This window comes from Bos javanicus, chromosome 2 (assembly GCF_032452875.1).
Source record: "Bos javanicus breed banteng chromosome 2, ARS-OSU_banteng_1.0, whole genome shotgun sequence".
Lineage (NCBI taxonomy): Eukaryota > Metazoa > Chordata > Mammalia > Artiodactyla > Bovidae > Bos > Bos javanicus.
Genome location: NC_083869.1, coordinates 126,650,083 through 126,788,672, shown reverse-complemented (window position 1 = coordinate 126,788,672; position 138,590 = coordinate 126,650,083). Strand labels below are relative to the sequence as shown.

The following is a 138,590-nucleotide window of genomic DNA, read 5'->3' as shown; positions in this document are numbered from 1 at the left end:
TTCTTTGGATAGTTTAGATCCATTGTTCACCTTTGCTGTGGAGCTTTTGGAGATCAAAGAAGATTCCAGCAGCCCTTGGAAAAGACATTTTTATTAGATTGGATTATAGCTTAGAGTCGCCCAGCTCTTGGAAGAGTAGGACCTAATCCAGTTCCCTTAAGTAAGTGATTTTTTTTTTTTTTAAGTTCAGTTTTCAGCTTTATTGACTGGCAGGATTTTAGCTGTGTCCGACTCTTTGCAACCCCGTGGAGTGTGGCCCACCAGGCTCCTCCGTCCATGGGATTCTTTGGGCAAGAATACTGGAGTGGGTTGCCATTTCTTTCTCCAGGGGATCTTTCCAACCCAGGGATCGAACCCAGGTCTCCCGCATTGGAGGCAGACACTTTAACCTCTGAGCCACCAGGGAAGCCCTTTCAAATACAAAGGACAGTATAAATTAAAAGTGAAGCCAATGTTACCTTTCTTTGGTTTGCCTTGGGAATGGCATTTGAGATCCTAGAACACACATCTCCCATTTAGGCTGCTATATTTTTCTGCCTGATACTTGTGAAAGTGCCCTCTCTGCCTGCTCTCGGGCAGAGAATGTCTGGCATAGCAGCCAAACTCAAAAAAAGCTTGCTGCTTTGATTTTGACTTACGGAAGACTATTCTCTCCACAGATTTTTGCAGTTCAAGTAGCAGTCCTTCTTTCCAGCCCATCAAAAGTCACGTAACCATTCCAACAGCCCATGTGATACCTTCTACTTTGGGGACCTCTCCTTCCAAGCCAAATTCTGCTGCCGGATCCTCTACCAAACTTCCTTTGTCAGGGTTGGCTGAAAGTGTGGGGATGACAAGAAATGGAGACCTCAGTTCAATGAAACGTTCTCCAGGCCTTTCTAGAGATTTCATGTATCTTTGTGGTGCTGCTGGAGAAAATGGAGTTGAGCAATCCTGGTTTCCAGCAGTGGGCCATGAAAGAGAAGAAGAAGCGAGAAAGTTTGATGTTCCCAATATGGAGTCTACCCTCAATCAGTCGGCAATGCTGGAGACACTTTATTCAGATCCCCACTACCGAGTCTACTTCCACAACCCAAGAACCGACACAAACAAGGAGCTATACAAAGGGTTGCCTGAGACCAAGAAGGCACCGGGCAGCGGGGCAGTATGTGAGCGGAATGGACCACACCCTGGCAGCAGTGGGGTTCTTCCTTTGGGACTCCAGCCTGCTCCTGGGCTCTCCAAGCCTCTCCCTTCTCAGGTGTGGCAGCCGAATCCTGACCCTTGGCATTCCCGCGAGCGATCTTGTGAGCTCAGCACTTGTCGGCAGCAGCTGGAGTTGATCCGTTTACAGATGGAGCAAATGCAGGTAGAGGCCTTTCTTTCCTTGGACTTCGCAGTTTCTGTGCTTATCTTAGAACTATATAGGTTTTCTTATAAGTTTTGACTCCAAAGAAAGTGTTTGTAAAAAGGAGGGAAGATGTTTGTAGATAGGCAATCTTGTGAATGTCATCAAATCTGTTGGTTCTAAACACCAGATTGGTTCTCCAAAGCAGAGGGTTACAAAGAGAAACCCAGAAGTAGGACACTAACACTGATTATGTGTTATGTACTTACATAACAGTCACTAGGCTAGGTACTTTAACATACAGAATATTATTTGATCCTTACTCTGATGAGGTAAATGTAGAAATTTACCAGGTTCTTGGAATAACTAATCTGTCCAGAGACACAGACCTGGTTTAAGTGGCAGAGCTCTAGGGTTCAAAACTATCTTTTATTCCCGTATTCTTTCCACTGTACTACTTTTGTGTTTGTTGTTTTGTTTTGTTTTGTTTTTTGAAAGTTCTTGTACTTACTAAGAATGGGGAGAAAGGAAGCAAGACACATTCTCCTTTCCTGGTTGGTGAGGGCATCTTAGCTTCTGATTTGCTTTTGTTCCAGATAAAGAAAGATAAACTGACCTTTTCTTAGAAACTAGAGCCTTTCTGAGCAGGGAGTGTCCAGTTGGCAGAAGTCTGTCAGGCAGGTTCTTTCCAGTCATGCATCAGAGCTAAAATTATTTCATAAACAGTGGGCCTTCTCCAACTGAGCCAAAGTGAATCTTGACTACAGACACAGCTGGGCACTTTATAGGTGCTTTCAGGTGCCTGTAGGTTAACATTAAGTCCCACTGGGCCTGTTTGTCTTCCAGCTTCAGAATGGAGCCGTCTGCCACCATCCTGCTGGTTTTTCTCCTTCATTGCCCACGTTAGACCCAGCACAATGGATGAGCATCTTGAACAGTAATGAACACCTTCTGAAGGAAAAGGAGCTCCTTATTGACAAGTAAGGGGGCAAGGGGCCATAGGCCCCCAACTGATGACATCTCCCCAAGGGCAGTGCATCCTCCTCTGTTTAGACCCCTACTTTGCCTCATGATAAGTAGCCTAGTTCTGTGTGTGAATAATATGATAGGTTTGTTACATATCTCTGTAGGGGCTGTGGGGAATGCCTAGAGGAGGCAGCTGGGTCTTTGCAGCTGATCTTTCTTCATTTTGCCTCAGTCAGTTTTCTTCTTTGCATTTCCTCCTTCAGCACTACCCGAGAATCCAAGGTCTTTGTTTACAAAGTGTATTTTGTAAATAGGTTTTTACCTATTTAAGAAAAGTTGGGGCTCATATTACAAGTGGGTTTGTGTCAAGGACCCTGGGCCTCATTCTGTTCTGACTTTTGCAGGCAGAGGAAACATATCTCTCAGCTGGAGCAGAAGGTGCGAGAGAGTGAACTGCAAGTCCACAGTGCTCTTTTAGGCCGCCCTGCCCCCTTTGGGGACGTCTGCTTGCTGAGGCTGCAGGTAAGCCTTGGCAGCCAGGATGGCATTCTGCTTGTCATAACTCAGTATCTTCCCTGTGCTTGGCACTGGTAGGTATCCAGGAGATAGAAAATGGACCAAGTGAAGTAAGGTATTCTTGCCCTCAGAAAGTAAACATTCTTAATTATAGAACATCTCCTGTTCTGCTCTTGAGGGGGCAGAAAAGGCCTGAGGATGGAATCAAGTGGAAGTCCAGGTGCCTTGATATCAGGACATACTTGGGAGAAAAGGAAGGCAGAGCAAGGTTCATAGTAAGGTCCTAGAATTGAGTGATGTTCTGAGAAGTCTTGATCTACCAGCCCTGGCCAAATGAAGAGAGAAGCAGAGGTAGCACTGGATTTAGAGCCATTCCCATTTTTATTCTTCCATGTCTAGGAGCAACTGAGGGAAAACTATGCTTTCACTCAGGTCAGTAGCTCTGAACGATGTTGGCCAAGCTTCTTCTGCAATTTGGGCTTTTGAGTGATGAGTATTAGACAGACTATAGTACTGTACTGGCTTTGCCACCTAGTGGGCTTCTTAAGACAATGTTCCATTTTGGAGAATCAGAATGTTAGTGTGAGAATGGCCATTACATAAAATATATCTCAGTCTTCTCATTTACTGATGAGAAAATTGAGGCCCAGGAAGGAGGAAGAATTTGCCTTAAGTCATATAAAGAATGAGTGGAGGAGAACCAGGCCTTGAGCCCAGGTCTGCTGATGTATTGTCCTGTATTCCTTTGTTACATGACTCGTCCTTGAATATTGCTTTAAGCCAGTGGTTCGAAATTTGAGTGTGCATCTGAATCACCTGGAGGGCTTGTTAAAACACACATTATTAACATCCATCCCCAGAGTTTCTGATTCACTGGGCCTGGGAGTTGGACTTAAGAATTTGCATTTCTAACAAGTTCCCAGGTAATGCTGAAGCTGTTAGTCCTAAAAGTGAAAGTCGCTCAGTTGTATCCAACTCTTTGTGACTCCATGGACTATGCAGTCCACGAAGTTCTCCAGGCCAGAATACTGGAGTCAGTAGCCTTTCCCTTCTCCAGGGGATCTTCCCAGCCCAGGGATCGAACCCAGATTTCCCACATTGCAGGTGGATTCTTTACCAACTGAACTATCAAGGAAGCCCCTGTTAGTCCTAGGACCACACTTTGAGAAGCACTGCTTGCAGAAATTCTTAGAGAAAATTGATATTCGACCACAAAGTATGCTAGGTATAAGTAAAGTACATGGGACTCTCAAGGTAAGGAACAGTTACATATTGCAAATCTTTCTGCAGGAATTGCAGCGAGAGAACACTTTCTTACGTGCACAGTTTGCACAGAAGACAGAAGCCTTGAGCAAAGAAAAGATCGAGCTTGAAAAGAAACTCTCTGCTTCAGAAGTTGAAGTCCAGCTCATCAGAGAGTCACTCAGAGTGGCACTGCAGAAGCATTCGGAGGAAGGGAAGAAACAAGAAGAAAGGGTGAGCTAAGGAGCTGATAGCTTTCTAATTCACAAAAGAATTGGCAGTCAGCCCTTTCCTGCCAAACTGTTCTTGGAACCTGGAGGAGACAATTGGGTGAGACACCCTACATTGACTTCTCATGCAGGACTGGTTTGTTTGAAATGGAACCCTTCATACCTGCTTCATCCCCGCAAAACTATCACAGTGTATAATCTCTCCCTGTCCCAGGTTGTGATGGGGAACCAGCTGGCCTAGGTGAAAAACCAGTCTGACCAGTCATACCAAATGGTACTGTTGCAAGATGTACCTGTGGTACATCATTCAGCATGATTTCTTCTCACTTCTACCTAAAAAGTAGGTGAAGAATCCCACATATGCAGTTGTTTTGGGAGTTTTTACATATTTGCCAGTGCTCTTAGAATTGCCTCAGGTTGAGATTGGTTTTCATAGAAGGAGCTAAATCTTCTGGTTCTGTTCACGGGTTGCTCTAATACAGATATTCTTGGGGGACCAGTTTAATAACGTTTAGCTCTGGACCACTTGCATCAAAGTCAGCTAAAGCAGTGCTTCTTAAACTTTAATGTGTTTAAGAATCATTTGGAGATCTTGATGAAAATACAGATCCAGATTCAGTAGTTTTGGAAGGGGAGACAGCCCTGGGATTCTGCATTTCTGACAATCTTACCAGGCGATATTGGTGCATTGGTACAGCGTGGACTTAGAGGCTTGTTTGAAAAAAAAGAGAAAAAAAACTTGTAATCGAAATAATACATGTGTCTAAGTTAAATAACCAACATGTTATCAAACATCAACATCAATATCAATATCAGCCCCACTCTACAGAATTAGCTGTCCTCAACTCTTTTCTTTCTCCTGACATATACGTCTGTATTTTTGAATAGTGTTCTCTTACTTATTGCATTTTTTTGCTATTTTTGTTTCATGAATGCAGTATCTTTTCTCTGATGATATTGATTATGCCTTTTGGGATATCTGCATCTGCTTATAGTGTTTCTTTCAGGTCTTATTTTGTTTTTGTGTCTTACACGTTAGAGGATTGATGATCCTTGAATGAAAGAGTGCTCATATTTAAGAATACAGTATTTTTAAATTGCATGGAAGCTCTGGGTTCATGGAAGTTGCCTGGTGGGCTTCCCTGTGGGATGATCAGACTTAGTCTTCCCTTTTCACTTGGGAACCCTTAAATGTCAATATCTGATGTCTCATCTTACTCTCTCTAAAAAAGAATCTTCAGCCTGCTGCCTGGTGGGGAGGCTGGGGACAGGAATGCTTTTGGCCTTTGGGTTCTCAACACTGAGAAGGAAATTAGATTTAAAGTCCCATAGTTCTACACATAGATTCTTATTTATGCTTATTTTCAACCCAGTGCTTCACTCTCTGTCTCTCTCTGCCATGACTGATACCCCTGAGCTGGGCTCTCTCTGATTTGATTTCTCCTCAAAGAATAAATCTCCAGTCTCCTTTTGGGAAAACCTAGGGTGAGAATGATATCCAGCTAACCTGAATATAGACTTCCAGTGAATTCCCCTATTTTTCAGGTTTATGGCTGATACCTACCTGCCTCAGGTATCTTGTGTTTCAAGTAAAGGGATTCTTGTGGGTTGTGAAGGGCACATTGTCTTCCAAGTTGTCTGTGACTCCTACTGCAAATTATAACTCCTCTGCTCCAAATCATTTGTCCCTCCCATTCCCTTTCATATTCTGAAAACATCTTGAACTATCTTACATACTTTTCTTATTTGTTTTTGGGGGGCTGTGCTGCATCTTTTTTGCTGCATGGGCTTTTCTCTAGTTGTGGTGAGCAGGAGCTACACTCCAGTTGTAGTGTGACTTCTCATTGTCTTCTCTTATGAAGCACAGCCTCCAGAGCATGCAGGCTTCCATAGTTGTGGCTCTGGGACTCTAGAGCGTGGGTTCAGTAGTTGTGGCTCTGGGTCTTAGTTGCTCCACAGCACGTGGAATCTTCCAGACCAGGAATCAAACCCAAGTCTCTTCAGTGGCAAATTCTTTGCCACTGAACCGTCACGAAAGCCCCTATCTTGTATACTTTTGTCTCCTCTGTTGCCTTTTAAAAATTGGTATTTTATTTTATGCCTGTCATTCTAGAAATATTTTGGAAGGGAGAAAAAATAAACATCTCTGACTGGCCTACCATTTTTTAAATTAAGAGTTGGCCATCAGCATTTTCAATAAGCTTCCCACGTGATTCTGATGCATATTAAGATGTGAGAGTCTGGAGAATCACATGGAGCTTGAACGATACAGATTGTACCTGGGGTAAAGCTTTTAACTGATTTTCAGGGATCCTTCTTAGTACTGTATTGTCTTTGGATCAAATTAGGCCTGAGCCTCTTTGGCATCAATAAATCTGCCTTATTCTCTGCTTTATCTCCAGCTTCCTTTTTCATAAGCCAAAGAAAAAGCCATAATAGTAAAGAAAAGGTTCCATTCAACTAATCTTAATTGATTGCTTGCTTAGTGCCAAGCATTGTGCTGTGTGTTGGGGATTTGATAAAAGCAAAATGGACACAGCCCCTTCTCTCAAAGAGTTTACAGTCTCCTTAGCCCTTCCAGATGATTGCTTAGCTTTATATAATATGAAGTGTTTAGAGAGGAATCCATTACCTGTCTCATCAGAATAGACCAGGTGGGCTGTATGTATACTACCTATACGGTTATATATACTTTTGCAATTCAGTTCTGATGCAAACCACTCAGAGTTAGCATCAGGCCCCACAAGTTTAAAGGACACGGTCCCCCAAAAGACTATGCTTATTTATTATTTCAGATGCCAACTGCAAGTTTTGGGTTCCCTAGATTGCCTATATTTCTGACCAACTGGCTATAAATCCAGGGGTTCCCATGACACCTTCAGGTTCAGTAATTTCACAGATGACAGTTTTGTTACACAAATCACGATAAGCCAAGAGACAAATAGGACGAGGTCTGGGAAAGTCCTAAAAGCAGGGCTTCCATACCTTTTCCCTCTTGGAATTATAACCTGTCATCCTCCCAGCACATGCATGTGTTCATCAACCTGGAAGCTCCATTGAGCTTTGGTGTCCAGAGTTTTTAATTGGGATTTTATCATATAGGCATGATTGAACTCAAATCTCCTGTTTTTGTCCCCTTTTCACAGGAAGTTGGGTTCAACTCCATTGGTTTTTGTAGTGATCAGTTCCTGTTCTGAGTCATCTAATTAGCATAAATGCATTTATGGTACGCTGTGGTCCATTGAGCAATATTGCATAGGAACCTGGAATGTTAGGTCCATGAATCAAGGCAAACTGAAAGTGGTCAAACAGGAGATGGCAAGAGTGAACATCGACATTTTAGGAATCAGCAAACTAAAATGGACTGGAATGGGTGAATTTAACTCAGATGACCATTATATCTACTACTGTGGGCAGGAATCCCTTAGAAGAAATGGAGTAGCCATCATGGTCAACAGAAGAGTCTGAAATGCAGTACTTGGATGCAATCTCAAAAACGACAGAATGATCTCTGTTCGTTTCCAAGGCAAACCATTCAATATCATGGTAATCCAAGTGTATGCCCTGACCAGTAACGCTGAAGAAGCTGAAGTTGAATGGTTCTGTGAAGACCTACAAGACCTTTTAGAACTAACACCCCAAAAAGACGTCCTTTTCATTATAGGGGACTGGAATACAAAAGTAGGAAGTCAAGAAACACCTGGAGTAATGGGCAAATTTGGCCTTAGAGTACGGAATGAAGCAGGGCAAAGGCTAATAGAGTTTTGTCAAAAGAACGCACTGGTCATAGCCAACACCCCTCTTCCAACAACACAAGAGAAGACTCTACACATGGACATCACTAGATGGCCAACACTGAAATCAGATTGATTATATTCTTTGCAGCCAAAGATGGAGAAGCTCTATACAGTCAGCAAAAACAAGACTGGGAGCAGATTGTGGCTCAGATCATGAACTCCTTATTGCCAAATTCAGACTTAAATTGAAGAAAGTGGGGAAAACCACTAAACCATTCAGGTATGACCTAAATCAAATCCCTTATGATTATACAATGGAAGTAGAAATAGATTTAAGGGACTAGATCTGATAGAGTGCCTGATGAACTATGGATGGAGGTTCGTGACATTGTATAGGAGACAGGGATCAAGACCATCCCCATGGAAAAGAAATGCAAAAAAGCAAAATGGTTGTCTGAGGAGGCTTTACAAATAGCTGTGAAGAGAAGAGAAGCAAAAAGCAAAGGAGAAAAGGAAAGATATACCCATTTGAAAGCAGAGTTCCAAAGAATAGCAAGGAGAGATAAAGCCTTCCTCAGCAATCAGTGCAAAGAAATAGAGGAAAACAATAAAATGGGAAAGACTAGAGATCTCTTCAAGAAAGTTAGAGATACCAAGGGAACATTTCATGCAAGGATGGGCTCAATAAAGGACAGAAACAGTATGGGCCTAACAGAAGCAGAAGATACTAAGAAGAGGTGGCAAGAATACACGGAAGAACTGTACAAAAAAGATCTTCACGACCCAGTTAATCACGATGGTGTGATCACTCACATAGAGCCAGACATCTTGGAATGTGAAGTCAAGTAGGCCTTAGGAAGCATCACTACGAACAAAGCTAGTGGAGGTGATGAAATCCCAGTTGAGCTATTTCAAATCCTGAAAGATGATGCTGTGAAAATGCTGCACTCAATATGCCAGCAAATTTGGAAAACTCAGCAGTGGCCACAGGACTGGAAAAGGTCAGTTTTCATTCCAATCCCAAAGAAAGGCAACGCCAAAGAATGCTCAAACTACCGCCACAATTGCACTCATCTCACACGCTAGTAAAGTAATGCTCAGAATTCTCCAAGCAAGTCTTCAGCAATACGTGAACCATGAACTTCCAGATGTTCAAGCTGGTTTTAGAAAAGGCAGAGGAACCAGAGTTCCAGGAAAACATCTATTTCTGCTTTATTGACTATGCCAAAGCCTTTGACTGTGTGGATCACAATCAACTGTGGAAAATTCTGAAAGAGATGGGAATACCAGACCACCTGACCTGCCTCTTGAGAAACCTGTATGCAGGTCAGGAAGCAACAGTTAGAACTGGACATGGAACAACAGACTGGTTCCAAATAAGAAAAGGAGTATGTCAAGCCTGTATATTGTCACCCAGCTTATTTAACTTATATGCAGAGTACATTATGAGAAATGCTGGGCTGGAGGAAGCACAAGCTGGAATCAAGATTGCCAGGAGAAATAACAATAACCTCAGATATGCAGATGACACCACCCTTAGGGCAGAAAGCAAAGAACTAAAGAGCCTCTTGATGAAAGTGAAAGAGGAGAGTGAAAAAGTTGGCTTAAAGCTCCACATTCAGAAAACTAAGATCATGGCATCTGGTCCCTTCACTTCATGGGAAATAGATGGGGAAACAGTGGCTGACTTTATTTTTTGGGCTCCAAAATCACTGCAGATGGTGATTGCAGCCATGAAATTAAAAGATGCTTACTCCTTGGAAGGAAAGTTATGACCAACCTAGATAGCATATTAAGAAGCAGACATTAATTTGCCAACAAAGGTTCATCTACTCAAGGCTATGGTTTTTCCAGTGGTCATGTATGGATGTGAGAGTTGGACTATAAAGAAGGCTGAGCACAGATGAATTAATGCTTTTGAACTATGGTGTTGGAGACTCTTGAGAGTCCCTTGGACTGCAAGGAGATCTAACCAGTCCATCCTAAAGGAGATCAGTCCTGGGTGTTCATTGGAAGGACTGATGTTGAAGCTGAAGCTCCAATACTTTGGCCACCTGATGCGAAGAGCTGACTCATTTGAAAAGACCCTGTTGCTGGGAAGGATTGAGGGCAGGAGGAGACGGGGACAACAGAGGATGAGATGGTTGGATGACATCACCGACTCGATGGACATGAGTTTGGGTGAACTCCGGGAGTTGCTGATGGACAGGGAGGCCTGGCATGCTGCATTGCATGGGGTCGCAAAGAGTCGGATGCTTAGTCGTGTCCGACTCTTTACGACTGAACTGAACTGGTCCACTGTGAATAACAAAGACATATTTATTATTTGGGATATTCTAAGAGTTTAGAAGTTACCTCCAGGAACTTGAACAAATACCAGAGAAATTCTTTTATTATACAGTAGAGCTACCAGGTTTTGAAAACTGCCCAAGAATCCCCTCTTCCTTGCCCTTGAACGGAAAGTTCTGGTTGTGATAACTCTGCATTTTATGTCCTAATCTCCAATGGCAAAGTTTATTCAACTTCCTGCCTTCATGGTAGTAGAAAACAGTTATAGTCCTAAGGTCAAAGACAGTGTTCACTTATAAGAAAATAGTTAACGTTCAAGATGGTAGAGGGGTCAGTGGAGAAGGATTCTTAACATTTCTTTCCAATAGGTCAAGGGTCGTGATAAACATATTAATAATTTGAAAAAGAAATGTCAGAAGGAATCCGAGCAGAACCGGGAGAAGCAGCAGCGTATTGAGACCTTGGAGCGCTACCTGGCTGACCTGCCCACTCTGGAAGATCATCAGAAACAGAGCCAGCAGGTAGCAGCAATGACCAAGCATACCTGGGGCAAGTTGGGGGTGGTGGTAGGGGCTTTCTCAACCTTTGCTGCATGCAGTGACCTTGTGGTGTCCTGAAAGGAAAATCCCAAAGGAGTCAGGTCCAGACTCACATCACAACTGAACTGCAAAGTTTTCGAAATATACCTAAAGTCTTCCCTGCTTGTTGACCTAAGCATGGAATCCTGTCTCTCAGCTTAAGGATTCTGAGTTGAAGAGCACAGAGCTGCAGGAGAGAGTGACTGAGCTGGAGAGCTTGCTGGAGGAGACCCAGGCAGCCTGCAGAGAAAAGGAGGTTCAACTGGAAAGCCTGAGACAGAGGGAAGCTGACTTCTCCTCCACCCAACATAGGTAAATATCCCTGCTGCTGCTGCTGCTAAGTCGCCTCAGTTGTGTCCGACTCTGTGCCACCCCAAAGACGGCAGCCCACCAAGCTCCCCCGTCCCTGGGATTCTCCAGGCAAGAACACTGGAGTGGGTTGCCATTTCCTTCTCCAATGCATGAAAGTGAAAAGTGAAAGTGAAGTCGCTCAGTCATGTCCGACTCTTAGCTACCCCCTGGACTGCAGCCTACCAGGCTCCTCTGCCCATGGGATTTTCCAGGCAAGAGTATTGGAGTGGGCTGCCATTGTCTTCTCCAAATATCCCTGAGGGGTTTAAAAAGAAGCAGAGAGCTAGGTTCTGGTCCTGGCTACCCTACTCACTGCTTGTTTGACTTTGGGCAACTCACTTTACTTCTCTGAGCTTTGTTTTCTTTGGATTGTAAGTAATAGGAAAACTGTTTATGAGCAGGGACTGTGTCTTTGAGATGGAATGTGAGTGGTATAGTGGTGCAGTGGGGTTTTCCACTGTCCTTTGGAAAGATCCAACCCAGTGCCTGGCATCATAATAGTATTGGGTAATAGTTCTTGAATATGTATGTGTTGAATGAATGGGAGCACTTTGGAAAGTGATTATCTGTATTTGCAGAAGTAGATCCTGGTGCTGATGACTGAGGGTTATCCACATGGTGAATCTTGTGAAGGCTACCAGGAGCATCTGTTACTTCTCCTTAGCCCTAGGGATTACTCTCAATTGACACAGCAGATTCTGAGAACAAAACAAGATGCTATAATGTACTCTCAGGGTGTCTTGGGAACTTCTTCCATATTAATAGCAGTTTCTGAAAATGTCGTGGCTGTGTTTCAACAGCCTCTTGGACCAAATCCAGTTTTTAATGGGATGGATTGGATTTCTCATCCCACATTCAACCACAGTAACCCTGTTGTTTATCTCAGCATATGGCCCATGATGAAAGTGATTGTGGTTAGGGGACAAAGTTGGGTCTGTCCCAGACTGGGTGTGCAAAGAAAAAAGGACTTTTTGTGTTTTTCTGTATTTTCTAAAATTTCTCTATCCTATATGTGTGACTTTTGTCATTTAAATACATGTGATGAATGTTTACTTTTAAATATCTAAGCATAAAGATGCCTTGGGTAGGTAAAGAATTGCTGGCACATTGTATAGGTGCTGACCTCTAGGGAAGGGAACTAACATAGACTGAGCAAGCAGCTTCTGTGTGGCATTCCCTACTTTAAACAGACCTAAGCAATTATCCCCAGCTATGGCTTGGAAGGGCCTACTTGTCTTGCCCAGTAAATAGCAGTATCAGGAATCAAAGCCACATCTCTCTGATTTAGAGTTCTTGAAGAGGCTACTGTCTTTCAGCCTGCAAGATAAGCAGTGTGTGGAAGGTGCCGGTGCAGACGGTCCAGCTCAACAAGGACAAGGTCCCCACGTGGAAATGGAGTCTTGGCAGAAGGAATGTGATTCCCTTCGAAAGGTGACTGAGGGCGTCCAGGCCGTAAGGGGGTAGGCTTAGAGGAAGCAGAAGATTGGGTTTTGGTAGGGAACCATGAATTTCTGGCCCTAAGCCCCCTAGCATCTGTTACCCAGAGTTTTTCCTTTCTTTTCCTAGAAGCCATCCCTGCATAATAAATTCACATTTTAGATAGCCATCCTTAGTACTGACAAGCAAAGTTAGGGAAGGGCATGCCTTTGAATATCCAAACTTAGATGTACCAAAATGGTGCACTGAAGCTTGGTACACTTCCTTCATGACTCAGGCCCTCTACAGAACCTCTTGCATTGAGCAGAGTGTTAGCCAGTGAGGTGGCCCTAATTCAGCATAGAAGAAGGAGCCCAGGACCTACCAGAGAGACTTGTTTGAAGGTCAGCAAAAAAGACCCAGAAACGGTTCAGAGAGTACCTGGGGTCTCATAGGACAGGACACTGGACCTGTTTAGGTTCCCTCCTTGAACAGTGGGACCAAAGCTATTAGTGAAAAACTGTCATAGCCCTGAACAGGACTGGCTTCGTTAAACTGAATTTTCAGTTATGTCCTCTACCAAAGAACCAGAAGGTACACTGGCTGTATATGAAGTTGATTCTACTGGCCGACAGTCATCAGGGTGAAGGGGTCTCTCTCCACCTGACTTCCCCATGGTAGTCATAGGTCCTCCGCGTTGTGTTCCTCTTTGTTTAAACCTCTGCCGGAGCACAGGACTGTGAAGCTAAGTAGCCAGGATAGGGAGTCTGGTTTATATTTCTTGTTTTCACTCTGTTCTCACTATTAATTGGCTGTAGCCAGTTGTGATAATAGTCAAACTGCAGATCTTAGTGCAGCCTCTTGCCATCTGGCCCCACTATTAGCATGTGCTTGCAATCGTCCTTGATAACTTTGCCTTTCAGATTGTGGAGAGGCAACAGCAGAAGATTGATCAGTTGCACTCACAAGTACAGGTGAGCTGGAATCCTTGGGACATGATGGGCAGGACTTGATGGAATTTCTAGAATTCAGCCAACCCTATTCTTTGCCCTGCGATTTACTCAGTGTTAAGAGTACCAGCTTCGGGCTTCTCAGGTGGTGCTAGTGGTAAAGAACCTGCCTGCCAGTGCAGGAGATGTAAGAGACACAGGTTCGATCCCTGGGTGAGGAAGATCCCCTGGAGGAGGGCGTGGCAGCACACTCTAGTCTTCTTGTCTGGAGAATCACATGGACAGAGGAGCCTGGCAGGTGGTCCACAGAATTGCAAAGAGTCAGACACAATTGAAGTGACTTAGCACACATCCAGGGGTACAAGCATGAGACCAAATCAGTGCTTGTGGCCTACAATCTTGTTGGGAAGAGGTTTCATTCAGCACAGTGCAGTGAGAGCATCCATATTACCCTGCGGGAGCATAAAAGAGTCATTGAAAGTAGGGGAGATCAAGGAAGGGTTTCTGGAGACCATGAGGCTTGAAGAAGGAGGAGGAGTTAGCCAGGCAATGAGGAGGCTAGCATAGGATGGTATTGAAATTCTGATAGAAGGAACATCATGGGTAGGAACATGAAGGCATGTGACAGCAGGGTTTATGTAAGTCGTTTGCGTGTTGAGTAAGGTGGCAGCTGGAGAACTGGGCTATGGGAGGGCTTGGACTGTCCAGTGAAGTTAGCTTTTATTCTTTAGGTGGGTGATGGGAATCTACCGTAGCATTTCGTCGGGGTGTGATGTAGTCAGGTTTGCAGCTCACACTTGAGTGTGGAAGAAGATTGGCAGTTGGAGAGAGGCAAGGCTGGAGGGCAAGTCTGTTGCAGAAATTAAAGACAACTCCTGGTTTCTATTTTGGACCAGAGTAGGAGTGTCCTTAATTGGGTTCTCCAAGAAAGTCTAGGTACAGGTTCTCTCTGGATTTTAAAAGAGGCTTTCATACCAAAACAGGTGAAATGCACTTCCACCGAGGAACAGCTGAAAGCTCAGTCCTACCATTGCCTTCATGGGTCTATTTAGTTCACAGATTTCAAGTCCTCTAAAGAGATAGTCAAGCCTAGTGAATGTTTACATCCATTTATTTTATTACTGTTATTATTTTGGATCTCACTGTGCAGCTTGCAGAATCTTAATTCTGTGTTGGAGATTGAACATGGGCCCTTGGCAGTGAAAGCAGGAAGTCCTAACCACTGGACAGTCAGGGAATTCCCTACATCCATTTAAAATCCCAAGATTTTAGTAGTTTTTAATGGATCTCAAAGTATGTTTCCTGGAACTCTTGACAACATTTTATTTATTTATTTTTAAAATATTTATTTTTGGCTGTGCTAGGTCTTTGTTGCTTTGAGAGGGCCTTCCCTAGTTGGAGCAACTGGTTGCTGCTCTCTAGCTGCAGTATGCAGGCTTCTGATTGCAGTGGCTCCTCTTGTTGCAGAGCACAGGCTCTAGGGTGTGCAGGCTTCAGTAGTTGGGGCACAGGGGCTTGCTCACCAGCCCCAAGGCATGTGGGATCTTCCTGGACCAGGGATTGCACCAGTGTCCCCTGCATTGCAAAGTGTATTCTTAACCACTGGACTACCAGGGAAGCCCTCCACAACATTTTAAATGTATATTTACCCATGATGAGACTTCTAAGACAAATTAAAATGTCAGGTGAATTTGGTGGAATTAGGTGGATTCAAAATGGTCACCTTGGGTCTTTTGTGGTGGTGAGACGTTCTCCTTGGCTGTTTAATGTTTTATTAAAACAAAATGGAAAAGCTCAGAAATATTATTTATACTTAATTTGTCCAAATCAGTTTCAAAACCAGAGGGAAATTGGAATGAACAGAATGAGAGGCAAAAGATAACAAGTCTATATATACCTCCCTCTCCTGACCCTGACCACCCCTATATACATAAACACACATACACAGAACTAGATTAGGTGACTGAGAGCATGCCCTCGACTCCTTCTCATCTCTGTCAAAAGCATTTAATATACTATGCTATAATGTACTCTCAGGGTGTCTTGGGAACTTCTTCCATATTAATAGCAGTTTCTATTCTACCATTGCCATCATGTGGGTCTATTTAGTTCACAGATTTCAAGTCCTCTAAAGAGATAGTCAAGCCTAGTGAATGTTTACATCCATTTATTTTATTAATATACAATGCTTCCCTGGTGGCTCAGTGGTAAAGAATCCGCCTGCCAGTGCGGGAGACGCAGGTTTGATCCCTGGTTTGGGAATATCCCTAGAGAAGGAAATGGCAACCCACTCCAATATTCTTGCCTGGGAAATCTCATGGACAGAGGCACCTGGTAGACTATAGTCCATGGGCTGGCAAAAGAGTGGAACACATCTTGGTGACTAAACAACAGTTGTCAAGGGCATTTGGCTGTGAGCTCCTCAGAGACGGGAATGCCTGGTGGTGTCTTCTGTGTCCCTAGTGCCTGTCAGTAGTGAGTGCTCAATCAGTAATTGAACTCAACTGAAACGACATTCCTTGCCGTCGAGAAAGTTATAGTCTAATAGAGGAATCAAGTGCACAGCCAACAAATGTACTCATGAGCCATGAGTATTAGTAGCAGGGCAAGGTTGGGATTAATTGAATCTGATCTGCAGATGAAGAAAGGTTGAGGTGGGAAGTTTCCCAGGTGACTGACAGAGCAGAGGGGCATTCTGGGCAAAAGCAAAGAAAAGTGAGCAACAGTATTGGCGCTGGAATCTTTGGGGATGAAGGCCAGTCAGTCAGTCTGTGTGACTAGAGTGGAGGTGATGTGGAGGGTAAAAAGAGGTAAAGATACAGAAGTAGGTAAAGGCCAGGCTGACCTGTTAAAAGAATGCTTTTCTGAGGAGCCTGACCTCGGATGGTACATGGTCAGGGGCTCAAGAAGGGTTTTGATGGAAAGTCACAGATCAGGGTTGTTCCAAAATAATCTTAGCAGCAGTGTGTGGGCAGGGTGGGGCTTTACTATTATGTAGTCCAGACCAGAGGTGATGTGGTCTGACCCAGACTTGTTGCCTCTGATGTGTTCTCCCACCCTCCTTGTCATGGGATTCAGAGCCTAGAACAGGAAGTGGCTCAAGAAGAAGGAACAAGCCAGGCCCTGAAAGAGGAGGCCCAAAGGAGGGAGACAGCCCTGCAGCAGCTTCGCACAGCTGTGAAAGAGGTGAGCAGCACCAGCTAGGCCTCTTGGCATTGTCTTTACAAACCTAATTTCTCTGTGTACTCGACCCATCCCTACTCCCACAAGACCCCCCACATTTTGAGAAGTCTTTTTTGGAGGAGTAAGAAGGAACATTGCATCATCCTTTATATTAAAGGTCCTAAGCCTGTCTTTGGCTGTAATTACCCAGTAATGCATTTTGGATATGGAAAATCATTCTCTCTTATTTTGTCTTCTTGCAGCCACAGGTTTGTGGGGTTGGGGATGAAGGGTTCAAGAAGACTGAAGGTTTGGTGATCCTCCTGGAGTAAACAGAGCTGTCAGCAGGGGGCGGTCAAGGTCACTGGCCAAGTGCCTAGGAAGGAGGCTCCCAGAGCAAAGATGGTCATATGGCCCAGTGTGGGTGAAGGGCTGGGACTAGTGGAGGAACTCTATGCCTTGTCTTTAAAACAGAATAGTGGTAGGAAGGGAAGGAGAGTATGTTAAAGCTGTTGTGGGAAAGGGAGAGAAAGAGACACAGATACACGTGAATGAGCTGGTCTCTGTAGTGAAGCCTGACTCTACCGAGGTGAAGGGCTGAAAAGGCAGGGCACTCTTCAGCACTGTGTCCTCCAGGTCAGCAGCTTCTTTAGCCCCTAGCCTTCACCTTCCCAGTAGCCACTAGCTGTCATGTTGTCTTTCTTGCCCACTTTATTCCTCTGACACACACTGATCAAGCTGGCTGGTGGCCACTTTTGTCAGGGTGGCAGGGAGAGATTGAAACCAGTGTCTCCTCAGATTTCACAGTTCACGTTAAGCCTTCTCTAATAGCCTGGCTAACAGAGTTGGCTGAGGGACTGGCTTCAGATAGAGTTCCGAGGAGCGGGAGTATCTTCTCTGGTTCCTGAACAGAAACCTGGAGGCTGCTGACTCAGTCTGCTGGGGTGCAGTTTCCTCTCCAGTGCTGAGGTCCTGTGGGCCCAACCTACCTGCAGGAGCAACAGCCTGATATTGATGGGGGAAGGGGCAATGCAAAGTCTGTTAGTAGGAGTGGGGAGGGGGGAACGTTGCCTTTGTCTCGTAGCTTCCCCTCAACACACCATATATGTATATCCACATTCGTGTGCAGTTACTCTGCTTCTCCCTGGACCTGAGTTAACGTGCTCACCTGTCTATCTGCTCAGCTTTCAGTACAGAATCAGGACCTCATTGAGAAGAATCTGACGCTCCAAGAACACCTGCGACAGGCCCAATCAGGGTCCCCGTCTTCATCAGACACAGCTCAGCTGGCATTTGAGCTGCACCAGGAATTGTCCAGTTGTCTTCAAGATCTGCAGGCTGTCTGTAGCATTGTGACCCAGAGGGCCCAGGGCCACGACCCCAATCTCTCCCTGCTCCTGGGCATTCACTGTGAGTCCTTAGACTAGTCTGGGACCTAGGAGATAATGGCTTTCATTCTCCTCTCACCTCTATCTACCTTTCCCAGTTAGATGTTCAGTAAATCTGTTTTGGAAGCAGGCATCCTTATGGGTACCTGGGTGTAGGACAAACAGAAGTGGCCCTTAGGCAGCAGGACTTTTAGCCCATTATCCCCAGCTGTTTTGTCAAAAGTGCCGTGTTCCAAGACCACAGGCCTTAGGGTACTGCCTGTCCACACTGCCCCCTCCACATGGAAGTGTCTTCTGACTTACTTATTAATATTCTGTCAAAATGTTCTTCTCCTCCCCAGCTGTGCACCCAGGGACTCAACTAGATTTTCAGAAGCCAGATGTAATCAGGAGAAAACTGGAAGAGGTTCAGCAGCTACGCCGTGACATCGAGGACTTAAGGACCACCATGTCAGATAGATATGCCCAGGACATGGGAGAAAACTGTGTCACACAATGAGGAATGCTGGGGGTGGACAAGCTGTGCTCCCCCAGGGAGAATCTGGTCTGCTGAGAGCACCGTCCAGCAGGTCCTGCCCTGACAATCTCTTGCCTCCTATCTGCTGCTATTCCCGGAGAGAAGGGGTGGGAGGGGGGAGGTGTGAGCCTGCATACAGGGCCAAGGGCCGGTGAGAGAATCTTGTTTGTCCTGCCCAACTCTGGCTTTGCCTTGTTGGGTTGCATTTATCCTGTCATCCTGATTCACTCTTTTAGGGTGAGTTACTAATTAACTGCAGGTAAATCCTCACGGACTGTTACCGGTAACAAGCTGATGTCAAAGGCAAACAAACAGGCTGCTTAACTCCCTTCCGCATCCTTTGGGATGGATCCACATTCATTCCCACTCTGTACCTTGGTCGTGCTGATGCCCAAAGTTCCTTAGAAGGGCCGGGAAAGGCTGAGTACCAGTAACAGTAGCCGTTTGAGAATCCTCCGGCCCTCTGTGCCAGCCTTCCTGGGACCTGCCTGAGCTGGCTCTGGACTTTCCTAGGCCCAGGCCCACTCCTCCTTCCTCAGGGCTCTTATTCTCACTGATGCCTCAGGGTGATCTGTTCATTAGCAAAGTATTTGCTAGGATTGGGGGCCTGGGGATTATACCCAGGGCTCCTTCATCTGTGCTATCATGCCTATTTACAGGAGACCCACTTGAGCTGCCCCGTGCCCTTGGGCCCTGGTCATGTAGTTAGCACAGCCCCTTTGTCCTTTGTTCTCAGGCTGGCCAGGTAGCCCCTTCTTGGGCTTTGAGTGCAAACTCTTCTCTATGGTTCTGGATTGATACCACAAGGCACTGTCAAGCTGCTCACCCCCTTCCCCCAAGGCTGGGGCCAGGGCCTGGCCTTTGATTTGTGCCTCTCTTGTGTTTGGGGACGGGGGTCCTTTCCCTTTCCTGTTCTGGGCTCCTTGAGAGTTCAGAGTAGCCAGTACAGGTCAGCTTCAAGGTATAGCGTTTGTGTTTTTAGTTGTTTCTCTGGGGCCTTTGGAGCTCTGCTTTCTGGTTTCTCTTGCCTCTTTGTTGAGAGAGCATCTTGTAGTTGTTTGTGTCTGGTCCTTGGGCCAGCTCAAGGTTTCCTCTAGATCTGGAGCCAGGGCCATGTGAGGGGGAGTCCTGAGCAGTTCAGGAGTCCAGAGCCAGCCACTGGGAGGTGGTTGCTAAGCTTTGGGCTAGCAGGGCAGCATCCCGGACCTCACTCCCAGGCCTGAATGAAACTCCTTCTTAAGTGTTTTTACAAGTTGGTGTTTTATTTATGGAGTGACTTAACCCTCCATTCAGAGCATCCCCACCCAGCTGTCCCCTCAGCCTCTGGGCTCCTGCCTGCTAAAATCAAAGCTGCCTTGTTGGTCTCCACCCTGAATTGGGAGCCCAGCCACCATGCTCACGGGTATTTTTCCTCATAAAGTTTATAAGCAGTTATTTATATGAATCCTTGTTATGTCAACTGGTTTGTATTGCCTATTTTGTTTACAAAATAAAAATTTAACAGACTCCTTGGTTTTCCCTTGCCTTCCATCGCCATTCATACTCCACCCCTCATTTTGGCTTATCAGGGCCAAAGCCTGTGTGCTTAGCCAAGTTCTCCGAACAGCAGCAAAGAGGGAACTTTGGCAGGTCCAGCCTCATGTTTGTATCTCTACCACTTCTGCTCCTCTGTCTGTGGAGATGGATAAGATCTCTTCCTACAGCACTTTCTATTGCATGACGCTGCCCTGAGTCATACAGCAAGTTTGTCATGGAGTTTCAGTAATCCTGACAAGGAAGTCTGCTGCCTGTGGGTTGCTGCAGGGAAGTGGCTTCCCCAGAGCAAGGCAGGGCACTGTGTTTGCCTCCAGGAGCTAGGCTTGTCTTCCTGGGTTATTCTTGGGGCCCTGGACCTGGGGAGACTTATGAGGGGTGTCATGTCCCACCCCAGACAGATAGCTGAGTCTCCAAAGTTGGGCTGGTTGCTGCCTCGTACTGTACTCCCTGCATTTTGCTGGTAGTAAGTTTTTGGAGGGTCGTATGCAGCATGAAGTCCCTGTGGGGCTGGGGCCACCCCCAGACCAGCTGTGGATTTTTAACAAGGGCCCAGCCAGACTCGGGAACCCCACTGCCAGCTTCTGCCTGCACCGGGTCCAGAGCTAGAAGCCTTTCTCACCTTGGCCCCCATTTGGCTCTTTGAGGGCGTGGCCCTGTCTCCGGCCACCACCCTTGTCTGAACCTGCCTATCTGAGCGGAGGGAGAGGAGCTCTGGGGAAAACTCGCAGCGAGGGGTTGTCACTGTCGTGGCGTGCCCCGCGGGGTTAGCTATGTGTGGGTGGCCCACAGGACAATGCTCGACTGGAGCCAGGTTCCCTGGGCGGGGAACTGAGAACAGCCCCGAACCTTCAAAGCTGAGCAGCGGCGTCGTGGCACCCGGGGGAGGGCAACCAGTTGGGTGCAGCAAACCTGGGCGAGGCTGAGGCGGCCTCTGCCAAGCCCCTCCCCCCGCCCTTTCCGTCAGATCGCTCCCTGGCCTCACACTGTGAGCCCCAGGCCGGGGAGGGCTGAAACGGGCAGCCCTGCGTGGGACGCGGGTCCCCGGCGCGCCCAGTCCCCCAGGGGGAGGGGAGGGGGCCCGGCAGTGCGCGGGGCGGGGTCGCGCAAGCCCCGCCCCGGCCGCGCGCCTGTCCGCGCCGCCCATTGGTCCCGAGAGCGGTGACTCGCGGGCTGAGCAGGAAGGAAACCGCTCCCGAGCGCGGCGGCCTCGTCTCTAGGCCGTGCAGCTGCTGCCACCGCCGTCTGTCTGCCTGCCCTCCCGTCGGTCCACCCGCAGCATGAGCGGCCTGCGCGTCTACAGCACGTCGGTCACCGGCTCCCGCGAAGTGAGTGTGCGCCCTGGGCTAGAGCGCGGGCGGCGGTTCCGGGGCTCTGGACCCAGCGCCTGGGACCCGCCCCCAGGGCGGGGGCGCCGAGGTGCTGGGCATGGCCTCCGGGAGTTGGGCTGGGGGCAGGTTCTACAGCCCCATCCTGAACCTTGAACATTTACTGAGGGCATCCTGGGTCCTCCGCACCCCTACTACGAGGCCGATCCTTGACCCTGTCCTTATCTAGCCCTTCCTCTCTCCACTGTGTCTATACTTGGGGCGGGGGTGGCCCCTTACCAGCCTCCACCCAGGCCTGCCCTGCTTTCCCCTTGCTGAGCTCCTGGCTCTCCCCACCCTGAATTTCTCTCTTACCTTCACCCTGACTCCCCTCCTCATGGTTGGTGGTCCCTCTCTCCTCCCACACCACCACAAGCCTGACTCATCCTCCCAACTCCCTGTGGCCAGAACCCTCCCCTAGGGTGTGTAGAGAGACAGGGGGGACCATAGCTCCTGACCACAGCCCCTTTGTCCCTGCCCAGGGTTCTCCCCCTCAACCTTCCAGGCTGCCCGCTAACCTCTACCCGCCCTCTGCCCCCAGATCAAGTCCCAGCAGAGTGAGGTGACCCGCATCCTGGATGGGAAGCGCATCCAGTACCAGCTAGTGGACATCTCCCAAGACAACGCCCTGCGGGACGAGATGCGAGCCTTGGCCGGCAACCCCAAGGCCACCCCACCCCAGATTGTCAACGGGGACCAGTATTGTGGGGTATGGGCCTCGGGTGGGGGTGGAGGGAGCGTTACAGGAGGATACCAGCCAGAGTCAGACCTGAGACAGAACACCAGCACTCTGGTGACCGCTTCTCTTCCCCTCCCCTAGGACTATGAGCTCTTCGTGGAGGCTGTGGAACAAAACACACTGCAGGAGTTCCTGAAACTGGCCTGAGCCAAGTCAGCCCCCTGGACTTCGTCATCACATTCCCCTCCCCAGCCATCACCCCGGCCATGAAGGACCTTGTGACCAACTTCCCTGTTATTCCTAACCTGAACGGGGGGCCTCTCCCCTCAACCCAAGACCCCTTCTCCTCCCCTAACTGTAAGCCCCCTCTTCTCCATTCAGCAGCAACATTCCTCACCCACCGGTCTCAGAAATTGTCTTAAGCAACAGCCCAAGTGCTGGTTGTCCTCAGCTCAGTCCTGAGGCTGCCACCCTGCCTGGCACTGGCTGATGGACACCTTTGTTGATTCCATTAGCCAAGGCTCTGCCAAAGGCCCCGCAATCCCCGTCCGGGAGCACCGCAGAAACAATTAAATGTTCCATTCCATTGGCACCGTGTCTGTCTGGTGTGGCCTGTGCCTCCCAGGTCCTGGCTCTGAGCAAAGCTAGTGGTAGACGTGATTGTGCTGAGGCTGTGCTCGGTGGGCAGGTCGACTGGCAGTCCCGTGTGGCACCTTTGTGTGTGTGACAGTGCATGCGTTTGGATATATGCCCAGAACACACACGCACACAATTGTGTTGGACCGTTGGTCTCTAGAGATACTGGGGGGTGGGTCACCCTGCAGTGCTCGTGCGTGTGGTGGTGTCCATGATGCGCTTGTGCCCTGGTGTGCACTGCATGTTTGCATGCCAGTCAGTAACAGGGCGGTACCCTGTGCCCTCCTGCCTGTGTCCCGACAGCTCAGCTCGGTGTGGGGGTGTCATGGAAGTGGGTGCCCAGGTGCAGTTCTGCCAGGGTGGGGGCAGTGGCTCTGATGCAGTGTTGAAGTGTCTACGTGCTTGTCCTGTGCGTGTCTGGGCGCAGGGATCCGCTGGCTGCACGCTGGCCCAGGAGCCGCTGGGCTGGGGCGGGGCCCGGGCCCTCCTTCCCCTGGAGCAGCTAAGCCCTCAGGGCCGAAAGAGGAACCTACAGGACAAAGACCCAGGGCCAGGGCCGCCCGCTGGGGCTCGGGTTACAGCGGATCGGGTGGGCGCCGCCCCCTCCGCAGAGCTAGCGCAGCGGGGCTGCCCCGCCAAGACAGCCTCGCGGAGCAGCCGGTATCAGGCGGGCGGGCGGTTTATTTGGGGCCGGGGGCGGGCGGCGAGGCCCGACGAACCCGAAGCAGCAGCGTGGCGTTGGGCACCAGGCCCGCGGCCTGCAGTGTGAGCGCGTCGTCGTTGTAGACTGTGGGCGGGAACGTACTGAAGATCTCGAAGGTGCTGGGCTCCACGGCCCTGGGGACAGGGAAGCACAGATCAGGCTGGGTCGTGGCGCTTGAGCCCCACTGCGGTCGCCAGCCGTGCCCCGCGCCCACCTGGCCTGTGCGAGCAGGGCGCGAACATCGCCGACCCTGTCTTCCGGCCGCATCATCAGCAGGAAAGCCTGCTCGCCGTTCTCAGACTTGATGCGCAGCATGGAGAGCAGGGGCGCCGGCGACTCCGGAGACTCCCGGCTCCTGCGGACCCAGAGGCCGTCAGTGCTCCCCCGAGGAACTCAAGCCCAGCGTCCTCACCTCTCCACTCGGCCCTCACCTCGCACGCTCAGCAGCCAAGGCAGGCGTCTCCACCACGATCTCCTGGATCCGGACAGGCAATGGGCAGCAGTTCTGGAAAGCATTGATGGAGTGGACAGAGCCCTGGACCCTGCCAGAGTCAGGGCCTCCCCCAACCCCTACAGGGGACATCTCCCTGCCCAGGGATGGATGAGACCAGTGAGCCAAAAGGGGCCCAGTGTGTAAACTGGGGCCCAAGGAGAGGAAACAGAAGGGAAGCTTTGAGAGGTGGCTCCATCATTCCCTTATTCTAGTGGGGAAGACGTAATCCGACAGCGACCAGGCTGGATGCCTAACCCAGCATTTCCCTAGGGAAATGACACCTGAGCTGACTGAAGGATGAAGAGTTCTTAGAAATGGAAGGAGGGCGGGGGAAGGATATCCCAGATAGCATAGATGAGAGAAGGCTTCTGAGAAGAGGTGATATATTCGAGAGTCTGGAAAATCCCATGGACGGAGCCTGGTAGGCTACAGTCCATGGGGTCCCAAAGAGTCGGACACGACTGAGCGACTTCACTCTCTTTCTTAGTTCATGGGGATCAGGCTGGACTGGGAAGAAAGAAAAGGTAAAAGATGGGAAGAGGACCAGGAAGGAATGACAGGCTTTACCTAGGAACCACTGGAGGGTTTCAACAGGGATCCAATTTGCATTTTTAAAAGGGCACAGAGGCTGCTGGGGAAGGATGGCTGGCAGGGTAGGAGTGGAGGTGAGGTCAGTGAGGGGCCACTGCAGTTGTCTGGGAGACACGGGAGCCTGGGCTAGGTTGGCAAGGACAGAAATGGAGAGAAGAGATGGATTTGGGAGCAGTTCTGGGGATCGACAGATCTGGCAGGACTTGGCCACGTGTGGTGAAGGCAGAGTCAGGGGTGGAAACGGGTTTGGTACCTTTCACGGGGAGAAGAGGACAGGGAGTGAGAAGAGGGAATGGCAAGTTCTGTGAAGCCCAGGAAGGTGTATTTCAGACTGAACCTCGAGGGGGTGACCTGGACTTGGGCTCACCGCCAACCTAGAGTCCCCTGACCTGCCCGTTCTTACAGCTCCTGCTCCCATATTGTGCCAGATGCTTTCTGGTCCCTACTCAGAGCCCTCAGCAGCTCCATCATTTCCAGGAGACGGTGGAACAGCTAGCTGTGAGGGGCCTGTCTCTCCATGCAGGCCATCCTGAGGGGCCCCCAAGCCTGAGCCTCCAGATTAACCACTGCTCTGGCCAGCTGGGTGAGGGTTGATGGCAACCACACACAGTAAGGCCCGGAGAGCCAGGGCTGGGCTCACCTGCAGGGTATCCCGGATCGGGCCCCGGATGTCAATCACCTCGCCTTGTCGGATCACAAATTTGGGGAGCCTGTTCAGAAACTTCTCGGCGGTCATCCTGGAGCCTGCAGGGAAGGCATCGGGGAACCTTGGTCAGGCGGGGACTGGAGTGATGGTGGAGGAGGCCCACCTGGAGCTTGTTGGGCACAGCATTCCCACCACCTGGCTCAGCCACAGGGCTGAGCTCACCTGAATGCTCTATGCTGTCCAAGGGTTTTCGAATCCTCTGCAGGCCTACCACGCGGCCCTCACCTGGGAATGGGTCCAGCCCATGCTCTGGGTAGACCTGACTGCGCAGGTCACTCACCTGGCAAGAAGGAAGGGAAACAGTGGCAGGCACAGCTCTTCAGCCCTGGGCTTCATCCCCACCCCTCCGTGCCCAGAGACCCCAGGAATAGGCCCGCGGGGTGGCCTGACACAATCCCCATTTTACAGATGAGGAAGCGGAGGCCCTGGGAGAGAGCAGGAGACCTGCCATTTGTGCAGCTCTCACCCACCTGATCCCTGCTCTCCCTGCAAGCTCCCCTCATCATGCCAGCTGGAGTCACAGTACTGACATCCCCCTCCCAGAGCAGGGGAGGGATGAGGGTGTTTAGGAGAGGCCAAAGCCTGGCTTGGCACGCACTGCCTCGAACACCCCCGGTCGTGACTCACGGTAGTTTCCAAGCCTGGCTGGCACGCGCTCCCTCACATGCTCACATTGTGGAACTAACACACCACCCTCGGGGGCACCGCCTCAGGTTGGTCCAGTCACCCTCATCTCACCGCCCACCACCCCCACAGCAGGGGGCTGGCTGCACCTCAAGTTCTTTAGTTCCAACATCTGCCTCCTCCCAAGGCACTGCCTTCCACCCCAACCAGGAGACGCCAGGAGCCCCTAGGGGGAGCCAGGTCGCTTTTGCATGGACTCTTCACTGTCCCCAGTTGGTCCGGGTGTCCTGGACGTGGTGGAGGAGGGTCCCAGGCAGCTGAAGGCTGTGCTTCGAGGCAGCCAGCAGGGGGCACTGCCTGCTGCTCAGCCACCAGCCTTCCCTGCTTCAGGCTGCTGCTGCTGCTGCTGCTAGAGCCCCAGGGGCCACCACAGCCTCCCAGCTCCCTTCCCAGGCTGGTTTCAGGCTCCCTCTCCTTCTGGAGAGGTCATCAGATGGTGGGGGGGGGGTCCCCTGAAGTGGAGCAGCGCCTCTACGTGAGGCCTGAGAAAGCAATCCCATCCCCCCTGCAAAATCCCCACACTGGGAGTGAGTGAGTGGTTCTGGGATCAGCCCATCACCTTAAAGGGGACGCCATCAGGGTACAGCCGCTGGAGCTCTGAGGGGAAGAAGCCATCCAGTATGTCTCGGAGGCAGCGCTGTGGGGAGAGAGGTCGGATGAGGCCTGGGCTGGACCCTGTTTCCTGTCTAGATGGCAGGCTACGGGGCCGGGCTCCCTCTGTGGATCCTACTCTGGAAGTAGAGCCCCAGGGCTCGGGCAGGTAGGAGTGCTGCTGAAGGCTGCACATGAGCCTGGGGTGCTGGGGGAGAGCTGGGCCCATTTAATGGTGAGCAAGGGGTTGGCCACCGGAGCAGCTTGAGGGTGCTTGGGCCTGTCTCCCCATCCCTGTCACTCCTACCTGTGTGGAGGGATCGTGGAAGGGCCGGAAGGGCCCATTGAACATCACCATGCCATTCCGGTAGAGCCTCAGCGGGATGGGTTCAAGGGTCCGGTGCGGCACTCTGTCGGGCACTGGCATCACCTGGGTGTCGCTGTCCTCCACCAGCTCGCTGAGATCTTTCAGGCTGGCCAGGAGCCTGTCAAAGTCCACCTCGGGAGGAACCAACGAGTCCCCTGGCAAAGCGGATAGACACCCATAAGCCTCTCTTAGGGGCTGCTGTGTGTTCTGGGGCCCTGGCTTCCATGGCCCCTTCCCACGCTGGGCAGGGGACTTAGCATCTCTTTAAGTGACCCCCCTGGAGAGGGAGAAGGACAGCTGACCTAGATAATAATACTGGCTGTCTTTTAGTGAGCATCTGCTTTGTGCGAGGGGTTTACCATCTATTATCCTATTCTCTCTTCATGCCAACCCTATGCTGTAGGGACCATGAACATCCCCATTTTCCATATTAGGAAACGAAAGGCTAGAGGTTAAAGGCTGGCCTAGGGACACACGAGTAAGTGGTGGGAGCAGGACTCATCCCGGGTCAGACGTGCCAGGCACGGGGTTAGCAGCTGAAAGGCTCAGTGCTGAGTTCCCAACGGTCTGAGCTCAAATTCCAGCTCTTCCCCTCCTTCCTGCATCACCCTGGTCAAGTCATTTTACCGCTCTGCACCAGAGCATTCTCTTCTGGAAGGGGATGATGACAGTACCAGGAGGGTGTGAGGATCCAAGAGGACCATGTAAGGCTTCCAACGAGCATGTGTCTGTCAGCTACTGTTAACAAGTCCACCGCGCAGGAATGGGCTACGAGCCAGGGCTTATTTATCTCCATTTTACACATGAGGAAACAGGCCCACAGAGACGGAAAGTGACTTGCCCCAGGCCACTTGGTGAGTTAGAAGAAGTGGTTGACCTAAAATCTGTTTTTCCCACCCATCTGCACCATCAGGAGAGGGAGGCGAGGGTCAGGACAGCCACTGGACAGAATGGACATGGGACAGACCTTGGATTGGACATATGTTTCTTGAGTCACAGAGCCCTTTGACAAGCTGGCAGCTTTGGCCTCTGCTTCTCCATATAGCTGTTTCTAAGCTTCGTGGGGTGGTGGGGACAGTCAGGACAGGTGCCAGCGCAGAAAGGGGGACAGGGCAGCTGGGATGCTGGTGGGGGGCAGGCCAGGAGCCTGTTCTCAGTCTTTGAAGGGATCTAGCCCCCAAGTCAGAGAAGGCAATGGCACTCCACTCCAGTACTCTTGCCTGGAAAATCCCATGGACAGAGGAGCCTGGTAGGCTGCAGTCCATGGGGTCTCTAAGAGTCGGACACGACTGAGCAACTTCACTTTCACTTTTCACTTTCATGCATTGGAGAAGGAAATGGCAACCCACTCCAGTATTCTTGCCTGGAGAATCCTAGGGACGGGGGAGCCTGGTGGGCTGCTGTCTTTGGGGTCACACAGAGTCGGACACGACTGAAGCGACTTAGCAGCAGCAGCAGCAGCCCCCAAGTAAGTCATCTACTAGGGTGGCAAGGCTACAAAATACTGATGACTGGGGACTTCCCTGGCAGTCCAGTGATTAAGACTCTGTGCTTCCAATACAGGGGGCGCAAGTTCGATTCCTGCTAGGGAAACTGAGATCCCACATGCCTGCCACACGGTGCAGCCAAAAGCAAAAAAATGAAAACAAACACCGGTGGGGCTTTCTGGTCCTCCTTGGAAGTTGTTTTTCACCACGACAGCCAAGGTGCGGCAGGATGTGGGTCAGGATTCTGGGGACCCAGTTCCTTCCCCCACAGAGGTGCAGTTACTGTACCGGGGGAAGTACAGATGTGGGCGGCCCTATTTCCTGTTGCCTTTGTGGCTGCTGAAACGGTAGGCCCCAGCTGGCCTTCCCCTCTGCCTGTCTGCACCTTCTACTGCTGTAGGGGCTGCACCTGCCCCACCCTCTCCTAGGGTCCCCTGGGGTCCCTGAGACTCCCACGAAAAACTCACAGAACATCCTGGGTATCCCTGGTATGAGTCAGAACAACATCAAGACACTATTTTCCTTTAATAACTAACTACTTTCAGAACATCTCCGTAAACCTAAAAATAACAACAGAGCAGCTCATCACTTTCCACGCCTGCCCCTGTCCCTAGCTTCCTACAGATGGGAAAGCGAGGCCCAGGAAGTCACGTGACTTGGCCAGAGGAGGCCATGCAGAGCAGAGCCAAGAGGAGCCGCCTCCTGGGGCCTGGGCTCTTTCAGGGAGCTGTTGGGCCGGCAGGAAAGGCGCAGGCAGAAGGCCAGGGGAGGATGCCCAGAAGCAACAAAAGGGAAAGGGACAGTTTGCCAAGGAAATCTCTCCCAGCCAGGGTGGAGAAGTGAAAGCAGGGTGGGCTGGCAGGTATCAGATGCCACAGATCCGAAGTGAGACAAGGCACCCCCAGAGAAGGAAACGCAGCTCTGGACAAACCAGGGCCGAAAGAATAAGGCGGGAAGAGCCAGGCATCACCCTCTCGCAGCAGGGAGTGCTCAACAGAAGCCGGGGGCCCCCAGACCCCCAACAACCTGGCAGCCACGTCACATGGGATGAGGCAGGTCAGACAGAGGTCAAGTGGGGCACTTGCTCTCTGAGCTGCAGTTTCTCCAGGGAGTTGGGGGGAGATACTAGAACTCTCCATCCTTCCCACAAGATCCGGGGGTGAGCTGACTACATGCCGAGCACCGAGAGGCAGGCCTTCCTGCTTCCACTCTACAGATGAGGAGACTGGGCCCGAGGAGGCAACACGCCCCGGGTCACGCCGTGTGCAGGACCCAGGTGACCCTCGGCCTTTGTCCTCTGTGGCCACGCAGGCTGCCTCTCAGTGCTGGTTCTTCAGATTCTGCTTACGGGGCGGGGGGCGGGTTCCTTCCCAAGGAGGGGCACAGTGCAGGGAGACCCTCATCCAACTTGTGAGGGCCCATGATTTTACTTCCAGAGGGGAGTGCTGAGGCTCGGAGATCGAGTCCACGCTCCCTGACCCTCGGGGCCCAGAGCCTCTGGGCCCCAGCTCTGCAGCCGCCGTCGGAAGGCTCTCCGGGCTCACGCTCTGGGGCCGTACGAGCAGGGCTACCACTTCCTAGCTGTGGGACCCTGGGCACGTGGGCCAGCGTCTCTGGGCCTCAGCTTCCTCTTCCACACAACGAGGACGATAACAGGCCGCACTTCACAGGGCTGCAGGGAGGCTCACGGGAAGTGCCTGGCAGACAGCCGCTGCTGTCACTCGCGCCCCTCCCTCTTGCTCACCTCAGGGTTCGGGGCGCCCTCTCACCACCTCTGAGGAGGCCCTTGTCAGGAGCCCCTCCCCTCACCCCGAGCCTGGGTCCCTGTTCCTCCTGGGCTTCTGGAACCCTCGGGCCCACTCTCGGTCCTTGTCACAGGTTGTTGTCATTTTGTCTGTCTTCCTGGCTACACCAGCAAGAGCATCCAGCCCTGAGCCTGGCCCAGAGAGCGTTGCTGAAGCAGCCCTGGACCCACTCCTCCACCCACCACCCCGCCATCCAGCAAGCGTGCCTGGAGCGGCCATGCCCTGCCCGCCCTGAGCGGCATGGTGGTGCCCACGCCCAGGGTTCTGCCCTCCTCAGGCTCAGACTTGAGCAAAGGAGACGGAGACAAACGGTGCCCGTGGCATGTGGTTAAGTGCCACCAATGGGGCCGCAGGGCCCATAGGAGGGTTAGACCCTGTGACTACGTGCAGGTTGAGTGGGGGACCCACCCTGGGCTGGCCCCTCGTGGGGGGCCCACCCTCGTGGGAGGCCCAGCTGGCTGCCGTGAAATGCCAGCAGTGGCTGAGGCACCCTGGCAGGCCCGTCCCCAAGCACCCAGGCGAAGGCGGTTGAACAGGAAGCAAACCCACTGCTTCCACACACCTGCAAGCCAGGCCCTGCTCTGGGGACTTTGCCTACAGTTGCTCCGCTCTTCAGAGGAACCAGCAGGGAGAAAACAGGCCCCCAGAGCCTGGTTACCTCTGGCACCACAACCAGCCTGACTCAGCAGGGTCCGACTGCTCAGGCCACTCCTCTGAGCATCACGCTGCCCATCCCCCCTCATCCTGTGCAGTGGGCTCCGACCACCCAGGCCAGGGCATCCAGGCCCTGCATGGGCATCTGCCCCTGGCCTTTGGGTCGAGCGAGCCCGTGCTGGCGCTCCGGAGCAGAGCAGGCCAGAGCAGTAAATGGACACAGTCCCTGGTCACTGACTGCGCATCGACCCGCAAGAATGCGCCACACACACTAGGGGCACGCGGGGCTCTCCATGGCCTGGGGAGGGGTGGTCAATCGTGCCATCTCCTCACTTCACAGGGCAGGATGTGGACTCAGAGGGGAAAGCGGTCTCCCCGCACAGGGTCTGATCTGACCCACGACCTCCTCTTCAGCCAGGGCTTTTAAGGCTTTCACTCTAACGCAGGGCCCTTAACCATGTGCCCAGGCAGCTGCAGGGCGGCACCATGCCTGGCGCCAAGCAGGTGCTCCATGCACATTTGCTCGAGCAGGTGGGCTTTGAGCTGAGCTTCAAAGGAGTGGAGAAAAGGGGGCAGGGCACTTGCAGGGGAAGTGGTCACAGCACAGGCCTGAGCTGGTGGGAGGCGGCCAGCCTGCCTGAGGTCTAGGCCAACCCAGTTCCAGGGGCTCGAGGGCCACCTGGGGATGAGTGAAGCCGGTTGCAGCCCCACAGAGGAGGCAGGGTGGCTTCTGGAGCGGAGATGCAGGAGCCTAGGCTTGGGGAAAAGGGTTGGGGAGGTGGGGATGGTAGGAGGAAAGCAGGAACTGGACAAGGGGTTGGAGGACTGAAGTGCTCAGAGGGGTGGGGAGAAGGGAGTGAGGACTCAGAGTTGGCCGGAGCTCTCAGCCCTGAGGCGCAGCACCTGACTCGAAGGTGGTTAGGACCAGAGCTGAACGGTGCCTTTCATGTCTCTGCACACCCCGCAGCGCCTGGCACGGCCTCCACGCAGCTTACTGGTGGGAAGGGGAGAATGACCTGGCCCGGGGCCAAGCCCTTGCAAGGCTTCCTCTCAAGCCCCTGGGCCCTTCGTTGGCCTAATCAACTGTCCTTCCTAAGGCAAGAGTCCCAGGCTCTAGAAAGTTTGGATCAGCCTGTTTGCCTAATACAGATGCCCCAGCTCACCTGTCAGCTGGCCTGCTGCCCCAGGGTCTGCGGGGGGTGGAAGCCAACAGCTGTTGTTGAGTCACTAAGTCGTATCTGACTCTTTTGTGACCCCCATGGACGGAAGCCCTCCAGGCTCCTCGGTCCATGGCATTTCCCCAAGCAAGAAGATGGGAGTAGGTTGCCATTTCCTTCTCCAGGGGATCAGACAGCCTAAGAAACAGGCCAGAGCAACAGGGCCAGCCAGAGACCAGCTTCAGGGACCCGAGGACCCTTGGGGCAGGGGCAAGCTAGCCCCTGGGGACAAGCCTGTGGGGAGAAGGCAAAAAGCTGGGGCAGTCCCTAGAGAAAAAGCTGCTAGAAATGAGAAACATGTTGTTCCTCTGGCAGGAGAGCTAAACTGAGGCCCCTCCCTGCTGAAGAATCGAAAGGCAGAAGAAAGACGGAGAGCTCGCGGTCGGGTGGCTTTCACAAGTGACTTCAGAGCAGCTGTACTCTGAGCAAAAACAAACAACGCAGGGGAGGTGGGGCTGCTCTCTCTTTGAGGTAAGAGGCTGGAATCCACAGAGCCAGGTCCAGAAACTGGCTATCTGGTCTGACCTCTTCCCTAAAGGAGCAGGGAGGCCCCACTGCCCAGGAGGATGTCTGGCCTCCCACAAGTCAGCAGGGCCACACGAGGCCTGAGCCGGCACACCACACGGGGTGGGGTGGGGTGGGGGGTGTGTGTATGCGCGCAAAGTGCTGGCAGGCCTTTGGTCCTAGACCCCAGGGAGGGACATTCTTACAGCTTCTGGCAGTTGCCTGCCAGGTCTCGCCTTTCATCGGGGCAGAGGTCCTTGGAGACACTGAGCACTCTGCACAGGGTTCAGCTCCTGGCACGGCCTGAGCGCCATACAGTCCCCCAGCTTTGCCATGTCCCAAAAGGACTGGGCATCTTCCCCACAGCCCTGCTCCCCAGGGTCCCCCCAGGTTCCTCCCACCCTCTCCCTGATGTACAGTCATCGTCAAGACCAGGGATTCTCTTCCTAAATCTCTCTGCTCTGCCCCTCCTCACCAGCCCCACCCATATGCTGGGCATCATATTATCTCCTACCCTGGATGACTGTAACCACCTCCCAATGGGCTCTCGGCCTTAAGTCTTGCCCTTTCCCTCAACAGTCTTCAGACTTAAGTGCCTCTGTTTTCTTATCTGTAAAATGGAATCATTCCTGGCCCATGTCAAGGCTACTTATAAAAATGCCTTAAGTTAGTAATGTGGTACAAATGGGAAATGATACTTTTGCAAAAAGGGTGAGGGGGTTGTGCCCCGAGACTTAGGGGGATCTGCTCAAAGTGCAGAAGGTGGGACTCTCAGGTTTTCAGCCTGGGTTTTTACCCAGCAGGAAACTTATGAAATTAGGACAGGGTAGGTGCCTTCCAGATGGTCCCGAGGGCCAACCCCACGCTCCCACGAGACTGCCACTGCCTTCTGATGGCGGAAAACAATGAGAGCTCCCATTTGTGGACTGACAACCTGCAAGGTCAGTGCCAGATGCTGTGTCCAACTCACGGCTCCTAATTAACTCCACAGGGAAGAATGAAAGTGAAAGTCGCTCAGTCATGTCTGACTCTTTGCGACCCCATGGACTGTAGCCCGCCAGGCTCCTCTGTCCATGGGATTTCCCAGGCAAGAATGCTGGAGTGGGTAGCAGTTCCCTACCCCAGCCCCATCTACTGATGAGGAACTGGAGGCTCAGAGAATGGAACTTGAGTATCCAAATCACACCGGGGCTAGGTGGGAGGGCGGAGATGAGAACCCACCTCACATTCTGGTCACACCCAGGATAAGTGTGACCAACTCCACAACCTGGAGAACTACCTTCCAGGCAATGATGGAAGAATGGACCCAGCTTTCAGAACCCAGCCAGTTCAATGGCCCCAAATCTCTGGAGTGCATCCCTCTGGATATTAGCGGTAGAGTTAAAAAGTGGTGGCATTCCACAGAAGTGGGTGGATTCCAATGGTTTGCTACAGATGAACCTGGAGAGGCAGTCTAAAGAGGTGGCTGAGCCCTTGGACTGAGAGGCGGCTTCCAAAGGATGGGGAATCGCTTCTAAGGGCCACAGCTTTTGAATGGGTGACATTTTGTAAACTATAGTGCCTGAGACAAGGGAGGTCTTGTTAACATTTTGCATCTCTGGGTCCCTGGAGCCTTTAGCAACTTGAGCAAGCAGAGTCCGGGGTTAGGTGGTCAGTGTTGGAGGCTGGGGCCTCTCTCTCCTGCCCCCGTGACAGCAGCAAGGCAGAGGAGCGGGGGCGCGAATGAGCTGGTGTCCCAACAGCTGCGGGCCATCCAGAGCTGTTGGAGTTTCCTTTGCAGGAGGGGCCAGGGTGGACCCCAACTCTACCTGGCTTCCAGAACTTCTTGGCCGTCATCCAGTCCTTCTCGCCATCCTCCGAGTCCTCCTGGTCCATGGGCTCACCCACCCACTGCAGCCCGTAGTCACCGAGGAACCGCTGGGAGGAGAGAAGCCGGAGGCATCAGGGGGCGCTGTCAGCTCAGCCCCTTCCCAGGGAACTGGTGGCATCATGCAGCCCCCCACTTCAGGTCTTGGCCAATGGGGCCGTGGGGTTATGGGGCCAGGCCTCTGGGCCACTTCCTCGCTGTGGCCTTGGGAGGCCCCTTCTCCTAGAGCCTGAGGCTTCTCCTTGTAAAATGGGAGTTGTCAGACGAAGCTTGTGAAGATGACTGACGTGTATGTCCTTAGCACAGACCCCGGCACAAGTAGGAACTCGCTGAAGGCAGCCATGATGGCTGCGGGAGGCCGTGTGGGTCTGGCCCGAGTGGGAGGAGGGGCAGGAACGCCTCGCTCTGCGGGCTCAGAGGTATGCCCACCCACGTGTGGCCTCTCCAGGGCTGGCCTCACAATCCTTTGCCACAGGAGGGCTTCTGAGTCGTCCATACTTCCTGGTGCTGCTTCCTCATCCCCACGCCCTTCCTCCACCCACTCCTGCTGGGCCTCCAGCTCCACAGCTCACTGCAACTCCTTGCAGGCGGCCACCTGCCCAGTGCCTAACCCAGCAGGCACACTTCTGTGCTCATCTCTTGCAACATGTTCCTTTTCAGTTTCAGATTTCTAGCCACTTAAAAGACCTCCCACAGGCATCTCGGACTCAAAATGAACTGGCCTAAACAGTCAAGATTCCCAAACGTCGTTCCCTCAGCCTCCTGGTCTCGGTCAGTGGCGCTGGCTTCCTCCATCACCTGATCCTCTCCCTGCCCACCCCCAGGACCCCCCAGGCCTGTGGCACCCGTGCCACAGCAGACTTGAGTCCTGCACCCGCTCTGCTTCCTCTCCCCTGGGCCAAGCCACAGCCCTCTTCCTCCCGGACTGCCAAACTGCTCGTCTGCCTGCCTTCCCCGGCCCACTCCTCCACCTCAAACCTGCCTACGGTTTCCACACTCCGGGATCCTGTTCCCCACTGCGCCTGGCTCCGGGATGTGGTCCCTGTGGCCTCTCCCCCTTCTCCCTTTCGCTCCCCACAGCTCCCAGCCACAAGCCCAAGACATGGCAGGAGGAAGTGGAAGCTTTCCTCTCTTTGGCTTGGATCCTCTTTTCCCTGACACCTCACCTCATCCTCTGTATCTCTTGCCCAACGTCACCCCTCAGAGTGGCCCAAATCCTGGCTAGTCTCTGTTGCGTCACCCCTTGAACTATTTCAGCGTATTCTGTACTTGTGGCTCTTCCTACATACTTGTATATGTGTCTGTCCCCTCTAGACTATCAGCCCCACGAGGGCGGGGCACATAGGAAAGACTTTGGATGAGTTTCCTAAATTAAGGGAGCAACAGATGCATGAACAGTGTGAAGGTGGGAGCCCCAGTGTCCTCTGCCCTGGGTGGGCAGCCCTCGGCCCTGTGGTGGCGGCTCAGCGAAGCTGCATGGCTGTGGGCAGTATCCCAGCGGACTTCTCAGGGAGCAGCTGTGCGCCCACAGCCTCAGGTAGGAAGAGGCCTGGGCGCCAAGGGCCCTCAGCTGCAGCAGCGGCTTGGGAGTTTGCATCTGTGCTCTTAGGTTGGGGCTTTGGAGAGCAACTCTGTGGAGCAGAGACCTCAGGAAGAGCTTCTGACAGGGCTGGTGAGGGAGTTGGGGCGTGGGGGGCAGCACTGAGGAAGCATGTGTGCCCAGGACCCTCCTTGGAACCTAGGGTCCCTCCGGTTCAAGCCTTGCTATATGAAAGGGGGCAAGATAGGTGACCCTGGGTGAGTGCAATGCTACCTCCAGAGGCAGGGAGCCGCTCTGAGCGACACGGCACGCACACACGGCCAGGCCCCACCCAACAGGGGAAAAGCGTCCTTCCCTCCCTCCCTCGTGGAGTCTGTGGTCCCCCAGAGAAGAAGAGGTGTGGTTCTAAGAAAGCCCAGGAGGGAGAACCTGCCCAGGTCAGAGTTCAAGGGGGGCCCCTAGGGAAGGGCCCCCGGCCTCAACCTGACACTTTGAGAGGATGAGTGAAAACTCACCAGGGGTAGGTGGGAAAACCCATTTCAGGTGGAAGGGACGGCACTGGACCAAGGTCCTGAGGTGGGAAAGGACTTGACAGAGCCACAGAACCCGAGGCAGGTCCCCGCCGTGGCCGGAGGAGAGTGGGTAAGACGAAACTGAGGAAGCGGGGAGGGGCCCTGTGTGGGGCGTGCGCTGAGGAGACCCCAGAGAAGCGGGCTCTGACCCTGGCTCTGGGGGCAGACAGCTGTGGGCACGCCACCTCCCTCACCTCCATCTCCCCAACCTGCCGCTGCAGCTTCGCACACACCGTCTCCAGCTCCTCCTGCCGCTGCAGGCTCACCTTGCCTGGGGAGGTAGGGGGGAGACGGGAGGGGTTCCACGGCCCCTGCACCTAGGCTGCCAGGCTGCTCGCTTCTGGCTTTGACCAGAGCTTTGGCCCGAGGCTTACCTGGAGAAGCTGCCCCTCTGAAAACTCAAGGGATTCCCCTGAGAGTCACCTCTTGGCCCCTTCCCCTGACCTTGAAGAGGGGACACCCGGGCTCTCAGGAGGTCACCAACCTCCATCCCCCCACCCCCCTCCCTCAGAGCAAGGCTCCTGCGGGCGGCATTTCCTCCAGGCTTTTCTGTACTCAGGGCTGGGCTAGGGCTGTGCCCCAGGGGACTCGGTCCCACACAGAAGGGCACCGTCCTGGGTGTCACTGCTCCTCTCTGGGCTCCGTTGTCCAGACCACTCCCCCCCATACACACACACGGGACTCAGCCAGATGCTCTGGAGCCCTGATGCCCAGGGGTCACTAGCCCCAGGGGAGGTGCAGGGGTGAGCTGGCCAGCCCGCAGAGAGGGCCTCTTACCCTGGTGCTTCTCGAGAGTCTCCACCATCTCCTCCAGGGCCTGTATCTTCCGAGTCTGCAGCAGGGAGGTGGGAGGGGAGCGGGCCTGGTGGCTTCCAGAGCCCACAGCCCTTCTGGATGGGAAGAGCCTGCTTGAAGCCCCTGTCCCACCCTGGGTGCAGCCACCACTCCTGTACCTCAGATGAGCCCTTTTGTGGCTCCACCAAGGTGGGGGAAGGGTGTGGGGCACCCCCAAGTGCCCAGCACTAAGCAGCCACTGCTGCCACCCAACCTGAGGGTGAAGGCCTAGCTCGGAGGTGAAGACCTTGAGGCTCTGTGCTCAGGTCACAGGGACCCACATCAGTCCCAGGCCAGACGTGGCCCCCGAGGTGGGAGGTCTGGTCAGGGAGATGGTTCGAGAACCCATCATCTCTGGCCTACTGCAAGAGTAGCCTCACTGGCCTCCCCAGCCCGGGCCCTTCCACCCCTCCGACCAGACCCTGGCCCTCTGCCCACTGGGGGCCCACCTTGGACAGTATCTCATCAGTCTGGGCCTTCACCTGCCGTTCCAGATCCCGCAGTTTCCGTGTCAGGGTGGCCACCAGCTCCGAGTCATTGTACACGGGGACTGCCAACCAGACAAGGTCCTCGAACCCAGCCTAGAGCTGAGGCTGATGGGGTGGGGGTCCAGGGGAGGGGGGAGAGATCCCCAAACGTGGAAAGAGGCGTGCTAACAGCAGCTGCAACCTATACTATAGCCTGCCAGGCTCCTCTGTCCATGGGATTCTCCAGGCAAGAATACAGGAGTGGGTTACCATGCCCTTCTCCAGGGGATCTTCCCAACCCAGGGATGAAACCAGGGTCTCCTGCATTGCAGACAGATTCTTTACCTTTGGAGCCACCAGGGAAGCCCCTAGACAATGGGGACTGTTCTAAACACTTCATGTGTCAGCTTTTCTGAGGAAATGAACTGCTTTGGGAATCTGAGGCACAGAGATTCAGTAATGCACTCAAGACATACAAAGAAGTGGTACAACATCCAGGTCACATTACAAACAGTGTCGAAAAGTTCACCCTCAGCTGAATCACATGTCTAATCTCACCCCTAATTCACAGGCAGTACAGTGGACAGAGGAGCAAGTTGACAGCACGGGGACAAGTCACAATGGGGCCCATCCTGCAGGGCAGGTGGCCTGGACTCTTCAAAAAGCATCATTGTTTAAAAGAGGCAGGGACTCTGCTCTGCAGAAGTACAACAGTAAGACGCATGACACGACTCTCACGTAGAACCCAAATCAGTGAAAAAAGCTGTGGGAGGAATTTTGGAACACGGGGATGTCAGTTACTGAGTTGTTCACATTCCGAGGTGTGATCACAGCATTGTGGTTACGTATTTCCTTCTTCCTAGAAGACGCACAGGTAAGTGCTTAGAGCTGAACTGCCACGGTATCTGTGACTGATTTCCAAATGGTTCATCAAAAAAAATACACTTGTGTTCCTCCAGACGTGTATATGGAGAGAAAGCAAGCACAGCAAAATGTCACTTATTACCGAATACAGAGGGAGGATGTGTGAGCATCTGCTGAACTATTTCAACTTTTTTGTTGGCTGACAATGTTTTAAATTAGGGACTTCCCTGGTGGCCCCGTGGTTAAGAATCTGCCTTGCAATGCAGGGGACATGGGTTTGATCCCTGGTCAGGGAACTAAGATCCCACGTGCCATAGTACAACTAAGCCCACAGGCCGCAACTACGGAGCCCTAGGTGCCAGCCACAGCCTGCCCTGGGGCTTGAACAGACCTGAGCTAAGGGCAGGGCCCATGTGCGGCTTCATGCCAAGCCAAGCTCTGAACAGGTCTGGGGTGCAGGCACGTGCCCACAGTCAGCCAGGAGCAGAAGCAGCTGCCTCTGACCCAGCAGGCAGGAGGCGAGGCCATACCTCTCACGGCCTCTCTCACTGGGGTCTTTCCTGATGCCAGGGACTCAGACCCCTTTGGGCGTCTGCACTCACCTTGCCTACTCACAGGGGCACCTATGCCACCATAGCAGGAAGGGACAGAGATCCTTTCTTCTGAGCCATGAGCGCCATTCAGCATGTCCACCTCATCTTCTGCAGACAGGGATGCCCGGGTCACCGCTCTGCGGCTGAGGCCCTGGGCCCTGGCCGAGATGAAACAGCCTGTACTCTGTCCCTCTCCCTCTTCCCACTCCCCGCGTATGAGGAGAGAAAACTTGGGGTGCTGGAGAGCAAGGATCCAACCAGAACAGGCCTCTTGTTCTCCCAGCCCAGCTCCTGGGGGGCCCTGAGGGGCCAAAGCCTGCATCAGAGTTGGGGCTAGAGTGCTGTTGGGATGCAAAGGTCTGAGCCTGCAGGAGGCAAGGCAGCCATATGCGGACTGGGCTTCAAGGAGAAAAGGCTGTAATGGGCTGGAGGCGGCTGTCATGGGCGGGGGAGGCGGGTGGGGGTCTGGCGCCCTCAGAGCCCACCCCACAGTGAGCAGAGGGATTCCAACGTTAGTCAGGACATCCCTGTTCAGGGTGTGGAGTCTCCTAACCCGAGGGCCGCGGGCAGCACTGTCGCAGGCCAGCCACCCCGACTGACAAGGCAGTTCACCGTGCTCTTTCTCTCCATCCGCCCAAACGCAAGGAGGCGAGGAGGGCCCGTGGGCCAGAGCCCACACTTACCATTTCCGTAGATTTTTATCCCCCGCCTCCTGGGAACGGGCAGGAAGGAGAAGGAAGACAGACAAGTTAAGACCCCCTGGACTGCCATGGCGAGGTGGGGGGGGGCTTTGGCACCAGGTCCCCCCTCGCCAAGCCTAAAAAAGATGCCTCGTGAGGACACCCACCCCCAATCCCATCCTGGCCAGGGGGTGAGCCAAGGCACAGGCGTCAGGGTATCTGACTCCTCCCAACGGAGACAGATGGGCAACAGCTGAAGGGCAGAGCCTTAGGGAGAGGACCACAAGAGCGCCCCAGCCCAGGAGCCCAGCCCCAGCTCTGCTCTGAAATGGCTGCAGGACCCCAGGCCTGTCACTTAACCTCTCTGGACCCCCTTGGCCATGACACGGATGACTCAAAGTGGGGTTCAGAAGAACAAGGAGAGGGGTAAAAAAAAAAATGCTTTGCAAAGATGAAAGCGACAGAATGATGACTAGGCTTCCCTTCACTGAGAGCCCAGCATGTAACGTGGCCAGGCCCAGAACGGCTGGGCCATCAGTGTCTGCAGAACTAATTCATGAACAACGAATAAATGGAAGAGCTACCCCACAGCCCACACCTCACTGGAGGGTGTGCTTAGACACATGGACAGCCTCCCAGAAGACGGGACGAGAAAGAAGAGGTGGCCAGGGAAAGATACATCACTTCTTACTGCTTCCCCAAGACGCTAGGAGTCAATCTCTGAGTTCATGGGAGGGGCCAGGAGGAGGCAGGGGCATGGACACAAAGATTCCAGGAGGCTGGCTCCTTACCCAGGATTCACAGGCTCCGACTGTAGAGGCACTCTCCGGGTCTTGCCAAGGGAGGCCAAAGGTGAGCTCATATTTCTACTTCTAGACTCTAGCCATCGGGAACCCCCTGAGAAGAAAGAAGTCAGCCCTTGGGGACAGTCACTGAGGACCAGGGAGCAGCCTGAAACCTGCCCTTCCCTGCCTACTTTTCCGAGGAAAGGGCACTGTCCAGGGGACGGTGCCCCTCATGTCTTCCCACAGCCCCTGCAGAAGTTTCTGGAGGCAACCTGGCCTCAGGATCCCATGCTTGATGCCCACCTGCTCCGCTGGATATCTAGCTCTCTGCTCTGCTCCTGGAGGCCTCTGGCCTAGCAGTACCCGAGAAATGGGCAATGGGGTGTGATGGGGGCAGAGGCTGGCCACTCAACCAGGACTTCCGCAGACCTCCATCCCGGGCACAAGACCACCCAGGTGGCCAGGGGCTTTTGTCCATCTATCAAGGACCTGGTCCTCACAAAGTTGCTCATCACAAAGCCCGGGTGTCCCTCCCCTCCTACTGGAACCAGGTGCCACCTCCAACATCTCAGAGCCAGAGAGGGGCAACCCCAAGGCAGGGTTCTACCAAGACACTGCACGTGGCAGGAAGTCAAGAGCCAGGCTCTGGACAGGTTCCAGCACCAGTATAGCCTGCGCCTCACTTTCCTGTAGCATAAAGTGGGGATGGTAACAGTATCAGCCAGGCAGGGGTAACACACTTAAATCACCTAGCCCAGGGCCACACGCAAAGGAATTACTTAAAAATGTAACTTGTGACTGCTGATGTTATTAGCACACAGAAGGCCCTCATAAATGTTTGTTTCCCTTCCTTTCCTCTTCCCTCAGGAAAGATGAATGAACATCAGGGATGCAATTAAAGGTCACTATTCAGTGAATTAAGTGTATCATGTGGCCAATATCTAGACATCTTGGTCAGACGACCTCCACTAGATCCTGAGTCAAGTCTTTAGCTCCACTTTGGAAATGCGTGGCCCTGGCCTTCCCCCCGCATTTTCCCGTGAAGCAGGGACGGGGACCTGCATCACCAGGAGGCAGCTTCCTTGGTCCTGATTCTGGAGTTTGGGACTCATGCCCCGCCCTCACTCAAAGGTGCCCTCCAAGGACCAGGCCCAGAGTCTCCTCACCCCATCACCCAGCATCCAGCCTCCCCAATCTGCCCCCAGCCTACCTGCTGCTAAGTCACTTCAGTCGTGTCCGACTCTGTGCGATCCATAGACGGCAGCCCACCAGGCTCCCCGTCCCTGGGACTCTCCAGGCAAGAACACTGGAGTGGGTTGCCATTTCCTTCTCCAATGCAAGAAAGTGAAAAGTGAAAGTGAAGTCGCTCAGTCGTGTCCGACTCTTAGTGACCCCATGGACTGCAGCGCACCAGGCTCCTCTGTCCATGGGATTTTCCAGGCAAGAGTACTGGAGTGGGGTGCCATTGGTTCCTGCCATCTCGCTCAGGCATCCTCACGGTTTGTGTGGCCAAGTGTGATAGCCCCTGTGGCTCCCTGCACCAGTCTCCACACACCGCCAGAGGGATCTTCTTACACACAAAGCTGACAGGTCGCTTCCCTGCTAAATACTCCCAATGGCTCCTTCTCACCCACAGGAAAAAAAAAATCAAAATTCCAGACTTCCTTGCTGGGAGCTGACTGTGGCACAAATCATGAACTCCTTATTGCAAAATTCAGACTTAAGTTGAAGAAACTAAGGAAAACCACTAGACCATTCAGGTATGACCTAAATCAAATCCCTTATGATTATTCAGTGGAAGTGACAAACAGATTCAAGGGACTAGATCTGATAGACAGAGTGCCTGAAGAACTATGGATGGAGGTTTGTGACACTGTACAGGAGGCAGTGATCAAGACCATCCCCAAGAAAAAGAAATGATAAAAGGCAAAATGGTTGTCTGAGCAGGTCTTACAAATAGCTGAGAAAAGAAGAGAAGTGAAAGGCAAAGGAGAAAAGGAAAGATATACCCATGTGAATGCAGAGTTCCAAAGAACAGCAAGGAGAGATAAGAAAGCCTTCTTCAGTGATCAATGCAAAGAAATAGAGGAAAACAATAGAATGGGAAAGAAAGACTAGAGATTTCTTCAAGAAAATTAGAGATACCAAGGGAACATTTCATGCAAAGATGGGCACAATAAAGGACAGAAATGGTATGGACCTAACAGAAGCAGAAGATATTAAGAAGAGATGGCAAGAATACACAGAAGAACTATACAAAAAATATCTACATGACCCAAATAACCACAATGATGTGATCCCTCACCTAGAGCCAGACATCTAGGAATGCGAAGTCAACTGGGCCTTAGGACGAATCACTATGAACAAAGCTAGCGGAGGTGATGGAATTCCAGTTGAGCTATTTCAAATCTTAAAACATGATGCTGTGAAAGTGCTGCACTCAATATGCCAGCAAATTTGGAAAACTCAGCAGTGGCCACAGGACTGGAAAAGGTCAGTTTTCATTCCAATCCCAAAGAAAGGCAATGCCAAAGAATGCTCAAACTACCGCCACAACTGCACTCATCTCACACACTAGTAAAGTAATGCTCAAAATTCTCCAAGCCAGGCTTCAACAGTACGTGAACCCTGAACTTCCAGTTGTTCAAGCTGGTTTTAGAAAAGGCAGAGGAACCAGAGATCAAGTTGCCAACATCTGTTGGATCACCGAAAAAGCAAGAGAGTTCCAGAAAAACATCTACTTCTGTTTTATTGGCTATGCCAAAGCCTTTGACTGTGTGGATCACAACAAACTGTGGGAAATTCTTCAAGAGATGGAAGTACCAGACCACCTTACCTACCTCCTGAGAAATCTGTATGCAGGTCAAGAAGCAACAGTTAGAACTGGACATGGAACAACAGACTGGTTCCAAATTGGGAAAGGAGTAGTCAAGGCTGTATATTGTCACCCTGTTTATTTAACTTATAGGCAGAGTACATCATGTGAAATGCCAGGCTGGATGAAGCACAAGCTGGAATCAAGATTGCCAGGAGAAATACCAATAACCTCAGATATGCAGATGACACCACCCTTATGGCAGAAAGCAAAGAACTAAAGAGCCTCTTAATGAAAGTGAAAGATGAGAGTGAAAAAGTTGGCTTAAAACTCAACATTCAGAAAACCAAGATCATGGCCTCTGGTCACATCACTTCATGGCAAATAGATGGGGAAACAATGGAAACAGTGAGAGACTTTATTTTTGGGGGCTCCAAAATCACTGCAGATGGTGACTGCAGCCATGAAATTAAAAGACTCTTGCTCCTTGGAAGAAAAGCTATGACCAACCTAGACAGCATATTCAAAAGCAGAGACGTTACTTTGCCAACAAAGGTCCGTCTAGTCAAGGCTATGGTTTTTCCAGTGGTCATGTATGGATGTGAGAGTTGGACTGTGAAGAAAGCTGACCGCCAAAGAATTGATGCTTTTGAAGTGTGGTGTTGGAGAACTCTTGAGAGTCCCTTGGACTGCAAGGAGATACAACCAGTCCATTCTGAAGGAGATCAGCCCTGGGATTTCTTTGGAAGGAATGATGCTAAAGCTGAAATTCCAGTACTTTGGCCACCTCGTGCGAAGAGCTGACTCACTGGAAAAGATTCTGATGCTGGGAGGGATTGGGGGCAGGAGGAAAAAGGGACGACAGAGGATGAGATGGCTGGATGGCATCACCAACTAGATGTTTGTGAGTTTGAGTGAACTCCGGGAGTTGGTGATAGACAGGGAGGCCTGGCGTGCTGCGATTCATGGGGTCGCAAAGAGTCGGACACGACTGAGCAACTGAACTGAACTGATCCAAACAAAAAATTTCCCTCCTTTTTCCCCTCTAATCCCATCAGTTCCGGAATCCTGCAGGGTAAACCCTGCACCTTTCTCACACACAGCTCCTCCTCCCGTGGCGCCGTTGGCCATCCTAGAGGGACTCTCACTGCCCTTCTTTGGGGCTGTCACAATGGCCCCAAACCGACTTCCCTGCTTCCAATCTCACTCCAAGCCAATCCAACACACCTTCTCCAGATCAATTTTCCCGTGTGATCATAGGAGACCCCTGAGGACAACGGCTATTCCTTTCCTTCCGCCTGGGGACTTCTTGAGCGAAGAAGGGCTGTGTCTCCTCCCTCAGATTGGGAACCCTGGGGACAAAGCCACGTCTATTCCCTTCACTTTGGGTTTTTTCTGGGGTGGGGGGGGGGGGAATGATGGGGCGGGGAGACTGTGTCTTCCTCCTCAAGCCGGAGGCGGCTAAAGGTTAGACTGCCTGCCTCTTCAGACTCAAGCTTTGAGAGTCAAATTGGTCTTCCAACAGGTTCCAGTGCTCTCCAGCGCGGACACGGGCCAGCAGGCTGCACACCTTCATTCCCTAAATCTCAGCTGGAAGCGCTCACCACGCGACTTCTACGAGACCCTCCCTGGAAGTCGTCAACCCTCTGCCTCCGCCCATAGCCGTGGTAGGCGGCGGCCTGAATCTGCTCCCAGGCGCGGGGAGTCTACTGGAGGGGCCGGGATGTGGGGCTCGCATGTCCTCGAGGCTCTCGCGGTGAGGGCCCCAGCCTATGTGAGAAGGACTCCACGAGCAGAAAGGTCTGGGGCCTTTCTGTAACTCACCACGCAGGCCGCAGAACCACCCGCGGCGCCGCCATCTTGTTGTCACACGGTTTCCCAGGCGACCAGGACCCGTGTGCTTCTCATTGGCTAATGCGTGAGGAGTCCCTGAGCAACCAGGAGGCAGCGGAGGCGGGTACAGCTGTCTCTACTCGAATTCTATTGGCCCACGAAGTCTAAACTCATCGCGGGGAATACTGCGAATCCCAGAACCCACCGCTCTGAGCGGACTCGGGGTTTAGGGAAACTTGAGAGTCCTTTCCTACTACCCCAGGGCACAGAAAGCGGAGAATTGGGATTAGATTCACGAAGCTGCTGGAAGCCTCTGGACCTGAATGTGCAGTCCTGACCATGCCACTGTTTTATTAAATTGATTTTGGGAGAAATTACATTTATCCTGCTGAGCTTGTTTTTCCATCTGATCAGTACAGTACTAAAGGGAAGTTATTTTGAGCATGAATTGAAATGATACAAGTACTTAATAAATGCTTCTTAAATCTGCATTTCTCTGCTAATTTCTTGGCGCCCCGAAGAGACGCTCAGATTCTATTTCCTTTATGTAAAAATTCGAGTAAGACTCCTGCTGTTGGGTGAGATACTTAGAGTGACTTTGGGTGAGACCCTTCCCCCTCCCGAGCCTCACATGAAAAACAACCTGTTGGATTAGAGCAACTAGAGATAGTTTTGTTAAGAGCATGGTCTTTGGCACCAGGAGTCCCGGGCTATGTGTGTGTCCTTGAGCAAGTTACCTTAATTTCTTTTGTAAAGTGGGGATAATATCAAACCAGTCAATCCTAGAGGAAATCAACTCAATATTTATTGCAAAAGCTCACGCTGAAGTTCCAATAGTTTGGCCACCTGATGCGAAGAGCAGACTTGTGGGAAAAGACCCTGATGCTGGGAAAGATTGAGGGCAAGAGGAGAAGAGGACAACAGAGGATGAGATGGTTAGATGGCATCACTGACTCAATGGACATGAGTTTGAGCAAACTCCAGGAGACAGTGAAGGACAGTAAAGCCTGGTGTGCTGCAGTCCATGGGGTCCCAAAGAATCAGATATGACTTAGTGACTCAACAACCACCACAAACCCACCCCACAGAGTTGCCGTGAGAATTAAACGAGACAATACATACTGAATACCTATCACAATATCCATACAGAGTAAGTTTTCAAAACATTTCCTGCTTTTAACTTTTGTTATCATTATCTCACTTATCATTATCTCATAGTCATCCAGCTGTGATGATCTGGGTGTCTTATGATTTCCAGCACCCACTTCCTTATAACTTGGCTCAACTACCAAAGCCCTTTATCTGCATGTCTCCAACTGCACTTATTAATATTTTCCATTTGACTCTCTAACCTACTGCTTTTAGGGGAGGGCAGGCTCCTTGAGGCATTCTTTACACACCAATTGGAAACTGAAAGGACCTACTAATTAATGAGCATCTTCCAAGTGCCAGATGCCAAAATTATGAGCTTTAGAGATGAGAAAACTGAAGCTCAGAGAAGTAAAGCAACTTGCTCAAGACTGTGCAGGTAGAAAGCAGAAAAGTGGATTCAAACCCAGAATTGTCTGCCTTCAGAGTCTGTGCTGTTTCTTGAAGCTCCCACTTTAGTAAAACAGGCAGGCAAAGATAAGTCAGGGTGCAGATGGTACTGGTTCATGGCTAAGGGAAGAATTCAAGTGGAAAGTGTGACTGGAAGTTGGAGGTAGGAGACCTCTCTTGCCATGAAACTGCGCTCGGGAAGTTCTCTGAGGCTTAAGGTGTATGAAATGAGAAAGTCTGGGGCCTAGTGTTTTGGGGGATTGGTAGTCAGAGAATTAGCAACCTTATACTGTCACCTTGCTCATGTTCCTTCTGCTCTCAAAGGTAAGCAAGGACCGTCACTATGGGAGGCAGGGGCGCTGGCCTCATGGGCCTTGTTGTGCTCTGCCTCTCACTTCCGCAAGACTAGGGAGTGAGCTGGCGTTTATCCAAGCATCGGGGTTTACAACATACCTCCCTCCTTCCCAGGGCTGGAAGCCTGGCCTGAGATTCTGCAGTAGGCAGACACTCAGCAAATATCTAGTTCCTGTGAGGGAGATGGGAGCCCTCTAACCTGGCAGGCAGTTTATTATTTTTTAAAGAGAGAAATCAGAGCCTTATTGTAGAAGTATACATTTTCTTCGTAGAAACTTGGAAAATAATCATAGTCATCTATTGAGGAAACACGGGCAGCATAATTTAATAAGTCTACGGGGATGGGCTCTGTCGCTTGAGGTGAAGTGGAGTGAAAACTGCCTTCAGTCGTGTCTGACACTTTGCAACCCACCCCCAACCCCCCATGAATAGGACCCCATCAGGATCCTCTGTCCATGGGATTTTCCAGGCAAGAATACTGGAGTAGGTAGCCATTTCCTTCTCCAGAGGATCTTCCCAACCCAGGGCTCAAACCCAGGTCTTCTGCAAATTCTTTACTGTCTGAGCCACCCAGGAAGCCCCACTCTGTCACTCAGCTGGCTGTCTCTGCTCCAGTTACTCCACTGAGCCTCAGTTTCCATATCTGGAATAGAGATTCTAATCAAACCTACCTTGTAGGGTTATTGTGCAAATTAAATGTGTACAATTCCTCATAACATTGTTGTGTTACTGTTTTTAGAAAGCTGTTTTCCAAAAACAAAGTTATAAGAGTGAAACAAGAGTCTAAGCTCACCTAACAGTTACTTTTCTGACTTATATTTTTCTATCTCCCATCTTAGGTGGTTCTAGAAATCTTTCCAAGGTCTCCAGGTTCACAAAAGATTTGAGTGTTGGAAGGACATTGGAGGAAAATTTGTCCAGCTTCCAAATTCACCCAGGATTACCTCTGGATTTTCTGGGGTGGGGGCCACTTGGCCTCCTCTTAGCTCCATCCTGGGGTGGATATTCATTCCTCTGACAGTTGTGGAAAGGCCCTAGAATGGGAGTAGGGAGGCTCTTTCTGCGCCTGCTCCCCACCTGTGGGATGAGGAAGTAGACCCCAGCCCTGGGGTCTGAGGGTTCTGGAGGCCTCTATTCTTGAGAACAGACTGAGTTCACTTTGCAACTAAGTCATTTCCCAAAGAACCCTTACCAGTTATGACCCCTTTGGCACTAAAGAGTTTATCAATTCCTAGCAGCTCAGGAGGGAGAGGTAAAGACTAAGGGAGAAAGAGGTCCTGTAAGTCCAAGCATTCCTTCACAATAAAAACCTTGTCGTCTCTCCCACCTTCCCCCTCTTCTCCACCCATATCACCGGCACCATGGGTCAAGCCCATCCTAGCTCCTGTCGACATTTAGGACCTTCATATCGCATTATGTGTCCTGCCCTTCACCCTTCTCAATGTTTCAGAAACCATCATGCTCTCTACATTCAGGCCTCTCCTGCCAATGAGAACATCCTCCTTTGCCTTTTCCCCCTGGAAAAAAATCCCCTCCATCCTTCAAGAACTAGTTCAAACGTCCCCTCATTCATGAATACCCTCACTCCCCACAAGTAGAATTGTTACACTCTACAGTCTAAGAGCCCTGCTGCTGTTATAACATCCCTTATTCCATTTTGTGATTTTTTTTTCAGTATGTGTCTCCCTTGCAGACTATGAACTTCTCAAGGGAAGGGATCCTTACCCGTCTGTCTTATTTGACTCACGGTAGGTGTCAACAAATGGCCTGAAATGAACGGCTGAACAAATGGATGGAGGCTTCCCTTGGAATGCGCACCCCTCTCTCTGCGGGGGTGAAAGCTGCAGAGCAGATCAAACTGTAATGTGAGACGCAAGCCCCTCCCCGCCCGTCCCCGCCCGTCCCCGCCCGTGCTCTATTCCATTCTGTCCCCGAGCTCAAACACATATTGTGCAGATGCCCATTGCGGGACTGCCCTAAGCTGGGCACAGTCATTAAAGAACACTGAGAAACTGGGATGGGGAGTCATCTGAGGTGTTTTGCATGCTCAGGTTCCTTTTTTCTTTGGTTGCACTGGGTCTTCCTTCCTGCACATGGGCTTTCTCTAGTTGAGGTGAGTGGGGGCTACTCTTCACTGCAGTGCGCGGGCTTCTCACCGCAGTGCCTTCTCTTGTGGAGCACAGGCTCTGAGGCCCGCAGACTCAGTAGCTGTGGTGCGAGGCTTTAGTTGCTCCACAGCAGGGGGATCTTCCCAGACCAGGGATGGAACCTTTGTCCCCTGCACTGGCAGGCAGATTCTTAACCACTGGACCATCAGGGAAGCCCCCCAGGTCCCTCTTGTTCTGCACAAACACTCCCTTTGAGTGGTCTTCCCTGAACACTAACCTACATATGTCCTCCCCTCATTTCTCTTTCTTCTCACTACCCTTTTGACTTCTTCATAGCGTTTATTGAAGTCTTAAATTACCATCATGGTTAATGTTTTCTCCTTTCAAATGGGCTTCCCAGGTGGCTCAGGGGCAGAGTCTGCCTGCCAATCCAGGAGATGCAGGTTCACTCCCTGGGTCAGGAAGATCCCCTGCAGAAGGAAATGGTAACCCACTCCAGTACTCCTGCCTGGGAAATTTCATGGATGGAGGAGCCTGGCGGGCTATGGTCCATGGAGTCACAAGGAGTCGGACAGGACTGAGCACACACACACCCAGATGTCAGTTCCATAACATCAGGGGCTATGCCCCTTTTTCCCCCACTTCTGTAGCCCCAGTGTGTGCAGTACCTGGCACACAGCAGATACTTAACAACTAACTATATTTGGCTATAATATTCTATTATCATTTTCCACTTTACTAATTCTCTCCTCATTTGTGTCTAATCTGATGTTAAACCTATTCACTGAGTTCTTAATTTCTATTATTATATTTTTAAGTTCTAGAATTTCCATTTGGTTCTATTCTATAATCTATAGTCCTTGGTCTTGTCTTCTATGTATCTGAATATACTAAGCATTATTAGTTAAAAGCTTGGTTGATAATTCCACTATCTGGATTTTCTGTGTAATTGTTCCTATTATTTATTGCTCCTCTTATTTTTTGTTTGTTTTTTTGATCATGTTGTCTTCAGTTTCTATGAGGGGTTGGGCTGTTGTTTCTTGTTCATTTGTACTCCTCATGTATAACCTTTCATGCTCCCAACCCAAAGCCTAGTGGAGGGCGGGGGAGTTTGCCAGGGCCCTCCTTTCTTAGCAGGTCTTGAACTGCAGTTTTCTCCCCCAGCTCCAGAAATCTGTGGAAAGCTCTGCACAGCTTCTCAACTGTTTCTTCCGGAAGGAGCAAGTGCTTTTAGAGGAAAAGCAGCCCCAAGTGAAGGGCTCACATCTTTATTCCCCTTAATTCTTTTCTTCATTGGTAACTGCCCAAATATTTAGTCTGCTATTGCCCCATAATAAGCATTTATTGACCTCATGAATACAGGCATGCAAGGCTCAGAGGTAAGGTGTGATCGCCTTGTATTCACTTATTATTCAGCTGGCCCTGACACCTAACTGCCATATTCTGCCTTGTGCTGAGTTAGAGAGGTGACAAGACCTAGAGGGACCTGGTCTTGGGTCAAGCTACTAGACAATATTCTTAGCAGACACAATCTTTAGAGCAGTGGCCAACAGAAGGAGCTCTTGGAATACTGAGGAACCCCCTCCCTTTGAAGGAGTTTCTAGCATCAGGGAAATGGAAATGTTCGCAGAGGAAGGGGCTTCTGAGCTAAGTCTTCTTTTTTTAAATATTTATTTTTATTTACTTATTTATTGGCTCACCAAGTCTTAGTCGTGGCATGTATGATACTGGATTTTTGTTAAGGTATGCAGGGTCCTAAAGGAAATCACTCCTGAATATTCATTGGAAGGACTGATGCTGAAGCTGAAGCTCCAATACTTTGGCCAGCTGATGCAAAGAACTGACTCATTGGAAAAGATCCTGATGCTGGGAAAGATTGAAGGCAGGAGGAGAAGGGGACGACAGAGGATGAGATGGTTGAATGGCATCACCGACTCGATGGACATGAGTTTGAGTAAACTCCAGGAGCTGGTGATGGACAGGGAGGCCTGGCGTGCTGCAGCCCATGGGGTTGCAGAGAGTTGGACACGACTGAGCGACTGAACTGAACTGCAGGGTTTTAGTTGCAGCATGCAGACTCTCAATTGTGGCATGTGGGATCTAGTTCCCTGACTAGGGATTGAACCCAAGCCCCCTGCATTGGGAGTGAGGATTCTAAGCCATTGGATCAGGAGGGAAGTCCCTTGATCTAAGTCTTGAAGAAGGAATATTATCAGATAAAACAACTGAAGGGCTTTCCTTAAAGAGAAAACAACTTGGGTTGTAAAAGAGCCTGGGGCAACTAGAGATGCAAGATGGGTGTGGCTGTGGGCTAGGGTGTGATATGCATAGAACCCAAAACAGAAGGCTGGGGAGAAAGGAAGGCCTTTGAATGTCACACTAAGGAGTTTAGGCCTGATTCCTGGGGGAGATAGGGGCTATGGACTGAGATTTCCCAAGTCAGGTTTGGAGAAGGTGTATGGTAGGGCAGGAAAATCTAGAGACAGATAGGTTCTCTCTTTAGCTCTGCATTAATCTGCCCTTCTTGGGTCCTCAATTTTCCCATCTGTAAAATGGGGGTCTCTCTAAGCTCTTTTAAGTTTTGCAACCAGGGTTGTGTCTATCCAGATGGTGTTAAGACAGAATGAAGCTGCTCAGAGGGCAGGAGAGGAAGTCTGAAGCCCCACTTCTCCCAGGTACTAACAGACTCCAGACATCCCTCCAAGTCACAAGTCCCAAACTCTAAAAAGCCTTCCAGCACCCACCAGATCGCCCAAACACCAGCAGCTCAAGCTCAAACAACAGCAGAGACTCAGGATGTGGAAAATGAAATTTCTGGGGTTTGTAAGAATGTTTTTGCAGATATGAGCTTGGCATTTAAGTATCGTCACACGAATCCGCAGCATGGAGAAAGGACCCAGGGTTTAGCCTGTCTTAGCTGCCTCTTTGTAAGAGGAGAGAACACCGCCCGCCCAGTGGGATGGAGCCAGTTTCAGCAGGGCAATCTTAGGCTTCAACCTGGGCCTCTTGTCTCCTGGGGCCAGGGCCCTTCTGGCATCTGCTGCCTCATGGACTCTCACCCACCCACTTGCACCAAAGGCAGCCAATGCGGTGAGGTTAAGGGTCAGGAGCTGCCTCAGGTGAAGGAGCTGATGGGGGTGAGCCGTGACAGGTGAGGCAGGCTTATCTATTGGCGTGGGGAATTAGCTCAAATAGTATGGTGCTCGCTGAGCATGCAAGAGGTAGCGGGATCGATGCCCGCATTCTCCAGTTTGGGGCCTTGTGGCTCAGCTGGTAAAGAATCTGCCTACAATGCGGGAGACCTGGGTTTGATCCCTGAGTTAGGAAGATCCTCTGGAGGAGGGAAAGGCTACCCACTCCAGTATTCTGGCCTGGAGAATGTCATGGACTGTATAGTGTCACAAAGAGTGTCACAGAGTCAGACACGACTGAGCGACTTCCACTTTTCGTGGCAAGTAGTGGAGGGCTCCACCCACTTCCTTCCCTCCCCACCTCCCCTCCCCCGGAGCCTCAAGATTCCTGCCCCTTCCTTTTCACTTCCTGGCTTTCACCAGCCTGACTTTCAGGTTTTTGTTTGTTTTTTTCCTTCGTTTATTTTTAGCCAGGGCTGGAGGCCCTAAGGGCTCACTCAAGTTTTTCTGAGGCTTGCTACACGAGGCCCAAAACCGGAGCAGGGAAGTGAGAGAGGGGGATTTCTTTTACTACCGGGCATGCAAATGAGACACAGAATAGACTAAGGACGGGAGGGTGAGTGAAGCTGAAGCTGGGCTACAGAAAGGACTCTTGGGTCCTCCAGGAGGGAGCCAAGCAGGGAATGAAGACTTAATCGGTAACTTCTAGGACAGCCCCAGAGGTTACATGCATAGCTACTGCTTCAGCAGACCTGGATGCAATCCCACCTGAAACTGGCTCCTCCTTTTATTACCTTGGGCAAGTCACTTAATATCCAAGCCTCAGTTTCTTCATCTGGAAAATGGGGGTAATAATGGAACCTGCTGCAGAGTCCCACTGAGAGAATAAAGTGAGAGGATGTATAAAGAATAGAGCACTGTTCAGGCATCTTTGTGATTCACCCTGTCCCCCAACCCCTGGCTGGGACTTCACAGACACCCCCACCCCAAATCCCTTCCCCTGCAGTTTAGTTAACTTCTGGTCCTCCACTAGCCTTCTTCCCATCACTCTGAGACTAATACAGACACCCATCTGCTGTTTCCTTTATCCAAGTCACAAGATGCTAGGTCTTAGTAAACTTCAGAAATAACCCACTTCAGTCTTCTCACCTGAGGCCCGGAGGAAATGGGCTTAACTAGAAGCTAGGTTTCTGGGTTCCTGTCACATTTCACCTTCATTTTCACAGAAATCTACATACCCCACTTTTCGTGCTCCCCAAGCCTTTCTTCTCAATCTTGGAATGGTCCACAACCTTACTTTGAAACCTAAATTTATCCCAGCTTTTCCTCCTTCAGCGCCTATCCCCTGCCCCAATCTCCTTTTAATAATACCATATTTTTGTAATTCTCTGGCAGTTCTTTCAGAGAGGTACAGTTTCTGGCCCCGGGTCCCAGAATTGATAGGTGATTAAACCAAGATTCAATCCCCATTCTGCAGGACTCCGAGCCCAGGCCCTCTTTACTGCCCCCCAGCTGCCTCTGGGTTTGCCCACCTCCCATCTCCTGGGATGTGCCCCAGTTCCACTCCAGAACCGTCTGTCACCTGCCAGAGCTGTGGAGCTGGGGCCTGGCATCCTCAATCGCAAGGTCTGTAGAAGAGCAGCAGTACCCACCCCACCCCAGAGGCCCTCCTTCCTTTCCCTCCACCCCGCCTCCCTGCTTTACCCTCCTTCAAAAGCAGCCAAGCCCAAAGAGGCCTGCAGACAGCCCTGAGTTCATCTCCAAAAGCTGCTACCAAGAGAGCCGCGGAGAGCCTCCCAAAATGAAAGGCTTCCTCTTCCTCCTCTTCACCATCAGCCTCCTGATTATGATTCAGGTAAGAGCAGCCCCCTGGAGTCCCTGGAAGCACCACCCCAGGCTCCTCAGACCTCCCCTTCCATGGGAACCAAGGCCTCCAGACGCCTAGCTCCCAGTCTTCCAGTTCTTCTGGTTAGGGTCAGACTGTTGGAGGGTTTCCGCTGAGCATTGCTGCCTCTGGTACTTGAGGCTGGGGCACCCTGACAGGGTGCCAGCATACTGAAGCCCCCAAGGGGTGTTGTGGAATAACAGAGGATGAAGAGGCTTGGGAAGACAGCCCTGAGTGACGATGGCATCAACCCACAGGGAAACTGGGGAAATGGTCCTGTTGGGAGGGGGGCCAGGAAGAGGTTCAAATGGAGCCTGATGGAGGTAGCAGGGAACCCCCACCCCAGGTGAGGAGCCTGAGTGTTTGGCAATGCTAAGATAGAAATCTCCCATTCCAGAAACAGCTAGAGTCTCAAGATCAACTGCTATTCCAAGAGTGGCTTTGGCAGCATCTCACATGCTAGTCGGTAGAGAAGGGAGCCATCGAGTTCTCCATCGAGAACAGCCTGATCAAGCATTAAGGACACCTTGGTCGCCATCAGAAACAGCTTAATCTCCATCAAGGGCAGCTTTAGTTGCAGGGTGATCAGGCTTTGAGAACAGCCTGATCACCATCTGGCCATCTCTTTGGGGGAAAAAGCCACACCCTCCCTACCCCCACCCACCCACACGCTACCAAGCACCTTTTCTCCAGCCCAGTCTCATGTGACCTCCCCCACGACTGTGATGGGCTCTTCTTCCCATTCACTAGATGAGGAAACAGGTTCAGAGAGGCTAAGGCCCTGGCTGGGCTATTAAGGTCAAGGTCTGGGGCCACAGATTTCCCTATCTCCTGCATACTGGAGGTGCGGGTGGCCTGGTGGACGTGAAAGAAAGGTTCCAGGGCACATAGACTGGGGACTGCCTCTGACCCTGCCTGCGTCGTGGCCCGAAGCAGCCAGCCCTCCCCACAGGACCTCATGGCAGAAGTCACGACCCTTGGGACAGGGAACCAGGGGCTGCAGTCTGGGGGTGGGAGAACTGTGTCTCTAAACAACACACATGAGACTCACCCCTCCCCGGGCTTGCCCCACTTCTCTTGCAGATACAAACTGGAGTCCTGGGAAACCATACCATCAGCACCTCCAAGAAACCCCGAAGTGGCTCCCCAGCCTTCGGCAGCCTGGCCGGTGGCAGCATCCTTTTCTTCTTGACTAACACCCTCATCCAGCTCTTCCACCTCACCTGAGGTGACACGCCCCAGCCCTCATCCCATCCCCCCCGAGATAGCGGCCATCATCACTAGCAGGAGAAGCATCCCCAATCCTTGGGAGGCGCTGATGCTAGAGATGAGCAGTTTGTAGGAATTGACGGGCAGAGCTTGGGGGGTGCCCATGGCCAACACAGGGAGGTTCTGACATGGAGGAGGAAGCACCACCCAGCCGGGGCTCAATAAAGCTGTTGTGTACTTGGAGCAGGGTCCTACGTGTGGTCACTGGACATCACCAGACCCGAAGAGCCAGCACCCAGGGGCTGCCTGTGTCCCCATCAGCAGGAGAGGTGGCACCAGGTAGCTCCCACCCCACCTTCCCTGCCCCAAAGTCTGGAAGCTGGGGCCCTACCCGTTTGGATCCCCTTGAAAGAACCCAGCCCAGAACCTGCCATAGTCACCCTCTCTTTAGTGGCATTTGGTCACTGGTCCCTGGGAGTTCAAGAAGGGAGGTCCCAGAGGACCCACACGCCCCCACCCAGACCTTGGGCATCCACAGTTACAGAGGCGAGTCCCCCACTCCAGTACCTGAGTTTCTTCAGAACAACAGATTCAGAGAGAACTGCCCACCCAACCTCCAGCGGTTCCCTCACAGCCAGCCTCCTGTCATCACGCCTCCAACCACAGGGGACTGAGAAAGGTGAAGAGGCTGCTGTCCAGTTCTATCCCACGTACCCATGGGTTAGAAGGCAGGAAGGACATACAGCTGCTCTAACCACTTGTACCCCTCTTGGAATTGGGATCAACAGAGAGGGAAAGGGACCCTGGAGAAGTCCCCATCTCTGCCTCTTCCCGGAGGACCTCGGCCAAGGGGCCAAGTGTCTGCTAGATTGAAGGACTATGTCCTGCCCTCTCTGAGCTGGGTTAGGAACCAAGACCCCCTGTCCAGGCTTATCTGACTGAGATCAAACCTTTAGGGCCTGAGACCAGGGTTGGGAGAAATTGAGAGGAGCCCTGGTGGGTGAGGCCCTCTGGGGTGTGGCTCCCACTTGCCTCTCTCGCCCGGCCCACACTGCCCCCATCACACTGGACTTCCAGGTTTCCACCCCTGAATTTGTTTGCATCCCTCTGCCATCCTCTAGCCCGGATGACTCCTCATCCTCCACATGGCGGGTGAAGATTCCCTCCTCCGGGCAGTGGTCCATGCCTTGTGCCTCTAAATGGTTTCACGCCCTCCCCTGTGCCCGCCTCCACTTCCTTTCTTAGCCTGTCACTGAATGTATCACCCTACCCGTTGGACTCCTCCACTGGACTGTGAGTTGCCTGAGCGCAGGGACCAAGGCTTGGTTTATGTTTGTGCTCCCAAAGCCCATGTTCCCGGAACACATCATTTGGGGGAGGGGGGCAGCGACAAGATCACGCTTGGCAGTCAGTCTGGTCCCAGGGCTCCCTCTGGTGGCAGAGGCAGGCCTTGCATCTGAACGCCAGAACGGGAAGGAGGGAAGAAGCAAGCCCACCTGAGCCTTAGGCAAGTCAGAAGGCAGGTGAATAAAACCTCACTCCTGCCACCCCCCCCACCCCAAATATCAAGGTGCAGCATCAAGGATACCTGGGAGCATAGTATAAAATAGTTTATGTTACAACAAAAAACCCTATAAAAACATGTCATCCCAGGGAGAGCCTCCAGGGCTGGGGGGTGGCAGGGAGGCTTCAAAGCACATGGACAGTCCAGATCTGGGACGCCCTGTCCTTGGCCAGCTCCCACAGCACTGCGTGGTCCCGGTCGTAGCCCCGGCCACCTGCGGGGGATGGGGTAAGAGACGAGGAGATGGTCACAAAGAGCTAGGGACTCCACTGCCCTCAAGGGCCTTCTCCCACACACATGCCCAACTTACCTTTCACATCTAGGATCCGACCTTCAAACATCTGGCTGCAGATGTGGCCCAACTCACTGATGCTCCATGTCTGGCGGGGCAGGCGGCTCTCAGCCCACAGCACCACCTTGGAGCCTGTGCTGGGGGGGCCAATCACCTGCAGGCTCATAGTGGGGGCCACCTGAGGCCCCCAGGAGGTCGTCAGGCACCGGCCCTCCCCCAGGGACTCTGCCAAACCTAAAACACCTTTGATACACCCAGCTTTGAATTTCTGGCTCTCGTGGACTGTGACTCTGGGCAAATTTCTTGATCTTTCTGAGCTGTTTTCCTGGGGGGATGGTTGTTGAAATAGTTCTGGTTCAATGTGAGAAACCATCAAAGAGCTGGGAAAATATGAACTCCTCCAGGAAGGCTTCCATGACTGACTCCTGAAGCACAGGCTTTAGCAGCAAACTTCCACATACTTACTGGCTATGTGACTTTCAGCCAGTTACTAAACTCTGTGCTCTGGTTTCCTCACCTATAAAACGGGAAGTATAATAGGACCTGCCCTCTAGTGCCCTCTAGGGATTGCATGCGATGTTCACGTGAAGACATCATGATGTTCACAGGAAGACATCTGCATGGTGTCCCCTCCACCGCCACTTTCTCAGGAAGGGCTCCCCTTGTCAGAGATACTGGTATTCCCTATTTTCCTTTTTTCATTTATTTTTCCTCTATTGCACTTTTCAGCACCTAGGGCTCATTGAAGCCATTTCTTTCTCTCCCCACTAGGAAGCAAGCTTCAGGAGGGCCGAACACATGGCGGGTGTTCAGGAAAGATTTGTGCAGTGAATCTATAATTTCCTTTTGGCCATGCCACATGACTTGTGGGATCTGATTTCCCAACCAGGTTCAAGCCTGGGTGCCTGGCAGTAAAAGCCCCAAGTCCTAATCACTGGACCACCAGAGAATTCCCGAATCTATCATTAATAATAGGACCCAGATCTGTCACAGGTTATCAGAGCTGGGAGGTCCCTTAGAAGCCTCTGGTCCCGCCCCTTTGTTTTGCAGATGAGAGACAGACCCAGAGAAGAGCCTGAACTGCCCAAGGGTCCGTAGCCTGCCTTCTCCAACTCCCCAGGGTCCTGGTGTCTGTATCTCTCTGCCTCTCTGGCCCAAGACTGGCTCCTGTTCCCGACTGAGCACAGGCTGGGACTCCTGAAGGTGGGCTTGTGAGGGTCTGGGGGCCCTGGTGTCACTGTCCCAGCCCCTAAACCCATACCTGGTTCTTCAGTAGCCCATCCTCGTAGAACCAGATGTTGCTGCCTCCAGCTTGGGGCTCAGAGACCACCACGCGGCCCGCCTTCATGTCTTCCACGTGGTCTGGCACAGTCAGGAATCCCCCCAGTGCCGCATTCCAGAGGCGAAAATAAGCCCGGCGCTGGTGAGTTGGGGGAGTCTAGAGTCAGGGCTCTCTGGGCAGGGATGCTCCCACTTGGGCCCCCAGTGCCCTCAACTCTGGACCCTCTAGTAACCCGAGTTCCCAGGCTCTCCCTCCTGCCCCAAACCGACCTGGACCCTGCTTCTAAGTCACTCCTTCTTTCTCAAACATATGCCGAGGGCACACTCACAGCACATACCCACACAGTTGTACATCTGTAGAGATGCACACAGACGCACTGGCAGCTACACCCCAGATCCACATGGCCACACAGGAGGACGGCAGACATAGACACAGGGACACATGCCAGCAGGTACACTCTTTGCTCCCCCTGCTGACTTCACAGCAGGCACTCAGGTTTGCTAAAAGTCTGGAGAGGAACCACAGCGGGGCGGACACTGGCTTGGCCGCAAATCACCCAGGGGTCTTGGGTGGAGGTGACAGTAATAACGGTAATCACAGCCAGTGTCTGTTGACATTCCACACTGTTCTGAGGGCTTTACGGCGTTATTCAATTCTCAAAACAGCTCAATCATACATATCACCCCCATTTTATAGATGAGGAAAACTGAGGGCCATGGAGGTAAACCACTCGCAAAGATGGTAGAGCAAATCCTTGCCTACTTGTCTGGGCCTTTATTTCTCCATCTGTACAATGTGAGGGTTGGAGATAATCTCCAAGATTTCTTCTAGCAATGATGTTCTACAAGGGACCGTACAGGTATCCTCACACGAAGACACATGCTTTCAACAGTGTCACAAGTACAGCCACACACAGTCACAAACACACTCTCACAGATGTACAGGTTTGCCACAGACTGCCGCCAGAGGACACACGCATACAAATGCCATCATGAACACGGAAATGCCCTCAGACGGGTGCACACACACACACACACACGCACACGCCCTGTGGCCAGGCCTCCACACACATGCCTTCATTGCACATAATTGAAACACAGGTCCAGACGCGCACTCACAGACACACAGAAACATAGGTACAGACACGGCGTGGCAAAGTGAGGCGTGCTCGCTAATGGGTGGTACATGAGATAACTTTCAGGTTTATGTGGATAAGCCTTCTTGTTTAAAAAGTAATGGTAATGTGTTTATCAGTGTCTATTAAGGAAAAATCATACACACACACATCAAACCCACGATCTTATGGACATTATTCCTTAGGATAAGGATAACGTTAAAAAAGAAAAAAGTGAGTTGATTTAGAGGAAAATATTAAAGACGTAACGGTTCAAGAGGAATCATAGTAGGACAAAAATTATGACCAAAGTACATAAACACTGAATTTGGGAAATGTGGGACACGCGCAGACAGACAGACACACAGCCAGACGGGCTGACCCAGATGTGCTCAATCCGCCATGATACCCACCTGCTTGATGGGGTAGAGGGAGCCCACCCGCTGGGTCCCGCTGTATGTCAGCCAGTTGGTGATCTCACAGCTGCCCACCAGCCACTGGCGGCCCCGGAAGTCGCTGTGCTCGCATAGCACCCAGCTGGACCCAGCAAGCGCCAGAGACACAGCGAAGAAGACAGACAGACAGACAGGAAGGAGAGGAGGCAGGGCCGTCAGGACGATCTCCAGCTCCCCTTCTCTCAAGCCGGGACTCCTTTGCCTGGGGTTCGGGCCCCAGGAGCGGGTGGAGAGGGAGGCGGGAAAGGAGCCCTGGGGTTTGCAGGGCAGAGTAGGGTCCTGGAGAGGCCCCCCAGGCTGGGGTCCAAGTCCTGAGGGCCAGTGAGTCTTCCCAGCCTGCACTCCTTCCCCGCTCCCTCCTGGCTTAGACAGGAGTGGAAGGAAAGTGGGGGAAGACCTGGAGACGCCCGATCCCCCCCTCCCTCACTAGTAGCCCCCCACCTCCCCTTGACACACTCACACGCCCCCCTTGATCCGCACGGACAGCACATGATTGTTGAAGCCCTCGGCCTGCAGGCTCCGCACCTCCCCGCTGAGCTCAATCTCCTTGCCCTCGAAGCACTCCAGTCCATACAGGAAAATGGATGGCTCGGCAAAGTGCTGCAGGCCGGGGGCCACAAAGAAAGGGTGAGGCCATAAGAGCCCCACCCTCAGCACCCCCCTCCCCCTAGTTCCAGATGCATGACTCCTAGGGCAGTGTTTCAGGCTCTCTTCCTCCTGAGCTGCACCCCCACAGGGCCCCTGACTCCCGGACACTGCTGGGGGTGCCCACATTGTCAGATGCAGCCTGATCTGGATGGGCACCCCCCGCCTTAATACTGCCTCCCTGGTAAATGGCACTTCTAAGAAGAGTAAGAATAAGAATCCTGGTCATTATAACATCAGTTCACGAGTATTCAGGGCTGACCAACTCACCAGATTCTGTGCTAAGAGCTTTTCTTGATCTCATCAGAACTTAACAGCCCTAGATGTAGGTGCCATGATTATCCCCACTTAGAGGGAAACTGAGGCTGGAAGGAGGAAACCGCTTGCTCAAGGCCCTTACAGCCAGGCTCCAGAACCAGGTATGTTTTCCGAGCCCAGCATGGAGTTGTAAAGAGCATGGACTCCAGAGCCAGGCTGCCTTGGGAGAACCTGGCCGATCACCAGCTGTGTGGCCTGCAGCAAGCTGCACGACCTCTCTGTGCCTCAGTTTTCACATGGGAAAAAGGGAGATAATAATTGTACGGCTCCTAGGATTGCGGTGAGGATGGGATGTCCTGGAGCACGGGAAGCCTTTTAGCCCCGCCTGGAGTGTGGTAAAGTCAGGGCCAGCCATTCTGCTTGTGCTGCTCCCGCTGGTCTCCGGTCTGCCACCAAGTCCTACAGACCCCAGGTCCTTAACAGGGCCAGTGTTGTTTCTCTCCACTTGTCCCTGGTCTAGGACATCATTATTTGTCCTGGTTCTCTGTTGCAGCACCCCACTGCCTTCCCCCGCCCACCCCTCTCTGCCCATGCAGCAGAGCCATCTTCCTGTTTCACTCTTCCCTGCCCAGAACCACCACCTCAGTGGTCACCCCTGCCCCCAGCCCACCCCGAGCGCCAGCCCCTCCTGGCCCTGGTCCACCCTGGTTTCAGGACACACCACTCTGCGCTGTAATCTTTCTGGGTTCCTTGAAGGCAGGGCTGTGTCTGATTTATTTCAGGGTCCCCAGGATCTATCTCAGCAGGGACTCAATAAATCCCTGGTAGGCTGACCTGGCTTTGAAGCACTGGGGTCAAGAGGCCCTGGGGTCGTTCTGAGGAAGGCTGGATTTAAGCCCGACAGCTCACTCAGCAGTGGGAAGAGGCAGGCTCACCTCTGCCTCAGGGGTGGCTGGAACTGGACAGGGGCACTCACCAGGGGCACCTTCCGGAGAGAGCCCAGGACTGTGGAGGCCAGGCAGCCCATGGCTGTAAGAGTAGGGAACTCGCCCTCAGACAGAATGTACTGCTCACCCTCAAAATTCTTCTCATCAAACAGGATCCAGCTGGGGAAGGAAGGGGAAGAATAGGGGGACATGAGTAGGTATTTGAGCCCACCCTGTCCTTGGCCTGCACGGCCCCCCTGAGATACAGCAGACTGAATGCAACCTTGATGGGGATCCCCCAGGCCAGGGGAGGCCAAGGATGACCAGGCACTGCAGCAGCATGAACTGAAGTAAGACTTAAGAAAGAACTGAATGGACTCACACTGCCCTTCAGGAGAAATCTGGCAGTCACGCCAAACGCCATGCACAATTACTCAGCAAGCCTATTTCTCAGAATCTGTTCCAAGGACACCCTTCGCGAAACAACACATACACAAGGCTAGTGATTACACATTGTTTGCAGTGGCAGAGTGGCAGCAGCCAAATGTCCATCAATTGGGGATTGGTTGAATAAAGCACGAATCTGGAGTATAACACAGCAGTCAACAAGGATGAGGAAGAGCTTTCAAAGGGATATAAAGTGACCTTCAAACAGTCTAAAAAAACAAGATGCATAACAGTGTTGATAATATGTTTCCTGTTTAAAAAATTGAGATAAAATTCACATACCATAAAATTCACTTTTTTAAAGTACACAATTCAGTAGTCTTAGTATATTTATTAGGTTGCAATATGCTTCCTATTGTGAAAGAAAATGGAGAAGGAGGAAAACAAAATATATTTGGTTTCTACAGGTATATGCAAATTTATATATGGTGTATATTTGCTTATATCTTAAAAAAAAAACAACGAATGAATGAAAAAACATTTTAAAAAATGAGGGTGGGAGAGGAAAAAGTAGTGTGAACAAAGCTGTAACTTGTTTTTTAAGTCTTAACTTTGGAACTCTTATGGACTGAATGTGTACCTCCCCGGAATTCATAGGCTGAAGCCCTCACCTCCAATGTGATGGCCTTTGTGAGGTAGTTAGGTTTAGATGAGGTCATAAAGGTGGAGCCCTTATCATGGGATTAGTGCTTTATAAGAAAAGAAAGAGGGGAATTCCCTGGCAGTCCAATGGTTAGGACTCCAAGCTTTCATTGCCAAGGGCCTGGGTTCAACCTTGATTGGGAAACTAAGAGCCCACCAGAGGAAGAGATCCCTGGGGACACAGCAAGAAGGCAGCCATCTGCCAGCCAAGAAGAGAGCCCTCACCAGGGGACCAAATCAACCAACACCATGATCTTGGGGTTCCCAGCCTCCAGATCTGTGAGAAAACAAATTCCTGTTGTTAAACCACCCAGGGTACTGTGTTACTAGCTCAAGCTAAGATAGGAACACAATCAATATTTTCAGTAACTAAAAACTAGGATTAAATAAAAATGAGAAGTATTCCTAAAATTAAAATAAACAATGTAAATGAACCTAATTGTATATCAGGTTGGTGGCATAACCACACAGAAAAAAGTAAACAACACAATATTTTGAACATAACATACCTAATGGGATGTAGATGAATATACTGAGGACAAAAAGAACAACAGAGAAACCTCAAACAGCATTCACTGGGTTTTACTGTTAGAAGCAGTATTATCAGTAGTAGTATCAGTATTAGAATTTTGAAACACATAGCATGCAAATTTTGGTCTTGAAAGAGCGTTATCCATTAAAAGCAACCAGGATTCATTGGGAAGTGACTCCAGGTTAGAGGCAAAAAATATATACAAAATGATCCAGGAACATCTTATTGTACCAGAAAAACAGGAAGTTATTAAAAAAACAAACAAACAACTATTGGGGTCATATCAAAAGTACCCAGGAAAGGGACTTCCCTGATGGTTCAGTGATTAAGAATCTACCTTCCAATGCAAGAGACTCGGGTTAAAGCCCTGGTGCGGGAACTAAAATCCCTCATGCTTTGGGGCAGCCCACCTGCCACAATTAGAAAGAAACCCTGGCGGTGCAACAAAGACCCGATGCAGTAAAAAATAAACGTATAAATTTTTTAAAAGTACCCAGGAAGCAATCTGGAGGGGCTTCCATTTGCCAAAGGTGAAGTAATTTGAGTACACAAAAGAGTAGTGACTCCAGAGGACTGGAGCCTTTCATATACATAAAAACCCATGAGTCCATAACAATACTTAAAAAAAAAATCTTCATCGGTCAGCTTTGGCGGTTGCTAGGGCACTGATTCAAAAATTATTCTGAAAATTGATAAAAAGAAAGGGGCAAACACTGACTCTTGGGAAAGGATCAAACTGCCTTTTTTGCAGAGAAAGTATTTCAGGTAAATAAATAGTTAAAAAGGGAACGTTCTTCTTTATAGAAGTATTCCAGCTAGTATATGTAGAATGAATAACAAAACTTAGAAAATCATTTTGTAACCTCTAAAGGAATAGAGTCCAGGCAATTATCATCAATGGATACTGCTGCTGCTGCTGCTAAGTCGCTTCAGTCGTGTCTGACTCTGTGTGACCCCAGAGACGGCAGCCCATCAGGCTCCCCCGTCCCTGGGATTCTCTAGGCAAGAATACTGGAGTGGGTTGCCATTTCCTTCTCCAATGCATGAAAGTGAAAAGTGAAAGTGAAGGCACTCAGTCGTGTCCCACTCTTCTCGAGCCCGTGGACTGCAGCCTACCAGGCCCCTCCGTCCATGGGATTTTCCAGGCAAGAGTAATGGAGTGGGGTGCCATTGCCTTCTCCGGGACTGGGTATTAGGTAATAATAAATTACTGCTCATTTTATTATATGTGATAATAACTTGAGGCCGTGTGTCCTTTCTTGTTAGAGATATATATTGAATTATTTACCTGTGAAATTTTATGTTGGGTTGGAGATTTAAAATATTCTACCGAAAAAAAAAAAGGCAGAGAGGTGAATAAAACAAAACTGAAGTTCTTTATACTGTCTACAATGTTTACATTTGCTATTAACACTTTATTTTGCTTTGTTTCTTTTAAGATTGAATGATTCTCGGTGCAGAAGAGCTAATCCCAAGGAAGCCAAAGGAAGGAAGTCATTTGAAAGAAAGACCTTCTAACTACAGCCTCGATTTCCAAGCTGAGCTAAGCGCTTCAGGGCAGGTGCCCACAGGCCCACGTCTCCCCTTTCCCACGTCCTCACCTGCCGCCGTGGACTCGGCAAGACTGGGGCTGGAAGGAGGTGGGCAGAGAGCTCTGGTCATCTTCAAAAGAGATGTGGTCACCCAGGAAGTCGGGGCCGGAGAAAAGCTGAATCTGGCAGCAGAGACGGGAAGAGATGAGAGTGAAGGAGGGTGATGGAGTTGGGAGAAGAGAATGGGGAAGAGAGGGAGAGATTTTAAATGAGGGTGAGACAGAGGCCCCCCACCACCTCCTTACCTTTGAGATAAAGTGCAGATTGTGCTCCCCGACCTGAAGAAAGGGACCAAAGTTTTGAGATTCAAGAAGAGTGCTAGCCCCTAGCCTCAACGCCTCCAGTGTCAATATTCCTGATCCTTTCCGCAGTTCGCGCTTAGTCCGGGGTCTGTGTTGACTCCGCCCACTTTCAGGAGACCCCGCCCTCAGGAGCTCCAGGCCTGCTCCTTCTAGTCCCGCCTCCACTGAAGTGGGCACAGCCCAGACCCCAGACCCCTCCCCACCAAGAGGCCCGGCTCCTGCAGCCTCCACGCACCTGCAGGACCGGCTGCAGCGAGGCGAGGGCGCTGTTGCCCGAGCCCCAGTCGTCGCAGTTGCGGTACACGCCCTTCTCCAGCACGTACTGCTCCCCGGAGAAGCCCACCTCCTGATACGCCACCCACCTGCAGGAAGGGCGGGGTGCGGGTCAGTGGGGCGGAGCCGACGTCTCTGCTGGAGCCGCCCCCGGCCCGCCCAGCTCCCCGGAGGCCCCTAGTCACTCACACGCCGCTGAGAACGTGGATGGCCTGCGTTCTGGGGCCGTGTCCCGCCAGCTCCACGTCTGGCAGTGCCTCGCTCACCTCCACGCCCGGCCCCTCGAAGTCCATGGCCTCAAACAGCACCACGGCCGGGTCCCCGAAGTCCTGGGCCCGAGTGACAGTCAGATTGCTCCCGGCTCACGGACGGACAGAAGGAAACCCCTGGGTATATCCAGACCCCTAGGACGCATCCCACTAAAGGACTTTGGGGTGAGGTGATCAGGTGGGCTGGGAAAGGGCAGCAGGAGGGAGAGAGGCTAGACTCCAGGAAGATTTCCTCTACTCTGGAGAACAAGGAGAGTAGGCACAAATTCTCTCAACAGAGGGTACCAGCTGAATGTCCCAACTGCTCTTGCTTACCGTTCGGATGACCCGCAGGGAGGTTAACACCTCGTTATAGCCTCCCCAACGTGACCAATCAGTGTATTCTCCCTCTTCCAGCAGATACTGGTGACCCCGGAAACCCTCCTTCTCGTAGCCCACCCAGCTGAGCAGGGGGAAACAGACAAACAGGGAGTCACAGGAAGCCCTCGGGATTGTGAAATAGCTGCCCCCACCCCCAGGCAGCCCAGGTCACTCCCCACCCTGGAGGGTAGAGGCCAGTGGGGAGGATGAGGTAGAAGGAAGGGTCCTGAGTCCTCACCAGCCCCCGAGAACTCGCAGGGACCCCACAGACGCCAAGTTGGGGCTCTGGCTATCCTCTGGCTGCTGCAGGTTGTAGATGTCTCTGTTCACTTCCCAGCTCCGGCCCTGAAACCCTGGGGCCTCATACACCACAGCCTGTGGGGGAAGGGGTGGTGTGGGGTTGGACCAAACCCACCCAGCCATCCCTGGATGACTCTCGCCAGCATCAACCCAGAGCTAAGCCCTCCCAGTCCCTCACTTGAGCCCCATGCCCTCACCTGACTCCTTTCTCTTCTCTGACCTGTGACCTGGTCCTTCCACATCAAAAGTGGGTTCCCAGTGAATCAGTCAGGTTCCACCATCACCACCACCACCTGCCCCAAGACCCAGCCTCTGGCCCCAGCACCCTCCTCTCCATCTTCTAGTCCAGGCCGTGATGCATACACACGCATACACACCCCCTACCCAAAGGCCCTGTTTGACCCTGAAGCCTAGGCTCTTACCTTGGGCTCCCCTGGCCTCTCCACACTTGGGCAGCCCTGCAGAGAAGACAGAGTGAGACCCCAGCCCAGAGGTGGGGAGAGACAGACTGGGGCTGGTGACCTTGGGTTGACTTGTTCCTGAGACCCTTAAAAATGGCCAATCCCATGTCCTCCCCCCTTCCCTTAGAATCAAATCCTCCCTCTCCTCGACTCCTATTCCCAGTAGGAGTTCCCAGGCCCTGCCTCTTCTGCCAGACTGCAGGGCAAGGCTACTGGGCCCACCTACCCCTTACCAATCTCATGGGCTTCAGGGAGCCCACGCTGGGGTCTGATGCTCCCCAGGCCTCTGAGGTGGGATACTCTCCAGGCTCCAGAATACAGGGAGTATCTTCAAAGAAGGGTTTGGGGTATAGAAGCCACCTGGAGGAAGGCAGAGAAGTAGCTGCACCCTAGACTCCCAGGAATACAGAGTAGTGGATGGGGTGGAAGGTGCAGAGGGAAGGATTGAGTTTTGGGGGAGAGGCCCTGATCAAGGGAACTCTGGAGAACATTTCAGGCCCCCATCATCTCCTGTAGCAGCCAGTCCATTGATCTCTCTTCTGACCTGACCCTAATTGCACACAGAGGCTGAGAGTTCTTTCTAGCACCCATACCTGCTTAAAATTCCCCATTAGCCTCATGATACAGCCCAGCTGCACAAAGAGGCCTTCCTCCTGGGCCTCCCATCTCCCCAGTTGTGCTGCTTTCTCTGGCCAGACTGAACTTTCAAAGCTTAGATCTCTCACCTCTGGGCCTTTGTAGGTTCCAGTATACTCTCCCCCCCCCCATTCATTCAATTAATAGATATTCAGGGCCATCTACCCCATGCCAGGTCCTGCTTCAGGCATCAGGGACACAGTAGTGAACAAAACGTATGAAGTCCCTGCCTTCACGGAGCCAGTTCATCCCAGCTGAGGAGTCTCCTCTTCCAGGAAGGCTTCTCTGACCTGGGCTGGTTTGGCGCTGTTCTTTGCTCCTGCAGCCCCATGCTCCTCCATCCTGGAATTCCGGATTGCTACTGTGTGCTTCCTTCCTGGCCCCACCAGTAGGCTGAGCACATCTCGCAGGCAGGAACCATGTCCTGTCACCTCTGTGTCCCCAGCACCCAGCAGAGTGAGTGTTAAATGAAGGGCTTCCAGAAAGCCCAGACTCACAGTCCTGCAGAAACAGTGGCAGATGCCACTTGCAGGGGCCTCTCCAGGCCCTGGGGGTCCTCCAAGGCCTCAGTCAGCTTCACTTGCTCCCCTTTGAGGCCCTCCTCAGAGTACAGACTGATCTCTGGGGTAATGTAATCCTGCAGAAGGAGAGGGGTGGGAAAATGAAGTGTAAAACAGCACCTTGGACCTCCCTGGAAGAGGGAGTCATAATGGCCCCAATGACCACGATGGTGTGGTCACTCAGCTAGAGCTAGACATCCTGGAGTGTGAAGTCGAGTGGACCTTAGGAAGTATTACCACGAACAAAGCTAGTGGAGCCGATGGAATGCCAGCTGAACTATTTCAAATCCTAAAAGATGATGCTGTTAAAGTGCTGCACTCAATATGCCAGCAAATTTGGGAAACTCAGAAGTGGCCACAGGACTGAAAAAGGTTAGTTTTCATTCCAATCCCAAAGAAGGACAATGCCAAAGAATGTTCAAATTACTGTACAATTGCACTCACTTTCGCATGCTAGCAAGATTATGCTCAAAATCCTTCAAGCTAGGCTTCAGCAATATGTGAACCAAGAACTTCCAGATGTACAAGCTGTATTTAGAAAAGGCAGAGGAACAATAGATCAAATTGCCAACATTCGTTGGTCATAGAGAAAGCAAGGAAATTCCAGGAAAGCATCTACTTCTGCTTCATTGACTATGCTAAAACCTTTGTGTGAATCACAACAAACTTTGGAAAATTCTTGAAGAGATGGGACCAGACCACCTGCCTTCTGAGAAATCTGTATGCAGGTCAAGAAGCAACAGTTAGAACCAGACAGGGAACAACTAACTGACTCAAAATTGGGAAAGGAGTGTGACAAGGCTGTGTATTGTCATCCTGCTTGTTTAACTTAAATGCAGAGTACATCATGCAAAATGCCAGGCTGGATGAATCACAGGCTGGAATCAAGATTGCTGGGAGAAATATCAATAACCTCATCTATGCAGATGATACCACTCTAATGGCAGAAAGTGAAGAGGAACTAAAGAGCCTCTTATAAGGGTGAAAGAGGAGAGTGAAAAAGCTGGCTTAAAACTCAACATTCAGAAAACTAAGATCATGGCATCCAGTCCCATCACTTCATGGCAAATAGAGGGGGAAAAGTGGAAGTAGTGACAGACTTTATTTTCTTGGGCTCCCAAATTACTGCAAATGGTGACTGCAGCCATGAAATTGAAAGACGTTTGCTCCTTGGAAGGAAAGCTATGACAAACCTAGACAGTGTATTAAAAAGTAGAGATATCACTTTGCTTGAAAAAAGTCCATAGAGTCAAAGCTATGGTTTTTCCAGAGTCACGTATGGATGTGAGAATTGGACAATAAAGGAGACTGAGTGCCAAAGAATTGATGCTTTTGAATTGTGGTGCTGGAGAAGACTCTTGAGAGTCTCTTGGACGGCAAGGAAATCCAACCACTCATTCCTAAAGGAAATAAACCCTGAATATTCATTGGAGGACTAATGCTGAAGCTGAAGCTCCAATACTTTGGCCACCTGATGTGAAGAGCCAACTCTTTGGAAAAGACCCTGATGCTGGGAAGGTTGAGGGCAGGAGGAGAAGGGACAACAGAGGATGAGATTGTTGGATGACATCACCAACTCGATGGACATGAGTTTGAGCAAACTGTGAGAGATAGTGAAAGACAGGGAAGCCTGGCATGCTGCAGTCCATGGGGTCACAAAGAGTCGGACATGACTTAGCAACTGAACAACAACAGCCAGTGGTTAAGGCTCCGTTGCCAATTCAGGGGAGCATGGGTTCAATCCCTGGTCAGGAAACTAAGATCCCATATGCCGTGTGGCATAGTCAAAAGATAAAAACAAAAACAAAACCACCCATCACCCTTCAGAGACTACCCCCGTCCACACCTGCCTCCCTAAGTCTGTTCAGCTGGGGCTGCCAGGGGCTTCTCCCCAGAAGCCAGAAACAACTGGGGTGTTCTCTGCAATGTCAGCCAGGTAAGCCTGAGTCCAAAGCCCTCGCTGGTCCCTCGCTGGCCCTTTGGGACCTAAGACCAAAGTTCTCAGCAGGAGCCTGCCAAGTACCATGCCCTTTGCCCTGCCTCTGGGAGCCTCATTTCCAGCCTGGTGGAGGGATGGGCAGGATGGACAGCCATTTCCGGAGATCTGAATTTGATCCTTCTTCATATACAATTCCAATTCTATACCAATTTCTACCCCTTCCTAAACTGGAAGGACTGATGCTGAAGCTGAAACTCCACTACTTTGGCCACCTGATGCCAAGAACTGACTCACTGGAAAAGACCCTGATGCTGGGAAAGATTGAAGGCAGGAGGAGAAGGGGATGACAGAGGATGAGATGGTTGGATGGCATCACCGACTCAATAGACATGAGTTTGAGTAAACTCTGGGAGTTGGTGATGGACAGGGAGGCCTGGCATGCTGCAGTCCATGGGGTCACAAAGAGTCAGACACAACTGAGTGACTGAACTGAACTGAAACTGGCCTCCACCTGCACTGCATCTCAGGAAGCTACAGGTCCTTTCCGCATTTCTGGGTGCTTCTTCTTCATCAGGATCATTTTTATTCACTCACTTCTTCATCAAATGTTTATGAAACAGGGACTTCTCTGGTCATCCAGTGGCTAAGATGCTGAGCTCCCAATACAGGGGGCCCAGGTTTGATCCCTGGTCAGAGAACTAGACCCCAGATGCTGCAACTAAGACCCAGCATAGCTGAATAAGTAAATAAATAAGTATTTTTTAAATGTTTATGAAACATCTACTGAGTGTAAGACATATGCTATGGTCCTGTCCTACCCCTTCTCATTCGGTCTTCCCAGCGGGAAGTGTTAACAGCGTTCACAGACTAGGAAAGTCAGACCCAGTGAGGTTAAGTGGGCTGCCTGAGGGCACCCAGCCTGTAAGTGGCAGGGGCCAAGAACAGAGCAGTGCAGTTTTTGTTCGCTGTTGCAACCCAGCACGTCCCAGTGCCTGGAGCACACTAGGCACCGAATCAATGCTGACTGAATAAAAGGAACCCAAGTCCACCGGACTTCAAAGCCCTTGGCTCTCTTTTGTACCTCATTACCTCCCACATGAAGATGAATTTATGGTGAGAAGCTCACAATAAATTGTCTACAAACACCTCTGTGTTTCTGGAGAGGCTTTGAAAATTCTCGTCCCCTCTTTTGCATGGCCAGGCCACTGCCCTAGTTAACATAAGATTCTCTTCCTCTCTTACCAGGAGTATTGCAACAGCTCTGGACTCAAGGGTTATTTTGTCCTTCCATTAAAAAAGAAGAAGAAGAAGAAAAAAATCCCAAAACGTCTGTTAGGCCCTGATTTTAGATTTCCGCTTTCTCTTCTGGGTCTCTCTGGTGTCCAAGATGGTTTTGTCAGCTTAATTTTAGTGATTTGTAAATTTGTGTTCTGACCATGGTACTTCCCCACCTTAGCGATATGAAACTGTAATACTGACTGTGCCCTTTCCGACCACGTCCTTTTGTTTAGTCCCTTTGGTCGTGTCCGACTCTTTACGACCCCATGGACTATAGCTGGCCATGTTCCTGTCCATGGGATTTCCCAGGCAAGAACACTGGAGTGGGTTGCGACTTCCTTCTCTAAGGGATCTTCCTGACCCAGGGACCAAACCCCTGTCTCCTGCATTGGCAGGCAGATTTTTTAGCACTGAGCTACCAGGGAAACATCTGTGTGTGCGTGCATCTATACGCGGCACCTCAACTCTGGCTGTGGGCCTGAACGCCTGGGCCCTGGGTGGGTGGTGAGTGCCCACAGCCACCCCCACCCATTTCTGTTGCTCTAACTCCATCCTTCCCCAAGCTCCAGCTGGAGCTAGTGCAAGCCAGGCTGAGCATCCCCCAGAATCCCTTTCTTCTCCAATTGGCTCCACGGTCAGGACTCTATACAGGTATAAACCCTCTTCAGGCTCCAATCCTGTGATCTCTCCCAGAAATCCCAGCTCTAGGTGTCTCTGTCTTCCTCCTCAAGGCCTGGGACTTAGGGTAGATGAGGCAACATCTGGTCCCCCACACCCAGCCACTCACCCGGACGACCCTCCTCAGGGAGCCGATGCCTTGGGTACTCCATGCGGATCCTGGGGCTCCAAGTTCTGTATCCCCTTGAGGCAGGACCAGCTTCTGGCCCTGGAATCCTGGCTGTTCGTGCAGCACCCAGCTGTGGGCACAGAGACCTAGGGTCATTGAATGGAGTTGGGTGGGAGGATGTCCCTGCAAGGCAGGGTCTCTGGGTAGCTATGGCGGTGGGGGGGGGGCTTCTGCCCTCAGTGGGCACTTCTCACTGTCCTCACATCCCCAAGGTTCACACGCCAGAGCCCACTGGGAGCTCCGCACTCACCAGCCTCGGACCACCCGTACGGAGGCCACATGGGCCCAGCCGGAAGCATCATCAGCATCTTCCCAGACCTCCCTGCGGCTGCCTTGGCAGCCAGGCTCTGAGAAGAGGATAATCTGCAAGAAGGCCCAGAGGGGTCCTTAGGGCCCGCCCCGGAACCTCCGCCTCCTGCTCTCTCACCCATTTGCCCCCCAACCCCAGCGCCCCCTACCTTTCCAGGTCTCGTGTTCAGCTTGCCCTGGGTCTTCAGTGCTGGGCTCTGGAATGGAGAGCCGTGATACGTCTTTATGGGGTTGCCTCCTTATTGCCACTCTCAACCTGCAGCTCCGTGAATCCCATATCCTCCCTGCAGACCTCCACCCCGCAAAGAGCTGGCCCACAGAGAATGCTACACTTGCTCCCAGCCCCCGGGGGCTTCATCACTCTGTCCCCGGAACTGCCCCCTTCCCCAGCTTCTGAGATTTTATCAAGCCCTTCGGAATCCGCAGTGCAAACAGCTTGCTGCTTGGATTGGGAGACTGCCTCCCAGGATCCCGGTCCTCACAGGATCCAAACCCTGGCCTAGATGAGGCCAGGCCCTCCTCCGTTGCCCGCCCAAGGCCTCACTCACCCACCCCTCCGGGGGCCGGGCACGTGCCGGCTTTTCTGGAGGTGGCCTTTCACTGTAGAGCAGGGGCAGCTGTCCTGGACCCTTCTTGAGCCCCGGTGCCCTGTGGGGCTGCAGAGCGGATAGTTTTGTGCCCAGTGGTTCCGAGGTGGGGGCCTCCTTCAGGGCAGGCACCAGACCCCCAAAGAGGAGGCTGCCTCCAAGACGGGAAGTGGGCCGGCTGCCTGCCTGCCACTCTGGCCCAGGTTCTGGGTGGGGGCCCTTGGCACCTGCTACATGCTTCTTCATCATCTCCAGAGGAGAACAAGAGACCTGGGTGGGCCGGGCAGGGGAGGGGTCCCTGGGGGGGCCTAGCCTGGCTCTCTCCTGCCTGCGCTGGAGCTTTTCATCGTCGCTCAGGTAGGGGTTCTCTGGCTCTTCTTCCTCCTCCTCCTGTGCCTTCTCCTCCTTCTTTACTTCCAGGGCGGGCATCTCCTGGGGGCTGGGTCCCAGCACACATGGCCCAGGCTGGTCCTCCTCGATGGCAGGCAGGGTGGCGTACATGGCCAGGTAGGAGGAGCGGGGGGCTCGAGGTAGCCGGTGAGTGCGCAGGATCTCAGGAGGCTCCATGCTCCGCAGGGTATCCAGGAAAATCTCCAGGTCAGCAGTCAGGGCCACCTCCTCCTCCTCCCTCGATGGCTCCAGGAATGTCTTGTCCTTGGTGGCTTCAGGGACAAGCTGGGACTCCTGGCTGGTCTCTGCTCCCATCATCACCGGGGCTGCGGGACCTCCTGGACCAGAGGATACCTTGCCCACTGAGGAGGAGGGGGCGATGAGAGTGGCTGGGGCCTGGACAGCTACTTTCTGAGTGGAAGATGGGACATTAGAAGCATCAGGGTCCTGGACAACTTCTTTTTGGGTGGGAGATGAGACGATGCTTTCTTCAGACCCCTGGACAACCTTTTCCTGTTTGGGGGATGGAACGGCAGGAATTGTCAGGCCTTGAGCAGCCTCTTCCTTGGGGAGGGGAGGGACCGGGCTGCCTGCTGTACTCCAGACGACCTCTTTCTGGCTGATCAGGCTGACTTCTGGGCCCTGGGCAACGTTGGTTGGTTTGGGGCCTGAGGCAGCAGGAGCACTCAGACCCTGCACTACCTCTTTTTGGTTGGGAGATGAGTCAGCAGGAACTCCAGGGCCCTGTACTATCTCTTTCTGGGTAAGGGAGACAACAGGGACTTTTTCAGAGTCCTGAACAACCTTATTCTTTGGGGAGGATGGAGCAGAAAGACCTCCCGGGCTGGTGATGGCCTTCCATCTCATAGAGGATGGAGCAAGAGATTGTCCAGGGACTATCACAACCTCAGTCTTCACCATAGGAAGGACGGTGGCCGCAGGGGGATCTGAAAGCCCTTCTCTTTTGATGAAGGGCAGGGCCTGGGGTCCCCGGGGCTTGAGAGTGAGCTGGGCCCGAGCCTGAGTAGGTGCTTCAGGTTGCTCTGGGGGTTGAACTAGGTCCAGGGAGAGGGTTCGGGTCTGGAGTCTGGGAGAGGAAGGTACTGGGGTGTGGCCCTGAGAGGTCTGGAGAGGGGACTGGGTGGGGCTGGCGGGTCTCTGCACCCTTGGGACCTCATGGACCCCGGCACCCAGGGTTCTGTCCTGTTCCTGGTCTGGGTGGGCTGCAGGGACCTCCTGGCTCGGAGTGGGGTGAGCTTCCTCCAGGAAGCCCGCAGGGCCCGGGGCAGATCTGTCCTTCGGCTCTGCTGTCCTCGTCTCAGGCAGCTGCCTCAGGGCTGACCCTTCTGTGCTGCCCAGATCTGGACTCCTTGGCACAGCAGCCAGGGGCCTGGGAAGCCGGCTGGTGGGGGCGGTCCGCTCAGTGGGCACAAGGCTACTTAGCAGCTCCAGGGCCTGAGTGCGACTGGGGGAGCCCTCGGCCCGCGGGTTCACCACCACTGCCCGCACCGAGCGGGCAGCATTGCGGCCCCTTGGCAGGGCCTCGCCCACGAGCGCGGGCCCCACGGAGTTGATCACGGTGCTGTTCACCCGGCGGTCCACGTGCCCTCCCACCATCACGGTGGTCCGCACAGTGCGTGTCACCCGCCGCTCCTCCAGGCTCCTGGAGCTCCCGCTGGTGAAACTCACACCCGGGTGGGGGCTCGGCTCCCGGGGCCCGTGCGCTGGCACCGACAACTCAGTCCTGGCCGTGACTCCCGCGCTGGGCGGCTCGGTCCTGGGGGGCTGGGGGCTGCCGTCACCCTGCTCCGCAGCCTCCTTCAGTCTTCCCACTGGCCTTTTCTCCTTGAGGGGTAATGTGTACTTCTTGGAAAAGATGGGCCCGTGGCTCTGGAAGCTCTTGGAGCCAGCCCCGTCCCGGGGTCCCTGGTGGTTCATGGTCTCTTCCTCCCGGACAGCAAAGCCATTGACTTCCTCTCGACGATGGCTGGACTCAGACGTCTCCTCGGACGGGGCTTCCGACTGGGCCTCTGACACCAGGGACACCTTGTGGAAACGGTGTTTGACCTCGTCCTGGGCAGGGGGCCGCTGCCGCCATGTCAGCGTGGTGCTCACCACTCGGGCCTTGGCCTCAGCCGGAGGCCTGCTGGCCTCCTCCATGTTGGGCCCGGGCAAGGCGTCCTGAGGTGTCCTTGGCTCGCTGTGGTCCAGCTCGCTGCAGAGGGTGCCGGAAAGAAAAAAGATGGGGTCAGGGGAGTGGTCAGGGTGGCTCCCTGCAGTGTAGAATAACTATCTCTGCAGAGGTCAGGCTGAGTAACCTCAGGTCGGTCATTTGAATTTCAGGGCCTTTGTTTCTTCATCAGTAAAACGGGCACGATGCCCTCAGAGCTCCCACCCCTCTCCCTACTTTCAGGCGTTCTCCTATGCCACAGCCCTTCAAGGGGTGAAGCTGAGGCCTAAGCCTAGAAGGAGAGAGAGGAAGAAAAGAGACAGGCATGTGGATCCGACTCACTGGTCTGTGGACAGGGCTGTGACTGCCCAAGGAGCCCTGGGGCTAGTCCTCTAGGAGCTAAAAACTAGAAAACCGGAAAGCTGAAAACTAGACAAGCAATGTTCTGACCCTGTTTCCAATCGTGATGAAGGAAGGTGAGGAAAGACAGCTTTGGCCTCAAGCAAAGCTGGGTTCCCCCTATCACTGTCACTCATCAGCAAGATGACCTTGAGCAGCCACTTTTCCCCAGCAAGTTTCAGGGCCCCTGGCCAGAAAACTGGAATAACAAGAGTATGCACTTCACAGGGTTATTGTCAGAATCCAGTATGAGAGAAAGAATAAAAACTCACTTTATAAACTAAAATGCTGGCTCCTAAGTTTCCCCATAAAGGATAAATTATTCACTATGGCAAACAGTATGGAGTTTTCTTAAAAAACTAAAAAGTGAGGTACCATATCATCCAGCAATCCCACTCTTGGATAGATATCCAGAAAAGATGCAAACTCTAATTCAAAAAGATACATACACTTAAATGTTCATAGCAGCATTCTTTATAATAGTCGAGACATGGAAGCAACTAAAGTGTCCATCAATAGATGACTGGTTTAAGAAAATGTGGTGTATAAACACAGTGGACTATTATTCAGCCATAAAAAAGAATGAGATATTGCCATTTGCAAAAATAGGGATGGACCTAGGGAGTACCATGGGGTCTCGAAGGGTCGGACACGACTGAGCGACTTCACTTTCCCTTTTCACTTTCATGCATTGGAGAAGGAAATGGCAACCCACTCCAGTGTTCTTGCCTGGAGAATCCCAGGGATGGGGGAGCCTGGTGGGCTGCCGTCTATGGGGTCGCACAGTCGGACACGACTGAAGCGACTTAGCAGCAGCAGCAGCATACTTAGTGAAGTAAATCAGAGAAAGACAAACATAATAAGATATCACTTACATGTAGAAACTAAACAATGATACAAATGAATCTATGCATTGGAATTCCCTAGTGGTCCAGCGGTTAGGACTTGGCGCTCGCGCTGCGGAGGGTGCAGGTTCAATCCCCGGTCAGAACTAAGATCCCGCAAGCCACACAACACAGCCAAAAAAATCTATGGGCAAAATAGAAACAGCCTCCCAGACACTGAAAACAAGCTTGTGGTTACCACAGGGAAGGGGGAGGCATAAACTAGGAGTATGAGATTAACAGATACAAACCACTGTTTATAAAACAGATAAGCAGCAAGGATCTACTAGATTGCACAGGGATCTATATTCAATATCTTGTAATAACCTATAATGGAAGATAATACATAGTTGATCACTTTGCTATATATTAGTACTTGACACTAACACAATATCGTAAATCAAGTATACTTCAACTTTTTAAGACAGAATAAATTATTTATAAATTATGAACACACATTCCCCTTCTGCAGATGTGGGTGGGGGAAAAGACTCAGAGAGGTTAGGAAATTTGCCCAGAGTCACACAGTAGCAGAGACAAGGGTTGAATCTAACCCTAAGTGGTGAACCACCACATCAAACTCCCTAATGTATCTGGTAAACTAAGACTCTGTGTTTTGGGGGGTTTACTTTTAAAGGAGGCACAGCAGTCCTGGAGGGGGCCAGGCAGTCCCCACTCTGACTTCCAGGCTACTCTAGTAGGGCAATCCTATTCTCAGGCCTCAAGAATGCAAGAGATCAGCCTCAGTACCGGCCTGTCTGCAGCTCCCCCTCTGTGTGAGGCAGCCCCCAGACCATCACAGGGGCCCTTAAGGCCGGAAATGGACCCATGCCCCCAACTGCCCTCCCCCTTTCTCCAGTTCCCTCCCTCCTGAGAGGCTAATGGAACCCAGAACTTTGACCCTGTCTTGTGGCCCCAGAAGTGACTCAGGTTTTATGAGGAACAGAGCTGAATGGGGCTGAGGCCCAGGGAAGCCTGACCTGACTCGGGGACCATTGGTGCCTGTGACAGCATGTGGCCTGGTCCAGGATGGGCTCTGAGTGGCCCCAGGAAAGTCTTGTGTATGAGGGAGGGGAGGGGCTGGGAGGGATGCCCAATTCTTTCCCCAGGCCAGAATTCCTGACAGCCACACTCAGACACCTGAGGGTCTGGACTGTAGCCCTTCCCTAAGGCCCACCCCTCTCCTCTGTCTTCACTAAGGAGCTGTTTTTCTTCCAACAGAATCTCTGTCCTCCTGGCTGGTACTAATGATAACAACTACCATTCGCTGAGATTCACCGTCCGTGATGGCACTGACAGGAGCGGGCAAAGACTGGGTTCTAAGTCATGTATTCATTCCTTCACTCATTCATTCACTGTTCATCGTGTTAGGTGATGTGCTAGGTTCTGGTTGCATGCGTGTGTGCTCAGTCATTTCAGTCGTGTCCCACTCTTTGTGGGACCCTGTGGACTGCAGCCCACCAGGCTCCTCTGTCTATGGAATTATCCGGGCAAGAGTACTGGAGTGAGTTGCCGTTTCCTCCTCCAGGGGATCTTTCTGACCCAGGGATGAAACCCGCGCCTCTGCATCTCCTGAATTGCAGGTGGATTCTTTACCGTTGAGCCCCTGGGGAAGCCCCAGGTTCTGGTTAGATTCATCCAAAGCCAATTTCTCTTGAAAGTGGTATTCCGGGAGTTCAGGGGTCAAAGAATTAGACATAAAAACAGGAACCACATTCAGAAGGCCTCCATAGGCTTTGGCAAAGCCACAGGAGAGCCTCAGAGGAGGAAGCCTTTGGTAATCGTATCAGATATATCTATGACCTCCCAATAATCAGAACTCTATGCCTCTCTGAACCCAGCCCCCAGACAACACCCCTGATAGTCATTCTACAAGCATGTGGTCATTTGTTTCTGCCTGCATACCTCTAGGCACAGGGAGGTCGCAATTTAACAGCTGACCTGTCCCATCCCTGAATAGTCATGATGGCTAGAATGTTCTTCACACTATGCAGGAATCTGCCTGCCTATAGATCCCCTGACCCTGTTTTGTCCTTCCTCTGAAGACACACCTCAAAACCCCAGGAGGCCTCTCCTAGGCCAGCAGAAATGCCCATTTCCGGAGCCCTCTCTTCCTCAAGGCCCTGGACCAGCCGGGTCACCTGTGACTTCCAGATCAGCTGTGTGGGGCTGGGAAAGGGAGGGGCTGCAGGGGGTGGGGGGAGTGTGGGAAAGAACCTTGTCTAACTCAACAAGGCCTGCATTCTCCCCGCTTACCTGTGAGTCACCCCCAAACTAGGCCAAACCAGCCCACAGGCCCACAAGCACATGCTGCGTCACACACAGGCACACACCAACACACAGGGCACAGAATCACACAGGCACACACACACACAGACACTTACCCCTGGCATGCACAGTCAGAACCACAGAGTCAGACACAGGTCCGCAGGGACACAGCAGACACACAGGTCACACAGATGCAGGAACCCACAGGCACAACGACACGTGCACACACATTCACGGCACACACACACTTAGTCAGGTCACAGTCTCCAGCCCTTCTCCCCTTGAAATCAACCCTCACTGGGACAGACACGCACACCCGGATACACACACGTCTTACATATTCGGCCCCGATTGCGTTGTGCCTCCCCCCCTATATTTGCCAGTCCTGGCCCAGGGAACCCTGCCCCAGAAAGGGAGCACAGAGAAGAAATGACACCCCTGGAGCTCCACTTCCTTCCCCTCTGAGCCCTTGCCTCCTGCGAATCTGTCATTATCCACCCGTGCCCAGAATAGTCAGGGAGTGGCAGACGGAGTCCCCCAGCCAAACCTGCTGCTCCTTCCTTTCCCCTTGCCAAGGCCTGCCTCCTTCACCCACCCTCTCTCTCTCTGTCCCCTTCTCCCACCCCCAACCCTTCAGGGTCTGCTTTAGACCCTGCATTAGCTCATCTGTTTTGAACTGACTCTTCTAGGATCATTGTAAGCTTTCTCAAGGTAGAGTTCTGCCTACCATGATGGAAAATTGATGTTGGTTAAAAAGAAAGAAATAGTTGTTCAGTGAAGAGAAAAGAAAAAATAAAAAATAGGAGGAGGGTGCATAATCAGGGATTCTTATTCAACCTTCCCCACTGAGCAGGTCTCTGAGCCAGCCTGGGTCGCACACGTCCCTCTTCTTTGTCACAGGATCATTATCCTGACTCCAGACCAGAGGCTTGGGCATCCTTGGTGTTGCCTCCGCTGCCACAGTGCTTCCAAATCTGGGTCCCCGCACAGACGGTAGTAGACTTCATCCCCACGTGGTCACAAAGAAATCACAGGTCACAGAAAGCTCTGTACAGCAACCACGCTCAGCACCTCCCCCGCCACCCCGCCCCCCTGTCATCTGCACGGGGCCCCTGAGGCCTCCATGAGAGGCAGGAGAGAGAGGTGCTTGGAACACAGATCCAGGTGTGCATGCTCAGTTGCTTCAGTCGTGTCTGTCTCCTTATGACCCCAGAGACTGTAGCCCACCAGTCTCTGCTGTCCATGGGATTTCCAGGCAAGAACCCTAGAGTGGTTGCCATTCCCTTCTCCAGGGGATCTTCCCAACCCAAGGATCGAACCCCAGTCTCCTGCATTGCAGGCAGAGTTTTTTAACCACTGAGCCACTGGGGAAGCCCTAGAACACAGGTTCTTGCCCCTTCACTTTCTGGTTGACTTAGAGCAGGTGATGAAACCTGTCTGAACCTTAGTTTCCCGTCTGTCACTGGGGTGAGAGGGTGGAGAACAGGATTAGTCCTACTTCATGGGGCTGCTGTGAGGATTAAATAGAATTACGCTCAGAAAAGGAGCCATAGGTGACAACCACCACCATCATTAGTAGGAGCTTCTCAGAACGCTGTCTGAGGCCTGGTGTGCCCATACAAGTGGTTTTAGAGAGGTCTCAAGTTCACCCTGTTGTCAGTGAGTTTTACAGGACCCATCCTCCTTTCTCTGAGCCCACCAGGCAGATTCAGGAGAGTCATTTCAACACAAATTTAAAACTGAGGCTTAAAAGAAAAAAGACAAACCAAAGCTTAGCAATGTTATGTGGCAGCCTGGATGGGAGGGGAGTCTGGGGAGAATGGATACATGTATATGTATGGCTGAGTCCCTTTGCTGTCCACCTGAAATTATTACAACGTTGTTAATTGGCTATACTGTGATACAAAATAAAAAGGTTAAAAAAAAAACCCAGGGCTTGGGAACCTCAGCGCCTGTTCACCAACACAGGGCCAGGTGGGGTAATTATTGCTGCGACTGAAGCGTTATTAATAAGCATCCGGGCTGTTTTGGTTGCCCCACTCTCTAGAGTTCAAAGTATCTTCCTGTAACCTCCTCCTCCTCCTCCTTCATCTCCAGTGACCAAATCAACTTGACGACTCAAGGCCCAGAGAAGTTAAGCAACTCACCCCAGGACATCCAGCACCGCCTGAGAGTTCTCGTCTCAGGCTGAGAAAGTGGTCTCCAGAACAGAACGAGGGGCTGGGGAAGGTGTTGCTGAGGATAAGGTGACCCTTCCCATCCTCTCTGCGACAGGATATCCCCCTCCCCAGGTGGATGGAGGAGGAGAGCAGAACTGGGTCCCCAGAGGTAGCCTGCGGGCATGCACGAGGTTGGGGGGCAAGCAACGGAGGGCAGAGATGAGAAGGGGAAGGGATGGCAGAGTCAGCCTATGCCCGGGAGAACCGAATGAATGGTTTAGAGAAGTCCGGAGAGAGATAGAGACCCAGGAAGGGGCAGCCAGGTCAGTTTCCTCCTCCCCCACCGCCCCACGTTGGGGGTGAAATCTACTCACCGTCTGTGCGGGGACCCAGGCGTCTGGCCGGCCCGGAGCTCCTGCTGCTGGGCCGTGCTCCCCTGATGTGGTGGGGCTCGGAGCTGGGGTTCCTGAGGCGGGTCAGCTAGGCACCCTGTGATGGGGCGGGGCCCCTGAGGAGGCTCCTGCCAGCCCCTGGATTCCTCAGGGCCGCAGGGGTGGGGAGCTGGTTGGGCCGGTTTGGGCTCTTCAGTCTCCTCCCCAGGTGCTTGCTCACGCCCCTGCAGGCTGACAGTGATGCGGTAGTAGCGGGTCCTCCTGGCAGAGGGACGCTCACGTAGGGTCTGGGCTGGCTCTGGCAGGGTTGGCTCTGGCAGGGCTGGCCCTGAGGTGGTAGGCTCGCCCTTTGCCCCCTCTGCCCTGGGGCAGGACGCTGGGTGGGGCAGCACGTCTTCCAGGTTGCTGGGTGCCTTGGGCCACAGAGGAAACCCCCGGGCTGAGTGTGGGGGTTGCTGGCAGGTGTGGCCCGGAGGTCCTTGTTCCAAACATCCAGGCACCGGCGGTGGGCCTGAGGGACCCCTGGCTCCAGCAGGCTCTCCTGAGGTCACCGCTGGTGCCAGGCTCTCCGGCCCCATGGAGGCATGGTTGGCCAGGTCAGAGGCGCTGCCTACAGCAGGCCTCTGGAGGCGCCCCAGAGGCTCCACCGGTCCCCCTGAGCTGTATCGTCGCTTCCAAAGCCAGGAGCCAAGGCTCCCTGCCCGAAGATCCAACTCTGAGTGGCTCTGGGCTTGGGCCTGAGGGAAAGCAGAAGCAGAGACCCAGTGACAGCCTCTCTGGCCTGCCCCCTGGGTACCCCACGACAGCCCTGGCTGCCCTCCTTGGCACCGGAGAAGCTGAGCAGAGCTCTGACACCAAGCGGAGTTGCCCTCCGGAGAGGCTGCCAGGGCCACAAGAGCTGGACAAAGAGGAAGAGCTCTGGAAAGTTCCTTCGGCATTTATCTCACCCCTTCCCACTCTACATACGAGGAAAGGGAGGCTGAGAGATACGCCGACATGACCAAGGTCGCACAGTGAGGGTTCCTGACTCTCAGGCCAACTGCTGGTTTCCCAGGAGTCCACTGGCTTCTGGCCTTTGCTACCAGCTGCCCTGGGGATTAGGGCCTGTGTGGGCATGCCTGCCACAACGCTCCTGGCTTCTGCCCACTCCAGGCTTCCAGAGCCTGCAGCCGCCTCTACAATACCCTCCCAGGCTGAGTGTTCCAAACACACCTGAAGGAGGTATCGGGTGTAGAGATGTTCTTGGGACAAGAGGAAGCCAGGGAAGAGGGTTCCCCTAAAAGTGGGACAACCCTGACTTCTGTATGCTGTCTTCCCCTGGGGCCCAGCCTAGCTGTGGGGGTGAAGGGAGAGGGTTCAGGACCACAGACCCAAATAGACACTGCCCCCCAAATGCCAGTCTTCAGGGATGGATTTGTGTCCTTGGCAACAGAGGAGCCAAATCTGGGGTCAAATTTCTCCTTAGCAGGGGCCCTTAGTCCCAAATACCTTATTTTACGCATCTGTGAAATAGATGCAGCCTCTCACTCCCCAGGGGCTGAAAATCTCAAGAAACAGGAAGGTTGGATGATTATTCTGGGAGTCTGGAGCAAGGCAACCTGGGCTTGATTCTCAGCACTGTTACTTTCTAGCTGCAATACCTCTTGCATGTTAGTTTCCCCATGTGTGAAATGGGCATGATAATAATAGTATCTGCTTCCTGGGAGTGCTGAGAATATTGTATAAGATAATCCATGCAGGGTACCCAGCAGTACTCAGTTAAATGCTAGTAATCACTGATGATGTTCAGGATCACAGAAAGACACATGGCTGCTTGAGCCATCTCTAGAGGAAGCCCTCTGCTCCTCCAGGGGATGGAGGGTGGGGAACCTTCTCTCTGTGCAATCCATGGCTCAGGTCCCCGCTGAGGATGGGGGAACTGTGGCCAGAAGGTTAAGTCACTGGCCCAGTGTCACCCTTGGGGGCCATGCCAGGAAGTGGGGAAAGGGAGTCAAAGATGGAGAAGGTCAAGTTAAAGGAAGGAGTGTGGAAAATGGGGTCCTGAGAACAGGTACTGCCCCTACATGCCTCCTCCAGGGGCCCAGACATTAGGAAGCTGTTTCCTAAACATCTGGGCCCCATGCTGGATGTCCTACATCTGATACCTTATTACTCACAACAGTCCTAAGAGGCATGATTGTCCCCATTTTCTGGATGGGGAAGCTGAGGTTCAGAAGTGAGGAGTGATATGCCCAGGGTCACACAGTGAATCCCTGGCAGAGAAGGGAGGAGAGAACTGCAGTTGCCTAACTTGTAAGTCAGGGTTCTCAGGGCCGGCCCAGCCCCTCCCAAGAGCTTCTGCTCCCCTCCCCTCCCCTCCCCAACCCTAGGATTCTCTCCTACCTTGAGGCTGACTTTGCTGGTGCTGCCCTGGCCCTGGGCCAGGTCAGGGCAGCTCTGGCCACCCCAGGGCCTGGGAAGGAAGCACAGGGGAGGGAGTGAAGTAGGCTCCTCATCTCCTGCCCCATACTGGACCTGATGGCCCTCGTCTCTAAGGGCCCCCACAGGCAAGATGAGCACCTGAAGTCTTGGGGGCAGGGGAGGTCTATGCACAGCCTCCTCTCTGCCCCCTCCCCCACTTGTCCACGCCAGCCCCAGAGAAAGAGAGACAGGGCTGGGCCTGGAACAAAATGGGGACTAGGCCTATATCAGGACCAGAATACAGAAAAAGGACAGCACCCTAATAATTCAAAAGCTTGCCATTTGCTGAGGCCCACCCTATGCCAGGTTTAGCACCAGGCATTACACCTCCATAGTCCCCTTTAAGCCTCACAAGAATCCTAAAGTGTAGATGGCAGTGTCCTCAGTTTTCAGATAAGGAAACTGAGGTCCAGATGGTAAAGTCACACAGCTGGTGGAGTTAAGACTCTAGGATGGTCTCACTCCAAAGCCTGGCTGGATATCACCCCTCTAACAGGGGCAAGAAGAGGAAGGGCCTTGGCTGCCAGCTCCGTGCACTCTGCCCCCTACTCCAGGCAATCAGCAGGGGCCAGGGTCCTGTCCCTCCGTGCCAGAGTCCCATTCCCACGGCCAGTGAGAACCAAGTCCAAGTACGCACATGGGAAGTATCATCAGGCTGGCCCCAGGAGCATGCGCAGTCCCTACCCGGCCCTCCCTGTCCCTGACTCACCTGCAACCCTGCCTCCTCTCAGGTGGAGAAAGAAAGGGAGGAACAGTGCCATCTGGGCCTACAGGGCAGGTTCCTGCCAGACGGGGTAAAGGAAGGGGGGTGTGTCTCCCAGGCCGGGCGCTGGCAGGGTGTGGGCACCCCCGGGCACCCAAGCTTTCAGGTTTAGGGTGGCTCGACCCTCCCCTCCCTGCTCTCTTCGGTGTGAGAGAGCAGCACAAACCCCTCCCCTCACCCTGGGCTCAACCATGCCTCCACTCCTCCCAGGGCAGGCCGGAGACAGCTACGTCATAAGATCAGAACTGCACAGACACTTGGTGCCTGTGATCACTCCTGACATTCTTTGCAGACATTGGGCCTGTGAGCTCCTGGGATCCTCTACTCTATCCCCCTCTCGGCCACTCAGCCTGGCAATCCATACAGCCTTTTCCCTGCCTCTTAGACATCAGCTACCAGTGAACTGGCTAAGAGAGGTGTAGCAATTTGTTCAAGGTCACGTGGCCAGTGGCCTCTCAGGTTAGCACAGAACTCTGGCCCCCTTGCTTGAGTTCTGAAATCTCTCAAGGCAACAGAGAAGCCCAGGGCTTCAGGCTGTGGGCCCCAGGCTGTGGGCCCCGGAGTCAGACTGCAAGAAGTCTGTGTCCCAGCCCCACCAGTTCCAAGCTGTGTGACTGGAGAGGTGACTTCACATTTCTGAACCTCCATTTCCGTATCTGACTCACACAAAATACCTGCCTGGTACAGCTGCTGGGAGGATTAAATGAGATAATCCAGGAAAAGCATCAAGCAAGTGGCAAATAAGTTTATTGTTAATACAATCTAGGATGATGGGGGAAAGCCTCTTCATGTCATGAAAGGGCAAATGCAGTGCAGTCTAAGCCAACTCAGGAGCTTGTCATACTCATGACAGAGTGACATGAAGATAGGAGCTAAACTGGCCTGTGATGAGAGAATCAAAGTCCACAGGGGCAGGAGGTGCCACCGTATTTGCCTTTCAATTATCTTCAGAGAGGAAATCAGGAGTTCCCTGGCCACCCGCCAGACTTAGGAAACTGCGAAATTGATGTAAAGGTTTTAAAAAGTACAGGGACTTTATAAAGTCCACATACCCCAAATCGTAGTACACCCGTTGGTATATTTTAATGCTCCCAGTCACTCAGACAGGCTTACTTGAACATCCACTGCACACTCCAAGACACACATCCACACCCTCGGGCCCAGGGGCGCCCTGTGTGCCCCTGCTCCAAACCCCTCACCTATCCCGGGATCTGGCCTCCTCCGGGGTCCGCTTCCCCTTGCGCTCCCTCCGGACCCCCAGCCCGGCCAGGCGGCGAGCCAGGCGGGCCCCTAGGCCCCCGCGCCGCTCGGCCATGGCGAAGGCAAGGTCCCGGGCACTGACTGCTCCAGGGCCGCGGGGGCCACCCGGATCCCGCTCATTTGCAGAGATACGCCTCCTCCGGCCCGCCCCCCTTGAGTAAACAGCGCCCGGCCCGAAGTCCGTGTGGGCGGGGGAGTGGGACCGATCCACATACTGCCCAAGACCCAGGGCTAGGGGGTGCGCTCTGCAGGGGTGCTCTCCACCCCGGCCTTCCCCTCTCCCCCAGACCTTCCTTCCCCGCACCCCTGCCCCGCTCCCGGGGACGCCGCTGCTGGCCCTGGGCGCGATACGTCTTTAGACCTCCGGAAGCGCCAGGGGACCCACTGGTCAAGGTGCTGGAAGATGTCAAGCTGGGCCTGCACAAGGTGGGCGGGAAAACAGGACTGGGAGGGTAGACCGAGCCCAGGGTCTTTCCCGCGCGCCCCCCCGCGGAGGAGGGGCTAGAATGCAAGGGCGGAGCCAGGGGCGGGAATAGGCGTGGTCTTGGGGGTTGCCTAGCTGAGTGGTTGGCTTGCTGGGCGGGGCCAAACGCTTGATCGAGTGGGTTGGGAACCTAGACCGTGATTATTGGTGGGTACCGACGCCAACCCTGCCCTCACCCTGCTGATGAGAGTGCCCAATGAGAGTACGCTGTCTCTCTGGGTCCTGGAGACCCTAGCGCACAGCGAAAATCTCGTCCAGTACCCTGGTGGGGAAGCCAATCTGAAATCCACAGGTATGCCCCCTGCTGGAAGTTGGCCGGCTATTAATATTATGACCGTAGACTGCCAGGCTCCTCTGTCCATGGAGTTTTCCAGGCAAGAATACTGGAGTGATTTGCGATTCCCTTCTCCAGGGGATCTTCGAACCTGGGTTTCCCACATTGCAGGCAGATTCTTTACCATCTGAGGCACCAGGGAAGCCCAATAATAATTATTTAATAATTAAAAAACTGGCTTAGAACTTAATATTCAAAAAACTAATATCATGGCATCCATGATCTTCATGGCATGATTTCGTGGCAAACAGAAGGGGGAAAAAATGGAAGCAGTGACAGATTTTCTTTTCTTGGGCTCCAAAATCACTGTTGGGCTTCCCAGATGGCACTAGCGGTAAAGCACCCACCTGTCAATGCAGGAGAAATAAGATCCTTGGGTTGGGAAGATCCCCTGGAGGAGGAAATGGGGACCCATTCCAGTATTCTTGCCTGGAGAATCCCATGGACAGAGGAGCCTGGCGGGCTACAGTCCATAAGGTCACAAAGAGTCGGACACGACTGAAGAGACTTAGCACGCACGCAAAATCGCTGCTGATGGTGACTGCAGTCATGAAATTAAAAGATGCTAGCTCCTTGGAAGGAAAGCTATGACAAACCTAGAAAGTGTATTAAAAAGCAGACACATTACTTTGCCAATAAAGGTCTGTATAATCAAAGCTATGGTTTTTCCAGTAGCATGTAGGATGTGAGAGTTAGACCATAAAGCAGGCTGAGCACCAAAGAATTGACGCTTTTGAATTATAATGCTGGAGAAGACTCTTGAGAGTCCCTTGGACTGGAAAATCAAGTCAGTCAATCCTATAGGAAATTAACCCTGAATATTCACTGGAAGGACTGATGCTGAAGCTGAAACTCCAACACTTTGATCACATGATGTAAAGAGCTGACTCATTGGGGGAAAAACCCCTAATGCTGGGAAAGACAGAGGGCAAGAGGAGAAGGGGATGACAAAGGATGAGATGGTTAGATAGCATCACTGACTTAATGGACATGAACTTGAGCAAACTCCAGGAGATAGTGAAGGATAGAGAAGCTTGGTGTGCTGCAGGCCATGGGGTTGCAAAGTCAGACATGACTTAGCGACTGAACAACAACAAATTATTACTTAATAATAGCTACTGTTGTGATTATAACCTGGACTTCCTATACCCCCAAAGGGCAGTACCCTTTCCCATCTAATGCTACTGCTCTCTCTGGGAGAGGGCACACTTTGCACACTTAAGGGGGTCCTCTGGGACTCCAGGGAGAAAGACCATCAGGAGGGCCCTAGTTCCCAGGCTCTCTCTGCCAGTTCTTCCCTACCTGTAGTCCTTGTAGGGCCTCTACCCCTTCCCCAAGCTTGGTACCCCCTTCGCTCTTTGTCCTCTGGGATAACTGGTCCTTGACAGACAGGGGGACATCTTGCTTCTGGGTCATGAGTGGACCCTGACATCCCTGTGTTCCTGCCTGTCCCACAGGAGGCTCAGATCCTGGCATGTACAGAGGGAGATGACCATGTCCCAGCTGACCATGGCAGGGAGTACCAGCTGAGGGGGCACAGTGGCCTCTAGGAACTGGGAGACAAGGAGGTTGCAGGAAGCAGCAGACAGATATCTGGGCCGGTGCTGGTTCAGAAAAGAGTGCCCTGTGCCTGGCACCACAGCACCACAGTCTGCACCCTGCAGAGACCTGGAAGGCTGGACTGTCCATCAGCTAGCTGAGATAGAGGGCCTGGTCCCAGATAGGTCCCAAACAGAGGGTGGAACTCAAATCCAGCCAGAGGTAGATGGCTGCAGGCACCCCCCAACACACACACACACACGGTGGGCAGCATAGTCTCTTCCTGGCTGTGTCCCATGACCTGCCAGGTGGAGTGGGACGTGAAGTCTGGCAAATACACTCTGACCTCCCGCTGCACTACTGAAGCTCAGGAGGCCTCAATTCATCGTAGAGAAAATCCTTTCATTGCTCTGCCCTTGTCCCCTCCCTAGGGCAGTCCTGGCACCATGGCTCAGGCCCTTACTTGCCCTGGGATGCTGAGGACACCTTGACCTTGTCCATGTCCCGGTCCATCTGCCTCTCTGATGGCGCTGCCAGAATATCTAGGGCCCCCTGGTGCCAGCGGGCAAGGTAGGTGAGAGATGCCAGGGGCAGGTGGGTGTGAGCCAGACCGCAGGGCCGTGGGGCGTGCAGACGAAGGTGCAGCTTCAGGTGAACGAGCTGGGTGAAGCGACTTGGGCAGACACTGCACTGGAAAGGCCGGGCTCCCGAATGCAGGCGCAGGTGGGTCTTCAGGTTGCTGGAGCTGCTGAAGCGCTTGTGACACATCTGATGGGAATGGGCACTGGTATCAGCTCTGCCTGCCTGGGTCACCCAGGATCTCTGCTCCCCACTCCCCATCTTGAAAACAACCCCCCAACACCACCACCTCCCTGTGATGCAGGCCTGGAAGCTTTCCCCCATGATTCCTCCCTGGGACCACAGTATCTGGCACATTGGAGCCAGGCAGACTGGGTTAGTATCCTGGTTCTTCTACTCCCTGCATGACCTTGTACAGGAGACCTCCCCTTTCTGAGCCTTGCACTCTTGATGGCTGACATGAGACTATTAATACGTAATCTTGTAGCCATGGAGGACTGAATGACATAATCACATAGAACCCTTAAGCGTGGGGCTGCAGCTTCTGTGCACGCAGTTAACATTTACTGGGAGCTGCCGCGTGCCAGGAGTCGGTCTTATGTGGTCTTCAGGACTGGAAAATCGGGACTAAGCACTACTTCTGTATTAACAGGGAACATGCAGAGGCTTAGAGGAGTGAGGCCAGTAGCCAAAGCTCACACAGCAAATTGGAGGCAGAGCTAAGATTTGAACCCAGGTAGCCTAGACTGTCACCATCATGCTGCTTTCGTTTCTGCCTCTGTAAAACAGGGAAAGAGTTCTGGCCTTTCCGATCTCCCTGGAGACATGGTGAAGCTCGAAGAGGGAGGGAGTAACACTGAGCTGATGTTATCAGTAGTGTTTATAGACTGCACACACGCTAGCATTAACTCCTCCGACTATGCTGGAAAGTCACCAATGGGTGTCTGCTCCCCAGGACCTCCAGCTTCATTCTTCTCCACCCCCAGACATACATCGCCAGGCCCAGGGAGTGTCCTCCAATAGCACACCCTGGCCCTTCCCTTTCCCCCCCACCTCCTCCCCGCAACCTTTGCCTCCTGCCCTAGCTCCATCTGCTCAGGACAGTGAAGGAATGGAGGCCACAGGTGCCATCCCCCAGGGGCCTAGAACTCCTCCCCAGCCTGCAGGAGGACAGGGGAGGGGGTGGAGGGTCTCACCGGGCACTCGTGGGGCCGCTCCCCAGTATGCACCAGGTGGTGCTTCTGCAGGTGGGCGAGCTGGGTGAAGCTCTTCTGGCACAGGGCACACTGGAATGGGCGCTCCCCACTGTGCACACGCAGATGGACCTGAGCCAGGTGTGGGAGAAATGCTGTCAACCGCCCAGAGCCCCCCCGTCAGGGCCAGGGATCCTCTTCAAATCTCTACCTGCATCCCCGCAGGACCCCCTTTCGGCATCAAGGCCTTTCAATCCCCCTGCCTCCGTATCACCTCCCTGAAGGCCAATCTACCATCCCCCAGGCTCCCCTCGAGCTCTCTGCTGCCCTGCTGGAGGGAAGATGGAGATGGCCGTGGTCAGCAGGCCAGGTAAGGGGTACCCCACGTGTACCCCCTAGATGTATATCTTGTGCAGTGCTTCTCAAAGTGTGGTCCACAGACCAGCAGCATCAGCATCACCTGGGACGGTGTTAGAAAGGCAGACTCTTAGGCCCCACCCGCAGACCAGCTGAACTGAAATCTCTGGGGCTGGGGCTTAGGGCGGGCCGAGGGCTGGGGCCAGCTCTCCAAGTGGTTTGAGGCTCATTAACGTTTAAGAACTCATGCCCTAGAGGATGCAGAAGGTCTGTTCTCCAACAACCAGTAAATTTTCCTCTATTTCAGCAGGTGTCAACTTGCCCCTAACGTCAGAGCTTGGCTGATACAGAGATATGTCCATGGTCGCCCCCTGCTGGACGATGCCTATAATGACGCCTACAGCACACTGCTGTTGTGTTGGATCCCAGTTGAAAAAGGCTGGTTGTCAGGTCTAGATTCACTAAAATTCACCTGTTCCCGGACCTGACCTTTAAATAAATAAACAAGAGGAGGATTACCAGGGAATCAGAGAGGATGACTCTTCAAGAAAGGGCTTTGCCCTAGATATTGAGAGACTCAGATGGAGACCTGGCTGCACCCTTAAATCAAGGTAACCTTGGGAACGTCTTTCCTCGGATTCTCTATTTTTAGCTGAAATGAGATGATCTCATGGACAGTCTTTGGTGTGGAGAGGACTCCACTCTACAGATACGAAACTGCAGGGCCAAATGAAGCAGCCAAGGTCACAGACCCTAGAGGCTGCACTGGAGTTCCCTCTGCCCCAGGTCCTTGATTCTTGAAGCAGGATGGGAAAGGGTCATCGAAGGATGCCCAGTGGGAACCTTGGGGGCCCGGAGGCAGATACCTTGAGGTTGGAGAGCTGCCCGAAGCTCTTACTGCACACGTTGCACTCGTACAGGATTTTGCCATTCTCTTTCTTCAGCGGGTAAGGCAGTGCTGCAGAGCCAGCCTGGGAGCCCAGTGGGGCCCGCTTTCCTGCAGCCGCCCTGCCAGCCCGCTCTGGCCCCATGGAGTAGGTCCTGGCAGCGGCAGGGCCAGGATTCTGGCTCTGGGAGGGTTGGGTTTGGCCGGAGTCTTGACAGGCCCCTGGGTAGGAGTGCAGGGTCTCCCCCCAGGTGCTGGGGTGCTCGGACTCATTGACATTAATCAGCAAGCTGGGCACAGCCTTGGTGGCATAGGGGGCGTCTTGGGGCAGCTTGAAGCGGGGGGCACACGGCACTGAAGGTAGGCTCCCATATGTGACCAGGTAAGGAGCGGGCAGGAAAAATGGGTAGGCAGGATAGAATGGGCAGAAGTGGGAGGAGAGTTCTTTGGAGTTGGGTGGGGTTGGGGGGCAGGAGCAGAAAGCCAAGGGACTCTTCTTATTTTGCCAAGAATTTGGGGAAGAGCTGTTGGGAGGAGAGAAGGATGGGCAGGGGGCCCCCTCGACAGCTCTTTCTGTCTGGCTTCCCATCTTGTCCCTGCTCAGAGGACACTTGGCTGGGAGTTTCTCGTCACTGAAGAAGCCGGCAGGCAGCCTTGGTGGCAGGTGCCCTGAGCAGAAAAAGGAAGATGGTGAGGGCCACCCAGCCTGGAGTCAAGGTCAGCTCTGCACCTAACCTTCCCGGCTCCGAGCTGGGAGAGGACTCTAGCCTGCATGGCAGCTCCTTTCTCTGGGCTTTCCTGGTCTGCCATCACCCTTGCCGATAAAAAGGCTGGCATTTGTGCAGTGTGTAACCATTTCAGGGAGCAAAAAGGATTTAAGAAGCCTGTTAGACATGTAGGTAGAGAAGTCGGAAGCCAGTTGGATGAATTGGTTTAGAGATTAAAGGAGTGGCCTGAGCTGGAGACAGAAATTTGGGTGCCACGGGCCCAAAAGAGATCACATAAAGGATGGCCCTAGATCTGCTGTATCCAGAATGGTAGCCATCGTACACCTTTAAGTACAAAAAAAAAAAAAAAAAATCAGCTCCTCACTTCTACTAGCCACATTTAAAAGGCTCAGGTGTCAGATAGCACAATTGTAGAACCTTTCTAGTATCACAGGAAGTTTCAACAAACTGCTAAAGAGAACAGAAGAGGAGAGGGGAAGAATAGGAGAGGAGAGAAGGAGGAGAAGGGATGAGGCGAGGGACAAGAAGGTAGCCCTGGACTGAATTCTGGAGCGTGGGAAGACTCAGGAAGGGAAGTCAAGGAGAGATCACAAGGGAGAATGAGGTGCAACAGCCAGTGAGGTAGGAGTTCAACGAGGAGTGATGTCAAGTAAAATACTAAATGTGTGTCGATATTCAAAAGTAGCTTGTCTGCTTGAATCCTCACTGATTCACTTAACCAACTTTACTGGGCTGCTGTACTCCATGCTGGACACAGCAGCATGGTCCCTGCCCTCCAGGTTGAGTTGCATGAGGAAACGGTGTACTGTAAGCAATAATCACAGAGGTGTAGTGAGATGGTCCTTTTGTGAAAGCAGAAACTGGCTTCTGTGGTGTACTCGAGGTCATAGAGCTAGAAGGGGCAGAACCAAGACTCCACCCCCCGACTCCCTGCCTCCCAAGCAAGCTTCCTGCCTTATAACACAGGCCCCTCTAGCTCAAGTGTTCTAGGCAGAGCACCCACCCGCAATGCCCGGGACTTTGGCTACACCTCCACCAGATCCCACACCCATGCCTGAGAAAAACCACTGCCCAGATGTCACCATCTGAGCGTTCCACACGTGCCCAGGCCAGAGCTCCGGATCAAAATGTGGAAGTAGCATAAACTTGAGGCTCCATCCTCAGCAGTGACACTGGGCTGCTCCGTCTCTCCTCTTCAAACCTAACAATACCTGCCCCCACGTCCCACCTCCACCGGGTGTGCCCCGTGCCCCCGGGCTTACGTGCGCTCAAAGCATCCTCTCTGAGACCCCGCGGGGCTGTTGCCAGGGTTGCCGACTGCAGGGCACACAGGTATAGGTCCAGGCCCTGGGGGCAGGCCAGCAGGGCAGACTTGGCCGGTGCCAGTGGCCATGGGCACAGCCAGCTGGCCCAGGACTGGCCATGAGGATCCACTGTGTCTGGATGTGGCTTGAAGGCTGGGAAGACCTGGGAGGCAGAGGGAAGGGGCTTGGAGGGTAGGGACTGGGAGTCCCCTGAGATGGCCCCACCCCTAGATTCATTTTCAAAGGGGAAGGAGAAGCTAAGACCCGCCCCCGACACGCACACATACTCAACTCTGCCGTGTCCATCAGTCAGAGGGCTTCCCCTTCCCTCATCCACATTTCCTTTCCAAGGGGCTTACACGTCCACCCCCAGGGCTGCCCTCCCCCTGCCCCAGAACCCCCCACCCTGCCCTGTTCTTCCCTCCTACCCATCCTTTCTCACCACCCTCATCCCACTCTGTCTCAGACTATCTACCGTGTTCTCAATGGATCCGAGGTGAACTTAAGAGAAAAACCCCTCATGGAAGACTGTGCACCCCACAGGAGGGTCCTGAGCCTCCTCCAAGGCCCAGGCCCCTGTGACACTCAGCTCTGCGTGTCCCAGTCTGGCCCTGGGGCATGGGAGAGGGTCTCTGGCACCTCCAAGGGCGCTTTCCTGTGAGGTGCTAGGGTAGAGGTGCTCAGGACCAGGAGAATCCAGGTCCCTTCAGATTTCCACACCAGCCCCCCCCAACCCAGTTCTTCCTAACCTCCCCTCCTTCCAGAAGCATCCTGGGCTCGGAGATAGGACTGGGACCTCACATTACCTGGCCATCTTGGCAGAGTTGGGAGTCCAAGTTGGGGGACAGAGAATCCCCTGTGCTCCCTGGGGGCTTGGTCTTGTGGCAACAGCCCAGCTCTGGAGCGGGCTCCCCCTTCATGCCCCTGCCACCTCCTGGGAAGTCACAGGTGAGCAGTGAAGGTCCTCCAGACAGGAGCCTGACTTCCAGGGCCGGGTCTCCCAGGAAATCACTGTGTGACCTCGAGCCAGTCACTGCGTCTCCTGGCCTCAGTTTATCTATCTGCAAAATGGGAGGGTTGGACTGGCTGACATGAAAGGACCCTCTCGGCGCCGACATTTAGAAGCCAACCACACCCTCAAGCAGGGGCAAAAAGAGGAGTGAATGGAGACTTGCCAGTCAGAGGCAGAGGGTAGAACTGGCCTGACCCCCACCCCGGGGAAGACAGGAGCGAGAGAAGTCCTCATGGAGATACTTCAAGTGAGCTTAAGATCTGAGGAAATATTCCAGATGTCCTCGGGGCCACAGGGAATTGAGAGGCTGCTCTCTTCCATGCTGGGAGGGGCTCATGTCTCCACGACTCTATCAACCACAGGCTCCCCACCTACATCCTAGCTCACCTACCAGTTTTGGGGGGCAGCTGAGGAAGCCCCAGTGTCCTGCCACTCAGACTGCCCAGGCTCAGCTTCCTCATCTGGGCTGGTCTGAGCAAGTGGGCGCAGGGTCCCCCGGTCCTGACTAGCCTGACAGGAAGCTGCTCGGTGACAGCTGTCTGCTCAGTTAGCACCTCCCTTCTCTGCCAATCACTTCACTGAGGGTCGCACAGCCCCAAGGCTCCCCTCCTTCTCCTCCCTTCCCCCTCTTCCCTCCGTAACCCTGGTGCCCCTCAGAGCCTGGCACCCTTGCATGGCTGTCTCATTCCTCTGAAACCTGGTTTCTTCTCCCTCTCCCCTGACTCCTCCCCACCCCGCCCCAGGTCTCCAAACACCCCAGGAGGAGGCGCGGTCCATGCGGGGCTCTTCACCTGCCTCTGCAGAAGTCCTCTCTGGCTGGGGAAGGAAGCCGCTGGGCAGGCGGGCAGCCAGCCTCTGCCTGTGTCTAAGGCCCCCGTGGGTGTGAGAGGTGACAGGAAAGCGCTACATTTGAAGCTGCCACAAATAGGAAGAGGGGGGCTGGCAGGCAGGCAGAGGGCCCTCTGGGACCTGAGACACGGGCGAGCCGCCCACCAGCCTTTACCTACCTGAGACCACGCTGCAGGAGTTTGGGGCCACAGGAAACTGGGGCTACCGGAATTTCAGTGTGGGGGATGATGGAGTGTGGGGGATGATGGCTCTTCCATCCCCCACCCCCCATGATGATGGGGGCAGATAGAAGAGCCTTAGCTGTGGCTCTCAGGGAACCCCAAGGGCTCAGCAGGAGGGGGACAGAGCAGGGCTCAAAGGCTGGAGCTGGGGTCCTTTGGGGAAGGGGACCCAGCTGAGACAGGGACGGGCGGTTGGCAGGGAAGACAGCAATGGCAGTGGCAGGGACAGGAACAGGCAGAGACAAAAGCAGGCAGCGTAGGAGGAAACAGAGAGCAGCAGGGGGGTGAGCAGGAATCTGATCTTGCACAGCAAAGGCCCTGGAGGTAGCAAGTACATCTTCCTCCTCCTTATCCCGCCTCTGATTTCTCTGTCCTGGGAACATTTTCTCCAATTTAGATAGAATGCTGAGGCCCCCACTGGGTGAGAGATAAGTCAGAGACATGGCACAATGCCTATGAAGCATGACTAGATATCGAAAAGGGAGGCCCCTTAGGCCAGAAACAGCTTTTCCAGCTGAGCAACTTCATCACTGCCGAGAGCTGAAAAGGATTCGTCTCCCCCGCCCTCACACAAATTCTGCCCCTGGTTGGTGTATCCACAGTGCCTGGCCCAGTGCAGCAGCCTAAGCCTCAGGTGCCATCCGGCCATGCCACCAGCTGTCATGGAAGGCACAGGGACGCCTCGAACTCTCCACGTGAGCAAGGGGACCTATTATTCTGCCAGCTTGGCCCCTGGCTGGTACTCATTTGCACTATGGCCCCCACCACTTCCTGTCACCATCGTTTACCCGCATAACTGACCCCTACATGTCTGTATCTCAAGGACAGGGACCACTCTCTACTTATTCTCATTTCCCATGTAGACATTTCCCAGGTGTTTTGGATGCCCAGCATCTGGAACTTTCTCTCACTAGAGGCTGGAAGGAGGCAGAAGGCACATTCTACTATAAAAGCCGGAAAGGCAACAGGCTGAATTTCGACCTCCCCACCCAAACACATGCTGCAGGCACGTGCCATGGACCAGACTGACCACATGGACCCATCCAGACTGTGATCAGAAGCCGGTGGTCTGGAGGTGGCAGGTTGACGGAGCCCACTCTGTGGATGGTGCTATGTCAGCTTCCAAGAGAGCAGATTTTCAAAGAAAGGGGTTCAGGCAGGTCACACAGTCCTCTCTGGGCTGTCCAGCCTCTCTTGATCCAGCCTGTTCTCCAAGCCTGGCTCTGTAGCCTTCCCAGAACTTCTCTGCGCTCCTCCAGCATCTTTTAAGGGAATTTCTTCTCTGCCTCTATTGTTGTTGTTTCTTTGCTGAACTGTGGAAACCTGGGCCCTCAGCAGTGAAAGCACAGAGTCCTAACCACTGGACCACCAAGGGACTTCCTCCTCTCCTTAAATCCTCCAGAAATGGTTTCTGTAGTGTACAACCATGAATTCTGCACTCTACGTGCCCAGAATAGATGAAGCGTCAGGCTCAGGTTGGACTATCTCGAGGATTAGAGTAACAAGCTGCCTTTACAGACAGCTTACTGTACGCCTGGCGCTGTGCTTGTCGTTGTCGCTAAGTTGTGCCCTACTCTCTGCGACCCCATGGGCTGCAACATACCAGGCTTCCCTGCCCTTCACCGTCTCCCAGAGTTGGCTCAAACTCATGTTCAATGAGTCAGTGACGTTATCTAACCATCTCATCCTCTGCTGCCCCCTTCTCTTCTGGCCCTCAATCTTTCCCATCATCAGGGTTTTTTCCAGTGAGTTGGCTCTTTGCATCAGGTGGCCAAAGTATTGGCACTTATTGTGAAGCTAAGGGCTTCATAAATGTTCTTATTTCATCTTTTATTATCCCCATGATGAAGAAACAGAAGCTCAGAGAGAGTAAGCAACTCACTCAGAGACACACAGCAAATAGCTAAGTGCTATCTGGTGCCAACCCTCAGATTCCACTGTCTCTTGGCAGAGTCAACCCACCCCCACTGCTTCATTTCTGTCCCTCATGCTCTTTTCAAATGTGCCATTCCCAGGGCCCAGATCATCCCCCATCCTCTCCTCCCTCTACTCCCATCCTGGTTGCCCTCCCAGCATCCTTCAGATTAGCTGAAAGGAGCCCTTCCCATGGTGCTCCTTGCCCTCTTGGTTGACCAGAACTCTACCCCCGCCAAAAGCTACAGCCCTCCCAGCCTCCCAGGTCACAGCCTGCCTCCCCTCCAGCTGTGCTGCAATCAAGGGGAGCAAGAAGTTCACTGAGTGCCCACGGGAGTGCCCCCCCATCTCCCAGGAGGATTCACATACACCTTTGTCTTCCATCTGCCAACTCCACTCCCTCCTCCTGGCATCACACTCTGCTCCCAACTCACAGAGAAGTCTGTACAACCTCTTGGTTAGGAACCAAAATGGCTGTGGAGACTTTCAGGTCTCCCACCCCTGAAAGGACTGGCTAGGAGTGTCCTGGGAGGAGGACACAGTCCTTCAAGTTTCCATTGGAAATGGCCTCTACCTGCCAGGTCCTTTGCCTCATCAGCCTCCAGGTCCACTATGGTGTCACTGGCTTAACTGTGAGGTCACCATGTCCCACATCCCCCGGGGCGGGGGTAGCACAGGGGTAGGATCTTGGCCTCCTAACTGGGGAAAAAAACCACACCAGTGCCTGGACCCAGAGGAGAGACCCAGGCCAAACAAGTCCTTTAAGACCAGATAGGGCTTGGGAAGTGATTGTGGAGGGAAGGTAGGGTTAAGGGGCCTTCAGGGATGAGCAGAAGACACGAGGGGGCCTCAGAAAAGAATAAGCATCTGGACCAGAAGAGCTGGAGGGGTGGACGTGGATCCTCAAACCCCTGGTCCACTGTGCACTTACTTTCTTCATCTTTCTGTGAATTACAAGATAATACAGATGAATGGTCAGTGATTCAAGCAGCAGGGAATATAAAGAAAAAAATGGAAGCTCCCTCCTTCCCAGTTTCCTGGAGGTCAGTGTGATTTGTTTGATGTTAATCTTTCCAGACATCTATCCATGAATCTACAAACAATAAATGAACTTCTAAATTTTGTTTTTATACATGAATATTAATAGATGATATGATAACACTATTCTGTAACTTTTTCTATTGACAGTCTACTGTGGCCATCATTTCATGCCAGAACATGCACACCATCTGCCTCCTGTCTTTTCCTGACTGTATAGTATTCTACTGCAGAGAAGTGCATGTGTGCCCTCTGGTGGACATAATATGTAGCATTTCTTTGTTGCTGCTAAGTCACTTCAGTCGTGTCCGACTCTGTGTGACCCCATAGACTGCAGCCCACCAGGCTCCCCGTCCCTGGGATTCTCCAGGCAAGAACAGTGGAGTGGGTTGCCATTTCCTTCTCCAATGCATGAAAGTGAAAAGTGAAAGTGAAGTCGCTCAGTTGTGTCCGACTCTTAGTGATCCCATGGACTGCAGCCTACCAGGCTCCTCCGTCCATGGGATTTTCCAGGCAGGAGTACTGGAGTCGGGTGGTGGGCTCCATTTTTTCCCTGTGCCACACAAGACTGGACAGTATTTCCATACAGAGGTAATATGCACAATGTTTTAGAATATTAACTGTCAGGCACAGAAAGATAGTTATTATATGATTATCACTTAAATGTGCAATTGAAAAATAATCCAAATGAACTTATTTACAAAACAAAAACAGACTCACAGACATAGAAGACAAACTTATGGTAAGAAAAGGGGGAAGAGGAGGGGGAGGGCTATATTAGGAGTATAGGATTAAAAGATACACATCCCTATGTATAAAATAGATGAACACATCCCTAGTTATATATGTATAAAATATATAGTAAAAGAATTTACTATATAGTAGACAGGATGAGATGGCTGGATGGCATCACTGACTCAATGGACGTTGAGACTCAGTGAACTCCGGGAGTTGGTGATGGACAGGTAGGCCTGGCGTGCTGCGATTCATGGGGTCGCAAAGAGTCAGACACAACTGAGCGACTGATCTGATCTGAGAGGGAACTGTATTCAATATCTTGTATTAACCTATAACAGAAAAGAATTGGAGAAATATACATGTATGTATTTATCATTTTATTTATTTCTGGCTGTGCTGGGTCTTCATTGCTGTGGGGGCTTTTCTCTAGTTGAGGTGAGCGGGGACTACTTTGTAGTTGCAATATGAGGGTTTCTCATTGCAGTGGCCCCTCTTTTTGCAGAGCATGGGCTCTAGGGTGCGTGGGGCGTCCACAGTTGCAGCACGTGGGCTCAGTAGCTGCAGCTGCCAGGCTTTCGAGCACAGGCTTGATAGTTGTGGCACATGGGCTTAGCTGATCTGAGGCAAGCGGGCTCTTCCCAGATCAGGGATCTAACCCGCGTCGTCTGCACAGGTAGGCAGATTCTTCACCACTGAGCCACCAGGGAAGCACCGCGTAGATATTTTTTAAAGAATGTTACCTCTGCTGGATTTCATCCCAGCTCTGTGACCTTATGGCAAGTCACTTAACCTCTCTGCCTCTTTCTCCATCTGTCAAGTGCGGATAATAAGAGCGTTTGCCTCCTAGGGTTCTTTCAGTGATTCCTCAAGATAATTCATGTAAAGCCCTGAGGACAGTGCCTGGCCCCATGCAAGCGCTTGACAAATGTGGATTACTGTTAATATTGTACATCAATCTTTGCCTCATTAGGCAAGTATCTGCAAGTCAGTTTCCTAAAAGCTGATGATGAATGTTCCTGGCTCCCTTTGGAAGACCAGAATTTAGGCAGCACACTTGGAGAGATGAATTACATTCAGTTTTATTGCTTTGTTCATTAACCCCTGGTTGGAGACCGCTGCTCTCCTCCAAAGCAGTCTTGCCCCCACACCAGTCCGCACAGCACAGCAATAATAGCTTCTGGCATTCAAGCCCTCACCATGTGCCAGGAACCCTGCAAAGCACTTCGACAAGCTTGGTCTAACTCCATCAACACGATGACCCTGGATGCTATTATATTCTGTTTTATAGACAAGAAAATTGAAACTCAGAGAAAGAAAGTGACTGGCCCAAGACTGCATGACCCAACATGGAGCTGCAATGTCCCAGAGGGGAAGGAGAGCTGAGGGAAGAATTGCTAGAGGGGCGCCTGTGAAGAGATAAAAGGGCTACAGATGTAGCACAGTAGGGTCTGGATTCCCTTCAGCGGCCAAAGGCTCTTCAGAAAAATGGATGGATGGAGGCCCAAGTCAAGTACTAGGGAAATGAGCTGTAGAGTTAGCAGCTGGCACCCTGCAAGTGCCCTGAGAATCTGCCATTCATTCACTCACCTATTCATGCACATATTTGTTGACAACAACTGTGTGTCAGGCATTGAACCAGTTGCTGGGAATATATCCCATAGGAACATGACCCAGAGCTTAGAATTTACAGTCCGCTTACCAGAAGGCTTGCGGGATGTTGCTGAAATAATGAGTTGTATGCAACTCTCAAGACTTATCGTCAGGACTTCTCTGGTGGTCCAGTGGTTAAGAATCTGCCTTCCAATGCAGGGGACGCAGGTTCAATCCCTCATCCAGGAACTAAGATCCCACATGCCTTGGGGAAACTAAGCCCCACCCTGAGCCTGCCTGTCCTGGAGCTTGAGGGCCACAGCTGGAGAGAAGCCCTCACGCTGCAACGGAAGATCTCACATGCTACAACTAAGACCCTTACACAACCAAATAAATAAAGAATTTTTTTTTAAAAAGGTTTATTATCATTAAGAGGTTTGGGACTGGTCATAGCAAACATCCTCTTCCAACAACACAAGAGACAACTCTACACATGGACATCACCAGATGGTCAATACCGAAATCAGATTGATTATACTCTTTGCAGCCAAAGACGGAGAAGCTCTATACAGTCAGCAAAAATAAGACCCAGATAACCATGATGGTGTGATCACTCACCTATAGCCAGAAAATCTGGAGTGGGAAATCAAGTGGGCCAAAGCTAGTGGAGGTGATGGAATTCCAGTTGAGCTATTTCAAATCCTAAAAGATGATGCTGTGAAAGTGCTGCACTCATTATGCCAGCAAATTTGGAAAACTCAGAAGTGGCCACAGGACTGGAAAAGGTCAGTTTTCATTCCAATCCCAGAGAAAGGCAATGCCAAAGAATGTTGAAAGTACCTCACAATTGCACTCATTTCACATGCTAGCAAAGTCATGCTCAAAATTCTCCAAGCTAGGTTCAATAGTACATGAGCCGAGAACTCCCAGATGTACAAGTTGGATTTAGAAAAGGCAGAGGACCAAGAGATCAAATTGCCAACATCTGTTGGATCATAGAAAAAGCAAGAGAATTCCAGAAAAACATCTACTTATGCTTTATTGACTATGCTAAAGCCTTTGACTCAATGGACATGAGTTTGAGCAGGCTCTGGGAGTTGGTGGTGGACAGGGAAGTCTGGTGTGCTGCAGTCCATGGGGTCACAAAGAGTCAGACATTACTGAGCGACTGAACTGAACTGAACTGAAAGCCTTTGACTTTGTGGATCATGACCAACTGTGGAAAATTCTTCAAGAGATGGGAATACCAGACTACCTTACCTGCCTCCTGAGAAATCTGTATGCAGGTCAAGAAGCAACAATTATAACTGGACATGGAACAATGCACTGGTTCCAAATTGGGAAAGGAGTATGTCAAGGCTGTATATTGTCACCCTGCTTATTTAACTTATATGCAGAGTACCTCATGCTAAATGCTGGGCTGGATGAAGCACAAGCTGGAATCAAGATTGCCAGGAGAAATACCAATAACCTCAGATATGCAGATGACACCACCCTTATGGCAGAAAGCAAAGAGGAACTAAAGAGTCTCTTGATGAGAGTGAAGGAGGAGAGTGAAAAAGCTGACTTAAAACTCAACATTCAAAAAACGAAGGTCATGGCATCTGGTTCCATCACTTCATGGCAAAACAATGAAAACAGTGACAGATTTTATTTTCTTGGACTCCAAAATCACTGCCGATGGTGACTGCAGCCATGAAATTAAAAGACCCTTGCTCCTTGGAAGAAAAGCTATGACCAACGTAGACAGCATATGAAAAACAGAGACATTACTTTGCTGACAAAGGTCTACCTAGTCAAAGTTATGGTTTTTCCAGTAGTCATGTACAGATGTGAGAGTTGAACCATAAAGAAGGCTGAGCACCAAAGAAATGATGCTTTCGAACTGTGGTGTTGGAGAAGACTCTTCAGAGTCCTTTGGAAAGCAAGGAGATCAAACCAGTCAACTCTAAATGAAATCAATCCTGAATATTCACTGGAAGGACTGATGCTGAAGCTGAAGCTCCAATATTTTGGCCACCTAATGTGGAGAGTCGACTCATTGGAAAAGACCCTGATGCAGGGAAAGATTGAAGGTAGGAAGAGAAGGGGATGACAGAGGATGTGATGGTTGGATGGCATCACCCACCAATGGATATGAGTTTGAGCAAGCTCCAGGAGACAGTGAAGGACAGGGAAGCCTGGCGTGCTGCAGTCCATGGGGTTGGAAAATGTCAGACACGACTGAGCAACTGAACAACAATCATTAAGAGGTTTGGGAAGCAACGTAGAGCCAGGAGTGTTGGGCTGGCTCATGCAGTAAAAAGAGAAACACAGCAGAACCACAAGCAGAAGCCTCACTTCCTCTTTGAAAACCTCAAAAACTTCTCCAATCCATAACCACCGCCACCTCCAGCCTTGAGGACAGTCAGCTGAGCTCCTGGCTGGCTCAGTGCCTGGGTTCTGGAGCTCTGCTGTATGGATAATTTTGAGGGGCACCAGGTCAGGAGTCCAGGTCAAGATATGGGGGAGTCTGGGGCCATCATTGCTTCAGAAGGTTAAGCAACTCTGTGACTTCAACAGGGTTGAGGGTGGGGAGCTCAACCCAGTCCACAGGCGTGCTCACCTCCCCCTGCTCTGCGGTTGACACCTGCCTCCTCCTGCCTGACACCCACTTATCTCATCTCCCTGGACAGCCCAGTTGTCAGTCAGATGCAACAAGTTGGGCTTTGGCTTCACACCCGAGGGCGGGGAGATTCTGAGATAGGGCGCATCAGCTCTCACATTTGCAGAAGGGCCTCGAGACCCTTGCATCTACCCCTGCACCCACCTGCGACCTACCCCCCCTTCTGCGGACAAAACAGTAGCTGTTGTTGTTCAATCACTAAGTCATGTCCAACTGTTTGCAACCCCATGGACTGTAGCTCACCATGCTTCTCCATTTTCCACTATCTCCTGGAGTTTGCTCAAACTCATGTCTGTTGAGTCAGTGATACTATGCAACCATCTTTTCCTCCGCTGCCCCCTTCTCCTCATGCCTTCAATCTTTCCCAGCATCAGGGTCTTTTCCAACGAATCAGCTCTTTGCATCAGGTGGCCAAAGTATTGGAGCTTCAGCATCAGTCCTTCCAATGAATATTCAGGGTGGACTTCCTTTAAAATTGACTGGTTTGATCTCCTTGCAGTACAGGGGACTCTCGAGAGTTCTCTCCAATTCGAAAGCATCACTTCTTCAGTGCTCAGCTTGTTTTATGGTTCAACTCTCACAACTGTACATGACCACTGGAAAAACCATTGCTTTGACCATATGCATCTTTATTGGCAGAATAATGTCTATGCTTTTTCATACGGTGTCTAGGTTTGCCATAGCTTTTCTTCTAAGGAGCAAGTGTCTTAATTTCATGGCTGCAGTCATTGTCCGCAGTGACTTTGGAGCTCAAGAAAATAAAGTCTGTCACTGTTTCCATTGTTTACCCCTCTATTTGCCATGAAGTGATGGGACTGGATACCGTGATCATAGTTTTTTGAATGTTTTAAGCCAGTTTTTTCACTCTCACTAAGAGGCTCTGTAGATATATCTTCAAATGATATCTTAGGTTCATCCTACTTATCCCCTCATCTCGCCATTCCAAGAGGACAGGAGACAGAAAGAGGTCACACAGCCGGGATTCAAATCCAGTAGTGATAATATACTCTTAACCATCTTATGCTTACCATATACACAGATATCCTATCCAGCCTTGTGTCAGAGAAAAACTGATGTTCCCCTATGTGCCCACCATTAGAAGAATTGTACATACATTCAACAGAATACTGTGCAGCCAGCAAAAAGCAAAGGTTAAATCTATTGAGTACCTTCTGTACGCTAAACCTCTCTATAATCATCTCATTTAAGGACTTCCCTGGTGGTCTGATATCTCAGTTGGTAAAGAATCTGCCTGCAATGCAAGAGACCTTGGTTCGATTCCTGAGTCGGAAGATCCGCTGGAGAAGGGATAGGCTACCCACTCCAGTATTCTTGGACTTCCCCTGTGGCTCAGCTGGTAAAGAATTGCCTGCAATGCGGGAGACCTGGGTTCGATCCCTGGGTTGGGAAGATGCCCTGGAGAAGGGAAAGGCTACCCACTCCAGTATTCTGGCCAGGAGAATTCCATGGACTGTATAGTCCATGGGGTCACAAAGAATCAGACATGACTAGGCGATTTTCACTTTCACTGGTGGTCCAGTGGTTGGGAATCCACCTGCCAATGCAGGGTACATGCGTTTCATCCCTGATCCGGGAAGATCTCACATGTCAAGGGAGGGCAACTAAGCCTGTGCCCCACAACTACTGAGCTTGGGTGCCCTAGGACCTGTTCTCTGCAACAAGAGAAGCCACCACAACGAGAAAGTCCTTGAGTAGCAATGAAGACCCAGATCAGTGAAAAAAAAAAATTTTTTTTTAATCATCTCATTTTAATCTTCCTCAAAATGTCCCAAGCTACGAATTATTCATGTGCCCACTTGATAAATAAACAAAGATCCAGCAAGGGTACACCAGGTAGCATCCACTCAAATGCCTACAGTGGCCATACGCTTAACAAAAAGTGGTCCAAGGAGAGCAGGATACAAGTGGTACCTGACACTCAGCCTTGGTGTCAGGATTAACAAGGAAAGGTGGGGACTGAGGCAAACAAGTGAGCCTGGGCCGTTCATCATGACTCAGCATAATTACAGGCCACTGCTGCCAAAGGTTCTAACTCCTCTAGAGAATCCGAAAATCAGGATTCTTCTGTGAAATCTCTAGATTTTTTTTTTTTTTTAAGTTGGTTCAATCGTCTTAAAATAATGTGCTCGCCAATCAGGACAGATCTGTGTGCCAGATTCAGCCGCCTCTGCCCAGGGTCCCAGAGCCCTAGCTCTTTCCTGTGGATATGACCCACATTCCTTCAAACAGTCAAAGAACACCAGTTCTTGACAAAATCCGCTAGAAAATATAAGAGAACAACTCCCAACTCATTCTATGAAGCCAGTATTACTCTGATACCAAAACCAAAGACCTTACAAGATAACTATAGACAAATATCTCTTATGGATATATATGCAAAAACCCACAACATAATATGAGCAAATATAATCCAACACCACCAAAGAAAGATTATACACCAGGACCAAGTAAAAATTATACCAGGAGTGGTTTGACATCCAAAAATTAATCAATGGAATACACTATGTCAGTAGAATAAAAGACAAAAACCACACGATCATCTCAATAGATGCAGGAAACACACTTGACAAAATCCAACGCTCTTTCATGATAAAAACACTCGCTCAACTAGGAATAGGGAACTTCCTCATCCCTACAAAGAATGTCTACATAAAGCAAGTGGCCAGGACTTCCCTCGTGGTCCAGTGGCTAAGACTCTGTGCTCCCAAAGCAGAGGGACCAGGTTCTATTCCTGGTCAGGGGACTAAGTAGGTCCCACAAGCTGCGACAAAGATCCTGCGTGCCACAGCTAAGACCTGACACAGCCAAATAAGTAAATAAAAAGAATCTGAATTTAAAAAAAGGCAAGTGGCCAACATCCCATATAATAATGAAAGCCTTCTTGCTTTTCCTCTCAGATCAGGAATAATACAACAGGTAAGTTAAACTTTATAAAACTGAAAACTTTTGTGCTTCCAAGAATTCCATCAAGAAATGAAAAGGCTAGGATGGCTATAATTTTAAAAAAAAGGAAAATAAGTGCTGAGAAAGATGTAGAAAAATCAGAACACTCATCCATTGTTGGTAAGGCTACAAAATGGTTCAACTGTTGTGGAAAATGGATTGGTGATTCCTCAAAAAGTGAAAGAATTACCATATGACCCAGGAACCCCACTCCTAGACATTTACCAAAAGAACTGAATACAAACAAGTATTCAGTTGTTCAAACAAGTACATCTGTGGATATGACACATATTCAGGTGTTCAAACAAGTTCATCTACAATACTTGTATGTTCTTAGTAGCACTGTTCACGATAGCCAAAAGGTAGAGAGTCTAAATGTCCGTCAATAGATGAATGGATAAACAAATTCCCTGGTGGCTCAGATGGTAAAGAATCTACCTGCAACGCAGGAGACCTGGTTTAGATCCCTGGGTTGGGAATATCCCTGGAGAAGGAAATGGCAACCCACTCCAGTATTCTTGCCTGGAGAATCTATGGACAGAGAACCTGGTGGGCTACAGTCCATGGGGTCGCAGAGTTGGACAGGACTGAGCAACTAATGCTTTCAGTTTCATGTAATAGAATAGAATACAATGTGCAGGAACCTCCAAAACACTATGCTAAGTGAAAGAAATCAAATGCAGAAAGTCAGTCCACCTGCCAATGCAGTAGATGTGGGTTCTGTCCCTCGTTGGGTAACTAAGATCCCACATACTGTGGGGCTACTAAACCCACACGCTGCAGCTACAGACAGACTGCACGCCACGATGAAGACCCAGTGCAGTCCAAAAAAAGAGCCCACATATTATATGATTCCATTTATACAATCTTTAGAATAGATAAATCCATAGAGATGGCAGATTGGACATTGTCAGGGGTTGAGGGGAAGAGAGAATGAAGAGAAATTGCTTAATGGGTAAGGGATTTTACTTGGGAGTTATGGAAGCGTTTTGGAATTAAATACAGGTGGCGGTGGTATAATGTTCTGAATGTCCAGGGCCATGCTTCGTCGCCCAGTTATGTCCGACTCTGCAACCTCATGGACTGTAGCCCACCAGGCTCTAGCAGTGAATTGTTCATTTTAAAATGGTTAATTTTATGTTATGTGACTTTCACCCCAATAAATTATTTTTTAAAAGAAGAACATGAAAAGTGTAGAGTATTAATATCTTGCAATCTAGTTCATTAGCCATCTTTTCTATATTGCAGTCATATTTCAGTAAACTAAGTTTTCTTATAAAAAAAAAAAGTGAAGACTTCCCTGTGGTACAGTGGATAAGAATTCACCGGCAAATGCAGGGGATAGATATTGCTGATCCGGGGATCAGCACATTCCGTGGAGACACGAAGCCCGTGGCCACTACTAAAGCCCTAAAGCCTGTGCTCCACAATAAGAGAAGCCACCAAAATGAGAAACCCATGCACCTCAATGGAGAGTAGCCCCCGCTCACCCCAAGTAGAGAAAGCTGGCCTGCAGCAATGAAGACCCGGCAACCAAATATAAATAAATAATTTTTTTAAAATGAGCAGTCCTGATACTGTTATCCAGTTGATATAGGATGTTTAAAAAACAAAAACGTGAAAAGACAACTCACAGAAAGGTAAAAAAAAATTTTTCAAATCATTTATATGGTAAGGAACTTGAATCCAGAAATATAAACAACCCTTCAGATCAGATCAGTCGCTCAGTCGTGTCCGACTCTTTGTGACCCCGTGAATCGCAGCACGCCAGGCCTCCCTGTCCATCACCAACTCCCGGAGTTCACTCAGACTCATGTCCATCGAGTCAGTGATGCCATCCAGACATCTCATCCTCTGTCGTCCCCTTCTTCTCCTGCCCCCAATCCCTCCCAGCATCAGAGTCTTTTCCAATGAGTCAACTCTTCGCATGAGGTGGCCAAAGTACTGGAGTTTCAGCTTTAGCAGCATTCCTTCCAAAGAAATCCCAGGGCTGATCTCCTTCAGAATGGACTGGTTGTATCTCCTTGCAGTCCAAGGGACTCTCAAGAGTCTTCTCCAACACCACAGTTCAAAAGCATCAGTTCTTCAGCATTCAGCCCTCTTCACAGTCCAACTCTCACATCCATACATGACCACTGGAAAAATCATAGCCTTGACTAGACGAACCTTTGTTGGCAAAGTAATGTCTCTGCTTTTGAATATGTTATCTAGGTTGGTCATAACTTTCCTTCCAAGGAGTAAGCGTCTTTTAATTTCTTGGCTGCAGTCACCATCTGCAGTGATTTTGGAGCCCAGAAAAATAAAGTCTGACACTGTTTCCACTGTTTCCCCATCTATTTCCCATGAAGTGGTGGGACTGGATGCCATGATCTTTGTTTTCTGAATGTTACAAGTCAATAATAAGAGCAAATAATTTGCAGCGACATGGGTGGACCTAAAGAGTGTCACATTGAGTGAAGTAAGTCAGAAGGAGAAGTATCACGACATCCCTCATATGTGGAATCTAAAAAGAAGTGATACAAATGAACTTACTCACAAAACAGAAAGAGACTCACAGACTTAGAAAACAAATTTATGATTGCCAGGGGGAAAGGATAGTCAGGGACTTTGGGAAGGTCATGTATACACTGCTATATTTTAAATGGAGAACCAACAAAGACCTATTGTCTAGCACATGGAACTCTGCTCAGTGTCACCTGCCAGCCTGGATGGGTGAGGGTTTGGGGGAAAATGGGTACATGTATGTGTGTGGCTGAATCCCTTTGCCATTCACCTGAAACTGCCACAACATTGCTAATTAGCTCTACCCCAATACAAAATAAAAAGCTTAATGTTTGGGGAAAAAATAGACAAAGGAAAAAACTAATAAAAGGTAAATAATCCAATCAAAAAATGGGCAAATGATAGGAACAGACACTTCTTCAAAGAAGGTATATAAATGGACAATAACCATATAAAAAATGCTCAACAACAGAAAACATTATAAGTCATTAGAGAAATGCAAATCAAAACCATGATACTACTTCACACCCATTAGAATAGTTATAATTTTTTAAAAATATGATAAAAAGACGTGTTGATGATAATATAGAGAAATAGGAACACTTAACATTGCTGGTGGGAATGCAAAATGGTACAGCCACTGTGGAAAATAATTTGGTGGTTCTTCAAAAATGTAAACAGTTACAGCATGACTCAAATTTCTAATATGGATATATACACTGGAAAGATTTGAAAACATGTTCATACAGAAACTTGTATATGAATGTTCATAACAGCTTTAGTTACAATAACTAAAAAGTGGAAACAATCCACAAATCCACTGTACTTCAATTAAAAAAAAAAAGGAAACCAAATGTCCATCAATTGAACGAATAAACAAAATGTGGTTTATTCCTACAATGAGATATTCTTCATCTATAAAAATGAATGAAGTATTAATGCATGACAAGGTGAACAATAAAAACAGTATATTAAATGAAAGAAACCAGTCACAAAGATGGCATATTGTATGATCCTATTTATATGAAATATCCAGAATAGGCAAATATATGGAAATGAAAGTTGATTAGTGGTTGCTTAGAGCTGGAGATTGGGAGTGGGAAATGGGGAGTGTCTGCTTTTAGTGTGACGAAGATATTTTAGAATAGATAATGGTTTAAAAAAAAAAGATCATGGTGGTTACACAAGTCTGTGAATATACTAAAAACCATTGAAGTGTCCAGTTTAAATGGATGAATTATGCAGTATGTGTATTATAACTTAAAGCTCTTTAAAAGAGAGAGAACTGAGGAGTTCCCTGGTGGTGCAGTGGATATGATTTTGCCTGCTAATGCAGGGGACATGGGTTCCACTCCTGGTCTGGGAAGATTCCACGTGCTATGGAGCACCTAAGCCTGTGTGCCCCAGCTACTGAGTCCTTGCTCTAGAGCCTGCAAACTGGAAAAGGAGAAGCCCCCACGATGAGGGGTCCATGCACCACAACGAACAGTAGTCCCCGCTTACCACAACTAGAGAAAGCCTGTGCAAAGCAACCAAGACACAGCACAGCCAAAAATAAATACATACATATAAAAGATTTTCAAAAGAGAAAGATGAGAATATTCTTGCCTCCTGGCACTGGAACGCCTTCCTGGAGTTTCCCATGAATGCCTTCTTCTGGAATAGGAGCTCCATGAAATGAGGGCTCTAGTGAAGTATCCATTAAAACCTATGTCAGGCACACACACACACACACACACCACCCCCTTCAAGTTAATGGTATGTGAACAGGAGCAGGCCCTGAGCAGAGTAATTCCATGCACAAGCTCTGCATTGGCAGGAAGGGTTATGGAAATGGTGGCTTAGTACTCAACATCCCTTGCTTCCTCCTAGCATGCCTTCTGGCACTGTGAGAAAAACTACATTTCCCAGACTCCCTTGCAGCTAGAACTCTGTGAATATGGTTTTCCTAAGGCAATGGCACCCCACTCCAGTACTCTTGCCTGGAAAATCCCCTGGACGGAGGAGCCTGGTGGGCTGCAGTTCATGGGGTCGCGAAGAGTCGGACACGACTGAGCGACTTCACTTTCACTTTTCACTTTCATGCATTGGAGAAGGCAATGGCAATCCACTCCAGTGTTCTTGCCTGGAGAATCCCAGGGATGCGGGAGCCTGGTGGGCTGCCGTCTGTGGGGTCGCACAGAGTTGGACACGACTGAAGTGACTTAGCAGCAGCAATCCATAAACAATCGGGTGAGATTTGGGAGGTGGAAATAAGAAGGCCAAAGGCTCCAAGTCAGCCTTTTTTGCAACAGTATCAGCTGTGGAACCAGAGTCAAAATTTGGAGCATCTTTTTTTTTTTCTTTTTTCTTGCAGATCTGGCATAGGTCTGGAGCCAGTACTTACAGATTCTCCACCTTTCCAAGTGAAGCAAAGGGAGCAACTCCCCAGGCTGGTCAGTTCTGTGGGTTTGTCCTGGAATTATTCCTGGAGGCCTTTTCTAGAACCAGCTCCCTGTTCCTTCTTGTTATTTTAGAAGCATTTAAAGTCTTGTATGACATCCCTTTCCACTTGGCGTGCATGTGTGCTAAGTTGCTTCAATTGTGTCCGACTCTGTGCGACCCCATTGTCTGTAGCCTGCAGTGCTCCATAGCAGTTTATTTATTTGCTGCTGCTGCGTCGCTTCAGTCATGTCCGACTCTGTGCAACCCCAGAGATGGCAGCCCACCAGGCTCCCCCATCCCTGGGATTCTCCAGGCAAGAACACTGGAGTGGGTTGCCATTTCCTTCTCCAATGCATGAAAGTGAAAAGTGAAAGTGAAGTCGCTCAGTCGTGTCCGACTCTTCACGACCCCATGGACTGCAGCCTACCAGGCTCCTCCGTCCATGGGATTTTCCAGGCAACAGTATTGGAGTGGGTTGCCATTGCCTTCTCCGTATTTATTTGCAACTGAGTCTTAAAGAATACACCTGCTTTGCCCAAGTTGTCCTGCATGAAGACATGCAATCAATCATCCTGAGCCTCTGTATCCTCATCTTTAGAATGAAAGTAAGAATACCTCACTGAGGATTAAATAGGAAGTATTTTAAGAAGCTAGCATGCTACTTGACAATACTTTAGTAAACTGCAGCTCTTTGGTTCAGCTCACGAGTCATCGCAGCTTGTACTCCTGTGAGGTAACAAACAGTCTCAGTCTGCATCCTCCTTTCTCCCAGAAGTTTACCCTGACCTTTTCTATCTCTGCATGGTTAAAACTCAGAGCCTAAAGGAGCAGGTCCAGTTTTGTAGGGCAGGGGAGAGTAGGGCAGGGGAAAGACCACCCAAGTGGGGCTTGGTTGATCTAGGTACCAGTAGCCCTCATTTACAGACTAGAAGACTGAGGTTTAGGGAAGATAAAGGACTTGCTTAAGATCAACAAGCCATGAAGGCAGAGAAGGGATCTGAAGACATTTTGACTCCAGAGTGTGAAGCCTTTCATCAGCACCCTGTACGTAGACCTGTTACTTTTGGCATGTGATCCACTCCCCTTTCAGTCTGAGGAAAGCAGCTGGCAAACTTCTTTTCAAAGAGAAACTATCTCAACAGGCAGGCCCTTGGATTGCTCAGTGGTCAAGGACACCTCTCCATAAAACTGGGGCAACTTGGGTACCACAAAGAGCATTCAGAAGGTGGCAGGTCCTTTGCTAGGATCTGGCTGAGATGACAACTCTGATTACTTGCCCAAGGAGTCAGGAGAAAAAGATCTATTCACTTGGTTGACATCAACCTAATCCAAGCTGTACCCGAGGTGCCACGGGGTTTGCAGCAGTGTATGCTCTAGCAGGGAGCCCAAGCAGCGATGGTTACTCCACCCTCCCCTGCCTGCCCATCAGCAGGCCTCAGAGCTTTCCAAGGACATCTTCCCAGGGCCCTAGGACTTTCACACCTTCAGAGAGTACACCCCCACACTGCCAGTCCCCATCCCACCAAATGCCCACCTTTAAGGTACAGTGGGCAGCTTCCTCCTCTAAGACGGACCTCAGTTCAGCAACCTCTCCCACCTCTGAGGGTCTGCAGCCCTCGTTTTATGCAGACTGCCCCTCGGGGACAGAGCAAATCCTGCCTTGTGTCCTGATTACAGTGGGAAAGTAGGCCTGGGCTGACCTCAAACCTACATCAGCCCCACTGTTCTTGCATGTTATTGGGTCTCTATGAACCTCTTTCTTAACCTGTGAAAAGTTACTAATACCTACTTTGCTCGAGAGGTAAGCATGTACTGGGGCTCCTGTTCAGTAGGTGGTCATTCCCTCCTCCTGGCCTCTCTCCTGCCTTTCACATTATACCATCCTTCAGGGCAAGAGACAGAAACTTTTTATCTCTTTATTCGCAACCACACCCATCCACACCTGCCCATGGAGGCTGCCTGACAAAACCTGTTGAATGAGTCAACAACTAGAAGCCTAGGGTGTAAATCACTCCATTTGTTTCATTCCTTTGTTTGTTGAACAAAAGTGTCTTGAGTCTTAACCAGATGCCAAGCCCTGTGCTTGGTGCCAAGGATAGAAAACACGAGTCAAGGTCCCTGTCCTCAAGAGGACCACGGGTTGTGATAAAACGGATATCATTGTCCAGTGTGATCACTGGACTAGGGGTGTCCAGACGGGAATGCCTAACCCAGGAGGTGGGGACCAAGTTGTCAGGGGAAGTTTCCTGGAGGAGGTGGGGCCTCGTCCAACTTCATTTAGTGTCTGTGTCTCTCCAACCATTAGAATGGAAGTACCATGAAGGCAAAGATTTTGGTTTTGTTCACTGCTGTGTCCCCAGGACCTAAAAGACTCCCTGGTACATAGTAGGTGCTTGATCCATATATGTTGAATGAATGAATGAAACAGGCAAAGAAGAGGAAGAATTGTGATCAGAGGCAGATCACTTGGCTCCTCTGGGTTCCTGCATCCCTTGTTTTTCTTCCAAGAAACCCAGTCACTCTGCACAGGGCCCTACCCCTCACAGAGGCTCTCATAGCCCTGTGTTAGTTTCACAACAGCCCAGTGAGGTGAGCTGGGCAGGTACAACTCTCCCTACTTACCCATGGGGAAACAATTCGTGATGGGTTTTTTCTTTTTTTTTTTTTGAGAAGCCAACAAACCTTTATTAAACACCTGCAAAGTTACTTGGAGGAAGCCATGATGCTGGACACCCTGTCAGTCTATCTTCTCCATGACATTCTTGGGCTTAATGCTCTCTTCCTGGCTACAGATGGAGATCTTGTCTAACTCATTGGGACTCCAGCCATACTGCTCATTCACATCTTTAGCTTGCTGCCTGTCAGATCCCCTAGCATCTCGGCCAGCAGCCAGAGATTGATGTGCTGATAAGTGATGCCCACGACGTGGCAGATTTTGGACAGAGTCTTCGAAGCCGGTTATACCTTCCAAGAGATCCATGTTTTTATCCAGGGCTTACCAGAAGGACTGGAAGTGGCAGGTCCCCAGCAGGTCTCTGAGGGACAAAATCTGCTGGGTGGGCCATTCTTCCTGCTGCACTTGCACAGCATGAAATCGGTGTGGGGCAGATTGGTGAGGGCCTTTAGCAGGATCTGGGCAGTGACCGTGGTCTGGAGAAAGGCTGGGTACAGCTTCAGCACAGCCAGGTTGGCTTCAGATCATAAATATTCTCTTTGGCCTGCATCTCCACACAGTGGTCCAGGGTGGCCAGGTTCTCAGGATTGTACCTGTCCATCCCCTCGAGTCACTTCTCCGCGTTCGCTCTCATCTGCTCAAACATCACCATGATATCTGTCGCCTCCCACACTAGGGATGGAGCCGAAGACCCTGCCGGGCTGCATCCTCAAGAACTGGAGAAGTGGGGAAACTGATCTTTAGAGAGAAAAAGTGATTGACCCGCGGTCCTATGGCAAATTGGTGGCCTTGCTGAGAGGAGAACTCAGGTCTCCTGGCTCTGAGACCTGGCTCTAACCTGCTCCCCTAAGGGCAGCTCTGCCCTCCAAGGACCGACAGGGCTAGCTGCGGTGCTCAGCTGAGCTGGGTGTCTCGACCTTCACATCTGGAGAGGGGATCTAGAATCAAAATGTAGAGAAAGATCCTGGTCCTGAGAATGGAGATGGTATAGTAATAGTAACAGGAGAGTAATAGAAGAGGAGGAGGAAAATTAGAACTTTTCTATTGTGCTCAGTTGCTTCAGCCGTGTCCGACTCTTTGCAAACCCATGGACCATAGCCCTCTAGGCTCCTCTGTTCATGGAATTCTACAGGCAAAAATACTGAAGTGGGTTGCCGTTTTTAGGAAGTTCATTTGTTGTTCGGTCTCTAAGTCATGTCCGACTCTTCGTGACCTCCGTGGATTTCAGCACCCCAAGCTCCTCTGTCCTCCACCATCTCCCAGAGTTTGCTCAAATTCATGTCCATTGAGTCAGTGATGCTATCTGACCATCTCATCCTCTGCCACCCCCTGCTCCTTTTGCCGTCAATCTTTTCCAGCATCAGGGTGCTTGACATCTGTTTCCTCATGTATTTCTCACCACAGCCTTATGAGGTGGATAGTCTTCCCCCTATTTAACAGATTAAAAAACTGAGCTCAGAAAGGTTAATTCACCTTTGAATTGTTTGAGGCCATACAGCCAGTAAGTGGTAGAGCTGAATCATAAACCAATCTGTTGAGCTTTTTTACCATCTTTGGTCATCTGCAAAGAGCAAAGGATGTAGGCCAGGTGTGATGCTGTGATGCTGTGTTCATGCTGGGAGCCAGGAGGACCTCAGAGCCCTGGCCGGGAGGCACTGCCAAGACCAAGTAGCTTCCTCCTGACCCAGAGTCTAGGGATTTAGGTACCAGGAAGGCCCACGGTTCTGGCACAGAGCTTCTCTTGTTGCCATAGCTCTCACACAACAGACCCTTACATAATGCCAGGTAGGTGCCTAGCAAAGCTGGGTTGTACATGGAACCCAAACACCAAGCCTACCCCATTTATTGGGAATAAATGGGGGCATGTTAATAGCAACTATTTCACTGCAACCCAGCCTTGAAATCGTCCTCAATTAGTTCTCCTGTATCAGTTGAGTATTTTGGTTCATAGCCCATGGCCCTAAAGTCAACCAGACTAGGTTCAAATCCCTCTGCCTCTCTAGCTTGCATCTTGAGCAAATTCCGTGACGTGTCTGTTTGTTTCCTTATCTCCCTTACAAAATAAGACTTGGAACAGACGTGGAGTTGTTATGGAGACCGTAGCAAAGCGTGCCTGGAAAGTGCTTAACCCAGCACCTCGCCCAGAGAAAGAGTTGGATGAACGCAGATGTCAGGAGGGTTTTTCTGAGAGGTTCCGGGGATGGCTCTGTGGGCTCCCCAGCATGTCATCATCTGCCTCCATGGGAAGACAAGGGTTGGCAAGTCAAGGGTGTGGAAGCCAAGGGTGTTGCCTCTCGTGGGGCTCCCCCAGTGCTGGGCCAGCAAGTCACACCTACAACATGTTCTGTTCTCAGCGATGAAAAGGGTGTCCTGCTCACGCCCCTGGTCCCGCTTTGTCAGCAGAGGGTGAAGGAGCTGAAACGGCACTCTCCCGTTCACCAGAGCCCTCCATGGCGGCAGCTCCTTCGACTCTGACAAGTGGGGCCGCTGAGCAGCCCGACCCCATGACTCTCGCTCAACATCGTGGGCATTTCATCCTCCTGAGGACTCCTCAGTCCCCACACACATGGGCCTGAGGGGTCCATGCTAACCCCTAATGTCTGAACCTCAGCAGACTTAACACCTACTTCTGGCCACCCCAAATCTCCCAGGCTGGGTAGAAAAGACTCCAATAAGGGATAATGCTGAAGGCCTTTAAGGGACAGAGAAAGTGTTGCGGGAGCACAGAGCGGGGAGTTTTTCTTCTTCCTGGACCAGGAAAGGCAATCTCACCACATCACTAATGACTCAACCTGCTTTGTGGCTCCTCAGACCCCCAGTTTAGCCAATCAGACCTTCTCTGATGCAACCCCCTGCCCAGGCAACCACAACATCTCCATGACCTCACTTCATCCTGTCAGAGGAGGTGGCAGTTTTATTACACAGAAAAGGAAATAAGGCTCAGAGATTTTAAATGATTTGCTCAAGGTCACAAAACAAGCTAGAATTTGAACCCAGACCCCACCCCAGAGCCTGTGCTCGAAGAATCACAGAATCACTTTAAAAACTAAATGAGCAGGTCTTCCCTGGTGGCTCAGTGGTAAAGAATCCTCCTGCAAATGCAGGAGACATGGGTTCGAGCCCTGATCTGGAAGAACCCACATGCCATGGAATAACTAAGCCCATGTGCCACAACTTTTGAGCCTGTGCTCTGGAGCTCAGGGACCGAAACCACTTAGCCCTAGAGCTGCAACGATCAAAGCCCCATGAGCCCGAGAGCCTGTGCTCCACAATGAGAAGCCCGAGCTCTGCAGCAAAGAGTTGCCCCCACTGATGGCAACTAGAGAAAAGCTCATGTAGCACAGAAGACCAAAAAGCAAATAAGTAAATAAATCTGTATACATATATTGAAAAAAAAGTGAAATGAGCAAACTGCAGGGGACTTCCCTGGTGGCTCAGATGGTAAACCATCTGTGTACAATGTGAGAGACCTGGGTTCGATCCCTGGGTTGGGAAGATTCCCTGGAGAAGGAAATGGCAACCCACTCCAGTACTCTTGCCTTGAAAATCCCATGGACGGAGGAGCTTGGTGCAGGCTACTATCCATGGGGTCGCAAAGAGCCGGGCACGACTGAGTGACTTCACTTTCCCTGGTGGCCCAGTGGTTAAGACGATGTGGTTCCATTGCAGGGGATGTGGGTTTGATCCCTGGCTGGGGAACTAAGATCCCACATGCTGCATGGCCAAAAAAAAAAAAAAAAGTAAAAGTAAAAAAAAAAATTAAATGAGCCATTTGTAAAAATACTTTGGAAAGCATATGAGAGAAAGTAAAGACACCATTCATAGTAAATACATTTTAACTAAAAATATTTCCCTCATCTTGATCAAAACCCTCAAGGAACCCAAGGATAGTATCTCCTCTAGATTTGGTCACTCTTAACAACACATCAGAGGCTTCCCAGGTGGTACAGTGGTTAAGAACCTGCCTGCCAATGCTGGAGACACAAGAAACATGGATTCGATCCCTGAATTGGAAAGATCCCCTGGAGTAGGAAATGGGACCCCACTCCAGTATTCTTGCCTGGAAAATTCCACGGACAGAGGAGCCTGGTGGGCTACAGTCCGTGGGGTCACAAAGAATCAGACACAACCGAGTGACTGAGCACACACACACAGCACATCAAAGGAAACCAAAGGTGTCAGCACGAGGTGTCTTACAGAACTGAGGGTCCTCCTTTCTGGACAGAGCGGGCAGGCACAGACTCTGGGACTGTTCTCTGTGGATTATGGCAATACCAGACTCTGCTCGGTCCTCAGCCAGAAGGAGCTGTCTAAAGCCCATTGCCCTGAGCAGCATCAGCAGTTGAGAAGGTATGCACATTCAAGATGGGTCCTGGTGGCTCTTCCCAAAGTTTACTATGGAACACTTACAAAGTAAACGTATGTTAGCAGACCACTGCCAGGAGGTGATGACCTCCAGGTTAAAGGAGACAGCCCAGTCTCTCACAAACCATCAAAGGTGTCACAAATTAACTGCTATAAGAAATGATCCAAAAATTGACTCCTATTTTGAATAGACAACCAGCATTGAGTATCACAGTCACACGCTGAAATTACAAGCTGCAAAGCATAGTAAAATGATCAAATCACTTGACCGCAATTGAACATGTGGTTGGTGAATACATTCCTATGAAAGTGGAGAAATATTTGTTGAAACAATGCATATACGCATTGGAGACTAGTTCGTGAACCTTGGAGGAATTCTTGATGTGTTAATTCAGGTCCTCTGAGAAGCCAGCGTCAAGAGGGGATTAGACGTGGGACTGATTTATTGGGGAAAATACCTGTGAGGGAAAATGGGCAAGGAGCCGGAGGAAGCTGGGAGAGCTGGCAGACCACAGTGCAGGTGAAAGCCCCATGGAAGACAGAGGAAGGAAGGAAGCAGTGCAGACTGTGGTGCAGTTCTAGGAAGGTTTCAGCAGAACCACTGGGGAGTCCTCGATCCCGAAGTGCCCATCACAGGGACTTCCCTGGTGGTCCAGGGGTTAAGACTCTGTGCTTTCACTGCAAGGGGCATAGGTTCGATCCCAGGTTGGGGCACAAAGATCCCACAAGATGCATGACCAAAAACTAAAACAAAATTGCCCATCACAAACTCCTTTGCCTCCCAGGATGCCCTTGCCTTCCTGTGCTTGTCGACTCAGCCTCTGCCTGAAAGCCACCCACGGGAAGTGTGGCCTCAGAGAGAATGTGGTGAAGGATTTCGGCCATGATGGTTGGGGCACACATCACCCTTGGGAATGGCACACCATTTGTTAAAGGCGATACGTGTGTCACAACAAGACCCGTCATAGAAACGTGTTTAGTTTCTATTATGCACCTACTTTTCCAATGCATTTGAAAAGAAATAAATATCACTAGCCTCAATTTTGTCAGAATATTCCATGAAGTCTCAGGAAACAGTTTAGGAAGTTCTGGATTCCGTGAATTCCTGGCCAAGGGTAGGTAATTGGGATTGTGGGAAGAGTACGCAGCACAGAACTGAGAGATCTGGGTGAGATCTGTCACTCACTTGCTGTTGGAGCTTCTTTAAGTCACTTCCTTAGTTTCCACACCTCAAAATGGGTGCAATGGAAAAAGAGTTCTAATCATAGAACCTGCTACTTAGAGCCCCTTAAAGATCAACTCCTGGACAGAAGCTTCTACGGCAAACTGGCTGCTTCTGCAGCATCAAAGCCTGCTGGCCCTGCAACCCTTACTTTGTGCCCGCATGGGTGTGCCAAGCAGGGACCTTGTTCCCCACCACACTCTGTCCCTGCCTCCTCCTAAGCAGACTGGCTCAACTTCTGGTCTTGTGGTTTCCCTTTGTCAGCTGTCATAGCAACCGGGGGTGCTCTGGAAGGGTACTGTGGTAAGCCGGGGGAAGGTGTCACCTTCCAAAATAACCTTGGTGGAGAGACTGGTGGCCACTTAGAAGCTGACTCTCACCACCACGCCGTTTCCAGGAAACGCTCAGAGGCTTGAATAAAGGAGGGGCTTTTAAGACATGAAGCCTGCTGCAAGATCCTTAGGCTTCCTGGACAGATGGGAGACACACCAAGGGGCTAAAAGTCCAACCACATTTGGAGGGGAGCAGGGAGCAGAACCAGGAGGAGGGGGCAAGGTTGGTGGTGAGAAGGTCAAGGTATGAGATCCCCAACAACAGGGTCTGGGTCTCCCCCAGAGGCCTAGGGGTTCCTTGATGGCTGTGTCCTGGGCTCCCCCTGAGTCAAGGAGGCCCCCACAACGTGGGCTCTGTGTCTTGCTCGAGATCGGGCATCTCAGGCAGGGCCTCTGAAGTACAGCCTCGTCCACTTGTCTGCCCAAGTCTAGCACAAAACTCCTTCCTGTCCCCAGAAGTCTGCCTCAATCAGTTCCCCCTACCTCTTATCTGCCCACGCCCACACCTCACCCTCCACCCGCCGGGGGTCCAGCCCGGCCACCCGCCATGCAGAACCTCTGACTGATTTCCAGCTGCCGCTTCCTCTGGACTTGACTGCCTGTCTGTGGGCCTCCTAACAAGCACACTTAGGCCAGTATGTGTTTGTCTTTGTTTTTATCTGTTCAATCCAAATCCTTCCTTCCTCTGCGAGGGGCAGAGGCCTCTAGCTGGCCCATCACCAGTGCCCCCCTGACAATTAGCTCTAACTCTGAGCATATAGACGTATCCACAAAACAGAGAAGAGCGGCCACCCCTGACTGCAAGCTGCGTGTGTGCACCAGACACAAGGCTAACACTTCACACCTCGCATCTCAGGTCATTCCATCCTTCAGGAATAGTGCAGAAAATTCCCTAGTGGTCAAGTTGTTAAGGATCCACCTGCCAATGCAGGGGACACGGGTTGGCTCCTTGGTGGGGGAACTAAGATCCCACAGGCCTCGAGCCAGCCAAGCCTGTGCTCCACAGCTACTGAGCCCAAGCTCTGGAGGCCAGGCTCCACAACAATAGAAGCCACCGCAATGAGAAGCACCGCAGCTAGAGAATAGCCCCAGCTCACAGCAACTAGAGAAAGCCCGTGTACAACAAAGAGTTTGTGTGCCACAACGAAGACCCAGGGCAGCCAAAGATAAATAAGTAAATAAAATAAAAAGAAAATAAGACTATTACGGAGCTCCCGTTGTCCTCAGGCCCCTGTTGGAGACGCTGCGGTCAAAAGCAGACAATGGTTCTTGCCCTTCTGGAGTTTATATCCTCACAACAACTCTGAGGGTAGGCATCATTGCTGCCATTGTGTATCATCTAAACTGCTTACAAAGCCAGTAAGCAGTTTGCACACTCAAACTCACCTCTTTCTAAGCCTGAGGCTTTTTAGTAAATAGGAGATGTTAGACTTTATAACGGAGAAGGCAATGGCAACTCACTCCAGTACTCTTGCCTGGAAAATCCCATGGATGGAGGAGCCTGGTAGGCTGCAGTCCATGGGGTCGTGAAGAGTTGGACACGACTGAAGCGACTTGGCGGCAGCAGCAGACTTTATAAACTGAAAGTCCTAGACTAACAGGAGCCGGACTCTGCATAATACTTCCCGTTTCTAACATACTTGGCTCCTTGAAGAAATGGCTGATCTCAGGCTGGGCTGGGGAAGGACAGGTGAGCCTGGGACAGGTGAGTCTGGAACCGCTTGCTTTACCAGAAAGCAAGAAGAACTCAAAGCGCAATGAAGATACCAGTTTGAAGTGGGTCCCACTGCCCAAACTGGGGGCAATTTAAGCATCAGAACAACGGTTGGTAATTGAGTATAAAAGAAATCCGTGAATTCATTCTGATATACAAATGAACAGGGACTTCCCTGGTAGTCCAGTGGGTAAGACTCTGCACTCCCGGTGCAGGGGGCCTAGGTTTGACAACTAAGAGCAGGCATGCCCCAACTAAAGATCCTGCATGCCACAAGTAAGAGCCAGGGCAGCCGAATAAATAAAAATAAATATTAAAAAGATAAAACGAATGAACAAATGGAGAAGGGTAAACTCTTCTAACAAATGTAGAAAGATAGCGTAATTAGAAAATCACACTTGGTAACCATCCAAATAACAGTTGATTTAGGCAAGGATTAACAGTGGATACTAAAACTGTGAAACTAAAACTATGATGAAAGTTCATGAGAAACAGGACCCACGTCATCACAATGTGTGGTGATATTTATTGTTTACAAAGAGAAAAAATAGCAACTTGACAGTGGAGAAAAGTGGCACCTCAACCAAGTGATTCAAGTTCAACACAATCCAGTTCCAGTCCAGTTCAGTTGTCCAGTTGTGTCTGACTATTTTTGACTCTATGGACTGCAGCACGCCAGGCCTCCCTGTCCATCGCCAGCTCCCGGAGTTTACTCAGACTCGTGTCCATTGAGTTGGTGATGCCATCCAACCACCTCATCCTCGGTCGTCCCCTTCTCCTCCCGCCTTCAATATTTCCCAGCATCAGGGTCTTTTCAAATGAGTTTTGCATCGCGTGGTCAAACTATTGGCGTTTCAGCTTCAGCATACAATGGTTCATATTATTACTTATCTCCTGATATGGGGTATTGAGAAGATACATCAACATTTGTGATAATTCTGCCAAAAATGCAAAATTTCAATCTAATCAGGAGGAAACATCAGATAAACTCTAGTTGAAGGATATTCTACGAAATAATAGGCCTATTATTTTTTTAAATGTCGTGTCACAAAAGATAAAAGCCAAGGAACTATTCCAGATTAAAAAGAGAGAGATATGAAAAAAAAGATAGAGATGTGAGAACTTAATGGCATGAGTGATCGAGTGATCCTGGACTGAGTCTGGACAAGAAATGACATTATTAGACCCTTAGCAGGACAACTGGTAAAAACCAGAGTAAAGTCTGTAGGTTTCAGTGTGTCATCTTGACTTTGATAACAGTATTATGATTATGTTTGAGGATGTCCTTGTATATCTAGGAAGCACACTTTGACATATTTAGGGGAAAAGGAGCATTACATCTGCAATTTACTCGGAAGTAGCCAAGTGTGTATAGAAAGACAGGGAAGGGAAAAAGAATGATAACAAATGAGGTAAATTTTTAACAGCTGGGAAATCTGGGTGAAGCGCGTATAGGAAGTCTTTGATTCTTCTTGCAACTTTTCTATGAATCTGAAACAATCTCAAAATAAAAAGTTAAAAAAAAAAAAAACATTTCACTACTAATTATCTCTGACTTTTCATGTAGCCCTATCCCCTTGGCAATCCTATTAACCATGAGTCATCCACCCAGGTGGATGTGGACCACAGCACAGGGGAGACTGATCAAAGGGCGAGGAAGGATCAGTTAGATCCTTCTAAGAACTGATCAGGAGGAATCAGTTCTTAACTCCAGAATCAGTTAGGGTCTGGAGTCAGTAGTCAGCCTCTGGAAACCCACTCGGGCAGAGGCGGGTCTTATTGGACATTGAGCTTTTACAATTTAGGATGCCCTCTTTAAGAAAAGAAATATAGTGAATTCCCTGGTGGTCAAGGGGTTAGAAATCTATGCTTCTGGGCTCTTCTAGTGGCACAGTGGATAGGAATCCACCTGCCAGTGCAGGGGACACAGGTGTGATCCCTGGTTCGGGAATTAAAATCTCACATGCCTCAGAGCAACTGGGCCTGTGTGCTACAACTGCCGAAGCCTGTGTGTCGTAGAGCCTGTGCTCCGCAACAAGAGAAGCCACCACAGTGAGAAGCCTGCGCACCAGAGAGAGAGCAGCCACTCCTCGCCACAGCTAGAGAAGGCCTGCATGCGGCAACCAAGACCCAGTGCAACGAAATAAATAAATATATAGTTTTAAAAAAGAAAGAAAGAAAGAAATCTGTGCTTCCACTGCAGGGGGTACAGGTTCGATACTTGGTGGGGGAACTAAGATCCCACGTGCCATGTGGTGCAGCCAAATACATAAATAAAATTTAAAAAAAAGAGGTATAGGACTATAGGTATAAAATGTATACCCAAAGTGAACATTTATTTAGACTAAGAAAAAAAGTCATGATAAATCACAAATTTCAAAAACTGAAAAATACCACAAACATCAGAAAATGTATTTGTATTAACTAATTACCTGGCACACCTCTTGGACTAACTGTTGGTATTTCACATTTCAGGTGTCCAGCTGTGACTAAAATATCTCTTTTGTGCACATTTTATAAAAATACATGAGCATATGACTTGACTCGCTCCATGGCCTTGGGAGGGGCCCTGAAGTTTAAATTAAATCGACTTCTGTTTCACTTGTAGCCCAAAAGTTTGTGCTTAGGAAGGGGGTGAACAGGAATTCTCCCTCCCAAGCTTGGTTACTCTAGAAAGGACCCAGAGACCTGCTGGCTCTCTCTTTTTGCCTTTTTCCCCCAAAAGGCAAATTTCAAGAAAACTGAGTCTTGGAAACTGGGGGGCTCCAAGTGTGTGAGTTTCACAATAGAAAGGGTTAAAGTGAAGAGAAAGTCACTCAGTCGTGTCCGACTCTGAGACCCCACAGACTATACAGTCCATGGAATTCTCCAGGCCAGAATACTAGAGTGGGTAGCCTTTCCCTTCTCCAGGGGATCTTTCCAACCCAGGGATCGAACCCAGGTCTCCCACATGGCAGGCGGATTCTTTACTGAGCCACAAGGGAAGCCCAGAAAGGGTTAAATCTCTGACCAAAGCTGGATGTCGCCACAGAGGCAGGCTTCTTTCCTTCCTTCTGAAGGGGACCTGATCTTTTCCTGATTCAGGTTCTGAAGCCCATTGTTCCCTTTGTCTGAAAGGCAACCCCTACACGCTCCACCTTCACCTCTTTGCCACATTGTTACCTGGTCAAGATTCAGGCATCTGTCAAGTCTCAGTTTAAAAAGCAGCTCCTCAGGAAAGCTTTGTCTGATACTCTTTAAATTAAATCACAATAATTATTTATTCACTGTATTCCTACCCTGCCAGCACCACGGAGTCTGGGACCTTGCTTGTCTGTGCGTCTGGTTGGTGCCGGAATGGTTGCAGTCCCTGGTACCATGGCATAGTGTCTGGTGCACAGTGCTTGGCACACAGTTGTACTCAAACAGTATTTTTGAACGAAAGAAGAAAATTCTGAGGGGTGAGGAAAGGGGGAAATGTGGGGACAGAGCGCCCCCTGCTGTACACTTGGAGTACCAGGGACTCAAGACCCCACTCTAGAGGAATGGGGCGGTAAATTTCTTAGCTGTGGGGTAGTCTTGGCAACCCCAACCTAATGCCAATACTCCTACTGATTTATGCCTTCTCACTTCTATTAGCTCCACAACTCTCCTCCTGCCCTTCAGAGAACAATCTGAGCTCTGCACCCATTCTCCTCCACACTTCAAACCACCTCACCTCCAACTCCTTCGGGACCATCACCTGAGCTTCCCCACAATTAATATCATTCTGTCCTGGACCTTTAACTTTGATTAGAATAGGCCCAGATTCTTCCATCGATCCCTTTCCTCCTCGTCCCTAACCAATCAATCAGAAGTGATTGGCTAGGGCATTGGGGGCGGGGGGGATGGATGTGGGAAAGGAATGGTGAGCAGGAAGGATGGAAAGCAGATGGGATGGGGTAGGTTAATGTGCTTCTGAGACAGGGGTCTGCTAATATGATGGTCAAAACAACATGTTTGTTCTTTAGGGATGTGAGGGATGAGAAGGTACTTGGGATGCGATATTCAGAAAATGGGGAACGAGGAATTTCCATCTACTGCCTTGATTGAAAAAGCATAAAATGGCTCCAGATTGGGACTTTCCTGGTGGGCAAGTGGTTAGGACTCTGTGCTTACAAGGCAGGGGCTGAGAGTTCAATCCCTAAGATGCCTTGTGGTGCGGCCAGAAAGGAAATGCTCCTGATTATACCCCACAACAGGACAATAGGGGAGGGAAACCGCAAAAGGAGTTTGAGCTAACAAAAATATAGGGTTTCACTGAGGGGGAAATGGGGCTCAGCAAACAAGATGAAGGCTCAGATAAGAGACTAGGGGTTCAGGGAGCGGAGTCAGGGCTCCGTGCTAAAGAGGTGGGAGGAGACAGAGCACAGGAAGAAATCTGGGGTGAAGGTAGGAAGGGGAAGAGGGCGGGGGTCAAGCAGAGATAGAGGTCTGGGCCCTCCTCTGCTTGTGGGGGCTGCAGGAGAACCGACCACACCTGTTTCTCAGTAACGGTTCTGTCCCTGGCCCTTCCCCCAGCAGTGCCCAAGAGGGGCTGGGGAAGAGTGACAGTTACTTAATGACCCTGAGTCCCACTTGCTCTTCTGTGCACCCTGTGGTCACTGGAGGGCTAACGGGGGCTGAAGCCAAAGTCTGGGTTATTGATCTCTGGCCCCAAAGGTCAGCTTCAGGGGCAGAGGGAATGGTGTGGCCACAGTGGGAGCCTCCAGGGATCCCACAACAGTGGGGCTGTGCCACACCGCCTGGTTTCTCTGTCTGCATCCTTGGCTCTCCGTGATCTGCCCTCCCTGCCTCCCCTTCCTCCCCACCAACTCATACCTCCTCCAACCAATCCTGCCTGACACTTTTGGCTGTGAGATGTCAGACTTCTTGTGTCTGGATTTTGGAGTAGCTAGAGAGCATAAAGCAGGGACTTGGCTGGAAGTATTATTATTTTATTATTACTTACAATATTTATTATTTGGCTCTGCCGAGTCTTCGTTTCGGCCCACGGGATCTTTGGTCTTTGCTGCAGCATCGGGGATCTTTAGTTGCAGCATACAGACTCTCAGTTGCAGCATGTGGGATCTAGTTCCCTGACCAGGGATCCAGCTCAGGCCCCCTGCATCGGGAGCGTGGCGTCTTGGCCACTGGACCGCCAAGGAAACCCCGGATGGAGTTATTTACTGCGACTCCCACCCCCAAGGCAAAGCCCTAGAAGCCCATGAAGTCTTCAGTGAACTCAGTGGGAAAGCACCAATCTGGTATTCAAGAAGGATTGCCACAGTTTGCAGTGTGACCTTGGGGAAACCACTTAACTTCTATGGATCTTAGTTTTCTGGTGTAGAAAATCAAGGGATTGAATCAGATGAGCTCTAGTATTCCTTCGATCAAAATGTAAGATTCTAAGGAATTAAATAATAACAGGGAGAGTAAGGGCTAGGGTAGAAACTAGGTTAGGTTCAGAAGATGATAAAAAAGAATTTTTGGAATTAGAAATAAAGCCTGGATTATAATGTAGGCCATTATTAGTCATGGACAAAGGTCCGTCTAGTCAAAGCTATAGTTTTTCCAGTAATCATGTATGGATGTGAGAGTTGGACCATAAAGAAGGCTGAGTGCTGAAGAATTGATGCTTTTGAACTGTGATGTTGGAGAAGACTCTTGAGAGTCCCTTGGACTGCAAGGAGATCACACCAGTCAATCCTAACGGAAATCAACCCTGAATACTCATTGGAAAGACTGATGCTGAGGCTGACAGTCCAATACTTTAGCCACCTGCTGTGAACAGCTGACTCACTGGAAAAGACCCTGATGCTGGGAAAGACTGAAGGCAGAAGAAGAGGGCAGCAGAGGATGACATGGTTGGATGGCATCACTGATTCAATGGATGTGAAGTTGGGCAAACTCCGGAAGATAGTGAGGGACAGGGGGGCCGGCCATGCTGTAGGAATATTGGAATACTGGACAGGTCATTCATTTATTTGTTCAACAAACTTCTAATAAGCAGTCACTCTGTTCCAAGCTTTGTGCTATAGGCTGGGCACACAATGAACAAGACAGACATAGTCCCAGCCTCATGGGGTTTACGTTCTAGTAGCCAGGGCTTCCCAGATGGCGCTAGTGGTAAAGAACCTGCCTGTCAATGCAGGAGACAAGAGACAGTTTTGGGAAGATCCGCTGGAGGAGGAAATGGCAACCCACTCCAGTATTCTTGCCTGGAGAATCCCATGGACAGAGGAGCCTAGCGGGCTATGGTCCATAGGGTCACAAAGAGTCGGACACGACTGAAGACTTTGCACCCACAGCCAGTGTGAGAGGAAGATAAATAAGCAATATAATAAAGTGGGGGCAAACAGTTTGTTACGGTAAGCACATGTGAGGGGGGTGTTGGCTAAGTGAGTGGGTGGAAGCAAGGAGATTCCTGGAGAATGTGTGACTGACACCTTTGGAGCCTAAAGAATGAATAGTGACCAGCAAAGTGAGGTAGGCAGAAGGTGAGCATGGGAGCATGCTGCAGGCAGAAGGTGAGCATGGGAAACACCAAGGAGAAGAAGAGAGCAAGGCATACAGAGGCCCTGGAATGCTAACTGTGAGAGGTGTGAGGAGCACAAGTTTGGAGGTAAGTCTGGTATTAGGGTCAGAGATCTGCCTCACCTGTTAAACTGAGATAACCACATGCCACTCATGCCTCCCTCCGTCCCAGCGGCCCTGTTTCCCAGGATCTAGTGAGATGATGTGATGTTTGGGAAAACACTTTGTGGCTGGAAAAGCACTGTACAAAGTGATGCAATGGAAAGAAGCTGTGGATCATTGAGGATCAAGCTAGAAAAATCTGGCTTTAGGCTAACTTGCGCAGGAACGGTGGGAAATTAACCAAAATTGAGGCACTGAGCTTCAATTTGTCCAAGATTACTCAACTGGGTGGATTTCCCCGATAGCTCGGCGGGTAAAGAATCTGCCTGCAATGCAGGAGAGCTGGTTCGATCCCTGGGTTGGGAAGATCCCCTGGAGAAGGAAATGGCAGCCCACTCTGGTATTCTTGCCTGGCAAATCCCATGGACAGAAGAACCTTGTGGACTACAGTCCATGGGGTTGCAAAAAGTCAGATACGACTTAGCAACTCAACAACAATGCAGCTGGGAAAGGGTGGAACTGGGGTTTGAACAGAAAACTTGACCCCAGAGTCTTTGCCCGAGAGGGAAGGGACTTGATCTAAAGTCCCCAGTGGGTAAAGGGTATCGACATCAGCTTCAATACAATGGAAGAAAGAACCTTCTAAAAGTCCTATCAGGGGATAGGGAAGGTTTCCAAAAATAATAAGCTCTCTGTGACTGGAGGTTTGTAAGCTGAGTCAAGAAAATGGTTGATATCAAGCTTGAGGTCTGGCAGGGAATCAGCTGATCTGCAAGGTCACTTTTGGCTCTGAGAGTCAGGGCCCAAGGATCCTAGATCTCCCTTCTCTTGGCCCCATACCTCATCCTTCAGTAGGACAGCTGTGGGGGCATCTCTTGGCAAAAACTCAAAGTGCAGTTTGCATTCAGGAGAGGCTGGAGGAGAGCAGGGACAGCTTGCATGCATCTGTCCCTCTCTGCCCTTCTCCCATCATGGCCAAATCACAGGAGCCTGGTGGTGAGGAGACGGAGAGGTGGTCCCCTCTCAGCCGAGTGGATTATATGGAGTTTGATGCTGTCTCAGATGTCATTTCTGAGATGAAGTGTGGTCTAGTAATTAGGAGCATAGACTATGGCATTAGACACTTCCTGTTACCCCATTCGAAAATGAAGATAGAAAGAGAGACACAAATACCGCATGATGTCACTTACATGTGGGATCTAAAATACAACACAAATGAATATATCTATGACACAGAAACGGACTCACAGATATAGAGGGCAGACTTGCGGCTGCTGAGGGGGAGGGGTGTGCAGAAGAGAAGGATTGGGCGTCTGGGATTAGAAGATGCAAGCTATTATCTATAGGAGGGGCAAACAACATCCTACTGCATAGCACAGGGAGCTATGTTCTATATCCTGTGACAAACTATAGTGGAAGAGAATATAAAAAAGTATACACATGTATATATGTATAACTGAATCACTTCACTGTACAGCAGAAATTAGCACAACATGGTAAATCAACTATACTTCAATACAATTTTTTTTTTAATGGAGGTTGTTGGGGGATTACACGAGTTAATGTAGGGTCTTGGCACAGTGTCTGGAATGTGGTGAACACTCATTTTAGCTGTTACTTTGTTGTTACTTGCTGGGAGAATTTGAGGAGTGATTCAAACCATCTGAACTTCATTTTTCTCTTCTGTTGAATGAGAAGATAGCAGCTCCCTCATAGGGTGGTAGGAAAGGGTGATGCCCAGCACGAAGCAGCAGTTAACAGATGTTATTTCTCCCCTTCCTCTAATGCAGGGAAGTCAAGGACACCTCGACACCTTTGTCCTGTTCTTGCTCCGTAATCATCACAGATGAAAGTAGGAAGAGGCCTTGGAAATCATAAATTCGCTCTCCCAATTGATAGATGGTGAAACCAAGGCCCAGAAAAGAAGAGATTTGCTCCAGGTCACACAGTGAGTTAGGGATAGAGCTAGGACTAGAACCAGAGCTTTGTAACCATACCATCCTACCTCTATTTTTCCTTTTTTCAGCCACACCCTATGGTGTGTGGGATCTTAGTTCCCTGACCAGGGATTGAACCTGTGCCCTCTGCACTGGGAGTGCAGAGTCTTAACCACTGGACCACCAGAGAAGTCCCTCTATCTCTATTATTGACAACATGTTGAATGAATGTGTGATGGAAGATAGACTGAAGGGAGCACAGGTCTCTCTGGATGTCTTCACACAGACAGGGAGTACTTGCTGACGTGGGAACCAAACTTTGTGGCTGTTCACTTTCAAGCTTCTTTGCTTCCATTTCTGCTGCTCCTTTCCTCTGTGATGTCCTGCGCTCCCCTGGCTTTCAAACTCCTATGCAAGGTTCAGTGCAATGCCACCTCCCCTGGGAAGCCTTCCATATCATATAAAATGAGTCAGCTTTCATTGTTTCCACGGTGTGTTGTATCTGCCTCTATTACATGTCTCAGTCACAATCTGATGGGATACATATCTTTTACACACCCTTTCCACTAACTTTCTCCCCTAAACAGGGAAAGCAAGGTGCAGAAACCAATCCTGAATTTGAAGCCCCACTCCCTGATTGAAAAGGGAAATACTAGGAAACCTGAGTTTCTAGTTCTTATTATTAACCAGCTAAGGAACTTGAACAAGTCACTTGGATTTTAGGTCTTGTTTCCACATTTACCAAATTAGGTTGGGGAGAAGACAAAGTCAGAAGATACTGATTTGTAAGCCTCTTCTATTACAATAGAAGAAGTGAAGTGTAGATATTTTTAACGTTTATTTATTCATTTATTTATTTTTGGCTGCTCGAGGATTTCGTTGCTGTGCACAGGCTTTCTCTAGTTGCACTGCATGGACTCCAGGGTGCACGGGCTTCAGCAGCTGCGGCTTGCAGGCTCTTGAGCTAGGTAGCTGTGGCCAACAAGCTTGGCTGCTCTGTGGCACATGGCATCTTCCCAGACCAGGGATTCCCTGTGTTGGCAGGCAAATTCTCAACCACTGGACCACCAGGGAAGTCAAAAGTGTAGATTACTGAATCCGAATCCGAATTCCAGGGTCAACCGACCAGTGTTTGCATCCTGACTCTTATCACTTACTCTGTGACCTTCACCAAGTTACTTAACTCCTCTATGCTCAGCTTCATCTATAAGACGGGAACAATAACCCTGTCTATCTCATACATTTGGTGTGAGAATTAAATGTGATTTTAATTTATGTAAAGCACTTAGCACAGTGCCTGGCACATGGAGAACCTTGAAATGTTGTTAACTATCAAATTTTTCTTTTTTTTTTACCACTGATAAATCTAGGTTCACAACCTCAGAATCTAGAAAAGACATCTCCAACCTCAGCATCCTCAGAGCAAGTAAAGTGTCTTTCTTCATTTTGCAACAGAGCAGAGTGGTAAAGAGTATGGCTTTGAAACCATCAAAAAAGTAAGGATAAAAAGCAGTAGGCTCAGACTTGGAAGGCCTAGCATATTCCCCTCCTGAGCAACCTTTCTTGGGCAGTTACTTGAGGATGCTGTTCAAGTGTGAACCAAGAAAAAGGTTGGCATGGAACCCAGGAAAGAGTGGCTCTATCCACTGTAGTGAGAGGCTGTGAAGGCGATGGGCTTACTGCTGTGAAACAAGTCCAGGAGGGAGGTCCTCAAGAAAGGGCTTAGTGGAAAAGATAATATGATGGAGCCCTTGAAAATTGTTGAAGATATTTCAATGACTAATCTTGTGATGAGAGAGTGAGGAGGTTAGAGTCCAGGGTAAATTAAAACAAAACAAAACAAGAGCAGCACAGTTTAAGAAAAGAATTGTTGTCCTAGTATACCACTGGGCAATGCAGTGAACATTTCCATAATTATGACAATGTAAACACTGTCTATCAATTTAGTTGAAAATGGTGATTTAACTGTACTGGGAGGAAAAGGCAAGGAGAAGTGGGCCTAGTACGCAAGGTGAAGTCCTCATCCACCATAACATGAAATCAATAGACAGTATCTAAAACTGATAAATCAAGGAATGGAGGTACACGCATATTATTTAGAGACGTGGAAATATCCTCCAGAAGAAATGACTCGTGGGAGTGGAAGGGGTGGGCTATTCAGGGTGCTGTTGTTTTTCATTATAATTCTTTCAATACTAATTGATTTTTTTAGCCACATGCATTAATTACTTTAACTGCTAAAAAAAATACAGAAGAAAAATATCAGAGTAAGCTAGATCTGGGGTGCACTCTTTGTGATTTGCAAGTCACTTAGCTAAACTGAATCTCAGTTCTCTTTCCAGTAAAATGGGGATCATATTAGGAGGGTTGAGGTCAGAAAGAGACAGTCCACAGAAAGCACTCAGCGCAGGCTTGGTATAAAGTCAGCTCTCAAACAGCAACTGCAGCATCAGAGAAGAGAAAATTAAGGACTAGGCTAAAGTAGTTTTGGGGTAATGACAGCATTTGGTTAGATCCCCTGCCTTGTCCCTCCATGGTGCCTGACTGTCACTGGACATGTACAAATGGACACCGGGGGACCACAGCTGGGTGAGTGGTGCCTGACAGGCTAGAGCCACAGTAGCAACATTGAGAAGATCAGCAGTCATGAGGGAAATTACAGCTGGGCTTGGCAAGTTTCGCTGCAAGAGAACACCTGCAGAGTGGCCGTCGCTGGACAGTGGGCTCTAGCCAGCTCATCATTTCCTCCTCTGGCTTGTACCTTGTGGGGGATGTGTCAGAAGGAAAAGATTTAGAGGCTGTCAGGGTGAGGGTCAGAGGTCAGCTGGGGTCAGGAAGTCTATTTCACTGAGGTCACTCTAGTCTCCTTTCAATGTAATGAAGCCATTATTGGTGAAAGCAAGTGCCTGGCGTCTTGCTCTGTGAAGCAAGGCCCACATGGGGAGCAGAACTGAAAGAAGGAAGGGGACTCCTTTGGCTCACCCTCCCTCTGCCAATTCAACAGGCCTAAGAGGTGAGAGGTGCACAATCCTGCTTGATGTAGGAAGCCCTGGTCCTTGGAGAGGGATGAAGATGACAGCATGGGGTGAGAACAGATTGTTTCTCAGAGCAATTAGGAATGGGTTCTCTCTCTCACACACACACACGCACAAACACATACACACATCATATTGCTTTAGACAGTCAGAAATGGGAGAAATGCTTGTCTAACAGCTAATCCAACTCCCTCATTTTATCCTTAAAGGGTAAAGCTGGGGGCCTTTCTTGAGGTCACAGAACAAATTAACAGGCTGGAACTATATATACTATGTGATGTGAAGTGAAGTGAAAGTTGCTCAGTCGTGTCCGACTCTTTGTGATCCCATGGACTCTAGCCCACCAGGCTCCCCTGGCCATGGGATTCCCAGGCAAGAATAATGGAGTAGGTTGCCATTTTTGTAAATTTTACTTAATTATTTGTTTTTTGTCTGTCCCTCTCCTCTAGAATGTAAGCTCTAGGAGGGTAGGAGCTTCATCTGTTTTGTTCACTGATGTATTCCCAGTGTTTCCAACAATGCTACCTGACACATTATAGATGTTCAATAAATATATGTTAAATGACTTAGTGAATGAGCGGAAACATTGCACATGTCACATTCTCTTCCTCATGAATCACAGAGCATATTACCATACTAAAAGCTATACAAAGTCCTATATAGGAAGCCTAGTTAACATATCATTTTCCAAATGAGTTCACTATAAAGACCTTTAAAAAATGGTAAGGTGTATTAATCATCCTATGGAACCAGTATCCTGAGGGACACCTTGTGGAAAATACTCTGCTCAAATGCACACCATCACTCATATTAGCATCAAGGTTTTAACTCCAACCACCCTGGACCCCACCACAGGGTACTCAAAACACTTTAGAAATGCAAACTGGATGTGGACGATTGCCCAAAAGGACCTGTTTTGACTCTGTTCAGCTCCTTGATTTAGACGGTCAATGAGTTAGGGGGAGGGTAATCAATAAACGACAGACTACAGCTCTGGTCCAGGGAAGAGGAATCACAGGCTTGGGTTCTATTTATTAATTACATTGAATATCCAGTCTCTCCTTACGGCCTTTTTGTTTGCACATAGCTTGTTTCTCATTGGTGAAAGGGGGACAGTACCAGTCATGATAACAATATACTGGGACTGTGGGACAAATGTGAGCTTTGGAATCAAATGTATGGGTTCAAATCTGCCTCTGCCAAGTATTAGCTGAGTTACATTACCCAAGCTAAATTGCTTCATTAGGCTTGTTTCCTCTCCTGTAAGGTGGCAATATTAATACTTATGACTTAGAGTTATTGACAGGCTTGAATGAGATAAGAAAAGTGCCTCGATAAATAATAGCTGCTATTATTATTACCTATCAGAATATAAGCCCCACAAAGGTGGGAATTTTGTTTGTGTTATTTATCCCAGCACACAACACCGCCTGCCATGGGGGAAGTGCTCGATAGGTATAGATATATATACCTACTTAATGGTGATAAGTTACTATTATTACTAAGACCTCTTTCAACTCTTCCTTTTATGGAGATATGAGTCTACACAAGAGGAACTTAGCAAGGTACTTTAAAGGGGAGATGCTCTTTGTGTTTGGGAGCTGATGCTGAGTGGTAGATGAAGGTGGGTGACCCCGCACCCCACCTTGGCTGACGCTAAACTGTTAAGCAGGTGGCATCTTCTGTTTCTGTTTTCTCCAGCACAGCATAGACTGAGAGCTGAGACTCTCTCTAGACTCTGGGTTTTCTTATAACACCTTTTTATCTACAGCCCTGATTCAGATCTGTTCCTACTAGATCTTTCAGGTTGTGTTAGGAAAGGAGTTTGGAGAAGGAAATGGCAACCCACTCCAGTATTCTTGCCTGGAGAATCTTATGGACAGAGGATCTGGCAGGTCATTGTCCATAGGGTCGCAGAGAGTTGGACACAACGGAAGCGACTAAGCACGCATGCATGCCCTTTGTGTTGATACTAGACACTTTTGCCTTGTCTAAAGAGCTCCACTTTTTCCCTCTTACCAGATAATATTATCCTTAGAAACAAGACATTTGCAGTACTTAGCTATATCATCAGAGAAGGCAATGGCACCCCACTCCAGTACACTTGCCTGGAAAATCCCATGGACAGAGGAGCCTGGTAGGCTGCAGTCCATGGGGTTGCTAGGAGTCGGACACGACTGAGCGACTTCATTTTCACTTTTCACTCTCATGCATTGGAGAAGGAAATGGCAACCCACTCCAGTGTTCTTGCCTGGAGAATCCCAGGGATGGGGGAGCCTGGTGGGCTGACGTCTCTGGGGTCGCACAGAGTCGGACACGACTGAAATGACTTAGCAACAGCAGCTATATCATGTCTTGCCTCCCTAACTACACAATAACTGCTTGGATAGTAGGAAATGTTTGTTCTTTACTTTGCGGGGTACATTTTTGGTCATTATACTACTTAGTCCATATGATGTATCTAATTCCTCCACCAAATGTATGAGCTAGCACAATGACTGGATCATAGTAGCTACCTAATAAGTTTTCACTGAGATGGGGACCCAAGAAAGGAAGAATGTTTAGTCAGGAGCCTCCATCTCCCACGTGGAAACAACCCAATGGGGATGAGGAGTCAATTATGCTGGGAGCCATGTGTCCCTTCCTAAAGCATCTTCTGCCTCTACATATGCAACTTCATGAGGTCCTGACTCTTCCTGGGTTTAGATCGCTTAGACTTGAGAGAGGCAGCCTAGAAGAATAAGTATTATGACTATTGTAATAACATTCATCATGTCAGTCAAAACCTATTCATTAAGAGGGAGGGGACATAGGTATACCTATGGCTGATTCATGTTGATATTTGGCAGAAAACAAAAAAAATCTGTAAAGCAGTTATCCTTCAATTAAAAAATAAATAAATTAAAAAGAACTATTCAGACTGGTATCCGAATGGATAAACAACAAAGTCCTACTGTTTAGAACAGGGAACTATATTCAATATTCTGTGACAAACCATAATGAAAAGACTATGAAAAAGAATGCACATATATATATATAACTGAGTCACTTTGCTGTACAACAATAATTAACACAATGTTGTAATTCAGCTATACTTCAATCAAAATAAATGTTTAAAACTTATTTAGGAAACTCTTCTTTTTAAAGATTTATTTAATTTTTGGCCACACCATGCAGCTTGTGAGATCTCAGTTCCCTGACTAGGGATCAAACCCACAACCCCTGCATTAGAAGGCTGAGTCTTAACCAGTGGACCACCAGGGAAGTCCCTCAGGAAACTGGATGTCTTCTGAGGGCCAGCCATTGTGCTAAGTACTGATAAGGATGTGCGAGAAGGTGCAGAAAGAAAACACATAAACGGTCCAAGTCCTCAGGGATCAAATGATCCACCAGGTTCTAGGACAAAGAGACAAACGTGCATAATAGCTATAATAATAATAGTAATAATTTACATTGTTAAGGGCTAACTATATGTTAGACACTTTTAAAAGCTTTACTTACATAATCTACCTTTATCCTCATGATAACTCTGAGAGTTAAATCTTCATTATCTCCATCGGGCAGAGGAGGAAACCGAGGCATAGAAAGCATATAGCTTTCAGAGCTATAAATAGATGTTCGAACATAAATTATCTGATTCCAGTGCCTGCGTTCCTATGTAAAGTGCTGTTAATTAGAGAAATAATATTGAAAAAAAAAAAGATTAGTCTCTCTAGTCTTATTTTATGTGAATTAAAAAATAGTATCTCCTCTTTCTTCACTCTCTGTGGCTACATGCACCATTTTTCTGAAGAGGAGCTTGAGATACTTACACCACTCTCACAGAATCACGTATGGCTGGAAATGCCCTCTCTTTAGAGTGCAAGAAAGCCTGTTCATTCGTCTCCAATGTGTCAGGCCCTCTGAGCGGGTGGGGGCTGTTTGAGAAGAACCAGGTTTTCTGAGAAGAGCGTGGAGGTGAGAACTCAAGAAGGCATTCTCAAAACTGGGAGCTGGGAACCAGGAGAGCGGGTCTTTATTCAGCACCGTGGACAGAGCTTCCGCCGCCCTCAGGACCCTGGACAGTGAAGCTAGTAGCGCCTGCCTGGAACGTCTCACTTGAAAGCAGACCAAGGGAAAGCAGAGCGCTAAATTCTCTTATGCACTCTTTTCTTCAGCCAAACCTTAGTCACCTGCTCCTGAATCTTAGGAAGAGAGATACTGAGAGTGGGTACATTTTAAGGGCTCTAGTAAGAGGAGGAGATAAGACTTAGTTGGGGAGGATTATGTAAATAAAAAACGGTCTTGGCTGATGTACTTGCACGACTCTGGGAAGATCTAATTAGAGTCCTCAGTTGGGACTGTCACATTGTTAGTGATATTTCTTAATAATTTGTATTTTTTAGGCTGAAGGCCACAGTTGTCTTTTTTATCCCAACCTCCTATCCCCCATTTCTTTCTTTTTTTTTTTTATCCCCCATTTCTTACGCTGAAGTTTTAGTCCCTCGGAGAGCACTCTTGATAGAAGAGAGAAATAATCTCTCACAGCCCCTTGCTCTCCCCCTCATCTTCCCCTTTCCTACCCCCACTCATCCCTG

At 50.6% G+C, this 138,590-nt stretch overlaps 5 protein-coding genes, 2 long non-coding RNA genes, 1 other non-coding gene and 1 pseudogene across 18 annotated transcripts in view; 4 read left to right on the top strand and 5 right to left on the bottom strand.

The window, feature by feature from the left end:
- CEP85 (centrosomal protein 85) overlaps positions 1–20,175 on the top strand; it is a 36,573-nt gene extending 16,398 nt beyond the window's left edge. For all 3 annotated transcript variants that reach the window (XM_061392510.1, XM_061392489.1, XM_061392500.1), the window contains exons 4-14: positions 660–1,348; positions 2,174–2,307; positions 2,698–2,815; positions 4,100–4,285; positions 10,676–10,828; positions 11,043–11,197; positions 12,553–12,667; positions 13,576–13,626; positions 16,681–16,788; positions 17,949–18,174; positions 18,494–20,175. In XM_061392510.1, coding sequence (XP_061248494.1) covers positions 660–1,348; positions 2,174–2,307; positions 2,698–2,815; positions 4,100–4,285; positions 10,676–10,828; positions 11,043–11,197; positions 12,553–12,667; positions 13,576–13,626; positions 16,681–16,788; positions 17,949–18,174; positions 18,494–18,651 — 2,093 coding nt within the window. In that variant the 3' untranslated portion in view covers positions 18,652–20,175. The remainder of the gene's footprint in view (positions 1–659; positions 1,349–2,173; positions 2,308–2,697; positions 2,816–4,099; positions 4,286–10,675; positions 10,829–11,042; positions 11,198–12,552; positions 12,668–13,575; positions 13,627–16,680; positions 16,789–17,948; positions 18,175–18,493) is intronic.
- Positions 20,176–21,350: 1,175 nt separating this feature from the next.
- SH3BGRL3 (SH3 domain binding glutamate rich protein like 3) lies at positions 21,351–22,840 on the top strand. Its single transcript, XM_061392561.1, has 3 exons — positions 21,351–21,530; positions 22,111–22,278; positions 22,390–22,840. Exons 1-3 carry the CDS (start codon positions 21,483–21,485, stop codon positions 22,453–22,455), a joined length of 282 nt encoding a protein of 93 aa, XP_061248545.1. The 5' UTR covers positions 21,351–21,482; the 3' UTR covers positions 22,456–22,840.
- A 707-nt stretch (positions 22,841–23,547) lies between these two features.
- Positions 23,548–45,632, bottom strand: UBXN11 (UBX domain protein 11). Of its 4 annotated transcripts, XM_061392534.1 has the most exons (16): positions 45,528–45,581; positions 44,931–45,055; positions 40,895–41,000; positions 40,107–40,135; positions 39,433–39,531; positions 37,949–38,049; positions 37,443–37,497; positions 36,860–36,936; positions 34,495–34,603; positions 26,960–27,174; positions 26,621–26,698; positions 25,540–25,657; positions 25,312–25,415; positions 24,019–24,092; positions 23,802–23,942; positions 23,548–23,721 (listed from the first exon to the last, which is right to left on the bottom strand). In XM_061392534.1, exons 3-16 carry the CDS (start codon positions 40,963–40,965, stop codon positions 23,565–23,567), a joined length of 1,428 nt encoding a protein of 475 aa, XP_061248518.1. In that variant the 5' UTR covers positions 40,966–41,000; positions 44,931–45,055; positions 45,528–45,581; the 3' UTR covers positions 23,548–23,564. The 4 variants fall into 4 exon arrangements, with proteins under 4 accessions (XP_061248518.1, XP_061248509.1, XP_061248523.1 ...); XM_061392525.1 differs by lacking the exon at positions 44,931–45,055 and having other exon boundaries at positions 45,528–45,632; XM_061392539.1 differs by lacking the exon at positions 44,931–45,055 and having other exon boundaries at positions 24,019–24,062; positions 45,528–45,632.
- A 7,433-nt stretch (positions 45,633–53,065) lies between these two features.
- Positions 53,066–56,005, top strand: LOC133232715 (uncharacterized). Its single transcript, XR_009731443.1, has 2 exons — positions 53,066–54,523; positions 55,637–56,005. It is a non-coding gene; the product is annotated as an uncharacterized LOC133232715 (long non-coding RNA).
- A 1,344-nt stretch (positions 56,006–57,349) lies between these two features.
- CRYBG2 (crystallin beta-gamma domain containing 2) lies at positions 57,350–89,423 on the bottom strand. 3 transcript variants are annotated; one of them, XM_061392430.1, is made up of 22 exons: positions 86,717–89,423; positions 84,677–84,746; positions 82,277–83,031; positions 73,594–76,237; positions 73,195–73,242; positions 72,987–73,099; positions 72,677–72,806; positions 68,610–68,749; positions 67,710–67,836; positions 67,438–67,473; positions 66,954–67,090; positions 66,671–66,797; positions 66,276–66,415; positions 66,049–66,175; positions 65,757–65,789; positions 65,521–65,633; positions 62,349–62,478; positions 60,930–61,069; positions 60,428–60,551; positions 58,880–59,038; positions 57,637–57,796; positions 57,350–57,540 (listed from the first exon to the last, which is right to left on the bottom strand). In XM_061392430.1, exons 1-22 carry the CDS (start codon positions 86,830–86,832, stop codon positions 57,452–57,454), a joined length of 5,658 nt encoding a protein of 1,885 aa, XP_061248414.1. In that variant the 5' UTR covers positions 86,833–89,423; the 3' UTR covers positions 57,350–57,451. The 3 variants fall into 3 exon arrangements, 2 of the variants coding, with proteins under 2 accessions (XP_061248414.1, XP_061248405.1); XM_061392421.1 differs by lacking the exons at positions 84,677–84,746; positions 86,717–89,423 and having other exon boundaries at positions 82,277–84,636; XR_009731431.1 differs by lacking the exons at positions 57,350–57,540; positions 57,637–57,796; positions 60,930–61,069; positions 84,677–84,746; positions 86,717–89,423 and having other exon boundaries at positions 58,952–59,038; positions 82,277–84,640.
- Positions 89,424–89,515: 92 nt separating this feature from the next.
- On the bottom strand, positions 89,516–98,782 carry ZNF683 (zinc finger protein 683). Of its 4 annotated transcripts, none has more exons than XM_061392468.1 (6): positions 98,752–98,782; positions 94,988–95,115; positions 94,140–94,344; positions 92,130–92,818; positions 90,910–91,038; positions 89,516–89,902 (listed from the first exon to the last, which is right to left on the bottom strand). In XM_061392468.1, exons 2-6 carry the CDS (start codon positions 95,099–95,101, stop codon positions 89,594–89,596), a joined length of 1,446 nt encoding a protein of 481 aa, XP_061248452.1. In that variant the 5' UTR covers positions 95,102–95,115; positions 98,752–98,782; the 3' UTR covers positions 89,516–89,593. The 4 variants fall into 4 exon arrangements, with proteins under 4 accessions (XP_061248452.1, XP_061248436.1, XP_061248442.1 ...); XM_061392452.1 differs by lacking the exon at positions 98,752–98,782 and adding an exon at positions 98,547–98,739; XM_061392458.1 differs by lacking the exon at positions 98,752–98,782 and adding an exon at positions 95,985–98,530.
- Positions 98,783–98,855: 73 nt separating this feature from the next.
- LOC133235942 (uncharacterized) lies at positions 98,856–112,224 on the top strand. The gene is made up of 2 exons (XR_009732695.1): positions 98,856–99,220; positions 112,031–112,224. It is a non-coding gene; the product is annotated as an uncharacterized LOC133235942 (long non-coding RNA).
- Positions 112,225–114,801: 2,577 nt separating this feature from the next.
- Positions 114,802–115,424, bottom strand: LOC133235931 (eukaryotic translation initiation factor 3 subunit K-like; annotated as a pseudogene).
- A 15,671-nt stretch (positions 115,425–131,095) lies between these two features.
- On the bottom strand, positions 131,096–131,168 carry TRNAG-CCC (transfer RNA glycine (anticodon CCC)). Its single transcript has one exon. It is a non-coding gene; the product is annotated as a tRNA-Gly (tRNA).
- Positions 131,169–138,590: the final 7,422 nt, after the last annotated feature.

Bases quoted from the DNA above. Each gene is read 5' to 3' on its own strand.
- SH3BGRL3 (XM_061392561.1), top strand. From the start codon at position 21,483: ATGAGCGGCCTGCGCGTCTACAGCACGTCGGTCACCGGCTCCCGCGAA. The intron at 21,531-22,110 runs GTGAGTGTGCGC...CTCTGCCCCCAG, and splicing joins CGGTCACCGGCTCCCGCGAA to ATCAAGTCCCAGCAGAGTGA. The intron at 22,279-22,389 runs GTATGGGCCTCG...CCCCTCCCCTAG, and splicing joins ACGGGGACCAGTATTGTGGG to GACTATGAGCTCTTCGTGGA.
- UBXN11 (XM_061392525.1), bottom strand. From the start codon at position 40,965: ATGAGCTCACCTTTGGCCTCCCTTGGCAAGACCCGGAGAGTGCCTCTA. The intron at 25,416-25,539 runs GTGAGCTCAGCC...CCTTCCCTGCAG, and splicing joins GGACAGCATAGAGCATTCAG to GCTCCAGGATGACCGCCGAG. The intron at 23,722-23,801 runs GTGGGCGCGGGG...CCCTGTCCCCAG, and splicing joins GCCCTGCTCGCACAGGCCAG to GGCCGTGGAGCCCAGCACCT.
- CRYBG2 (XM_061392421.1), bottom strand. From the start codon at position 83,232: ATGCCGAAGGAACTTTCCAGAGCTCTTCCTCTTTGTCCAGCTCTTGTG. The intron at 73,100-73,194 runs GTAGGGGGCGCT...GCCTTCTTGCAG, and splicing joins TGAACACGAGACCTGGAAAG to ATTATCCTCTTCTCAGAGCC. The intron at 57,541-57,636 runs GTAAGTTGGGCA...CATCCCCCGCAG, and splicing joins TCGGATCCTAGATGTGAAAG to GTGGCCGGGGCTACGACCGG.
- ZNF683 (XM_061392446.1), bottom strand. From the start codon at position 95,654: ATGAGGAAGCTGAGCCTGGGCAGTCTGAGTGGCAGGACACTGGGGCTT. The intron at 94,345-94,987 runs GTAATGTGAGGT...TCTGCCTCCCAG, and splicing joins AACTCTGCCAAGATGGCCAG to GTCTTCCCAGCCTTCAAGCC. The intron at 91,039-92,129 runs GTATCTGCCTCC...CACCTGGCTCAG, and splicing joins GGCAGCTCTCCAACCTCAAG to GTCCATCTGCGTGTGCACAG.